This window comes from Salvia miltiorrhiza, chromosome 2 (assembly GCF_028751815.1).
Source record: "Salvia miltiorrhiza cultivar Shanhuang (shh) chromosome 2, IMPLAD_Smil_shh, whole genome shotgun sequence".
Classification (NCBI taxonomy): Eukaryota; Viridiplantae; Streptophyta; class Magnoliopsida; order Lamiales; family Lamiaceae; genus Salvia; species Salvia miltiorrhiza.
Genome location: NC_080388.1, coordinates 4,711,235 through 4,848,270, shown reverse-complemented (window position 1 = coordinate 4,848,270; position 137,036 = coordinate 4,711,235). Strand labels below are relative to the sequence as shown.

The window sequence follows — 137,036 nt, the reverse complement described above, 5'->3', positions numbered from 1 at the left end:
ATCTCCACGGTTTTGCGCCCAATCACAACAATAATGTTGGCGATAAGAGGAGCAAACCAGCAAAGGAAATCGAGAGTGAAACGAAATATTAGACTATAAATAATAAATAGATTTCTTTTTGTTAGTTCATATTGCAAGCAAAACCAAATATGCATATGGCGTGATATTAGCAAACATGTGGCTAAGTTTATGGTGAAAATGCTGAATGAGAAAATGGTGAAATTCTATTTTGTAGAAAATAAGATATTTAAAAGAAAATATTTTTTAGCCTTAATTCATTTATTGGAGTAATCTCAAAAATATACATACGATTATCAAGATATTTTCATTGATTTATTATTATTATTGTTGTTGTTGTTGCTGCTGCTGCGAGAAAAATGAGCTTTTACTTTTAGTGGGAGTTGGAGAATGGAGACGACTTGAAAATTTGCATAAAGTCAGACAATTCTTTGATATTAAAAAGGTCAGTTTGGTTCAATTTTTAATTTTTCAAACCACCTAAAATTTTAATTTGACATTTTTTCTTAACTATTTTTGATTGCTTAAATTTAATCTCTTTCAAAGCTTGATAATGATTAGTATTGCATTAATATGTTAGTATATGTTTCTGTAATAAAATAACTCCAGTCAATTTTTGGATTGAAGCACAGCAAACAGTTTCGATTAACCAAAATAAAATGACAAAAGATAAAATTATTGATGAGTTTTTGAGAAATGTGTTTTCAGATAACTTTTTTAAAATGTACATTTTCACGTGTGATACTTTTAGGGGTGAGCATCGGTTCGATTCGGTGCAAAATCGAATCAAAAATCCAAAACCAGTAAGAACTAGTAATATTTTGATTTGACTGTAATACTATCATTCATATGATGATAATTTGATTTTAGGTAGCATCTTTATTCAAGGTAATAAATAAAAATAATAAAAATAATCAGCAGGAAGCCACACTCTGCTTATCATATTTTCTAGTAAAACAGTAAGAACTAATAAAACAGTAAGAAGCCAGGATTATCTGCTTAGCATGAAATTAAAATATAAAGAAAATATAGTAGAAAACTAGACATACATGCCATAGAAAGTGATTTAAATTTGATATGAATGATATTACATTCTATGATGATAAATTAATTTTAGGTAGCACATTTATTCAAACTAATAAATACTATATTCTATTTCATATTGCAGTTTAAATATGAGACGACACTACACACTATGCTCACAGTGGGCACGCAGGGCCGGCCCTGAGGGCGGGCGGGCATGGGCGACGGCCCAGGGTCCCAAAAAATTTAGGGCCCAATTTTTTAATATATCTCATTAATTATAGGCTTTATGTATACTAAAAAATATTAGATAACATAATTTATTGTCAAAAATTCAAAGTTCAATTTAAAATCAATTTCAAATTAATTTGATGATAATTTTGTAACATAATTTTGAGGGCCCAAAATTTTAAATATATTTCATTAATTATAGACTTTATATATACTAAAACAAATATTAGGCAATATAACTTATTGTTAAATTTATATTATATTAAAACTTCAAAGTTCAAATCGAAATATAAAATTATGCTGACAATGCTAGTTACTGACTTACTGTTCTAAAATGAGCTTCTTAAATTTAAAATTGTTGAAAACGTATTTGAGATCGTCAATGTCCCTAGAGAGATTGAATGATTTGATAATATCTATATACATATATAAAAGCTCAATCACTTTCAAAAATAGTAAGTTAATTTTCCTGCCAAAAATCACCTTACTATTTTTAAAAATAATTTTTTCTTTCTATTTTTTTTATCAATCTACTCTAGATAATAATAATAATAATAATAATAATAATAATAATAATAATAATAATAATAATAATAATAATAATAATAATAATAATAATATGTGTTAATATATAAGAGTAGCCACTTTTATATAGTAAAAATAAATTTTACCCACTCAAATAAAAACATAAAAAATACCCACTTTTTGTGTTGAAGGACTAAATTACCCTTCTATATAAATGGGCAAACCCTAACCTCCTCTCATTCTCTCATTTTTTTCTCTCTCTCTGCACGCTCTCTCCTCTCTCTCTCTCTCTCTCTCTCTCTCTCTCTCTCTCTCTCTCTCTTCTCTCTCTTCTCCGCCGTCGCATCCCTTCGTCCTCTCCGCCGTGTACTCCCGGTCTCCCCCGCCTCCCTGGCTCTGGCGCCTGTCTCCTCCGCCGTCTCCCGCGTCCTGTCAGCAGCTTCGTAGGACTTCCCCTCTGGATTTCTCTTTTCCAAGCGGCGCCGCCGCACGCTCCCACGGCCACCGCCAACTCCATCGCCCACGACGAGGCCAGAAGCAGAGCTACCAACCCCGGCAGTGGCGCATCCGCCGTCGGATCTCAGCCGGCGCCGATTTCTCTCTCTCTCTCGATTTCTGCTTCCGATGGCGTCCAGTAGAGCCTGGCCTCGGCCGGGCCACCCCGTCCTGCACCACGCTGCCGCCTCAGCGCCGCGCCGCCCCGGATCTGCAGAGGCCGAAGTCTCTGGTGATTTAGTTTCCTGATTTGGGGAAATCGTGCCCTAATTTGAGATGAACTTGGGGCTTTTTTAAATTTTTCTTATTTTGGGGATTTTTAATGTTTACAAGCAATGTATTTCGTTTCAAGAAAGGAAATGTAATAAATTTTCTGCATAAGCTTTGCTTTGATTGAATACTAAGTATATTGGATCACAGATTGAAGAAATTGATGAAAATCGCACAATTTTGTATAAATGTTCTTGAATTCACAACTGAATTATCGGCGTTGGTTGTGAATTCACAATTGGAATAGTGTTGATTGTCAATTCAAGTTTTATTGGTTGTGAATTCACAACTTGAAATAGTGTGGGTTGTGACTTCACGCGAATTCACAACTAACACTATTTATAGTTGTGAATTCAAACTTTAAAACTAGAATTAATGTGTGTATTTTAGCTACCTAGTTTAGTGTGCTTTTCGCCGTGGTTTCATGTGATTTTGCATAGTTTGCAATGTTTTGGCGCAAGAATGAGCAGGATTGGAGATGGAGCTGTTGATGGAAAGAATTGGTGAAAGACGAGCTTTCGATGAAGAATTGACGTGAAGTTTGAAGATAGTTAGAGATTGGGCTTTTAAATACTTGTTAGGAGTATATTTTTATGAAGCTCAAAACTCTTGTTTATTTTATTTTGGATTTAATTTGATAGAGGGCCGAAGCCCATGTTTTTTGGTTTAGGCGGCATATTCTAGGGATTAATTCCCTAAGCATGCGCGCATAGATAGACATATATATTAGTTTAGGTTATTTGCTTTGGATACACAACTTGACAGCCGCAATTTTTGATTCAATTTTAGTAGTTGACCACTATTCCCATGCAATTTCATTCTTCACGTTCCTTAGCATTAGAATTCCTTTGTTTTGTTTTTTACTTTTAATTCTTGATATTGGCGGCTGGAATCAACTTTTGGAGCAGACGAAGTTTTGTTGTGATTTCAATCGTGGTTCCCTTATTGCTTTCAATTTAATTTGTTTCGATATTTTTATGTTTAATTTTATTTATTTGATTGTTTTTATTTTACGCATGAGTAGTTAAACCTTTAATTCGGCAAGAATAATGAAACTCTAATTTAATTATCTGTGAGACCTAATTGGTTTAAAATTGATTCCTATTAATTCCGATTAATTCCTAGGTTCAATGATAATTCTGATTTTATTTAAGTCTGGCCAACTTAAGTTTAATTGGATTACAGTCAATTAGTTCCTGTCAATCCGTAATTGTTGGAATATGGCTGATTAGTGATAAAACTACCGTGTTCGTAGTAGGAATTAATTGGTATATTAATTATTGCTAGCTTATCTAGGATAATTGATATAAATTGGGTTCCTTCATCTTAATGCTATTAGAATATTAAATCTAGGTCTGGCGTCTCCAGCTAGGTTATATTTTAATAAGGGAAATAAGCAGGTCTGGCGTCTCCAGCTGTTTATCGACACAGTAAGAAGGAATTGGGGTACGTCCGTTGCGTTTCACGGTATCCTATAACTGGTTGGTTGATAGGGATAAATTAATCTTTGCGTCGATGATCAGAGCTTTGAATTAGTGTGGATTTATTCGAACCGAGTTACCTTTTATTGATTAATTTCTCTAGTTATTTTGTTTGATTTAATTTGCTTTTTAGTTGATAATTATTTTCTTCTTAAAATTAAGGCGTGGTGGCATCACCGATTTTCTAGACTTAGGGATTTGAATGATTTTTAACTGCTCTCTGTGGGATCGACCCTGCTTACCATTATACTAATTTATTTTGGTAATTCCGCAGGAATTATTTGGTGGTTGGCGACGTCCACCAAGAATTCACAACCAATACTTGTTATTCAGTTGTGAATTCACTGGTTGTGAATTCGTGGGTATTTGTAAAAAATTTATATGCAAGGGTAAAATGGTAAATGTGGGTATTTTTTAAAGTTTTTATATTAGTGGGTAAAATTTATTTTTACTAAATAAAAGTGGCTATTTTCAAAATCCACTCATATAATATTCATACAAAAACGTACTAAAAATTTAATAAATGTAAATCATATTAAAAATTCTATTTTTAAGTTATATAAAATAGAAATTTGTATATATAAATCACCTTACTATTTTTAAGTTATATGTAAATCATATTAGAAATTTGTATATAAAATTATTTATCTACAAATTTATATTTTAAGCTAAAGAGTTCTAAAATGAAAAATTATAAGTTTTGTTGCCCGGATTATGAAGAACACACGCAAGAATCAATTAAAACACACTCACAAGATCACAAGAATAGGGTTTACGTGGTTCGATTCTTTCGAATCTACATCCACGGGACAAAGGAAGAATATCTTTATTGATGAACAAACTTCGAAAATAAGAACTACAAACTGAACACTCAATCGAACTTTGAATTGAGAGCTCACAAAACCAAAATTACAGAGAAGCGAGGAAGAAGATGAAGAATTCTTCTATCATCTGCAAAAGATCCGTTATAACAGACTTCCAGCTGAGAATAAATCCTGGCTTTCGGATTAGATCTACGGCTGAGAAGATTAACGTATAATTGCAAACTAACTCCCTCCGTGAAACAATATTTGCACAAGAGGTCCCCCAACTTATATCCGCTCTCTGAATACACCTCTCCGCATGAATGCATCAAGTAATTTCAAACAAATCTCCACCTTACCAGATGCAATCAATGCAAAGAATCCGCAAAAGTAAACTTCCCCACTCCGACAAGTTCCTTCAGTTGGAACAGCTGAGCACAGCTCAAAACCTTGGCACCAATCCTATCAGCTCAAGACAATGATTAAACTTAACACAAGGCAAAGCCTTGGTTAACATGTCAGCTGCATTGTCTTCGGTAGATACCTTTTCCATGCAAACAACACCCTTTTCAGCAATATCCCGCACAAAATGAAGTCTAATATCGATGTGTTTAGACCTCTCGTGGAATGTCTGATGCTTAACTAGATATAAAGCACTTTGACTGTCACTTTTGATCTCCACAGACTTTTGTTCAATCCCAAAATCAGAAATGATGCCCTTTAACCAGATAGCTTCCTTCACAGCTTCGGTGATAGCCATGTACTCAGCTTCGGTTGTTGAGAGAGCAACAACATGTTGTAAAGAAGATTTCCAGCTGACTGCAGAACCAAATAGAGTGAATACATACCCTGACTGAGACCTGCGATTATCAAGATTAGCTGCGTAGTCTGAGTCAGTATAACCCAACAAAGGACAGCCTCCAGTATCATCACTCTTTTTGAACAGAATCCCTCTATTTTCACTTCCTTTCAAATGCCTAAGTATTTTCTTCAAGATTTCCCAATGATCTTTGCCAGGGTCAGACATATATCGACTTGTTACACTTATGGCATGAGAAATATCAGGCCTTGTACACACCATAGTGTACATTAGGCTGCCAACGAGATTCGAATAAGGAATTGCTTCCATCTCCCTCTTATCCTCTGCTGACTTGGGCTTCATTTTATCAGAAAGTTTGACATGCGTTGCCAATGGTACAGATGTAACCTTGGCTTCATGCATATTAAATTTTCTCAAAACCTTTCTGATATAGTCTTCTTGCCCTAACCACAATTTTCCAGCCTTTCTATCTCTCACAATGTCCATCCCCAGAATTCTCTTGGCTTCTCCCAAGTCCTTCATCTCAAAACAGCTGCTCAAATCCTTCTTTATGTTCTTGATTTCTGACTTGTCTTTGCTTGCTATAAGCATGTCATCGACATACAATAACAGATAAGCAACTGTACTACTCCCTTTCTTCTTCAAGTATACGCAATTGTCATACTCAGATTTGACAAAACCTATGGTCAGCATGTGTTCATCGAATTTTCTGTACCACTGTCTGGAGCTTTGCTTAAGACCGTACAGTGATTTCTTTAGCAGGCAGACCTTCTCCTTAACTCCAGGGTGTGTGAAACCTTCAGGTTGAGACATGTGAATGCTCTCCTCAAGGTCACCATGAAGAAAGGCTGTCTTGACGTCCATCTGCTCAAGTTCAAGATCAAATTGAGTGACAATGGCTAACATAATCCTTATTGATGTATGCTTTACCACCGGGGAGAAGACTTCATTGTAGTCTATCCCCTCCTTTTGAGTAAACCCCCTCGCAACAAGCCTAGCTTTATACCTCACTTGATCCTTGTCAATGGACTCCACCTTTCTTTTGAATATCCATTTGCAAGAGACAAGTTTTCTGCCCATTGGCTTAGTAACAAGAACCCAAGTGCCATTCTTTTCCAATGACTCCATTTCTTCCTTCATGGCCAATAGCCACTGCTCTTTTTCCGGTCCACTGATAGCTTCTTTATATGTTTTAGGCTCTTGGTACTCCAACTCCTCAGCCACACTTAGAGCATAGTAGATCATGTCTGCGTGTGCATACCTTTGAGGGGGTGTAATAACTCTTCTTACTCTGTCTCGAGCAAGCCTGTAATTCTCCAAATTTTCATCTGGTCCATGAGCTCCTTGTTCACTATCATCAAATTCATCATGAGTTTGCTCACCAGCCTCATCAGCATCTGAAAACATTTCATTCAATTGCTCCACCTGAATGAAATCCTCTTTTTCCTGCATATTTTGTTCTTTATCAGAGGACCCATTCATGGTGGTCTTAAATGGCATTTGAGACTCATCGAAGATTACATCTCTTGATATAATCACCTTTCCCAAACCACTCTCAGTACACCACAGCTTATAACCCTTCACTCCTTTAGGGTAGCCAAGCATCACACATTTTAATGCTCTAGGTTCAAGCTTGTCTTGTCTGATGTGGGTGTATGCTCTACAACCAAACACCCTAAGATTCTCATAGCTCTGAACCTTCCCATACCATTTCTCATCAGGAGTTTTCAAATCTAGTGCTGAAGATGGAGAGCAATTAATCAAATGAGCTGCTGTAACAACAGCTTCTGCCCAAAACCTTTTGGGCATGCTAGCTTCAAACAACATACATCTTACCTTTTCCAAGATAGTTCGGTTCATTATTTCAATTACCCCGTTATGTTGAGGGTTGCCTGGTACTGTCTTATGCCTTCGAATCCCTTTGTTTTCACAAAATCTCTCAAATTCACCGGAGACAAATTCAAGACCATTGTCTGTCCTAAGGCATTTTAGCTTTAAACCCTTTTCTGTTTCCACTTCATTGCACCAAACTTTAAACTTATCAAGAGCTTCAGTTTTATCCTTAAGAATGTAAATCCATAATTTTCTTGAATAATCATCCATTATAGACATATAATACTTTCCCCTTCCCAAGCTCTCAGTTTTGGTTGGCCCCCATAAATCACAGTAAACATAATCCAAAGGAGATTTGGATGTGTGTTTACCTGATTTGAATGGTAATTTCTTGCTCTTAGCCAAGATGCACTACTCGCATGTTGCAAGTTTGAAGTGAGCTGACCCTTGAATTATCTTCCTCTTTACCAATTCATTCAGCCCTCCTTCGCCTATGTGACCAAGTCTCTTGTGCCACAGTATGGAGATATCTTGTGTGGTTACACTGGATTCTCCCAGCACAGTCTCAGCCTCCAAGTAGTACAATCCATTGCTTCTTGACCCAATCATGACAACCTTTGAGTCTTTCAAAATCTGCATCCCTGCCTTCGATGATTTCCATTGATATCCCTTTTTCTCAAGAAGTCCAAGAGAAATAAGATTCCTTCTTAGTGTGGGAATGAATCTGACTTCTTGTAAAATTCTGACAGAGCCATCGTGCAGCTTCAATCTCACACTCCCTATTCCCTTTATAGCACAAGCTTGGTCATTGCCAAGCAACACCGTTCCTCCTTCCACATGCTCCAATTCAGAGAACCATTCTCTATGTGGACACATATGAAACGAGCAGCCCGAGTCAAGTACCCACAATTCTTCTACTGGATGCTCCACCACATTAAGGGCTTCTGCTACATCGCATTGCTCCAGTAAGCCTTTGTTGTCAGGCTTTTTACCAGCTTGAGCTTGCTTCTTTTTCCAGCTCGGGCAATCCCTTTTCCAGTGGCCAGATTTCTTACAATGGTAACATTTGTTAGCATCTTCCTCCTCTGGCTCTTTTTCCTTTTTCTACCAGGGTTTCTTGGCTTCCTTCTTCTGTTTCTTGGCCTTTCCCTTTTCTTGTTTCTGCTTCACGCTGAGGCCTTCTCCAACATTTTCATGCTTATTTGTTGAGCTTTTCTGCAATTCCTTGGCCTTAAGAGCAGACTGCACTTCCTCAACTGTTATATCATTTTCCCTGCCATACAACATGGCATCCTTGAGGTGATCATAGGACTTCGGCAATGCATTAAGAAGAATGATTGCTTGGTCCTCATCTCCCACCTTAACATCGACGTTTTCAAGATCGTCGATGATCTTATTAAAAGATTCCAGTTGGTCTTCGATGGGCTTATCATCCAAGACATTGAATGAATATAATCGCTGCTTCATATAGAGGCGATTAGCCAATGATTTTGCCATGTAGAGAGATTCAAGTTTTGCCCATACAGCAGCAGCAGATGTTTCCTTCGCTACCTCCCTGAGAACTTTATCCCCAAGACATAGTATGATAAGGCTATGCGCCTTTTCTCCGATTTCTGCCGCAATGGCCACGCTCTTCTTTGTATCGTCATCCACAGTTGCCTTTGCAGATGATCCTCCTTCCTTTAGAGCAGCTGCTAAACCCTGTTGAGTGAGCAACGCCTTCATCTTAATTCTCCATAAACTGAAATCATTTTTTCCGGTAAATTTCTCCGTTTCCATCCTTGTGGATCCCATCGCACCTTGGCTCAATCAAATCTTCAATTAATCACCGAAAAAAGAAATGTTGTTTGCCCTTGTTCGATTCCCACAGACGGCGCCACTTGTTGCCCGGATTATGAAGAACACACGCAAGAATCAATTAAAACACACTCACAAGATCACAAGAATAGGGTTTACGTGGTTCGATTCTTTCGAATCTACATCCACGGGACAAAGGAAGAATATCTTTATTGATGAACAAACTTCGAAAATAAGAACTACAAACTGAACACTCAATCGAACTTTGAATTGAGAGCTCACAAAACCAAAATTACAGAGAAGCGAGGAAGAAGATGAAGAATTCTTCTATCATCTGCAAAAGATCCGTTATAACAGACTTCCAGCTGAGAATAAATCTTGGCCTTCGGATTAGATCTACGGCTGAGAAGATTAACGTATAATTGCAAACTAACTCCCTCCGTGAAACAATATTTGCACAAGAGGTCCCCCAACTTATATCCGCTCTCTGAATAGACCTCTCCGCATGAATGCATCAGGTAATTTCAAACAAGTTTAATCTTAGTAACTGCATTAAATTGTTATAATAAAAAATTTAAATATAAAAATAATACTATATAGTAAAAATATAAAAAAACAGAATAAAATAAACAAATTTTAAAATGTTATGATTCTTGATCATGACAAATTTTAAATTTCGTCTTTGCTAGGTTGTATTTGTTAATTTTATCAAAATACAAATTTTAAAATTAAACTATATATTCATTAATATATATATATATATATATATATATATATATATATATATGCTATTAGTACTGTGTATATTTTAGTAGAAATTTTGTATAAGTTATTTTAATATAATGTGTATATATCATATTATCTTTAATTTTGTCATGTATGAACGAAATTAAAATTCAGGGCAAATTTCAGAATGAGCTAAAGTTTATGTATTTATATTGTAACTTTATATAGTTGAAAAAAATAGCAAAATTAACTAATAGTTTGTGAATTTATAGTCAATTAACGCCTCAAAAAAATATATATTATGAAATGCAAATAAGTAAAAAGTAATTAAAAGTTCCAAAAATCCTTTCAAAATTAATAGAAAATTTGAAAGAAAAATATCTAGATATTTGGGTGGAAATTTTTTAAATAGATAATAATAATCGTTCGTTAAAAAGGTTTTGTCAAGATCTTGATCATTCATTTTATATCCTCCAATTATAAGATGGTTTTATCTTCATTTTAATTCTATTATCTTTATTAGAGCTATTTTATATAATAATATAAGTAACTTATAGAATTTTATTTTTTAAATATAATATTCTAAAAAATATAATTTTTTTTACCGTGCATCGCACGGGAGTAATACTAGTTATGTATAGAAAAAGAGATTAAGAGATTTTAGATAACATGCAACTAAAAATGCTAGATGAAGTCATTTCTAATCAAGAATCTACATGTCTTCTATAATGAATTGCTGGGCACGCACAAAAGGAGTCCCAATAAAACTTTTCAAAATACATTTTGGAGATCTAAGACTCAGAGATAGGAGGACTCCCGATGAAAAGTACAAGGACTTTAATCCAGTAAGTATTTTTCATCATGTTAATTAAAATTATGTTTTTTAAATATGTTATGCTAACTTTAAAAACATGTTTTCTAAACAGGTAAAGCATTTAAGTGTGCTCCTCTATATGAAATTATTCAAATATTGGTCAGATCTTTACACATACAACCTTCCCAGATACAATAATGTAGATGAAAATTTAACCAAACATATGGAGAAATGTGAACTATTCTGGAAGCATGAATGGCAACGAATGGACGACACTTTGGATATACTCCATAGGAGTATTTCCAAGGCATCGTCCATGTGTTCAAAAAGCGACTGTGCAATTACAAGGGTATACTTTTAATTCTTTACTTTTTTTATTGATATAATATATAATAAATCATTAATAAATTAAAGATTTTGATATGGATTCAGGGTTGGTTAGAATTGAGCATTGGCCAAAAGATATTTGTCAAACAGATGAGGGAGGACATAAAGCGTGTTTTTGGATACTGGGTGGAAATCAAAGGACAGATGCGTGAAGACGGCTTGGTCGTTAAGGAAATTCGATTTACTGTCAACAAGAGAAGACGAATTAATAAGAATTAATTTCTTATTAATCCTTAAGTAGTACCACTCAACCTTATTATTGCACCTGAACTTAATCAACCTGCAGGGTTTAGTGCAATAAACATTTTGAGCTCCTTAAGGGGATATATCATCATATACCGGATACGGTCACCTAATACAAATTACCAAATGTCATATATAAATTGCTATCACCCAAGATTAGGGCTGTAAATTCGGGTACCCGCGGGACAAAATTGCCCGAAAACCCCACCCTCACCCGACCCTCCTGCATGCCGCGGGTACCCGAATACCCGCAGCGGGTATCCGCTGCGGGTATGAGGGTACCCTCAATTTCCCGCAAGTTCTTAATTGTGTATAATTGTGCGGGTATTTTGTCCCATTGGAGGGTATTTTTTGTCCCGCAATGTGCGGGTACCCTCTTTACCCGCGGGTATTTTGTCCCTTATTTTATTTATTTTTTTGAAAATATCCTTTCTATTTTAACGATTATCCATAAAACCTGCGACGAAGAAATAATAATAAAACAACTCACAAACAAGTTCAACAATCAAAATTCAAGTTCAAACGCTCAATTGAAGGTCAATCAACCGTCTAACACCACTCCAAGACTTCAAGTCACTAATAAAGATAAAGTAATAGTAAACTAGTAGTTTCAAAATAAAATAAAACAATTATATTTACACTAGTAAGACAAGATTTAAGTTATATACTATAAATTATTGACTATCTTATAATTAATTACATTATTGCGCCTTTATATCAAATCTATAATAATCATAATTAGGAGTGTAATTTATTTTAAGAAATACTATGGCTTCCCGCTTCCTTCCGGTATGATTTTCCTTTTCATAAAATTAAATTAATTCATAAATCATAATTATAAAAATTTAAATTGGAAATTTAAGTAATTGTGCGGGTATGCGGGTATCCGTCGGGGTACCCGCGGGTACCCGATACCCGCATTTTTTGAGAGATCAATACCCTCACCCAACCCTATGTGCTGATTTTGCGGGTATCGGGACGGGTGAGGGTATACCCGATACCCGCAACCCGAATTTACACCCCTACCCAAGATACAGAGTACTCAAGTTAATATGTAACTCTCACTCATAGTAAGTCAAAGTGATACATAAATTCATATATACACCTGAAATTTTATTAGGGTTTAGGTCTCATTAAGTCACCGAGATCTTGATTCTTCACTTAAGTCAGACAGAAGAATACATCTCACTGTGATCCTATCAATACGTTTACACGCACCTGTATAGACAATTAGCCAAGACAAACTACTTCTATCTATACTGCAGCCTAAACCAACAACTCATCCTAGAGTCGTCTCGGCTGTGATCAATTTTATATCTCATAAGGTTATTCCAATTATATGGTCTTCTGTGATCTACAACACACCATATAATCTACTTATATAGAGATAATAGGACATACATATGCAATTATGAACAATTCAGATAGGAGATTAGATAGTGAACTCAGGAATTATTGTATACAAGCATAAAAGTTCTTGCTTTCAGTATACAAATCCAACACTTCCGAAGCTGACATGTCCAAGACGGTTAGTGATACAAAGGAGTTTGGGGGCCCGACGGAGTTCCCTTCCTCCATTGACATCCCTATGACTGAGGGCGTCTCCTCAGTCCTGATTTTCTACACACTTTTTCATCTCGGTTTGCGCCGCCCCAGTCCCTTCCTGGAATAGGTTACTACCATTTCCACCGTCCACACTGGACTCCGGGATGAGGACGAGGACGAACAAGATGATGAGGACATAGAGATCCTCGATGTAGAGTCGGTATCTACTCTCCGTCCTGGGGCTGCCAAGACTGCCCCAAAGAAGAAGAAGAGGGACCTCTCCAAGGAGAGGGTGGAGGCCCTTGCCCGCAAAAGAAGGGCGATCCGCCTGGGCAAAATCACTGCCCCAGAGCTAGAGCTGCCAGGGGGTGGTCCTGAGGACCGGACCACCATATTGATCTGCCCCGTCTCTACTATGGAAGGACGAGAATACTATGAGCAGATGCAAGCCCGGGTTCATCCGGATGACCAAGCCCTTGCTCGCAAGGCCTCGGGCAAGGCGTTAGCAAAGTCGTTAAGCCGCACATATATGATGGTATATCTTCTCTTTTATTCTGTATCTTCGTGTTTTCCCTCTCATTTCTTTACTAACCCCGTGTGAATCTCCAGGAGGAGGCCCAGAAGGTCGAGGCTTTACGCTAGGTAGAGCTTTTTGATGAGGTGGAGGGGAGCTTGCACGAGGCCAGATCTGCTCTGGCCCTTAAGGAGAAAGAGTCTTCCCAAGCAACTTATCGCCTCAGCGAGGCAGAAGCAGAGCTGGCCCGTGCCCAGGCCAGGTTGGCAGAGCTGGAAGTCCAGAAGAACTCTTTCGAGTCTGCTTATCAGGAAGCAAAGCGCGAGACTCATGAACTGGGGTATCGATTCAAGGAGCGCTACTCCAAGGAGTATGACGAATCCAAAAGGCGATGGAGGGAGGCCCGTATCCGAGTCCACCGAGAGGGATATATCTTTGGGGCCCGCGATCAGCGACTAGAGTTCTTCTTGTTGCCCCAAGGTCATCAATTTCTCAAGATCCTCTTCGAGGGGACAGTGGATGCCTTCTGCAAAACTCCCGACTTTCTGCAAAGGTTTGTCCCCGCCTTGGCTTATATGATAACGGAGATCAGTCGCCGAGGGGCGGAGATGACTGGGGCCGCTCTTAAGCAAGTGGCCAAGCTGGACTTGAGGGCCCTGATGAGGTCCCTGGACAATAATACCCTATGCGCAAAGCTGGGTATTGATCCTAAGGTCCCCGCCAGCCCTGAATGGTGGTACCCAGCTCTGGACTGGGCCCTTCAGTAGTTCACGGTGGGACTCTTCTCTGAGGATGTTCCAGAGGCGCCCCTTTTCTCTAGCCCTTCCCTCGAAATACTTCGAGAGTTCGTGCAAGATCTGTCTGGGGATAGGGCTGCGCCTCGGTCCTTTGCTGAGTTCGGGTTATATCCTCACCAACCAGTGGCGTCTGACTTGGCTGACCTCCCTGCTTCCCGGGAGAGTGTTCTTGCAAAATTGGCTAAACTCTACAAAGATGAGGCCAATTTTACCCGTTCTCTGGTTGGGGACCTTTTTAAAGATTCGGACCCCTTCCCCGACGTTGACTCAGCGAGGACGCTGCCCATCTTTGCTGAGAGTCCCTCTTATTTTGCCCCCAGCTCTGGCGCTTCCGGCCCTACCTCTGTGCCTGTTCCAGCGTCCTCTCAGCCTGAAGTTCCCCCTCCCTAGATAGGATCAAATATACTTTGGTGTTTGTAATTTTTCTTTTGACTTTGCATATGTACAAAACTTAGTTTACTTATTACGATAAACTTGTTGTTGGTGATAAATTAATTTCGCCTCCCCCTGTTTCCATCACTTTTCCATTTTGAACAAGTATTCATGTTAGACCAGGTTCGAGTGCTTAGACTTATGCGCTTTTTTGAAGTTTTGACTTTCTTTGTGCCAGTGCTAAGCCAGCTCTGGGAGCTTGCGCTTAGAAGACTTCTAGGTCCTATGTGCTCGCGCTACTACCAGCATTGGGATTCGGTGTAGGCAGTTGCCCGCGCTAAGCCAGCTCTAGGAGCTCGAACTTAGGCGACATTCTAAAATTTTCTCCCACTTAATGCCCACGCTAAGGCAGCTCTGGGAGCTCGCGCTTAGGCGACTTCTAGGTCCTATGTGCTCGCGCTACTACCAGCATTGGGATCTGGTGTAGGCAGCTGCCCGTGCTAAGCCAGCTCTGGGAGCTTGAACTTAGGCGACATTCTAAAAAAAAAGTATCCCTAAAAAATAGGATATGTGTAGCGATGTAGTGGGCATACACGGGGTATACACCCTTACTCTCCCCCCTCTCCCCCTAGTGTCGTGCGCATACTTTAGAAGTTAAGCACGATTATTTTTTAGCCCTGCAATTCTTTATAGGTTAAAGATAAATAACGCAGTATAGATGAGAAATGCTGTCAAACATGGGTAATTACCCTAAAACCAAGATCTTATTTTATTAAAGAAACTTGGTCCCATACCTCATTAAAACCCATGTGGGGAAAAAGAGTATTTGGTCTACAAAGATAGATTCAAATTATAAGCCTTTCAAGCGTAGAATTTCTTTAGAGTATTGATGTTTCAAGGCCGAGTGAGAGGCCTCCATTCGCTGTCAGATAGATGATATGCCCCACCGCCTAGCACCTCCGTTACCATAAAAGGACCTTCCCAATTAGGATCAAATTTCTTGGCTGGATGCAGCGCATCCGTTCGCTTCAATACTAGGTCTCCCTTGTTAAATTTCTTGACTGTCACTTTTTTATCGAACACTGCCTTGATGATGCTTTTATACTTTGCAGCCCTGAGAACAGCTGTATCTCTACTCAGCTCTATGAAATCCAAGTCTAAGCGCCGAAGCTCGTCATTCTGTATGGGGTCATAGTGCAATACCCTGTGTGATGCCAATCGTACCTCGGCTGGTATTACAGCATTGGAACCATATACAAGTGTAAATGGTGCTTCCCCCGTAGCTGTTTTTGGACTGGTACGATGAGCCCACAGGACCCCGTCTAGCTCTTCCGCCCATCTGCCCTTACTCTTTTCTAGCCGTTTCTTGAACCCTTCGCATTTTGTGCGGTTGGTAAGTTCCACTTGGCCATTAGCCTGTAGATGAGCTACAAATACAAAGCGCTGCACAATGTCCATTCTGTGACAAAAATTCTCAATCCACTTTCCCGTAAACTGTGTCCCATTGTCAAAGACGAGTACCCTCGGTGACCTGTATCTGCAGCAGATGTTGCGCCATAAGAACCTCTCAATGGTACACTCATCGATCTTTGTTACTGCTTCCGCCTCTACCCACTTGGAAAAATAATCTATTGCCATTATGAGAAAGCACTTTCCTCTCGGAGCTGTTGGAAGTTTCCTCACAATATCAATTCCCCACTTGTCAAAAGGATAAGTGGCGCACATTGTACCCATGGTTTTCCCTGGGATATTAATGCGTGGGGCGTATTTTTGACAAACCTCGCATTTCTTGACAAACTGTTTGGCATCTTCTGCCATTGTAGGCCAGTAAAACCCAGCCCTGCCAATTTTCCTCATCAAATCTTTATACCCGGCATGGTTTCCGCAGCAACCCTGATGAACTTCCCTGACATCGAACTGTGCTTCCTCCGAAGATAGGCATTTCAACAAAGGATGAGTGAAGGATCTTTTGTACAACTGATCATTGATAACACAATACCTGCCATAGAGGCAGCATTGAGAAACAACCAGGTCAAGTCGTTCCTCTGTTCGCAAGAAGTGGAGAATGGGCGTTCGCCAATCCTCCCTTACATCTGTGCTGAAGACACCCTGCCTGCCCTCCGCACTAGGCTAAAAAAGCAAAGTTACAGAATTTGTCCAACTATGCTCGACCGCGTTGTCCATCTGTGCCAGTAGGTCAACTTTGTTGTTTTGTTCCCGCGATATCTGTTTAATGAAGCAGTCCTGGAATTTGGACATTAATTCCCTAGCTCTGACATGGTAAACAGCCATTCGGCTTTCCCTGATGTCGTACTCATCCAATAATTGCTGCACTACTAATTGTAAGTCAGTTTTAAAGAACAGACTCAGCTCCCAGCTCCGACAAGATTGTCAAGGCTCTGACAATAGCCTCATACTCAGCTTCGTTATTACATAAGCGTTGCTCATACTTAATGGCAAACTGTAAGTCATCTTCCTCTTTGAATTTGTATTTTGTGGGACCAAAATAACTAAGGGTACCATATTAATTTAAGTAAAAAATGGTTATGTAACTTGTGTATTTAAAAGTAGGGTTATATAACTTATGTTTTTATGAAATAGGGCTGTAAAAAGACTTGCCTCTTTATCTTTTCCATATTATATAGAGTGTGACATTTGCCCTTTGAACTTTAAATATATATGTTTATTCTTATTTGTAATTATTTTTTAGATTAAAACTAATCTTTTGTCAATAATTTGTTTATGCTAAATATGTTGATAATTGAGAAATGTAGAATACGTATAGGTAAGTCAATACTTTTTATGAATAAATTAATGTAAAGCATAAATAAACATTTTCGCATGAATTCGAATTCTGGAGGAGACCAAATTTTAACCATATTAACTGAATACAACTACTCTTAATTTATACTAATTTACTCATAATTTTTTTTGAGAAATGTATCTATAAAATGTGATTCAATAAAAAACTTCTTATCATGAGAATCGCAAAAACTATTATAGGAACTTATAGAATAACTGCATTGTACCAAAGCCAAATATTAAAAACATGAGCTGAAATTTCAGCTCGATCGGGAAAACAGGTCAAGTCAATTCAGTCAAGATTTTTCAATAGTTTCAGTTTATCGGTTTTGTCAGAACAATCCGATTTTCAAATGCAACTCAGTTGGTAAGACGCTTCTTCTTCAATTAGTAAGTTGAAGATTCGAGTCTCCACGAAAGGAAAAAAGAAAAGGAGAGATCCATTATTGATCCTCCTTTTTAAAGAGTGTATAAAAGAAAAGAAAAGGCATAAACAACTACTAAGCTGCAACTAAAACAAAATTCCATCACTGTTTTGTAAGAGTAGAGTTTCTAAACATGTCAAAGATTCATGGGATAAATATATACTATATTATCACAATAAATTCTGAGAATTATCAGATCAAGCTACATACAACAAAATATTACATATACTGCAGGCCTCAACAGTCTCAAACAGATAAATACTGTGTCTTACAAACAGCAGGTGGTCATACGAAACTTAGCGCCGTTACACGCAGTCATCAGTAGTCGAACAAGCCCACGGAAGGTATCCCGTTGAAGCTACCTCGGGAGTCCTTGTGGCTCGTACGATCATCACAGCTGCTGCCAACGTTGTTGGGGAGCACGTGCGACTGGGGTGGGTTGGGGAGATCGAGCCCCTCTTTCCCCATCTGCTGAACTTCGAGCGGAGATAGAATCTTGATGCACGACACGCTATTTACAAACTCCCTGGATTAGACGAAAAAACACTAAGCTGAGTAACAAGATCTCATAGATGCATCAAATGAATTCTATGGATATCATGTATACAATTGTGCTTCTTGCAGTCATCTTGATGTTTATAGTTGGGCAGTGTTCATAAACTATAGTCCGAACTTTAAAATATTACAAATATACGATGTTCACTTAATAGCCCGAGTCACAATTTCTAGACAACGGAGATAAGCACGGGCTAATAAAAGTCACCACAAGGTCAAAGTTCGGGATATAATTTAAGAATAAACCTTCATAGTTCAAATAAAATTTGAAAGACTCGAAAAGAATACGTTGAGAGTTTGAAAAAATTCAAAAAAATAGAAGCAAAAACCAGATACATGAAATATTTTGGATCACAAGACTAGAAAACTACTATGGAAGGATGTAATGATTATATGTAGGATGACAATTTATTTCTCAATATAATAATATATGAAGTAACTAAAGGAGAGAAATGCAAGAAAGCAGGTAGATGCTCTTACTGCCAAGGGTCATCGCCGAGGAGAAGAATGTCGTTCTCTCGGTCAACAAATACAAGCTGCCAGCCTGATCTCTGACGGTCGTCCAATAATCCTTCAAGCCCGAATAACTGAGCAAGCTCACTACGGAGCTCATTGTAGCTGCTGAACTTGGAAATATCGAGCGACCGTCCAAAAGACCCTGATTTGTGAACCTGATAAGAATTTCATATGCATTGTTAAATTTGTGTTGATCAAGAGGCACCATATACAAGTAGTAGTCACACTTGTATTTGTTAACTCACCTTCACAAAGGTTCCAGGGGGTGGGTTAGTGTGGTCTGCATTTTCCGAGGCCTGCAAGTAGCCTGACTCGTCTACGCAACTTGAGGAAGTCATCTCTGAGTTACGAGGAAAGTCGGTGCCTGCAGCGCCCACAAATGCTGGGGTAGCATAAGACATTGAGAATGATCCATTCTCGTTGCCAGTGTTTCTGAAGGAGGATGAAAGCCCATTCAGCATCATAGCCGAAGATGAGTCTGTAGTAACGCCAAACGGGCTTTTGTCATGGGAGTCGGAGGCACCTTGGAGACCCAGAAACTCTCTCCCGGGAAATGGGGGTAGCAAAGCTGAAAGGTCGGGGAGTTTGGGACCGGGTGGCACTAACTCGTCCGGATGAAGCATTCCAAACTGGGAAACCTTGGGAGGGAGTTGAGGGTCCAACGCTACTCGCTTTGATGACGAGGAATGAGAGACTAAGGTGTTGTTGGGTGCGTGCCAGTTCACCAGATGCGATGCTCCTTCGTTGGAGAACGAAGTTAGGAGACTCTGAGGCATGGAGGAAGTATTAGATGAAGAGACGTGGTTCCCGAGAAGGTCAGAGAAGTTGTGTAGCTGGCTTGTCGAGGCCATTGCCTGCAGCGGCGTGAGCTGGGGCTGAGAGGCTTGCCCCATTCTCGGCCCGTTTTGGAGGGTGGCTTTGTTCTGTTGATCTTGGAAGTGCGAATGCAATTGCTGCTGCGATTGCTGCACCCGCTGCTCGTGTTGTTGCAGTTGCTGCTCTTGCTGGTCTTTGAACTGCTGGTGGAGCTCCAACTGCTGTTGCAACATTTGAGCCTGAGACATGACGTTATCTGGAAAGTTCTGAACGAAGTTCGGCTGAGGGTTCGACTGCTGCAGCATTTGATTCTGGATCGGTGAGGCAGACACGTTTGGCAGATTTTGTTGGAGCTGCAGGAGCAACTGGCTGGGAACTTTAGAGGGATCTAACGACATCGCATCGTGGAGAGAATTACTCGTCATCGCATGATACATCTCGGGTTGTAAACCGAGCATGGAGTTATCAAGCCTCGGCTGCATGAAAGAGGATACACCAAATCTCTGGAAATTAAGCGACTGCATCCCTTGATCTCCGATGCCGCCACCACGAAGCCATGTCAGCGGAGAGTTAAGGCTCATATCGCCATCTCCGACACCTGAAAAGAAGAGTGTAAACAGCAGAGAAGTGGAATCTAAACTAACACCAAGAAAGGAAATGGCGTTTTCTTAGGTAACCGTTATAGCTCATGAACGAGACCTGGAAAGGAAGGCAGTGCTGACGGCCATGGCCGCTTCAATCTGAGGGAGAATGGAGACGGGTACATGGGAAAGGTCATCAGGGGTTCGATCTCCCACAACGAAACTCGCGGTTGCCTTTCCCCTGCAGTTGATTCATCCCACCCAACCTAAATAAGAAATGTAGGATATGCTTAAAATAGTAAGAGAAACGAATTCTTGTCAGCGTTCAGCATTGAGCGAAAGGCAATTAAATTCACAAAGCCATTCTTGGACTGTTTCCGACAATATCTTAGCTGTCAGCGTGCGTGAAAAAATATCCCGAGTTTCTTAAAAAATAGAAGGAAATCTTGAATAACTTCTAGAAGAGGTGTATATATACTTCAGAAATTGTATCATAATCATGCAGTTCATAAAGAAAAATAATCGACTTTCAATCAAAATCAAGGTGAAAGTAGTTCATCCACAAGAGTATTGGTTAAAGGGGAAGAAAAACCTTCACTGAGCGCCAATGCGAGTTTGGCCAACGAACAGGATCCAAATCACTGACACCAGTAATCGTGCCCATATACCTGAGTTCAAACATATGTGAGTACCACACAAAGCAGAACTAAAGTTGAATAATTGATGCATTAATCATGCCTTCATCATTTTTCATGTGCACAAACATTTCTCAAAATTCTGTTGAAATACGAAGAAGGCAGCATCTTAAGAGTAAGAGAAAGTAAATTCAAATCCTAAGTCGTTCAACCAAGAAAGTTTACCAATTTTGACATATACGTTAGTATAACTTTTAAGGAAAATATAATGACGTTTTAAGAAAGGGTGGGTCGTATTCCTAATGCCCAACTCCACAAACGAAAAGATCAGAAATCGGTAAGAGATTATAACAAAGAATTTTCACATTAAACTGTGCATATTTGTATGACTGCAGCAAATTCGACACCTACCTACGAACACTTGATTCTTCTGTTTCAAATAGCATCCGGAAGCGCATCCCAACAGAAACTCGCGTGTGATACACTGCTTTGGCATACTTCGCCAGTGATATGACAAACTCAGTTGGACTTGCCCTAAAATCAGAAAAGATGCAAATGTGACGAAGCGAGTTACTTAATGAACCAAATAAAGCAGAAATTGTACCTTGGATTGTAAAAGATAGTGAAACGACTATTTGTAGCTGCTGCGTGAGCAGCTGCAGCAAGAAGACCGATATGCATGCTATCACTGGACAGAACTGATGACGGCATAACAGTTTGAGGACGTTGAGCACGCCGAATTCCCAAGAGCAATTGATTATTCTCATTCCTGATAGAGAGTTAATAGTAAGAGTCGGAAAAATAACCATTATTCCAAAACAAAACCATGGTACTATGGCATTGTGATATATACGGCTAACATAAACCTAATTTTTAATTTCTTCCGAGTCTCTAATAAATCAACCTCGTTGCACGGATTGGTAGGAGAGAGCTATAAATGGACAATACTCTTGCAGGTATGGGAAAAAACCAACACATTACGAATGAAAAACCAACCACGAAATAAATAATAACTCTCTCGCCACTACAAGTTGAACATATATAAGTTTATGGATTGGAACGCCAGTATTCAGATTTTGTTGCATACCATATGAAAATAACAGCGTCTCCAGCGACAAGCCTCTTTGCACTCACAAACACACTCCATCCAGTCGTAAGGAGATGTCGCTTTGGCTGACCTGTAAACAAGAACTCTTCAGTTTGACTACTAAAGAACGAAACGACAGCTTCAGAAAACCACACAATATCTTCAAGAGCTCACCACGAAATATGTGCCTAAACTTCCATTCATTTCCGTGAAGATCCTTCGCAATTAATTCTTGACAAGGAGGCGTTAGAGAGAAATCCTGAAGAAGCAAAAAGGAAAACGTCAGCCAAATAACGTTAACTAATCAAAAATTGTATTAGCGCCCGTAAAAGGTAACTATTGGACCTACAAGGGGAGGAAAAACTTTCTCAGCTGCTCGGCGAGGGACGGAGAATCCCCCATGGGTACTGGTGTCACTAGCTGTCAATGTTTTACAGAAATAATTGGTTGGCTGTTTACTTGGGGTGCCAAGTTCTGCCGGTAACAAGCATAAGTCTTTTTGCTCTTGCTGATCAAAATGGCAAAGTGAATAGCTAGTGAGCAACGAAGAATCGAAGACAACATAAAATTCATAGATGTAAAATAGAAGTTAATGTACAGTACAGTGGTGAGTGGTTGCAAAGTCATCTGAGCATATACTTCATCTGTTTCGATATCTGCCTGTAATTTCGACCAATCCAAGCATTAATATCACATCATTTAAGAAATACGAGAAAAAAGTTAGAAGAAAAAGGCAGCTTACATGCATGGTAACATTGTGAAGTTGGCATATTAGCTGTGGCTGCAAGCCGGGATAGCTAGGGATAGCCGAATCCACTTCCTTGTTCGTTGAGGCAGCAACCTATTAAAAAATCACCACACATCTAAGGGGCTACCTAACAAACCCTAGAAACTAAGCCTTATAACGCAACATTCAATTGAGATATAGACTACTTAATCAATCAAGAATATGCAAGAACTTTCAGTGTAAGGAAAATCTCGATATATTCCAGAATTTTTCAAATTAACTGGAGAGCGAAGCTTCTTTTACGTGATTTTTTCCATCAATCATGCTTCCAATACGAAATAAAATGCAAGCGCCACACATTTCCTGGAAAACTAAAACTAATACAATGTAACTTTAAGATATGTTAGGCTGCTTAAAGGCTGAAGGCCGAAAGCAGGCGAATGACTCACTGATTCATAGAAAACACACACACATTCACCTAAGATTAACAAAGTTCCAACCATTTCTTAGAAACACAACAATTTCACTATTTTGCAAGCTTAAACACACTAATTCTCCATCAAAGTTCATGTCTAAAGAAATGCTCAGCAAATCTTAGTATCAACAACGAACCTGCTCGCTATGGCCTTGAGGAAAGTACACGACTCGACTTCCAATTAGAGGAAGTGAGACAAGCGGGCCAGCACACGCATGCCATAGCTCCGAATTCAAGCATTTCGTCTCTCCTGCCATCCAGAACCAGCAAGACATATTTTTATTTGAAAAGGAATCAATTTTTGTACACAATATATTAAATTCTTCAAATAAAACCAGCATTTCCATATGCATCCCCAAAAATCAGAGCTACTAGAGTGAGAGAGAAAAATAAAATAAAAATAAAAACACAAACACACAACTCACCTTCCTCAGTCTGAGCATTAAATCCAGTAGTAGTAGGTGAAGAAGAAGAAGATAACCTCATATTCCTCACTAATTTTAATCTTTGCTAAAACAAAAACCTACCACTAAAACTAATTTCCCTGAAATCAAAAGGGATTCATGAAAAAACAACAATCTTGAAAGGTATCCCTCCACCCACACCCATACCCACCCCCACCCCCCACCCCACAAACCAACTAGAATAGCTAATTCTTCTCATCCAAACCCACACATGCACCCCTCCTCCCCCCAAAATATGCAGCCTGCTTCCCCAAGTAGAAGAAAAACTTAAAATAAACAAGGTGGGAGCATGAAATTTCACAAGGGTTTGCGGAAAACGAAAAGTTAAAGCAGATCTTGAAGTTGAAACAAACAACCCTAAAGAGGAACACCAAAAAAGAACAAGAAGAGGACTGGTCCGAGGAATAAATGAACTAAAGTAAGCAAGTAAAAGCTAAACAAGAAGGAAATGATGAGTAGCTTTTGTGAACTATTGAGATCTCTCTCTCTCTCTCTCTCTCTCACCCGCTCCCCCTCTCTCTCTGAAGCTAAAATCAGCTACAGTCTACAGATCTTTCAGTTTTTTTTCTCTTTTTCCTTTATTTTTCTTTCAAGTATTACTATATTCTCACAGAGAGTTCGTACACAAGTTAAAACGCTGCCGGCTGCATGGTAAATCCGGAAAGTCCATCAATTATTGAACCCATTTCTCGTAATTCTTTTATTTTTATCACACCAAAATACAACTCAGGGAGGAAATAATTGAATAAAAATCCAATCTTTGGTGCTGAAAGTTTCTTGAAATGGTAACGTCGTGATTTTTATTACAAGGAATTTTAGGAAAACGGACCAAAAAATACAACTCAAGGAGAAAAATAATTGAATAAAAATCCAATCTTTGGTGCTGAAAGTTTCTTGAAATGGGCAGCGTCGTGATTTTTATTACAACTGATTTTAGGAAAACGGAGACTGGCTGTGTACTTTTTCTTTGTGGGCACATGAAAAGGAAACATTTTTCATGAGAAAGGATTTGAATAAATGTTCACGAAAGCTTTTGCAACACTACAAAACCGAAAATAGATTTTTGGATAGAAAAAGAAAAGCAAAACCGTCTAGTTTTATTGAGTGTTTGTAAAAAATATTATATCATTTTTTTACCTATAGTTTTTTTAGTTTTTTTTTACTTGTATAGTTTTTTTAGTTAATTTGAATGTTTTTGAATATTCGTGTTTGAGTCTAGAACAAAAATTATTCATGATAATTATTTTGTAAAATGTGTCTTCAAATTGTTTAAGATAAAATTTATCGTTCTGATCTTATCACCATTCTATTTATCAAAATAAAAATAAAAAATCACCATTCTAATGTTATGGTTGAGTACATACTTAAAATGAGATTATACTAATAGGGTGTGTGCTTTGAGCTATAAAAAAGTGATAAGCTTTATTTAATATCTTATACCTCATTTACTTTAAATGAATAAAATATTCGAGCAGATGATATAAATTTTCGGACAACACCTTTTCACTTGAGAAGGATGATATAATTTTATACCATCTTACGAGGAATGGATAAATATATTATCATTTAAATCAAACAAGATATAAAAAAATATGGTCCCTACTTTAAGTGGTAAATTTATATCCCATTATATTATCCTTCTATTTAGAGGGATAAAAAACAAACACACTCATATAGTATATAAATCCCGTTGATTCTCACCGTTTTGCGGTTTTGCATTAATATATTACGGACTCGTTTAATATAACTGTATGAGACAAGATGTGATATAAAATAATGTAGTAACATATTAATATCATGTTTAGTACTTTAATACACTAAAAATATTTATAGTAAACAATAGGGTCATTCATTCAACATACAACATCAAATTTTGTCCACCATTTGAAAAAAGATAAATTTTAGCCATTTTTTGTATGTCATGACTATTCTATCCTTCTCTCTCTCTCCTCTCTCTTTCTCATATCCCTCTCTCTCTCCAGCGGCTGCGCGGTAACGACGCATAGCAGAAGTCACCGGAGCTCTCTCTCTTTCCAGTGGCTGCGCGACAGCGGCGCCTAGCACGTAGATCTCACGGCTTGGGTAAAAGTCGTCGGAGCGGAGTATGAGGCGGCGGCGATGGAGGAGATCCGGTCCTCTGAAATCGGCGGCGTGGAGGAGGGACTGGTCAGGTGGTGGCCATCTCCCTCTTCCTACCCTTCGTCCTCGGTCTAAACGTGGCAGCGGAGGATCCGGGCTCCAGATCGTCGTCGCGACGGACGTTACGTTGCCTCCTCCGACTTCAGATCATCGTTGCGCCGCCTCCTCCATCGGCAGATCTGATCTACGCTGCAACAGTAGCCGTCACTTTCTTCAATTTCAGCCATCGGCAGATCTGATCTGTATTTGTGCTGCACGTATGGCACTTATGGCACTATTAGTGCCATAAGTGCCAAAAAGACTTCCCCCTAGAGTTTAGATATTACATTTAGGGTTTAGATTATTCATTTGGAATTTAGATGTTCCATTTAGGGTTTAGATTATCCATTTAGGGTTTAAATGATGCTGTTTCTGTATTTGTGCTGCACGTATGGCACTTATGGCACTATTAGTGCCATAAGTGCCTAAATGACCATTTTACTTAGTTTTATTTTGAATTTTCGTTGGCACTTGTGGCACTAAATAGTGCCATAAGTGCCAAAAAATACTATTTTATTTTGAATTTTCGTTGGCACTTATGGCACTAATAGTGCCATAAGTGCCAACGAAAATTCAAAATAAAACAAAGTAAAATCTTGGCACTTATGGCACTAATAGTGCCATAAGTGCCTAACCCAATCTGACACGCGACCCGCGTATCTGATCCTACCCGGTCCGCCTCATTAAGGGCAAAAACGTCTGAATTTGTAAAATATGGCTAGAATTTAAGTTTTTTCAAAAAGTGGCCATAAATTGATTTCCATGATTCATTTTGGCTATCTCAAAATTTTTCTCTTTATATTATGTATATCATCTTCACAATCAAATAAAGCAGTATAATATTTTTGAACTTTTAATTTATAAAGGTCATATAAAAAATATATAAAGATATAATATATTAACACTCACTCACACACACACACACACACATATATATATATATATATATGTATGTATACATATGTATATATTTTAGTACTGTATATATTTCAGTAGAAATTTTGTATAATTTATTTTAATATAACGTGTATATATTATATCATATTTAATTTTTTCATGTATATTTTGATTTGGGTGAAATTAAATTTCAGGGCAAGTTCCGAAATGGGCTAAAGTTTATGTATTTATATTACAACTTTATATAGTTAAAAATACCAAAATTCACTAATACTTTGTGGATTTACAGTCAATTAGCACCTCAAAAAAATATGTTGTGAAATGCAAATAAGTAAAAAGTAATTAAAAGTTCCAAAAACTCTGTCAAGACTAATAGAAATTTTGAAATAAAAATATCTAGATATTTTGGTGGAAATTTTAAATAGATAATAATAATCATTAGATAAAAAGATTTTCTGACAATCTTGATCATTTATTTGATAGGCCTGCAACTATAAGATGACTTCATCTTCATTTTTAACGCTACTATTTTTATTATAGTTATTTTATATAATAATATAAGTACTTTATAAAATTTTATTTTTTAAATATAATATTCTAAAAAATATAATTTTTTTACTATTATAATGAAGTAGGTATCACCGTGATGCACGGGGAGTAATACTACTTAGACATAATATGTTAAAACCATAATAAAAATATTTAAAAAACAATAAAATATTAGTACTATATATTTTTCGAATCTAACGACTGAATTCAAACTAGTTAATTTCCCAAAATATCTATATTTCATCACAATAACAAAAACACGCTAAATTTCACTTTGACTTTTAACTAAAAAAACGCTACTTGAATACACTACTTTTAAAACAACCAATTCACTATCCACAACAATGTATATACGAGAACCAAAATTTGATTCCAACAACTCCAACCTTGCAAGTATTGCCATACAGTATAATAGAATAAAAGAAAAAACAGTAACCAATCTTCCTAATTCGCCACGACACGACGTGTTGGGCATCGTGCTTCTTTACACGAGCTCTATCCAATGCTATACAAGTAAGGTGTCGTGCATGGTCAACTTGTCGATGCTTCGTGATGGCATTGTCTCATAAGGGAGCTCCAAGCAAGCAATGCAGCTCCGACTGCAGGCTCAACCTAGTTTTTTGTTGAAGAAAACGAGCACGTGTTTAGTGAGTGCAAAGAGTGTGCAACAAAATGTAGTGAGTGCTCGAGAAGTGGAGAGACACGACACCCCGTTCGTTTAGAGGGTAACGAGCATGTATATGAGGAGTGGGAGCCAATGATATAGTAGTGCGTGCCTATACCTTGGGACGAATGGGAAGAACACCGGGGAAGTCCTTGGATATGCAGTTTATGACCTCGTTGCCAATGTCCCACCTTTTGTTGGCCTCGAGAACGCCACCAACCATTACGAGGGGGAAAGTATCCTTGCCGTCTGCAACAAAAGACATAATAGCTCAGTTGTGATGGTGTCAAATACTAATGAGCTATAGAAAACACACACCTTCACCACAGAGCTCCAATCTCGCGACAACAGCTTTCACACTCGAAGCCAGCTCATGAACAGCGTCAAATAAGATGTTGGTTGCTGCAAGATCGCCTCCATCTGCACAAGAAACCACAACGGGAAGCAGAGCTGCTATCCGAGCCCAGGATGGATCTGCATACGTCCACCTAAAATCAAACTTCAGTCATATCCTATATTATCATTGCTTCATCATCATTGTGATTTGTTTGCAACCTCAAAATCATAGTTATTTACTGATTTATCAAGCTCGATGAGCACCAAGAAAGTGAATGGCTTATAGTAATAATTATAGGCACTACACACATACGTACCCTATAAGTTCATCGGGGGAAGAGAGATTTAGTTTGTCTAGAATAATTTGTGTTAGTGTAGTCGGTGGACCACGGCCATCGTAAGCCCTTATTACAGCGGTCAGCGCCTGTGCAGCTATACCATAAGCACTGCAAGTAAAGGAAATGTATTAAAAGATGAACAAAACAAAACGCCACAAAGTTTTTAAAATGCAATCAAATTTCATTTACAACTACCAAATTATATTTTTTGATTGATTGCACTAAAGGATTGAAGGGTATATATCTAAAGGTGATATACTGATATGTGCCAATATTGGTGATTGCACAAGTTAGAAGGGTTTTCTCCAGCGAGGATGCACAAAGGCCATTGTAAAAAGTGCTGAGAGATGTGTTAGCTATGGCAGCAAATAAAAGTCGTGAAGATGGCAATCGTACAAACAATTATTTGAAGGGCGTACCTTCCCCAGTCGCCTAAAACAGGTCCAGCACCAGCAGCCCGAGCTTCTCTTCCATCTTCCGTGAACCCATAAGCAATGGTGCCTGTACCAGCTATGAGGACACATCCGTGAAGCTTTCCCATCGTCCCACTTGACAAAGCAGCCACAGCATCATTCTCAACAAATAACCGAACATGACTCGGGAATATTTCTCTAAGAAGATAAAGCGAGGAAAACAACAATTAGTATCAGATGAAGTATTTAAAAGTCGACACTTGTAACAAAAAACGCAATACGTAAGCACGAAGTTACGCTACTATGCATTAAACTGTGGTAGAAAGATACACGAATTGTAAAATGATTAAATCAATTTCCTATCGTCATTCACCAATCCTATCCATTGCCTCTCCGTTGCATTTTTTTTTATAACTATCGTGTTGCGTTGTAAAGTGCATTTGCAGATCCAACAAAAACTAATCACATATATGAATGCCACGGCAGAATAAATTCTTTTAAGAATCGAACCTGAGCCAAGTAAGTATGCGATGCTGGTCCTTTGGGTGGTCAACACCAGAAGCTGAAAGACAAACGGCTTGAACAGAAGAACGAGTTGATCTTGATGCTGCAAGAGCATCCGCCATAACTTTCTCCAAAGTCTCTCTAGCTGCAGATTCTGTGAACAAAAAAATCAAATCGAAGAATTATTAACACGACGAGGCCATGAATCTGCATCTCCAGTTACAAATTTATTTTTTGTCTAGCCAAAGCATGTGTCATGACCTATGTCTGTCCCTATCTAGGTATGTGATTATACGAATATTGCAAATTCAAGAGTATCACCTAAAAACTAACGTAGCTATAAAGGACTAAAAATGTAAATGAAATAAGAAAAAGAATAAGTAAATTGTCAATTAGAGTAGCTTTTGCCCCCAAAAGAGTTAGTTTTTGCTTCTTTGGCCGAAAAACAAGATCAAGGTGATCCGAATGCATTTGCAAATTCTAGTATTTCCCATAGGCCATAGCACAATAAAAAAAAGGTCAACAGATCTAGGTCACCCTATTTACCCTGCTGGGACTAACGACTAAGTCACGTTGCAAAAAAGAAGCTTAAGTCACGTTGCTAGCTCCCGTTGCAAAAAAGAAGCTTAACCTCAGGTTAAATTCTAGACGCAACTCAAAGCACTAGTTTATGACAGCGAGTGCCTCACTTTCTTCATAACTAGCTCAGTTCTTCCAATGAGCCAGAACGTCATCGACAGTCATGAAACAAACATCATCACAGCTATGTCTACACCATCACGAACTTAGCATCCTTAAACCAACATTTTTTCCCCCAGCAAAACAGAAACGTCCTTTGCATAAACAAATCATTCTCACACACACAAGTGTCGTAATCAGAATTTTGCCACATTTCACCTAGATAGATAAAAACAGTATAGGTTAATCCATTCTATACTAACATTGATTGGAACCCTTGATAATTTGTATCATTTGAGCTCATTTTGCTTCATTCATATCCCATTTGGAAAAATCATAGCAACGAGGATAAAAATACTCAATCATGAAAAGTAAACGCCCCCAGTGTTCGTGATCCAACAACAATCATTCCAAGCAACCACAGCCCCAAAATGTTCAAAATCCAAAAGCATAGCAATCATTGCATTCATTCAACCAAAATTGAGACACAACACAGAAATGAGTCAAAACAGAGAGCATAAATCACCTCCAACACTGTTGTGGTTGGAGCAACCGGCGACGGCGCGAGCAAGAACAGGCAGAGGATCAGGCAGCGGCTGATCAAAGGGTGTCAAAGACATGCATATGCAAACAGTCGACGCCGTCCCACCATCTATCCCCAATATCACCTTCCTCCCATAAACACCACCATTCAAAATCCTACCTTCATCCCTATAAGCAGCAGCTGCAGCAGCCATCATATTCACTTCATGCTCAAACTCCCAAATTTGCCGATTCCTATACCTCTTCATGGCCCAATCTGAAAAAAAAAAAAAAAAGATTGCAACTTTGAAGTGCGGTGGCACAAAACAGAAAATTGGGTTTGAGCTGTGAATGAGATGGGCAAGAATGATTGGGGATTGGGGTTTTATAATGGGGGGTTTTCGTAAATAAAGAATTGGGACGGCAACAAGGAGACAAATTCTTGGAGGTAAGTGCTTGATTTTAGGTGAAATCGACGAGTCTGCATAGTAATTGAATAATTGGGGATGTTGATTGGAGGAATGCAGATAAAGTATTCGATGAAAGAGGCAGCCATTTTTGCTTAGCTCTGCATGCAATGAGCTCTTTGTCGTTGTGCGATTTGCCTTTGCTGCGAAACCATGTTATTGGCTGCAGTCCACGTGGCGTGTGTCGAAGCTTTTGTTGCTTCTTTGTGTATCTATATTTTTGATGTTTTATTTATAAAATGTATGATTATTTTGAAAATAAAATGTATGATTATTTTGAAATTGTAACTTTAACTTGTCTTTTGAACCGTGATGAATTAAGTTAATTTTTTTTAAAATTTTTGTAATTTTTTTAATTAATTTTTTATCGTCGAATTATTAAATTGTTGCTTACATGAATTAGTTCGCTATATAATATTCATGTTACGACGCCGTTAGCAATAAAGTTGTTGAATCTTAGAAATTAGGATGCTGATATAGGATATATAGTCCATTTAAGATTTTAATTGAAATTTTACAAAACGATATTGTTTAGGCCTCATAAAAACATCGTCTTTATTAATTCACATAAGCTCCAACTCAGCACTCCGACGACTGGAAAAAAAAATTGTGGGATTGAATTGAAAAAATTGAAAAGGTGATGATTTAATTCGTCACGTTAAAATTACAATTTCGAAATAGTTCGTGATTTTATTTGTCAAAATCCTATTTATTATTTCAATATTAAATTTTTGAGTATGAGAACAAATTTCACTTAATTTTTTATTTTAAATATATGATTTTTCTTAATATTTCAATTTTTCACACGATTGTCAATTACCTTTAAATTAAAGTTGAGGTGGACGCTTAAAATGTTAATACGGCTAAAACGGTTGATGTACTAAATAATGTAATTAAATGTCTACACCGCTTCAGCTAGTCACGATAATATCAATTTATTGAAAATTTACAATTGTGTTAAAAAATCAAAACAAAATAAAATTCGTGTATTTGGGAGGGATATTTTTTTAATTCATATATGAAATCAGAATTAAGAGAGAGTTTATGTATTAAGATATAATTACCCCTATTCATATCTAGAGAATTCAAATTAAAGGTTTAACTTATAAATACAACTTATAAATACGAATAAAAAGAATGGCTAAGGATTTTATTTGTCCACGTGCATGTCTACGTTAGGCCCAATATAGAAGCACGTGACTAAGTTAGGCCCAAACAAGCAGGCCCACGATTATGGTCCAGTAAGGAGAAGGCCCAAGTATCATTTATTTATGAATTGAAAAAACAAATTATTATTACTATTTACTAGTATTATTAAGTTTGAACCCACAATTGTTGACAAAATAAGAGGTCAAAATAATTAGTGATGGAGGAGCTTCAATTTTCATTTATTTATTTTGTTTTCTAAAAAAGCTCACAAGTCACAAATAACAAATTTAGCTAATTTAATGAGAAAAGAAAAACATAACTTGTTACACAAGTATTCTCTAACTTCTTACCTAAAATTCAGAAGAATTTATTTTAGCCACTATAATAACAAATCAACAAAGTTTCCTCTAAAAAAATATAAAAAAATAAAATTAGATCAATATTAGTAAAACAAATAATCAGGTGATTATAAGATTCATTTAAATTAACACCATATATTTATTTCATTAATTACAATTGAAAATATCTAAAACCCTAAGCCCCAAAACACAACCGCCTTTCTATATTTCACTCTCAGTCAGCTAAAAGCATTTATAGTCTCTCTCACTCCTCTCTCTCTCTCCACTCCATTCCTCGATAAACCCTAACAAAAACCCTAGGGTTTAATCTCCGCAAACCGGAATTTCCCACACAAAATCAGGAGAAAATGGGCAGCCTTGTTCTGATCAGGAGATCGTCCCAATCGTCGTTGAAGACGCTCGCGCTCACCGCCGTCAGCCGTTTCATTTCCGTCAATCCACTATCAGCTCCGTCGAATGCGGCTTCTGGCGCACAGATTCACACCTGCGCAGCTGATTCGGTGCTGCCTAAAGCTGCTCCGTGCGTCGGATTGGGGAGGAGTTTCCATTCCGGCCAGGCTTTGCGGGCTGGGTTTGCTGTGGCTGATTATTCCGATGGGGAAAGGGCCTCGAGCGGGCCCGCCGATGAAGGGCTCGAGATCGCCAAGCTTGGTATTGCGCCGCAGATTGTGTCGGCTTTGAAGAGTAAGGGCATCGAGAAGCTTTTCCCGATTCAGGTATAATTCCGGAATGAAAGAAAATGCTGCTTGTGTTGAATAAGTGTGTATTGGTATTTGAAATCCGATTAGAGCTATGATGCCGGCATAGAAATATTAGGTAACATTGTATCGTCATTTTATGAGCTAACAATTATGTGAGTTGGAAAGAAAACAAGGAATCGAACCCTAAGCTGAAAAGGTTGGCTGTAAGGATTATGATACTATCAATGTGTTGAAGGGAAAATGAGGATTCGCCTTTTAGAAAATACTTGTCTTTCTTGATCATTTTTTTTGTTCCTTCTAATTGCAGAGGGCAGTGTTGGAGCCTGCCATGGCGGGTCGCGATATGATAGGGCGAGCACGAACTGGAACGGGGAAGACCCTAGCTTTTGGGATTCCCATCATGGATAAAATTATTAAGTACAACCAGAAGCATGGGTGAGTATATCACTTCTTGAGTAATCAATTGGGTAGTTTTTTTTTTAAGGCTAAGGAATTCTGCTTGCTTTTATTGTTCAGACAGGGCAGGAATCCTTTGGCCCTTGTTATGGCTCCAACAAGAGAACTTGCTCGACAGGTTGATAAAGAATTTTCAGAGTCCGCCACAGAATTGGATACACTTTGTGTCTATGGGGGTGTCCCAATATCCCGCCAAATGAGCACTCTTGACCGTGGTGTTGATGTGGTTGTTGGAACTCCTGGCCGTCTCATTGATTTGATTAAGCGTGGTTCCTTGAACTTGTCGGAGGTGCAGTTTGTTGTCCTTGATGAAGCTGATCAGATGCTTAATGTGGGATTTGCAGAAGATGTTGAGATGATCCTGAGCTTCATAAAGCAGAAACACCAGACAATGATGTTTTCAGCTACAATGCCAAATTGGATACTGAAACTTACCCAAAAGTTCTTGAAAAGCCCGGTTACTGTGGACCTTGTGAGATTCAGATTTTGTGTTTATTGGCTTTTATGCCTTCTTATTTATTTATTTACTTTTTTTTGGGCAACAAGCATTTGAAGTTGCTAGTCTGATATGAAAATCTGTCGTCAACTATGTGCTGCAGGTGGGAGACTCTGATCAGAAATTAGCTGATGGGATTACCTTATATTCGATTGTGTCAGATACGCGGCAAAAACCAGCTATACTCGGACCTCTGATAACTGTATGAATCTTACTTTTAAGTCTTCTTTACTTGTTTATTGTACTTCCAGTCTTGTTACTGGATTAATTCTTCATATGTTACATAATCCAATCACGATGTTCAATGTTCTGAGCTAAGCAGTACAACCAATTTGTTATCAGGAGCATGCAAAAGGAGGTAAATGTATTGTGTTTACTCAGACGAAGCGTGATGCTGATAGGTTGGCGTATGCTATGCAAAGGAGCTTTAAATGTGAACCGTTGCATGGTGATATAACACAGAACCAAAGGGAAAGGACTCTATCTGCTTTTCGTGAGGGAAGGATCAATATTTTAGTGGCCACTGATGTAGCTGCGCGTGGGCTTGATGTGCCAAATGTTGATCTTGTATGTTATCTGATTATCTTGGTCATGTGTTCTTACATATTGGTCATTATACGACACACCATTGGAAGAGCTACCTTACATTTTCCTTTTTATAATAAAAAAACCATAAAGAAATACTCCCTCCGTCCCATTGATCTTGGCCTGTTTTCTTTTTTGGGTTGTTCCATTGATCTTGTCCTGTTTTTATATTTGGTATTGATTTTACACTACAAACAATATAGCCCCACACCTTTACACACTTTTACCACACTAGTTATACTCTCCGTTATACTCTCCTTAATAAACGCGCCCAAAAGAAATGGGACAAGCCTAATGGGACGGGGGGGGAGTAATTGATAGACCACCGAAGGTTATAAATAATATCCTGTTTCCACTATATTTGTGTTATATAATGTTTTCATGCACTTGGAATAATTGATTAGTGTTGGCTGTTTAATATTTAGTCAAATACTGGGAAACATGATGCTATCCTTTAAAGTGAGATCTTACCACAGTTGACATTTTACTTGATTTATCAATGATATTAGAGTGTTGAGTGGATTAGTTCGTAAGTAAATGCAACTCATACTCTCAATTGATTCTAAGTCTTAAGTCAATAGGCTTTTAAAGTCATTAATCATTAAATACTGCAGGAGAGACTGCTGCATGGAACTTAAAAATAGTTGTTACTTTTGAATCACACAATGATTTGTGCATATGTCTATTATGTTTATTAACGCTATCTTCAATGCTTTGTTCTGCTTAGGTGGTGCATTATGAACTTCCAAACTCTTCTGAGATTTTTGTTCATCGGTCTGGACGAACTGGCCGTGCTGGAAAGAAAGGTAGTGCGGTCCTTATTTATTCAGACCACGAATATAGGGAAATTAAGGCTATTGAGCGTGAAGTTGGATGTCGTTTTGTTGAGGCAAGTTCTCAATCTATGTTCTTCTAAAGTGTTTCCATAATGTTCTTTTGTATGCTCTGATTTTTTGGACAACTTTGCCTTCCTAGTTTGTTCTTATAATTGCCATATAGTGAGTTTGTATTATATAACCAAGGTCTAGTTAAAAGAACTGTGATTCAGTGTAAGTACATGACTGCCCGCTGCATATTCTGTCAAGTTTTCATGCCCTTCAAAATTCAAATATTTTAGCTAAGTCCATTTAAACTTTCCTGGTTTTAGCTCCCGAAGATAGCTGTTGGAGATGATGCTATGAGCATGTATAGTGCCATGGATCAGGGTGGCCGTTCTGGTTTTGGTGGAAGCAGCAGGGGAGGTGGTCGATTTGGTGATTCTGGTTTTGGTCGTTCTGGTGGTTATGGGGGTGGCCGTTCTGGTGGATATTCTGGTTCTTCTGGTGGATATGGAGCTTCAGGAGGTGGTCGTTTTGGTTCTGGTGGTGGATTTGGGGGACAGGGTTCAGGCCGATCCAGCGGTTTTGGTTCTAGTCGGTCAGGTGGTTCCGGGGGCCGTTCAGAGGGTTTTGGTGCCCTTTTAGGTGGTCCCGTTAGAAACAATGATTCACGTGGCTCTGGTGGTTTTGGTTTTGGTTCTGATCGATCCAGTGGATCTCGGAAGAGTTCTGGTTCCCGCTTTGGTGGTAGTGATGGCAATGATGACGGATTCTTCTAAAGATAGCAAAGGTAATTCCCTTTTGCTTTTGTGGTGTTTCATGAAATACTATTGCTCCATGATGAGTTCTAGTTGATATATTCAACTGTATGTGGGTCTGCAGTATACAAATTTATTTCCCTGAACACTTCTCATCTTAAATCTTTGGTTGGAAATTCGAACCAAGATTGTTTAATTTATAAAAATGTTGGTGTAACAACTTCTCATATATATTGCAATTGTATGAAAACTGTTTCAGAACCTACACAAAATCAGGAAGTTCATATTACTTGTAACCAAGATTGTTTTGAAATTCTATCGAATCTCGAAAGTTAACTTCTACCTTGTGCATTGCTACTGATGATTCTTGCCTACGATCTAACTCTTGGTTTTGACAATATGTGGCAGCATTATCGTAGCAGCACACGCAAAGATGGCGAAAATTACCATCCGGGAGCAAAGCTCGTCAGTCATCTACTCTGAGAATCGCCTGCTTTTGAGTCGGGACGAGTAGGGATTATCTCCGTCGTGCTGCTGCTGCTGCTGCTGCTTAAGACTTGTAATATGCCATATGTTACTGTCTTGTTAGTTGCTAGTGTTCATAGTTGCTGATGTCAAAGCCTTGGATCCATAATTTTTGCTTTAGATTTTTAAGAAGGGAATGGTTTCTTGAATATCGCCTTGACATAATGCTCGGATTTATTATGTATAAATCGGCAATAGGAACTCATGCTGCCTCAAGAGACACAAAACTTTGTGCTACTGATTATATATCTCCACATTTATTGTAAGTATCTTGTTTTCTCAATAATGATGCAGAAATGAATCCTGCAGTGTTACTTTTCTTCTCTTTAGGTTGTTCGACCGTTAGAGAGCGTTTACTTTTGAGAATTAACCGTTGATTCTTATAACGCCCTACTAGAACAGAGAAGATCGATAGAAATAGTGTCTTGACAAACCGTCTCGTCAAAACATCATTGTACATATCAAGTGTTTATCGCGAAGAAAACCCTAATCGGTCTTCCTCCCCCAGTTTTTGAACGAGCCGGCCCTAGGGATTCGCTTGAGGACACCGGCATCCAGCTTGCCGTAGTTGTGCTGCACCTGCCCGAGGGCGCTCAAGATGAAGTTGTCTATTTGGTCATCGTATTTTTCGTACAAGACGGGCAGCGTGTGAGCAGCGATGAAACCTAAGAAACGAAGCAATGTTTTGTTAATCTCGTCTCTGTGTAATAGCGTGCAAACCACACAGAATCAAAGGAGTTGTTTAGTAGCTTTTGTTTCAATATAATGCACATCAAAATTTCTCACCAATGTATATCACAGTGAGAAAGTTGCACCAGCTCCCAATAATAGCAGCAGCTAACAAGCTACCAACAACCTGCAAAATTGGTATCAAGAGCTCTCAACTCGGCCATCACCAACAATAATCGAGTAACGAGAAGATTGTGCAGGGAAAAACAAGAGGGGAACGAGAAACTACCACAACAAACTGTTTAATAGTGCCTTCACAGGCGACGTCTTGCAAGTAGATTAAACTGCGGTTCACCTCAGTCCCGACCATCTTGCCTATGTTGACGAAAACCTCCTCAGGAAGAACGACACGGGGGGCTGAAGACGAAGATCTGTTCCCATCAATGAAATGCGCAATGAGAGAGTAGCATAGAGAGCATGCAAGTTTATGTAGTGAGATTTACCGGTTTAGTATGCTCGAAGCATTTGTCCAAAGAAATTGAAGCAACAATGCAATGATGAGAGCGAAGCATGAGAGTGAGAGGAAGTTGTAGTTGAGCCACTCAAAGAGCACCCAGACAACGGTGGCACCACCTAAGACGCCAGCCGAGATCTTCTTGTTCCTCCATAGTAGGACATCAGCAGCTTGCGCGTTCAAGAAAAATGAATTGTGAGACGAGGGCAGGATAGATAGGCTTGGTACAAACAAACTCCGTTAGATGTGTAAGAAGGTCTTACATTTGCCACCACCAAGAATATGGTGAACGGGCTTCTCACGCCCAAACAGTTTCTTCACCTGACAAGAGACGGAGCTCGAGTCGTCATCCTCAGAGAATGAAACTTTCTTGTGTTTTGATACATTATCAGAAATTGCATCCATGATGTTGTGTACGAGCCCCTCCGACATTTTTTCCAACTGAAAAAATATGTCAAAATACAATCAATGGGGTCCGTTTTGGGGGTGTGGTGGAGGGTTGATCTCGAGAAAATTAAAATTTTGGTGACATAATACTAGAAAAGGTCTTAGTGACTACACATTTCAACAGTAAGCTTATTTTCCGACTTACTACAATGTTAGCACAAAAAGGATACGAATTGTGGATAGAAGATTTCATTTGAGATGCGACTAAAGGAGTGTTTTGCTTAGCTTATAAGCTCTTGAAAAGTGTTTGGCAAAATAAACTCCTAAATAGTAACTTATAAGCAAACTATAAAAATAAGCTCCACATAAAATAAGTTCCTCAACCCCAACTTATTATTTCATAATCTCATAAGCAACAACCAGTTTACAAAAATACACTACTATGTCGTATTATTTCCAACATATACCCTTTCAATTTCACCTCTCTTCAATAGTCTCTCTCTAATCATCCAAACACTTTCACAACTTCTAAGCTCTTGAAGCCTTACATCTTATAAGAAAATGAATTGTATAAGCTCTCGGAAATAAGCTTAGCCAAACACTCTCTAAATAAGGTCCACACATAGTAATGTAAATATAACACCTTCCTATCACAAAAATGACTTAAACCTTCTAAACCAACAATTTTTCGAGTGAATTCGCATAAGAATGCTCTGTTTATAAGCACAAAACATTTCATACAAGTTGTAACAGACTAAATATACACATACTAAATGTTGAGAGTTGCAAGGGCAAACAGATGGAGTTTGAGTGCAAAATCATGACAAATTGACAACTAAGAAATGAACAAATCAAAACTATGCACACACAAAAAAAACCTAACTTGCTCACAGCCAACACAGGATCTAAACACTAGAATCAGACATAGAATACATGTGAAGAAAACTGATTATTTTCTCAAAATTATTAAGCATAAAAAATAGGAGTATGGTAATTCACAAAACCTGCAGATAGCTCCTATCTCCAAACCCAGAAATAAAAATTGGAACTTTAACCTAACCCATAACATCTACCACATAACATCACATATTTAGGCGAAAATGAGTTCTACCAAAATCTTTTTTTTTTTTTTTTGTTCAAACTGGGAAATGACAAGAAAATAATCTCCAACTTCAAAAATAGCAAACTAGAGAGAAGCCCAGAAGCTAAAAAGATGCGAGCAGAAAATGGAACAAAATTTACAAGCAAGAATCATAGTGAAATTAGTTGAAAATGGGTGAATTTTACCTTGAGCTATTTCAGTTCCTTTCTGTGGAAAATGGAGGTTACAAATAGAATAAATTGAATAATATATGGAAGATAAAAGGCGTCCCCTTTTTTATATGGCTTTTTAAGACAAACTACTTTCTTGGGGAAATGTGAGATTTATAATTATTATTAAATGCAAGACATTGACACGTGAAAAACGTCAACATTACATTATCTTTTTAGAATTAGATTTCATTTTTCTTTAATAGTATAAGCTTTTTGTACAAATTAGACGAAGTTATTTGTGAATGAATGATTGGATACTCTATAATGAATCTCGATACTCAAAATATTGATAAAACTTTAGATTTTGAGTTGTGTAGTTTTGATTGCATGATGGTCTTTAAAATAGGTTATCATATTATATTATTACTCATCATTTAATATATATATATATATATGGTAAGGATATAATAAGTATATTAAACTTATAAAATAAACCTCTTTTAATAATAGGTATAATATCTATAAAAAAATGAATAAAAAACTGATATTAATAGATTATACTCTCTCCTTCCACGAGATGTTATCATAAGTGAGGGAGGCACGGATTTTTAGAAATTTTGTGATGTTTAGTGAGAAAGGGGTCCACAAATGAAGAAAAATGAAAAAAGTAATTAAGTTAGTAAGTCGAGATTGAAGCCCACATGTTATTAAGTGGAGAAAAAGATCCACAAATTTACTAAAAGTATATTAGAATAATTGTATGTGGACGACCTTCTCAAAAAAAATTATATGTGGACGAACTAAAATAGCAAATTAGGACAATATTTTCGTGGGCAGAGTGATTATATAATATTACGTGATCGTAGGGATTTGAATAGTGAGTGACCAATTGTATTATTTGGCTATTATTTTAATTATTAAATTATAAATTGAGTGATCTCTAATCGTTCAAATTGTTAGGTTACGTATGACTCACCACGATGTATTATTTTATATAAACTTTATCTCAAATAATTGAAATGAGTCGACTTTATATGAGTATTATTTTATGTTTGGTAATAGTTTAAGTATATGCATAACAAATATAAATTAAAACATGGAATTGAAGATAAATACTATGATCAGTTACTCCATATCAGAATATTACTACTCGATATATGAAACTTAATAAATAATTCTAACAAGTTATTGGATAAATCATACTAATATGTAGAGATTTTTTTTTCTATGTAATGTAGAGGGAATTAAATATTAACTAGCCAACATGGCAACATAGAAGGGCAAAAATGTAAATTTACACCCGAGGAGTGCTATTTGTGAAACTATATCATACCACAAGACTGTATCTGCAATACTCAACACCCTAGGGGAGGAGTATGCAAATAAAAGCACTTAATTATGTTATTTTCCTAATTGGATAAATTTTGATTGCTTTTAAAGTCAATTCCAAATAAAATTTATGAATTTGAATCATATTAACTCTTCCATAATTTAAATTCATATTACATGACATATCCACAACAAGTCAACAATTAATATTATGGACATCTTTTTAAAGAAAGAGTTTACAATTAAACGACTGAACGTGTCATTCAATTCATTGATATTCATGTTACGATGAATATATTTCATTGATGGATAAATGGATAACTTGAGTTTAAATCACAAGACAATGTTTTTTTTTTTTAATTCAACAAAATTTTATGATGAGTTTGAGGATCAATCAGATGACATCTTTTTACGACGTTCAGTGCAACGTTACTTATCACGATAACCAATTTTTATTAAATAAATTTATTCTTGACGCTAGTACATGTCAAATACATTTGTCCTCGAGGAACGTCCAAGAGTACAGACTTCAGCTTAACCAACGAAGTCTAAAACTCCAATTCCATCGTTTAATTAAAAAAAATAGAAAAAGAAAAAACACCTTGAATTATATTTCATTCGTCTATAAAAATATACACAATTTATCATTTTCGTCTGTTCTTTTATTCACTTTAAAATGAGATCCGTATTCTTCTGATCATAACGCAATCAATCATTTTATTAAAACTCTTGGTGGATATATAAATTGTGGATGGTTGTAGTATTAGAACACATGATAATTATTTGTTGGAAAGAGATGATTGAAGATTAAAAAAAAAAAATAGAAAACATTTTGTAATAAGATTGAGAAGTGGGCCCCAACCCCAAAACCATCCGACGTGGAGATTTCAAGAAACAGTTGGCATGAAGAAAGACCACCACAGCCTTATCCATCCATCACGAAATCTAATCCAAAAAATCAAAACTCCACCATTCAGAATCACACATCACACACACTACACATTCAAGAAAAAGGGTGTGAGTGTGTGTATTTTTTGGATCCTCAATTTCTCAGAAACAAAGAAAAAAAACCAAGAAAAAGATATGGCGTCGACTGCATGCTTCTTGCACCACCACGCGGCGCTCTCCACCTCGGCGAGAACCACCTCCAGCCGCCACGCGCCGTCGCTGAAGCCCGCCCAGCAGCTCGTCTGCAGGGCCCAGAAGCAGGCCGAGAATCAAGAATCCGACGGCGGCGCCGCCGTGTCGCGGAGGCTGGCCCTCACCCTTCTCGTCGGCGCTGCCGCCGTCGCCACCAAGGTTTCACCTGCTGATGCTGCTTATGGAGAATCAGGTATATATACATGTCTCAATATGTGATTATTGTTTGAGTTTTGATTGTGGAATAGATTCATCTCATGTATATGATGACATATATCTCGTGAGAATACTGCACTGAACGTATAAGGTCATTGAAAAAGATAGAATTTTCGTCCCTTAATAAATCTTCGTAATCGAAGGGTTGAAAATGAGGTTCTTGTATTTTTTAGGGTTAATCATGTTATTAGCGACGAAATGATGAGTTACCTTGCTGAATTTTTTATTTTGATTGTAATGATGTCGTTTTATTGGATGAGGTTGAAAAAACGTTTCCGCCTAAGAATCCAGCGAAGTGATTCATCGTTTTATCGCATATATAATGGGATATTTTTTAGAAATTGCTAAGAGTTCGGGATATTTTAAGTTGTTGTTGTCGAGTGTTCAGTTATGAGATCGTCACTCTACGAATTAGGGCGTTAGTTAGTTAGTTAGTTATAAGATGTTGAGAAAATGATATGAGAAATGAAATGCAGCCAACATCTTCGCAAAGCCAAAGTCGAACACCGATTTCAAGCCATATGCCGGAGATGGATTCAAGGTGTTGGTGCCGGCAAAGTGGAACCCTAGCAGCGAGGTCGAGTTCCCCGGCACCGTCCTCCGCTACGAGGACAACTTCGACGCCACCAGCAACCTCACCGTCACCATCAACCCCACCGACAAGAAGTCCATCACGGACTACGGCTCCCCTGAAGATTTCCTATCCCAAGTAAACACACGCCTCGTTCGTCTATCGTCTCTGGTTATTACAAACAACCCGAGTTTCATTCACGTGTATCGTTTCCATGCAGGTTGACTACTTGTTGGGGAAGCAGGCCTACTTTGGCAAGACCGATTCCGAGGTAAATCGAAATTTTTCATTACCCAGAAAGGTTTTAACGAGGCTCGGCCCTTAGTCTGTCTGACCTGCAACAACACTGTTTTAGGGTGGATTCGACTCCGGGGCTGTGGCGACCGCCAACTTGCTGGAGACTGCGACTCCGGTAGTTGATGGCAACAAGTACTACTTCCTGTCGGTGCTGACGAGGACGGCTGACGGGGACGAGGGGGGCAAGCACCAGCTGATCACGGCCACCGTGAAGGGCGGGAAGCTCTACATCTGCAAGGCACAAGCTGGGGACAAGAGATGGTTCAAGGGTGCAAAGAAGTTTGTGGAGAGTGCAGCAACTTCTTTCAGTGTTGCTTGATTCAATCCCAAGTATTTTGTATCTAATGTCACAATCCAAAAACTTGTATGATAGTTTGAGTTTTTGCTATGATATTGATGGATAAAATTGAAGCAAAACATACCTCAAGCATTGGATTCTTGAAAATCTCAAGCACTCATGTTTGATAGATAGATAGATAGATATATGATATGACACAAATCATTGGATTCTTGAAAAATCTCAAGCAGAAACTGCTCTGTGTGTTTGAAATCATAATCAAGAATTCTAGGAAAGTAAAGCAAAATCCTAGCACAGTATTTTATTGAACACATTTTGATGATTGTGTTAATCCTCTCACATAATCTACTGCAAAAAAAAGACTTGAAAACCCGTCTAGACGACCTCGATGAGGGTTGTCTCATAGTCGCTGGGCGCCTCGAAACCGTGCAGGTTCATGACGGTTGCGGCCACGTTGGCCAGCCCGCCGGTGGGCACGTCGTTGCGGAATCTGACACCGGGTGCCAACCCAGGGCCACCGATTGCAACAGGAACCTAACACAAGTAGGCAATAACATGTATCAAGAATAGGTCACTCCTCACACATTGCTCGAGACATTGTGTGAAAACTGCATACAATGAGAAGAATGGAGTATATACTTACAGGCTCAAGTGTGTGAGAGGTAAGTATTTGAATCTTGCCATTTTTGTCGAGTAGAGGTTCGCCTTTCTTGTTTCTTTTCACCATGTCCTCGGCATTGCCATGGTCAGCAGTGACAACGTAGATTCCACCGACTTGTTCTATCGCGTCAAGAATCATCTAAACCAAACCAAAATGATCAGCAAATCATCCCAATTCACTCCAGCTAAATTTGCAAGAATTGTAATCCTAAACTCCAAAAAAAACTGCTAATATGCAGGGAAAAAGAGAGAGAGAGAGAGAGAGATCATGCAGCTTTGTAAAAAAATAAAAAAGAATCATTCGGGTTCTCTAAAAATAACAATTAGTAGCTATCCACAAGGTTGGTTCAAATGGCAAATCTTGTATGCTGGAAATGCAGATGGAAAGAGAGTTATGGCTTCTGAATTAGTAATTACCTTGACGGCTTGATCAGCAGCCTTGCAAGCCACGATTGTTGCATCGATATCACCAGTGTGTCCCACCATGTCACTATTAGGTAGGTTGACGCGTACCTTTTAGAGAAGGAAAAGGAAAATCATCAAAAACAAAGACGTTTCTTATAAAAAGAGATGCTCTTGCGCGGAGCAGGGAACGGCAAGTACAATATATTGTTGGATTACCTGGTCCCATTTACGGCTAAGTATGGCATCCCTTGCCTTCTCACCGATTTCCAAGGCTTTCATCTTGGGCTGGACGTTGAATGTGATACCACTATCACTTGGAATTTCAACATATTCTTCCATTTTCTCGTCGAAGTATCCTGAGCGATTTCCGTTCCAGAAAAAGGTGACATGACCGAATTTAACTGTTTCACTGCAGAACACCATGGAAAACATTATCCCAACTAAGCCCGGGGACATGAAGAAACTAATATAAGTCATAGAATGATGTTGAAACAATAATGCAAAAGCTTCATTTTCTTACTCAAATTTGATAAAGGGTTTATATAGAAAGTAACTGATAACTCAGCAAAAATCAAGAATCACTCGACTTACCTGCAAGCAAAAGTACGGACACCATTTTTCACCAAATATTCGCCAGAGGTTCTGTCAATTTCTGGAGGAGAAACAAGGTACTTGTTTGGGAGTTTAAGTTCACCGTCGTACTGAAGCATTCCAGCGTACCGGATTTTAGGGTAACGAACTCTGTCAAATTTATCAAACTTCTCATACTCGAGTGCAGTAGCAAGCATGACCATCCGATCAGCCCGGAAGTTCATGGTTACAACAGCGTCACCATCAACAATAGGTCCAACAGACTTCCCACTATCGTCAACGATAACAAAGGGGGGCAAGTATTGATCACTTGTGTTGGGGATCTCTCTCAGCTTCTTGACGGCTTCAACAGCACTCTTAAACTTATGTGGTGCTTCTCCGAGAACTTGGGCATCCCATCCTCGCTTGACGACTTCCCAATCGTTCTGAAAATATTAAGAAAGATATCAGTACCATCAGGAATGGTGCCATAGGTTTCGATTGAAACATAGTAATGATGTGAACACAGATATGTATTGAGTCATTGAGAGAGAATTTTGGTGACGCCACATAAAAAAATTTCAAGTTCGAAAGAAATGATTGATCAAATCTTTAACCAAATTCCATTCCATCTTAGCTGACAATGTTAGACGTTATCACCACTAGAGATCTTTGTGGAAAGCAGCATATAAAAGATTGGAGTGCTCACACGATTCTAAATCATGACACACACACAAAGCATGAAACCAACGGACACAAGATAACCCGTGTCAGCTAACTCAGCATGGTTAAACTGGAAGACCACCAATACTAAGTCAAGCATTCTTCTTCAGCATGAAAACAAATCTAGAAGAATTTGTATGTTAACATATAAGATAATGATGATGAACCACTTACTTCATATCGATCCATAGTCACATACATGCGACCTCCACCAGATGCAACCTGGGCATCAATACCCTTCTCCCGTAGCTTTACGAGGTCATTTTCTAGAGTTTCAACAAAGCCTACACTAGATCCATCCAAACAATCACGTCCATCTGTGAGGATATGAACACGGATTCTCTTAGCACCACGCTCACTGGCACCTTTCAGCAACAACTGCAGCCAATAGTATGGATAGCACCATTAGATACCTTCTTTTTGTAGTTAAAAAAAAAAAAAAAAAAAAACTATTTACACAAAAGGAGACTTGCAAGAAAACAGAAAATATCCACAAAGTTGAAATTGATGAAGAGTGAAGCACATAACTAGAAGAATATAAAAGAATGTGAAATTTATAGAAATGAGATACCTGCAACTGATCGATCCGAGAGTGGACACCGCCATCACTTAATAATCCAATGAGGTGTAGTGTTCCAGTTGCAAAAGATTCCTTGATGTAGTTAAAACCTTCCCCATCATAAATTTTTCCAGTTTCAAGAGCACTATCAACAAGCTTAGCACTACAGCAAGAAACACAAGAATGAAGATTAACACATGATTTAGTTTAAGAACGTAACCCACATAGATAAAAGGTTATAGACCTTTCAGTTTGTGTACATCATAATTGTGAGCACAGAACAAACAATGCAGTATTTTTGGCAGTTAAAATAGAGTGACAAAAAAAGTACCATATAAAAAAAACAAAAGGTAGCCAAGTAGATTCCCAAAACTTGTTACTATAATTTCCTACAATGCGGTCACGCGCATTCTTGGACTTGACAATATTAACAAGCAAGTATTTCAACACGTTTTCCTACTTATCCACTAGTATAGGTAGTTCAATAACTTATTGAGCACAGAAAAATCTTGCAAACAAGAAATATAATTCAAACTTCCTGCCATTGTTTATTTATTTATTGTATGACTACTTACACTCATATCTTGGGATGAGGGTATAGATGGGGGTATACTCACTTTCAATCCAATAACCTCATTTCATTACTATTAAACCCAGAGAAAACATTACCTAGAATACATACCTTCCTCTTTACTCTTTGTACAAAAAAACATATCTTATCTTGGGTTTGGCGTCCACCGTCATGCAGTCTTTAAATTTTTTTATTTACATATCTTACAATCTTCATTGACACTTAAAAGACTCATCAATAATCATCCATCCAGAAACTCCATTTTCCAAGTTCACATCTCTTGACTTAATCTGTGGCATTAACTTTCAAACAAACAAACAATTAAACAGAATAAAACTCACCCTTGTGCAAAAATCCTGCCAGCACCAAGAGCATTGTGGCCAACCTCACTGTTGCCCATGTCATCATCTGTGGGCAGCCCCACAGCTTTACCGTGGGCCTTAACCAATCTCCACTTTTCAGGAGCACCCTTCACCAAACATCATCCAACAACAAAATCTCAATCCAAAATCATTTCAAAACACAACATAAACACCCCAAAAACAAAAAAAACCACAAAGTAACAGCAAAAACTGCAGAAGATCCAATAGCCCATTGAAGATCAATCAATCTTAAAAGGAGTGAAAGATGAATAAACAAAAAAGGATGGTACCTTTTTAAGTGAATCCATGGTGGGAGTTTCGGCAATATGGATGCAGTTGTACTGATTGGGATTGGCCTCACCCCATCCATCCAAAACCACCATTGCTACGATCTTCCCCTTGGGCAGTTTGGGGTGATCGTTCAATTTCCATGAGAATCCAGAGCTACCCATCTCGAATTTCTGTCGATATTCCAAATAAAAATCAAATCTTGACGAGCTAAGACAAACAATATCAGATCTAGGGCATAAAAGCTTGCAATTTGCATGAACAAAAAATCACACGCATGCAACCATAAACTATATGGATATGAGATTCTGCAACTTACGCTGTTAATGGACAATATAATCTGAAAAAATTAGGTTTGAGAGAGCAAAGTTAGGAGCTTTTTATGATCGGAAGTTGTATTTAAATACTCAAACGTGGGGTGGGGGGTTGGGGTAGGTGGGTGGGGGTGGGGTGTCATGTGACAGTCCCCTGCTTTTTGATATATTTTTATTTTATTATTTTATTTGAGATATTTAGGGAATATGCCAAATTGTGAATTAAGATCTTGTCCAATGTCCAACAAGAAATAAGTGAAAAAGGTAGGTTCTTCGAATTAAAAAATTATTCAACATTACTGCAAATAATAACTAAAAAAATAAATCTCTATTCGTTTATAATTAATTTATTGTTATTATGATTTTATGGAAAATGCTATACTATGTATATAAGCATCATTTATGAATTATGAGTACCATTCTCGTTTTATTTTTCATATTATATACATTTATTTCGATTATAATACTTTAGATATTATTATTTATTTTATTAATTTTATAAATTACATAAACATAAAAAAATAATGATGTCAATAATATTTTTTTGAGGTGCTATAATAAAAATAAATATATAAAAATAAAAAATAATTATAGCATAGTAATATAGTCTTATCATTTGCCTTTATATTTAAAACTATCTTGTTAATTTATTATTTTGAGCTTTAATTTTAAAATGGACACTTCATTCCCAATAAAAAAAATAGTTATAGTGAAATAATATTTCAAGAGTCCACTAAGATAGTCCCTTGTTTTTCAAATTTGTTCCATAATTAGTTTATTTGCCTTGTTTAAATTTTCAGTTGCTTTTCCAAAAGTAATTAATATCAGCAAAAAGGCAAAAAATACTTAATTAATTAATAGTAGGTAAAAATGTCGTAGAGCAAATAATTTATCAAGAATATGATTCCTTCGATTATTTTTCATCTTTTTAAATTAGTGGCAAATGGCAATTAGAATCTTTGACTAATTTATTTTCAATAATGCGCGTGATTATCTTCTTATTCTCTCGTGTTAAAACACGCCAGCATGCATCATCTGCTTCAGAAATTAGCTCTTTTCCATGCCTTAATAATTCAACTAGTTTAAATCTTGCAATAATAATAATTAAAAGAAAACAACAATATAATAAGGATTGTATTTGAACATTCGGATTGTCTCCTGTACACCCGGGTGTACCGTACATTCGGATTGTATTTGACCCGGATTGTATTTAAATCCTGATCCATTTTTTTAGGGGTGTGCAACGGGTCGGACCCGGACCGACCCGGACCGACCCGCCGGGTTTGTTGGACCAAATATTTTAAAATGAAGGACCGATCCGGACCGAAAAATGTGTGCGGGCCGACCCGGATCCGAACCGAACCCGAGCAATTGGTCCGATTCGGTCCGGGTCCGACCCGCCGAGGCCAAAATTATTTTTTTTCTTGTTTTCGCACTTAATTTTCATACATAAAACATAATAAATACGATACAAACACATATCAATATCATAGTTTCACCATTCGCAATCCGCAATCACAACAAAAAAACATAATTCAAAATCATTCCTCCTTTAGGTTTTAGAAAATTTTGAAATTTAATATTATTAATATTATTATAAATATTAAAAATATAAAATAAATAATTAATTTTTAATGATATGGGTCGGTCCGGGTTCGACCGGGTCTCGACCCGGACCGACCCGAAAAAAAATCGGTCCTAAGAATTAGACCCGACCCGGACCATACATATACAATGGGTCGGTCCGGTCCGGACCGAACCCGTCGGTCCGGGCGGGTTCGGCGGGTCCGGTTCGGGTTTGCTCACCCCTACATTTTTTCTTGAAATGATACTAATACTAATACGAAATGACACTAACACAATCTTGGAATAACACTAACACTATTTTGTTTTATAAATGACATTATTTCAAAAATAACACTAACACTATTTTATTTTACAAATGACACTAACACTATATTGAAATTATACTAACTCTATATCAAAATGACACTAACACTCGACATTCTAGTAGGGATAGTCCACAACTGTTAGATTCGAGTCAGGATGCGGGTCGGGTACGACCCGAATGTACCGTACACCCAGGTGTATAGGAGATTTTTTATATAATAAGTTACTAATATGTCGATAGGTTAAGCTGCTTCAAATTTTGAGTTTGTTCAAAGATTAATTATAGCCTATAGCCTGAACTTTTAGCAAATGGAGTATTAGTTTATAGTCTTAAGTTTAATTTATTTTTTAATTTATTTTTTTGTATAGCTCGAATTTAAAAAAAAAATTATGATCACAATCACACCAAAATTATAACAATAATTTTTCTTTACCAAAATTACTTATGAAACGATGATCAATAGTCACAAAATTATAACCTAATGTACTATGCACTTAAAAGGTTTCTAACTGTAGATAGCTCATGTGCTCGGAACCGAGCATCGTTTCAGGTGTTATTTCGATTTAAAAAAAAAAAAAAAAGAAGCTATTGTTGGTGTAGTTCTAGTCAGAATTAAATAATTTCTTAAAGTTCATATAAAGTAATAAATAAATCAAAGTTAAAACTATAAATTGAAATTCATTAAAAATTTAAGTTATAAACTATAACTAATCCAACATTTAGTAAATGTTTAGTTGAACTCAATAAAAAATAAATTAAATCAACATATCCGTCCGCCAAAAGTGGACCACTTTGGCTGGGCACAGGATTTAATAAAATTGGTGATAATTTTGATGTAGTGGAGAAAGGGTCCCACCACTTTATGAGATGTGTGGTTGAGATTGAATTTGGGGTGGTTTTTTTTGTAAATAAAGAGTGTTTGTAAGGATAAAAGATTAAAGTAGATGGTGGGACCATTTCTATAAAAGGAAAGTGGTATATTCTTTGCGGACGCCCGATATAGTAAAAATGGTCCACCTTTGGCGGACGGAGGAAGTATTTGATACTCCTATTAGGAATTTACAATTGAAAAATGTAAAACCCAACAACTATGATTATGTTAGTAGGCCAGGTCTTATTTTGTTGGGCCTAAATATTTAACTGAGATTGCGTAAAGTAACGACCATATATCCCCTTCAAAAAAAAAAAAAGGACCATGTTTCCATTATTATTATTATTTTTTTTTTTTCTCTTCAAATACATTATTTCCATATTGATCATCACATTTTGTATCTTATTGGGCCAAGCAATTTTAGACTATCCATGACAACTTTACACAATTTTTTTTGTAGATTATAAACTAAAATTATTTTTATTTTTACTTGATTTCGGAAACTATAGCACTTGAGATCATCTATTCAATTTCCAATGTTCAATTTTTATTTTTTTCATCAATTAGTTTCTTGTGTTTTAATTTATTTTTGTAGTTAGGGTTGATTACACTCAATTAAAATATATAGTTACGTTTAACATTTAAATTTAAAATTTAAAATTAATTAATTATCAAGATTGATTATTTCGTACTTAGGGGGGTATATATTTTTTTAAACTTCAATGTCCAATACAATATGCTCAATCCACATTTAGGGATGGCAACGGGCCGGATCTGGACCGGGTCTGACCAATACCAGATCCAGATCCATTTTCATATACTAGATCCAGATTCAGATCCAGATCCGTGGATCTGAAAATTTTGGATCCAGATCCAGATCCGTCAGATCCGCGGGTCCACGGGTCCAGATCCATGGATCTACTATTTTCAAATTAAATTAAAAAAATTTCACAAAATCAACAACATCTAATTTCCATCATGAAAAATATAACACAAAATACTTTTATCTAATTACTTTTAGTTTTTATTCTTTTGAATATAATTTATTTATTATTTTTAATTTAGTTAATATTATTAGTAAACTAAATATAAAATAAAAAGAATCCACGGGTCGGATCTGGGCCGGATCCAGATCTAAAATTTCAAGATCCAGATCCAGATCCGTTTTCAAAAATGAGATCCAGATCCAGATCCAGATCCGTCGGGTCCAAAAAATTGAGATCCAGATCCGTAAAAATGGATCTGGATCCACGGATTTGGACCGGGTCCAAGATCCACTGCCATCCCTATCCACATTCAATAAAAACACTATTTCGACACATGATATGTTATTTCGTTCTATATCTATGACTTTAATAAAAAAAAAATAGTACCTAAACCCAGCAATTATTTTTAATTTTCACAACTTTATTAACCGATACATATTTTAATTGGTGCGTAGCACTAGTCTGTTAAATTTCGAGGAAAAATTAATTTATCTTATTTTACGTTATAAATTATAACAGTATTAAATAAAATCTAAATTTATTATTTAAGCAAGTCGTACGAGGGTGATCCTTCTCAAGCTGATATATAAATTATATATTATTGATTTGTGACAAATTAAAGATCACTTTGTTTCTTCTTCTTTTATTTGAAAACGTTGTAATTTATACGTAAATTTTTTAAAATATTGGGATTTTTTTTTTATCGTTTTTCATAAATAAAATGTGCAAGAGACATCCGATAAAATTTGAATAGGAAAGGAATCCTCTTATTAGTAGAAAGATGAAAAAAAAACCCCAATAAAAATACAATCTTCTTTACAGAGAAAAAAAAAAGCCAATAAAAAAAAAACTCATGAATTTTAAACAAATCTATTTTTCACACAAAAAAATAATAAAAAGATAAATAAATGATACTAAATCTTAATAAACCAATAAAACTCCGAAAACGACAGCAAAAGTACTCAGCGCCACGATCCCGCCACCGCTCGCAACCCTCCAACCGCCGCTACTCGAATTTTCATCCGCCGTCACGTCGTCGTCGCCGGCCGGCCCCGGCGCATCCGCCTCCTCTCTCGCCTCCGCCGGCGCCGTCTTGAACAGCTCAGTAGGCAGCAGAACCCTATCGATTTTATACACCGCCACCGGATCCCTATCAATCAGCGTGCCCTTGATCGTCGCCGTCACCACCTCCGTCTCCACCTTCACTTCGTCGCCGTCGCTCCGCACCGTGAAATCGAACTTCCTCTTCCCCTCCGTCGCCAGCGTGCTCACCAATCCGCCGCCGGATCGCAGCATCCCCAGCGAATTGTACTCCGGCGCGCCGTGGTACAGCAGGAGCGACGCCTTTCCGGCGGCGGTTAGGTTTTTATACGACGGCGCGAACGATTTCACCGCGCCGTCGGAGGGGCAGAAGACGGTGAGGCCGCTGTCGACGCTCGCCGCGAACGCGTCGGCGGCGGAGCGCTGCGCCGTGAGGAGATCGGAGAAGGATTTGCAGCCCTGCCTCGCGAGGAGAGAGATTAGGTTAAAATCGGAGGGCGCGGCGGCGGGGGCCTCGGCCTCCGGCGAGGTGAGGATGCTGCTGATTTGGATGACGGAGATGTTGTAGGGCAATTCGTAGATTGATTTGACGAAGGTGGCCATGGGTTGATCGGCGGCGTCGGCGTCCACTGGTGTGAAGCCGACCTTGCCGCCTTTGAGGTCGGTGATGTTGACGTAGCCGGAGGTGCCGGCGGCCTCGCCGGTGGCCTGGAAGAGGGATGAGGTGGTGGTGGAGCCCTTGGTGATCTGGTGGAGCTTGTTGGAGCCGAAGTAGTCGGCGAAGATGTGGAGGGAGAGGATGTTGGTGAGGGTGGGGAGGGGGAAGTGGTGGGAGAGGAGGGCGGCCATGGCGGCGTTGTCCACGGCGCAGACGGTGATGGTGTCGCGGCGGTTGATCTCGTCGGCGAGGTGTGTGGTGGTGAGGTATTGGTTGAATGTGGAGAGGGAGGGGTGCGAGGCGAGGATGCGGGTGACGTTGTGGGCGTCGCCGGTGGCGGCGAGGAGGAGGAGGATCATGAATTCGAGCTTCATGGTGGCCGTTAATGGAGATACTATCTTTTTTTGTGGGAATGCATGTGTATATATATATCACATTCATTGTGAATTACATATATGAGATATTTAAATAATTTTTTACATGTTGTAGATGATATTATACTATATGAAACGCACAATTTTTATGATATTGGCTATAATATGTCTTCTTCATGGCTCAATGATTTGTTTCTAATTTTTTTTATGCAACTTAATTGTGCCCTGGTTAATAATAGTAGTAGTAGGACAAAAATATCACAAGATTGTATAACTTTATCCTTCTTTTTACACTTTTTTTTAATCAGTGTCCATATAGATATACGTATAAGAAAAGACTCCGGGCTTACACTGAACTGAAGTCCGGTGCAATCCCTACATATATACGAGAAATAATTTTTGATGGTGGTTAAAATTCTAAATAATAATAATAATAATAATAATTGGGAGTGGGCTCTAGCCAGTGCTAGCTTTCATTTACATGTAGATTCACCCATAATCTTGAATGATTTTGAATATTATTTTAATATATAAGTCAATTATAAGCTATATCTTGAACATGATGAGTAAAATTGGGGTAAATTAATGTATACAAATATCACACTATACACTCATATTCAGCTCTAATCAAAGTTCGTTTAATCCCACACAAGTAGGATTAAATTCAAGACTTTCAAACACATCGGATTGATCTCAAGATCTTTCATAAAGAAGAGTTTTTGAATGCCTTAATTTTACCACTTAAGTTACGATTCATTGACAGATTCATTAATTTATTGTGCATATAGTATTACTATTTTATTTTATCAATTGTCGGCAAATTTATACCTACTAAGAATATATGCTAGTACTAATATATATTTTAAAGTATAAGTAAATACGATAAAAGCAGATTAATTACCCAATAAGCCCACCACAACCTATCATCATCCAACGAGAGATTAAAATAATGTAGATAATTGTTAATTATTTACATTAAAGTAGTAGTAATGGTTAGGAAACAATGACATTTTTGTAGTTTAGTTGGAAAATAGTGTCGGCGGAAACTTAAGCTTTGCACATTTAACATTTTTTTTAAAGTATATTTGTTGGATTATAGAATATGAGTATGAAGAAGAAAACAGAGATCAATCACACAAATTTGTGTACGACAGCTCAATGTGATTGTTTATTGGTGAAAATCACCCATCTTAATTAGTTGTCATCTTCATATAATATTACTTAAACTTTATTTTATTAAAAATCAATATTTCTACAACTATTGGAGGGAGAGACATTCAATCATTGTTCCCCAATTTCAGTGGCATCCCAATGTGCACTATAATTTTGTGTATAAATTGTCGGTTTTCTATGTGTCCAAATTTGAATAGGCCATGCTTGAAGTGAATTTGAGATATTTATTATCTCAAATTTGAATAAACCTTCTTTGGTTTATAATTTACTTAACACTGTTAAAGGTGATTGGTACGATAGAATGAAATGAGGGTGGAATTAAATGAAAATATGAATGGAATGAAGATGAGAAATTAATGACAAATTTCAGGTGTATGATTCATATGCTTGATATGCGCAGGGAGTATACTAAAGGAATGAAGTTATGATTCTTTGTTTGATTCCATTTTTATGATTGGTAGATAGAAATAAAGTTTAGGAATAGAATAAAATTATTTTATTTTACTAATTTGTCTTTTACATCACTTTAAAATTATAAATATAATTGAGTGGATAAATATTTTATTGATGTATTTAACGAAGAACATTTACAAAATTAAAATTAAAATGGTAATTTTGTGGATGTAATATATAGTTCTATATAATATATAATTTTTTCTTAAAAATTAAAAAAAATCGATTGTGGATAAATAGATTTAAGTATTTGTAATTATATATATTTTTTTCTTTAACTTTATAGAACTTAAACTTTTGAATTAGTTAATACTTAATTATGTTAAGAAATATTAAGGAGTCCATAACATTTAGCATAAAATTTCACATATTATTATTTTTATATACATAGTTAAATTTTAAGCATATCAATTCTCATTTAAAAATAATATTATTTCAACATAAAAATAAATATCTATTAATTTCACAAATTATATTTTTTATTGTATTCTTTATACTGTAAATAGTTACTTTAGTTAAACACATTTTTTAAAGATTTGGACCCAATGTTTTTAGTATATAATAAGTTGAAAAAAAAACAATTAATTAGTGTAATTACTGATGTACAATAAATAAGATAAAAAAATACAAGAAAGAAAGAAGGAGAACAAATTATATAAAAAAATATTGAATCTTATTATATATGATTATGTAATGTGTTGCATCAATTTCAATCCATATATATTAGATTATTGCTTATATAAAGTTGATAATATTTTATTTTTTTAAAAAAAATATTTTTGATTCAAAAAAATAGTTTTTATATTTATTGTAAATAATGTATGTTTCATACAAGTATACATATCAAAACCTAAATTTAGAAGGATTAAGAATGGAATGAAATGGATAATACCATGGTAGGTGGAAGGAATGACGATTCTCATAGAAGTAGGAATGATAATTTCAAATGGAATGATAATTCCTAAAAAAAAATATACCAAACAAACAAATGGAATCAAAGTAGAAAAATCACCATTTCATTTCCACCTCATTCCATCATACCAATCGCCTTCTTAGAGTTTATCTGCGCATTCAAGCGGTGGGATATATCTTTTTGAGTGAGAGAGAGCTTTAGAGTTCAATCCACACCCTTTTTTTTTTTCTTTTTCTAATTTGAAAAATTACACTATAATACAACCTAGAGGAAAGGTGAAAATGAAAATAAAAATGAGATTACAATAATAATATACATGATATGGCTGTATCTAAACATTAGAACTGACTTGCAATATCTATTTGAAATAAAAGAATGTAGGACACTAACATAATTATAATCAAATAGATTAGTGTGATGAGATTGAGATAGTGAGGTCTAAATTGAGAGGACAAGATTGAGATGAAGTTGAGGTAGTAAGTTCATTGGGTTGTGCTATTTCACTCATATTTATATTTGTCCATCCAAATTCAATCTCACTTTCTTCTTCTTCCTCTTCTCTCTCATCCATGATTTCCATGCTTCCATTTCCACCTTGCACCTTTAAATAATCAAACACACACAATTATATATGCACGTGGCTATGGATTAAAATAAAAACTTTTTTTAAAATATATATTTATGTACATATAAATATGTGTGTGTGATATATATTATTTATATATATAGGGGATGACTAAAATAAAAATACTTCTTAAAATATAAAATATGAACCATTTTTAGCCATTAGATCATTAAGATCTACAGTTGATTCGTCATCTTGTTTGATGAATTCATGGTCCAGTATTCGAATATCATAGGTAGCAAAAATTTAATTTTATATATTTCAATATATGTATATATATATATATATAATTCATTGATTATTATATATTTATATATATGTTTTTTGATTTTTTAATCTTTTTATTTGATTTATTACACTACTACAAAAATTAATCTCTCTCTCTCTCTCTCTCTCTCTCTCTATATATATATATATATACACACCCTATATATATTGGTGTTATGTATTATAATGAGATCTAAATTGAAGTTAATCAAAATTTAATTTAAGGGATGAATTATTTTAATAATATGAAGGAATAATAAAACTATAAAAAAAACTGCACTTTTATATATTTTTATATATAAATGAAAAAAGTACACAAATGTATATTTATTATAATATTATCATTGGTTTATAATACAAACATATATCATTTCTTGTAAATATTGTATGAATCTATATTTACATAATATAATTATATATAAAAAAATAAAAGTAATCATTTATTTATGTCATGAGACTAAAATAAAACTAAAAACACCCTGTGCGTATACATATATAAGTAAAAATAGTGTTAAAAAAAAGTTTGTCGATTGAAAAAATTAGATAGATGATTTTAAGTTATTTAAAATATTCAAATGATAAAATATCTATATAGTCGAAATATAATTTAATCTCGAGTTGATTCTCAACTTAAAAAATGACTCGAATTTTATATATATTGTAATACATATATGTGTGTGTTTAAATATTTTAGTTACACACTTTTAATTTTAAATACTATTGTCTCAATAATTGTACGAAACTAACAAACTGTACTTAATATTTGTATATGTATTTAAATTAAGTAATTATAAAATTTTATTTAAATATTTTTTATAAAATTATATTTTTATTGTATTTATAATTTTTCTATATGATAATTGTATTAAAATTTATTTTATATATAGAAAAAATATATAAATTTGTTTCTTGTGCATTGCAGGTGCACACATAAATGTATATAAGTATATCAATAGTATTATTTTCTACCTGCAAGTGTTGATGGTAAAATAAATTTTGACCGATTTGGGTACTTCTCCTTCTCCCTCGAATTCTATCATTTAGACCTTCGGAAAATTGCCTGCATAAATACAAATTGCATTCATTTATTATATATGCTACACAAAAACACACATATATATAAATATAATTCAATAAATATTTTGCCCCTCAACTTTAAACATATCTCATTATAAATAGCCAGCCAAACTTTCATGCTCATTAATATATATTTAATAGCACTCAAATAATTCTTTTTTGACTTGTAATTAATTAATCATACGCTTTTGTGGGAAAAGAAGAAAAAAGAATAATTTAAATAGCGTTATTTAAATTAAAATTAATAATTTACGGCGATATTATACAAAATAAAAATAATATTTTAAAAACTAAAATTTATGACGGATTAATGATGGAATTCAAATACCATTTTCTCGATGGACGTCTTCCTGTCGTTAATTTTCGTCATTATTTAAGATATTTTTTTAGTAATCGTTAAAACTAATATTTTTACTCGAAGATTGTGACAGCATTCGAGTTCTCACATATGATATATATTGTTACTATGAATTTTTTCTTCTACTTTCTAGGAGGGAGTGGCACGGGTTTTAAGAAAAAATATTGTTGAGTGTATTGAGAGTGGATAAAAGGTAGTTGAGTGTATTGAGAGTGGTAAAAAAATGTTGGGAGTTGTGAAAAGTGAAAAGTAAGAGGATTATAAGTGGTGGGGTATAGTCCAAAAATAGGTAGAAAATTCTTTTGTGAATGTCCCAAAAAGAAAAGATAAGAAGTTCTTTCGTGGATGGAGGGAGTATATTTCAATATTCGATGAGAATTACTTACCTTTGAGGAGAGAATAAAGTGATAAATTCGGATTCTTTTAGTTGGTAGTTTGCTATAAAATTGTTTGAACCCATGGCCATGGATTCCTTCATGCTCCTGTACATCTGATAAAAATTCAAAAAATTAATTAATACATATATTTAAATTAATTAAAATATTATTTAATTTAAGATACACCTACCTAGCTATATAGGGTTAATGTATCTCGATAATATTTTTCATCATAATGAATGTTAAGTTGGGTGAGTGCCCAATACTTGTTTGGAACTTAAACAATGAGCATTTATTATTTAAATAATTTAAAAGCAACTACATAAGACAACACACTTTTTTGTTACATGAACTAATTAAACCTAACCTAGCTACACCTATATAGTCGTAAAAGAGTGTAAATTTAGATTTCTTTCTTCAAACTTTGGCAGCTACGTTGTTTAATATTCGTTTGAATTTTGTAGCTAATTTTAATTAAATAAAGTTGGTTCACATTGCATTATATATTTTTTATGCGGTACATTTCATGTAATACATTGGTTGATATATATAAATTTATTACACAAGTACGACATGCATCTTAATTCATTGTAATGAAATATTAAATGTAATTAATTTAATAGAACAATATTCATACCTATTCCCTAATGCCGAAGTTTGGAGGTGATGTATGTATCCAAGATTTTTACAAACAAATTAATTACCTCAAAATTCGTATATTTTCACGAAAACCACTCAAAACTTTACAGAAGAAAAAAACTTGAATTATATAGCTACCGCTGAAAATGATTTGTTGATTAGGTGACTATAAAGCTGTTAAACTTTTTATCACCTCAAAAAAAAAAAAAAACTCTTAAACTTTTTAATATTTATATATAATGATATATATATATATATCTATAAATATATATATATATTCTATTTTTATTTTTTTCCCGATATATATTGTGTTTTATCAGATCATAGATATTCTGTAGTATCCGCTCATCCCATATATTGGGACTAAACAAAATAATAATTAAATTAAATTGGCAACATATATATGATTTATTTATATACACACACACACATATATATATATATATATTAAATTAAATTCTCCTAATAATTCAGTTATTTATTCATCATATAATACTACGATTCCATAATTGAAATGTCATGTTAATTTTGAATTCCACTAATATCTTTTAAGTCGATTGATATTTCGATGAATCTACCCAAACATGTAGTAGTTGGTTGTAAATTAAAAAAAAAAAAAAACAAACAAATTAATATTTGAGTTGAATTAACAAAATTAACAATTAATTACCTGCAGATGGCTCTTGACATGTGAAATCTGGAGCCCTTTAACAGCCATCATCTGCATAATTCTCTTTGGAGTTGCTTCTGCCAAACTCAAACATGCATCTAAACATATCAGCTAATAGCAAATTGATCAAAATTAAATCTTCTATAACCCTAAAAAAGTTGCATCATCTCCCACACAAATTTAGACAAAACCCTAATATATATATATTACGAGATTTTTCTATAAAAAAACAGAGAAAAAAAATAATCGAGCTGACTTACGATATTTCCCTCCGAGACTTTCAACAGCTTCGACGAAGCGGCCGTGGAGCTCCGGCGACCACCGTAGCCGCGGGGCCGACGATTTCCTGTACTTTCTAACCCTAGAGCTGTCTGAATTTTTCATTTTTAGAAATTTTGAACAAGAATGTTTATGTGCTAAAAATATAATACTATGTTTGTCTGAATGAGTGGATAATTCAATATATATAAATAATTAGTGTGGTGAGGAAGAAAAGATGGTCGGAGACTATGGACTTTTTTGCTAAGGTTTGTAGACTTTTAGGGAACTCATAAATATATTCTTTTTGCGTGACTTTTTTGTGCATGAGAATTTTGAAGATTTAGTTTTATATTGAATAACTATTTGTTTTTATTCAGGAATCTTAGCATTATTTGTTTTGTTTTATACATGTTTTGATTCTAATATCTAAAAGAATTGATGTCATTAATTTTAAAATTACGTAAAAATTAAAACTTACGCTGCATATACAAGTCATGAGCATCGCTCTGGTTTATTCTGTATTATCATTTATTTTGTTTAATTTATACATTTATTTTAATCTAATACCTCACAAATTATATAATTGACCTCATTAATTTGTAAATTCCATAAAAATTAAAGCTTAATTTGTTCATTTTCTAGATGACTTCAAATAATTTATTTGAATTTTCATTTTCATGGGATCATTAATTTATGTATATGTATTAAGTATTTTTATACGAGGAGTAGTCTATTTGAAGACAACTTGAGTGGCAAAATTTTCAAGCTGCAGTTTATGAAATTTGAAATTACGTCTAACATAAGGTAGCTAGACCAAAGAACTTTTCGCCTTCCAAAAATATATAATGTGGCATCTCTCATAAATTTTAGGAAATTATTTTTAATGTTTTGATCTCATTTATTTTATTATTAATCCAACGATAATTTCATGGTCAAATATATATTGGTGGCAAGTTATCTCATGGTCAAATAAAATTCATAATGAATATTCAATCCAAAATAAAATATCACTCGTAAAATTGAACCATATTTTTTTTTAGAAAAAAAAAGATCCTTAATTATCACCATTTTATGCAAAATTTCGTCTTTAAGCATTTAAAGTTTTCCCATGAGAGGCACATGCGAAAATGCAAGTAGGCGCAGCTGCACAAGTAATCATTGAAGTAGTTTTTAAGAATAATTAATGCAATAAAAATGGGAAATTGACAAAGGTTATTTGACTTATTTTAATTCAGAATTTCATGACACCGAAATAAGACTACTATATTGATCTCTTGTCAAAAATTCAAAATAAATTCAATAAAATAATGTAACTTTTAGAATACTCCACTTAGATGTGTGACATGTTATATAGAAGAATTATCCACTTAGATTTGCCTATTAACACTATTTTACATAATATTCACACATAATTATGTATATATGTATAATTAATTATGATACCCAGTGATAATATGCAAAAATAAAATAAAATTATGCAAGTAAAGTTGTGAATATTTTTTTTATTAATATAAAAATATAATTAATGTAAATAAAAAGGCATATTTGTATTTAAGTGCAGTCATGTCCGACGGTGCCTAATTTTGGACCCATTCTATCCAAAATATTCAACCCCAACATTTTGCTTTCTTGAAATTGAATTAAAGTTTGACAATAATATTATTAAAAAAGTGGTTTAAATTCTTTGTTTTGCATCACAAAGTGACGTGGTCGTTTTCACTCCTTTGGTATATAATTGCTCACTAATTTTGACCCTTCAACTTATATTCTTTACGTATCAATCTCATGCACGTAACAGCTGTCAATAGCCACAATTCGAATTAATTCTTTTGCTTACATTTTAATTTCATGATATTGTACAATATTAAACACTTCAAATAGTAAAATGAAATAAATTATAAGTCGGAATGCAACAAATGATCACGTTGAATTCAATAATTTCTGTAAACGAACCACGAACATACTCACATCTAATGATAACGAATTCGTGACAACGAGGCCTTGCTTTAGTGGTAAAGTTGAGATACTCAAAAACTCTTCTTTGTCAGGGGTCTTGAGTTCAATCCCGTCTGCATACGGTGATGTTTTATTCGCTTTATATGGTGTTGTATTTCCGCATGCGTGCATTGTTGTATTTTTTGATGTTGAGGTCTCACACGCATGACATTTTTTCGCTTGCGTGCGGTGATGTTTTCCAACCGTTTGAGTGGTGGTGAGGTCCCGTATGTGTGCGGTGTTGTATTATTTGGTGTTGAAGTCTCACACGCATGATATTTTCTTGTATGCGTGCAGTGATGTTTTTCCACCGTTTGAGTGGTGGTGAGGCCCCGCCTACGTGCGAGATGCATAATTGATTATATTCAGATACCTCTTGTAATTTTTAAAAAAATGATAATTATTATAAAATTCTTAATTTGAAACCATGGTAAAATTCTTATAATCATAAAGTTTGTGTAATTTTTTTATAATTATTAAAATTAATAAAAAAACTAAAATGAGCCAAAAGTATATTTAGGCGGATATTAATCCAGCCCGAAATCCATGGACTGATACAAGTAGACCGAGAACTCGATCTTCTGAAAAGCCAAATCTATAATCTATAATATATTAAAAAGACTATTTTCAATTTGAGGTCAATTTTAAAATTGAGTGGTAATCTTATATTTATAATAAAATTGAAGATTTATTTGTATATTAGTATATTTTTTTCTTTTTCTTTGCCTTCTTACTTTTTTTTGTTTTATATTTTTTTTTCTTTAGCTTCTTACTTTTTTTTTGTTTTATTTCTGTCTAAAACTGTGAAGTTCGACTAATTATAAAATATTTAACATGCATATCAAATTAAATATCACAATAAGAACTTTATTTGATACTATATTATATAAATATCTAATTTAAATTATAAAAGTTATATTTATTTAAAGATTGAAATTAAAAAAAAATCTATATTTTGTCTCTTCTTTTTTAATTAAATCTATTTTTCAGTTTTTCAATTCATTTTTAACTTATTTTTTATGCCTTTTCATAATATCAATTTTCATTATTGTGAATTCTTCTTTATTTTTTAATTTATTTTTTCAATATTCAAATATATTCAATTAAAATTAATTTTGATTATATTTATAAAGATGATAATTGAGTTGTTAATAATTTTATATAAATATAGAAATATAAAAATATTTATGTGTACGGGGTGCAAATGCTAGTAATTTTTTAAAATATAAACCATTTTTAAAAATTAATTTACTCTATATTTAGTCGTATTTAATTTAAGTTTAGAAAGAGTACCACATTTTGTAGAACTTGAAAGTTTAGGGGAGGTAAATACAAATTATCTACTTTCTTCATTTCAATTTATTTCCCTCTTTATTCGAATTTCAAATCCCAACAGTCATCTCTCTTTCTCTCTCTCAATCAATTGTATTCCTTTTAAGATTTCTCCACACAACGATTTCGAAATCAATTGAAGTTGAAGACATTCATCATTATACAAGTAAATGGTATGGCGTGGTTTTCAGGAGTGAAGAAGAAGGAAGGTGAAAGATTGGGCGTATTAGGGTTCCTGAGGAGAGTGGTAGCTGCAACTATGAGCTGTTTTCTCGGTTGTTTTGGAGTGAAAGACTCGCACTCTCGTCTCAAAACAACTCCTGTATGATTTGATTTTTTCAATTATTGTTTATATTGTGAAGCCGAATCTGTTGTTTATCTTAATTTTTTTTTTATTTTTTATGTTTTGTGTGATTTTGATTTGATTGCATTCTCGATTACAGGAGAAGGAGCGCCTGGTTTTTCGCGATAGGAATGCACTGTCATCGCTATTTGTTGCCGATGGTATTTTTTTTTTTTATTTCTGTTTTTGTGCGTTTAGCCATATAATTTGGTTAATTTTTAGAATTTCTTGATTGATTGTTGCTACTGATTATTGATCAGGTTTACTAGAATCAGAAGATGATTTAATTCGAAAGACTGAGGAAGGTTGGGGTCCAATGTCTGAAGAAATTGATATTAAGGAGCTCAAGGACGAGGTCAGTGTGAGTTTAGATTATTGAAAAATATAACTTCTTTGACAATTTTCTTTGAATTGGCTGTGAAGAGCCTGTTGTCATTTGTCCACCGTGAGAATCTTGATAAATGAATTTATCATGATTTAACTAATCACGAGGAAGCATGAATACATTGCATGTATGAATATAAAGGTCGATTGATGAATGAAATGGGGATGAAATGACTTTTCTCTTGATGTTTATTGATGATAATTCTTCGATTTCTGAATCTATAGCTTCATGGTATAGCAATACATATGTTAGCTTATCATCTGTTCAGCGTGACAGCTGAGTTAAGCTTGATCTTTGTTGCGCGTGAACTTCAAAATTGCTACCACTTAAATCTAGATGATGAAGTTCTTTTTTTTTTTTTAAATGAAATCTCGATGAAGTTCTTACTTTGAGTTGCGTGGGGATATAGAAGGCATCTGCCTTCATTGCCTGTTAACTTGTTTGGGAATGCGAATGATTTTATCTTACTTTGTGCTGCTTTTGAGTTTTATCGTACCTTTACATTATGTAAAGTCAGCCGCCTTAAAATCTTCAAGCTATGAAATATCTTGTAATTCAGTTACACTCCATATGTGTTTTTTGTCTAACATATGTGTCTAATTTGAGACATCATGATTTTATACATTCAAATAGTTTGAGATAATTGCATAACAGCTTGGATAATGAAGTATACCCAATGTTTGGTTTTGCTTTTCTCCAGATATGTATAGGCATATCGTCAGTTATGTACTCAAGAAAAAAGAATGAAAAAACGTTCTATGTGCACTAGTGCATACTTAATTCGGCTTCCAATACCTTACATATTTTAACAGTACATTTAAATATCTATTATGCAGGCCAAGTTCCTGAAAGCATGTGGAACTTTGCTTGAGACTCCTGTTGAAATTCGGAAAGTCTCTCGTAAAAGGCTGGATACAGATGCTCACAAAGAAGAACTCAATCCATTGATGACCTGTGCATCCATTGAGAAACTGAAACCAAAGGATCCACTTGATGAATCTTTAACGCCTGTTAAAACTTGTGGAAAATGGGTAACTGGTGAAGGGTTTTTGGTAGGCACTCCGAGCAGGTATGTCTCATGCATATAAATTTGAATATATTGAGCAGCTCTGGTTCCCAAAAATAATGTTGAGTTATACATGAGTTGTCATGTTTTTAGCATCAGTAGATATCAGATATGGTTTCATAAGTTTCATGATTCAAATATTTGATTGATTGGGTAACCTGTTTCTTTTTGCTTGTTTTCTCTTTCAGGGGTTATATCTAGTATTGTTGTTTTCTAAAATTGGTAGAAATTCTTAGCTGACTCCCTGCCTTGAATTCATTCTGTTTAGTGGCTTGCCTGCCGGAGATGATACCAGAAGAGACTCTACCAGCTCCACTCAGAGCGATGATAATGATGGAGCCATCACTCCCAATGACGTGACTGATGAAGCTCATCGCTCTGCAGTTTCACCTGAAGCCTTAGGCGCCACAGTACAGCGCACAAATAAGTCTGTACGCTTTGAGTGCCACTCTGATAGATCATCTGAAAATTCTGTTCAGCGCATGAAACAATCCGGTTCATCTGGTGATTCTAGTGTATCTGTAACGTCACCATATCCAACCCCACTGCACTTGACTGATGAAATGCAGACACCCGGCACTGTATTCCCTTCATACACGAACATTATTGCTGGTGGGACTACTAAGATCCGATCTCAGTACGTGTATTCAATCTTGAATCCGATTGAGTATCAATCCCAGTGGAAGGAGTTGGACGAAGAAAACACAGATCCCAACCACCAAAAAGAATCACCAAAGCCTAATGATGAAGCAACCCCGATGTCAGTCTCCTTGAAGGATGCTGTTTTGCTTAAAAGTGTCAAGAAGGAGGAGCTGAGCTTGTCTGAGTGGATTAAATCACATCCAGCCAATCAAGAGGGAAGCGACGGAAATGCTGGTGAAAATGCTCATTACGTGAGAAGCCCGGGAGATCGACCTATTCTTGGGATGGTGGCAGCTCACTGGAATGATGAAGAAGCCACTCATGTCTCTCCTAAATGGTGGGGTGTAAATGGTATCCCCAATACAACCACCAAGTACAAAGAGGTACGATTTCCTCTCTCTTCGATCTTGTCTGAATATCCAGATTAAGATTGTGAACGCCAGTTCCTTTGCAGGATCAGAAAGTTAGTTGGCACGCGACACCATTCGAGGAGAGACTCGAAAAGGCATTATCCGAAGACACGAGGTATATTATGCTGCTGCTGATGAATCTCTACTTATTCAAAGCTTAGTGTGCATATCAAGATTCTCTGTTTTGCAGGAAGCAAATCAGTGGTGGTTCGCCAGTCGACTTCGATGAATGTGAAGAATCCGATACAGCTTCATCACAATATCAATCTTCTTCATCCCATCTCTAGTCTGTTGTTACATTCTGATTCAAGTTTTCTAAACTTGTTTTCAATTTCAAAGTATGTAAGTCCCACACATTTCTTGCATCATTATTCATGAAACACACTATTAAGTTGGTGTTTCCATCAATGTACATAATAAGGAGTCTTCTTCTACAATCTATTCTGCAATAGTTTCTTTTCTTTCTTTCCTGATTCTGCATCTATTCTGCAATAGTTTCTATAATATATTTAAGTATCTGAACAATTTAAATGTAAAAATTGGTCACAAGTGCTTTTCGTAAATTATTATATAATTATTAAAAATATATTAAATGTTAGATAGCACATTAAATCTATTATATATATATATATATATATATATGTGTGTGTGTGTGTGTGTAGTTATTTCATTATTTGATAAGGCTTATAAATAAATATCTCTATTCAATAAAGTATATTTAAAAGAATATATATTGATTTGTTGTATATACGATAAAATTCTATATGATCTAATATATCAATTATTAGAATTACATAAAAATTTAATCTGTTTTCATATTTCATCACTACATAAAAAAATACACTTGTAGTTTCGCTTCATTTTTCTACTGGAAGAAGAAAAAATAAGATCCCAAAAATACTAGTACTAACAATATATTACTCATTTCGTTCCATTTATCTCGTCACACTTTTTTTTTTAGTTTGTCTCATTTAGTTATTTATAATGACATTTTAAAAAATAGTATGTAGTTCATATGGACCATATTTTCTCTACACATAAAATAAGTAGGCTCTGCCTACTTAAAGCTCCTAATATTTTATTCTTAATTTCAATGCTCAATGCAAATGGACCAAGATTAGTAGGAGGGAGGGTGTAATTAATTAAATATACAATAAAAATTTATATAATTTTATCTCATGTCACTGCATTAACTAAAAACATATTATTATTGATTTTATATAATCATGAAAATAATATTTTCCAATATTACGATTATTCGATTCTAACAGTTTATTAACTTGAGGTTCATTAATTCTGTGGAATGCACACTCTTTATTTGTTTAATACCTAAGGTAAAGATCTTGGTTTCGAGTCTCAGGTTGTCCGATGCTTAAACTTTTTTCTTTAATACTATGAGTTTATATATATATATATAAATTATTTAATACTGTTAATTTATAATTAAGAAAATGACAATCAAGAAGCCACTATTCCACTTATTTTAAATTTATTGTTTAAACCGTTTCGGATAAGAAATAAAATAAATCTATATTAGCACAAAAAACATTCTGTGTCAAGCAGTCGCAGCAAAGCTAAGGATGCGCAGCCAGCTCATTTTAGCATCGGACAATCTAGCTTTACCGTTGTTCCTTCCTCCTTCAGATTTTGGCTCATTCTCCGGCTGCCGCGCCGACGATCAATTGCCGCTAGGGGTGTAATCGAATCGAGCCGAACCGAATAGTGGTGTGCTCAAGTTTGGTTTGTTTAGTATCGAATCGAATCCCGAATTTTACTTACCGAATACTTTGAGGTTCACGAGCCGCTCACGAGCCTATACGAACTTTCTAAATTTATATTTATATTCAAAATATTGAGTATTTTATTTTAAAAATAAATTATTTTATTCAAAATAATAAATATATTAATTATTTTCTTATAACAAACAAAATTAATCACAGATTTAATACAATTATTATTAATTTTAGTGGATAAATATAAGTTGTATCTACTAATAATTTATATTTTTCAAGCTGAATCACTTGACGAACATGTTCACGAGCTAACGAGCCGAATACTACTAAGCTCAAGTTTGGTTTGTTTATTTATCGAACTTCTCTAAACGAACTTGAATGAGCTTTTTTTGAGCCGAGCTCCGAATAGTTCGCGAGCAGCTTGGTTTGTTTACAGCCCTAATTGCCGCGATCTCGAGGTTTTCCATTGACGGTTGCACAAGCTTATCCATTTTGATATCAAAGTCAAGGTCATCTGATAAGACAGTTGCACAAAAAGTTGAAATTGGAAAGCAGATGGTAAGAAAAAGTAGGTTAGATTGATATGCCAAGAGTGTTATAGATAAAACCAACATCTGCTCCTTTGTCATTGGTGTGTTATCACCGAACTGGGTAATCAATCTCCCCCTTTGTCATTGGTGTAGACAAAACCAACATCTGCTCAACTCAGGAATAAATCGCAACAAGAGTAATCTCAAAATCATAAACTGAGATAAGATGAACTCCCCCTCAAATCAAGAGCAAATAGATAAACAAACCAGCAATAGCAGCAGGAGAATCAATATCTGTTGCAACACTTCGAAAAACACTTGGGGAAACAGCACCAGGCGACACGTGCAGAAACTCCTGGAGGTACAATATTGGCGACTGACCAAGGAACAGTCTCTTCCTTTACAATCTTCTCCCCCTGAATTTGATGTAGCAGTAGCAGCAACAACCTTCCTTTCATCTCGACTTCTCCCCGTTGACATAGAAGAACTTCAAACTTGGGGCGAAAAACTTCAAAATCAAAAACATCTCTAAAAATACCACATGGATTAGTGTCACCAAGATCTAACACCGGTAACTTAGGTGACCTGCTCTGATACCAATTGAAAAAAATAACTAATCCATAAAATATGTGGTGAGATCACTGAGATGTGTTGTAACAATGAGTGTGAGTACGAAAGATAGAACACAACGAATGATAACCCAGTTCGGTTAAACAACCTACGTCTGGGGGGCCTCGCCCAGGGAAAATCATCCACTATATGAAGTTAAGATGTACAAATGACTTACACAATAAGACACCCTCTTACTTAGCCTCTACATCTTCCCAAAACCTCATCAACGGTGAATAACTGAAAGCTAGACAACGACTAACTTTCTAGGCGCACCTAATCCCTTGAGAAACAAGAACCAACAATAAAGAAGAGTAAATAACTCTTTTACAATGTACGCTCAAGTGTATAACTCACAAACACTCTTCTGTTAGGAGAAAAGAAAAGTACAATATCAAGAAAAGTACTACGGACGGTACCAAGTCCGGGGGGACACCTAACAGGAATAATAATTCACATCTACATCGTGAGAACTGATCTGAACGAAAATCCCCAGCCAAAACGAATTCCCTTCATCAAGTATATATAGCCAAACCCTAGAAGAAGTTTGGGCTCTTGTTGGGCTCCAGGCGACGGCCCATGAAGCGATCTAGTTGCGGCCGCACAAATTAGGGTTCAATGAAACCCTATGAATGAGGACTCCCAAGCCAACACAAGATCTAGTAGATATATATATATATATATATATATATATATATATATATATATATATATATATATATCCATAAATAGATCCAAGAGAAACTCCTTCAAAATCCCGCAGGGAAAGAGGCTGCCAGAAACATGAGACCGAAGAAGCAACCCAACAAGGAACAGACTGTAGAACTCTTGAAGCAACTCTCAAAGAAACAGTTCAATCCAGATCATGAAATCTTTATACACTTATTGTCTACTCAATGATAATTAAATAGAGTATGAAAATACTCTAACAGTTTGTGAAACAGGGAAAATACAAATCATGAAGCAAACTGCTCTTACCTGAGATGGAAACTGGTGAGGTATTCAATGATGGAGATGAAACCATCTTGAATATGTGTATACCAATCATATATTTTCAAACCAATTCCATAAATCATTGCATTTTAGACATGGAAGATGTGACATGAGCTATTCACGCGACATGCACTTTCACACCCCAGAATGAAACAGACCATCTACAGGCATGTATGAAAATAATCCCAACTTGTTTGATTGTACAAATCATGTTACTTCAGAAACAATGGGTTATTTGCATAACAAGCAGTACAAAAGTGAAATAATTAAATAAACCATGTTTCATAAAAAGCAGTACAACAAGACCCGTCCCTGAAGTGGTGGTAACGGTTGATGTCTCTAACGATGATCACTCTCGACACTATCTTAGAGATGTACTTGAACGACGTATGGCAGTCCAAACAGATTCGGAGGTTCTTCTTCACCCTAATAGGAGCTCCACATGGGGTAGCTATATATGAGTCCAAAAGCTACAACAAGCATTAAGAAGAGAACTGCAAACAAACGAATCCGGCTTGATATTCATTTCTAGTAGCTTCAAGTAGAGCTTCAAGGCTTCTTCGCCTTGTCTGCGTTGAGCATATGTCGTCATTAATGATGTATAAGACGGTAGATCCACATTTGGGCATTCTTCAAAAACTCTAGCAGCATCGTGAACCTGGCTACACTTTCCATACGAGTCAATAAGGCTGTTTGTAATGAAAGTATCAGTATGGTTAAATTCCATACATTGCTTATGCATCTCCTGAAACAGGGTGAGAGCTTCCCTCAACTCCCCATTCTGTGAGAGTCCCGACATCAACGCATTTGTTGCGACCAATTCCTTTTCTGGCATCAAATGATACACAGTTACATCACTCTTCATCAAACGACACTTGCTGTACATGTCAATGAGGCCAACATTCACAAAGGGATCTTTCATCGTCTCCATCTTTAACAATTTGGCATGAAGCTTCTTTGACACCTAATGCTGCACAAGCTTTAAGAGCACTCGACATGATGAAATGTAAGGAATTCAACCATACTGATGTGACGTTCGTGAGATACACAACCAGCAATAAGAGCATTCCAAGAAACAATATCAGGTTCCGGCACATTCATGAAAACATTTATTGCACCTCCAAGATCTCCTCCTTTTGCATACATGTCTACTAGTGCATTCAATGAGAATGGATCACCCTCATACCCAAGCTTTATCAAATAGCCATGAATCTTCTTGCCTTGACCAATATCTCCTAGACCTGCGGCAGCATTCAATATAGTTGACAAACTATACTCCACCCACAATCATTTCCTGAAACAATCCCATCGCTTTCCCAAAAAGATCGCTTTGAGTATAACATGTCAACAAAGCATTCCAAGAAACCACGTTTCGCTCAGGGATGTCCTCAAACAACCTCCTGGAGTCTAAAAAGCAACCACATTTTGCATACGTAAGCACTAGAGTATTTGCCACAAAAACATCTGACTCAAACCGAGCTACCACTACAATTCCATGGACTTGCTTCCCGAGCACAAAATTACTGGTGTTTGCACATGCCTTGAGCGTGCTGGGGAAGGTGAACCCGTTCCCCTTAACGCCCAAGGCCTGCATCTCGCGAAAGGCCAAAAGGGCCTTCTCCCCAAGGCCATTCTGGGTATACCCGGATATCAGCGAGGACCAAGAAACCAAATCTGGTTCAGGACTTTCTTCAAGCAGCTTGCAGGCATGATGAAAAACTTCAGACTTAGAATAGAAATTTATCAAATGGATACAGACTTAGTTTACCTCAGCAATGGCAACAACTTTGAGTAAGATTGTTGAAGAACCATAAACTCCAGCTGTTTGAACATAATGAAGTTAATTAAACACAATAGCATTCTTCACTAAATTCACAGGCATTTTTCTTGTAAGGTGAAAATTGCTTTTTGGTTGTTAATTATCAAAACATGCAGCGATTCAAAAATACATCAAAGTTATTGGAAGTGGGAGCACACAAGGAGCAGGAAATTAGTCAAGAGTGATTACAAATGCGACAAGTGAAAATCAAATTAAGCAAAGAAACTGCGGCCGCTGTTGGTGGTGATTTGAGAGTTGAGACTTGTGAGTCGAATCACATTATATATGTCATTTTGCTTAACCTATAAATTTCACAAATATTTATGATTACTTAACCTATTCTCCATATCAACTACCTAGATATATGCTTATCTACAGTGTTTACATAACCACGGCTGCCAACAAACTCACCGTTGAAGCTTATCTCTTTCTTGTCGATTCTCTTCCAAGTGGATGAATAAGCACTTTCTGAAATTCCTCCTACAATTTAACAAAACACCAACACCTATTCAAGAAAGTATAGATTAATTCCCAGTCAATTTCAATACAAATCAATATATGTTAATTAATTTATCTCTGATATGTCATTTTTGTAATTAAACAGATCCTGTTTTGGAGACAGAGAAACAATATAGTAAACCAACATATTTAAAGCCTCATAAGTTTCTATATCACAAGCAGAAAATTAAAGCTTCTGTTGCAGATCATAATTACAATTTTCTTATATTCGTTTCATATCACTCAAATATCCAAACACTCAAACATCTTCTTTTTTTAAAAAAAAAAAACGATGCCTTACCTTTCTCTAAACCAACATATTTATCCTTACTTAAAAACTAAGTTTGGAAGTAATTAATGATTCATTTTTAAAATAGCTGTAATCAAGAGAGTTTAATGAGCTTAATTATATAATCCTAAACAACTATAAGCTTGATTAAAACACTTATATATAACCTATAAACTCAACCAAATACGGATCATACCAAAATAAAAACGTATAAATTTTATTTATGAAGATAATCCCCACTGCAAATCCAAATCCAGCTATATATATACTATCTATGCGCGCACACACATACGCATTGCATATACACGGTTTGGGGCTTAAACTTTGATTTTCTGAATATTTAGTATAAACCTTTAATCACTCAACAAAACGTAACTAAACATAATAAAAATCAGACGGTAAAAAGTTTCCGTTAAAAACTGGTGTTTCATATATAGATAGATTAATTTAAATAAGTTTTATTAATTACTTAGTTTCTTTAATTAGTTAATTATTGGAATCTTATTTTATTTAACTATTTTCTAAATTAAATTTATTAAATCGCTAATTAGAACAGGAAAAGATATACTCCCTCCGTCCATTAATTCAAGGCCTTCTTTCCTTTTTGGGACGTCCACCAACTCAAGGCCTATCCATTTTTAGTAAGTTTTTATTTATATTTAATTGGTGGGTCCCAAAACAATACATTTTTTCCCCACTCAACTAATAAACAATGGTCTCTTTCTCCACTCAACTAATAAAAATACACTTTTTTGCTACTTAGATCATGAATTAGTGGACGGAGGGAGTAGATTGAAAAGAAGGCAAAGTATAAAGTCAATTCCATGTCGGTTTCGGTATATCCCTATTGTTGAGATTTATAAAACCGTAGCTTCTTCCCAAATCGATTAACCGTTTTTCAAATCAAAAGCCAATCCTATCGCGTCTTCTTTCCTCAAAGCTAAGAAATCGACAAAGCTTCTCCACCCAAAGATAGTTCGTCAGAGACGAGAGGTTATCATTAACCCTTTTGCAGAATGGATGGTTTTGTTTTGAAACGCTATCATGCCGATGGTGGCGATAGGCATTATTTATCTTTATTTTTTGGGCAAGATTGGTCTAACTGTGAAAATATAGTGCTTCCATTCTCTAAAAATTCTCGTATCCATGGTAGTAGTTGTGGTGGATTATTTTATTTTGACAATTTGAAAGGTAGGATTATAATTTGTAATCCAACCACCAAAACTTTCAAATCTCTTGATCCACCCAAGATGCTTAACCCTCCAAATATGACAACTTTCCATAGTAGCGGATTCGGATACGACCGTATATCGGATGACTATAAAGTTGTAAGCCTATTTTCTCATAATTACTGCCGTGACATGGATTATTATTCGGATTATGATGTTGTGGCTAAAGCTGAGGTATTTTCACTTAAAAGGGGTTCATGGAAGGAGATTAATAGTCATGTTGATTTATGCAGCGAGCTTAGATATGGATGGGATACACACATGAATGGTATTTATATTAATGGAGTTTGTTATTGGTCAACAGATGAATATACTATTAGATCATTTGATTTTACAGATGAATGTTTCTCCTCTTTCGAGTTACCAGTGAATAATATTGACGATGACGATGAATTGAGTTTCAAGTATGATCTTATCAAAGTTAATGATATGTTGGGTGTTTTTTTCCATGAGAATTTTCCACCACTTGGACCTGATTGTTTTGGATTTTCTACCACTTTTGAACTTTTAGTAAGGAAAGAAGGCTCATGGGTTCCTTTGTATAATGTTAACCTTTGTGATATTGTGAGGCCGCTGCTGTTCAATGAAGATCGATTTTTGTTTCTTGAAAAACAACTAAGTGAACGTTTCAGTCAATTAGTCGTTTATGATTTGAAAGAAGAGAAGTTGGAGGAGCTAGATATATATGATTATCGAAAAGTGATGACGATCATGCCATATGTTGAAGACAGATTTCTACTGCGACATTCTAAACCAATGGAGGATGGGTATGATTCTCCTTTCTAGGTTATTTCTCTTAATGATTGGTAACAAAAGCTTTGTATTGATTACTTATGTCAAATTCATGATTACAGATGCTATAGTAAAGATGAGGAGAAGGAGGAGGACAGGAACAAGTTGTTGGAGTGGATGAGGAGAATGGAGAGGAGAAGGAGGAGGACAGGAACAAGTTATTGGAGTAGATGAGGAGAATGGAGTGGGGAAGGAGAAGGAGGAGAACAAGGACTTGGATTGGAGGAAGATCAGGGAGGACTGATTTACAGTCTAGTTTATAGTTTATATTTAAGCACTCAATTTAGTCTCCTTTTGGCATTTTGTGTTGTCGACTTCCTTTAGAATTGAGCTTCTGCTATTGCTGTGGAATAAAGTTTTTCTGTTATCGACTCTGTTTAGTTTGAAGCAAATAAAGTTTTTTCTGTTATCGACTATTGATAGTAATTTATAGGCAATCTTCAGATTTTGACTCGCGCCACTTTCTCTCTCTCTCTCACACACACACACAGCTGATCCATAAATACAGATTCTGTCTCTAGAGCCCTGCTTCATCTTCAATGGTGGAGCTCCAAAATCTCTCTCTAAGTTTGAATGAAATTGAGCTCAAGGGAAACATGTTGCGCCGCTCTCCGTTTAAGCGCCCCGAAAATGTCGGCCAGAATTCGCTAGTCATGATCGCAAGCCTCTGTTTCAGTGTCTTCGTAACCGCGGTCGTGATTTTCACCATAATCGCCGCGACCTACAATTCCGACGACGCCTTCCTCCATCCCGTCTCGGAGATCGCGGATTTCCTCTCGCCGGAGGCGGATTCGACCGATCCGGCGGGGTTCATCGACACCAGCGACGTCGAATCCGCGGTGGCGGAGGCAGGGTTCACGGAATTCTCCGAAAGCCGCGGCTGCCGCGCCGACGAGCCGATCAATTGCCGCGATCTCGAGGTTTTCCATTTGATGATGCGCGCCGCCATTGACAGGTTCAAGGATGTGCATTTCTACCGGTTCGGGAAGCCGGTGGAAGGGGATAACGGGAGCTCCTGCCACATGGCGTGGCGATTTAGACCGAAAGAGGGGAAGGCGACTGGATTTAACAAGGATTATCGGAGTTTTAGGGTTTTGAGGTTTGGGAACTGCACATTGGGTGTGGTTGGGATTGGGGAGTATCATTCCGGTGGAAATGCGAGGAAGAGGAAAGGGAAGGGGAAAATTCCATCAATCGCCATGGATAATCTTGAGAAAACTGTGGAGTCGGAGGAATCTTTCAGCCATGGGAAGTACTTGGTTTATGCAGGTGGTGGTGAGAGGTGCAAGAGCATGAGCCACTACATGTGGAGCTTCATGTGTATGTTAGGCGAGGCGGAGTTTCTCAACCGGACTCTGGTTCTCGACACGAGCATATGCTTGTCGAAGATCCACTCCTCGTCTGGCGTGGACGAGGAGGGGAAGGATTTCAGATTCTACTTTGATCTCGAGCACTTGAAGGATGCCTCCTCCGTGGTTGATCAAGCTCGTTTCTGGCCGGAGTGGAGCAAATGGAGCGAAAAGGCCGGATTGAAGCTCCATCTCGTGGAGGATTTCAGGGTCACACCGATGAAGCTAGCTGAGGCGAGTGACAGCTTGATCATGAGGAAGTTTGGGGGCGTTGAGCCGGATAACTTCTGGTTTCGGGTGTGTGAAGGTGAGGCGGATGGCGTGATCAAACGGCCGTGGCATAAGGTTCACAAGTCGAGGGAGTTGATGGATGTGGCATCTGGGATTGCATCAAGAATGGGGTGGGATTATGATGGCGTTCGCGTTGAGAGAGGGGAGAAGGCCAAGAACAAGCAACTGTGGCCTAATCTTGATCATGATACCTCACCGGAATCTGTGATGGCAGCTTTGAGAGGCAGGGGAGTGGGAGATGGGAGGAAGGTTTACATTGCTACAGACGAGGCAGACAAGTCGTTTTTTGATCCTTTGAAGGAGAGGTATTCGATTCAGTTTCTTGACGAACACAGAGATCTGTGGGGTGAGAACAGCGATTGGTTCTACGAAACGACGAGGATGAACAATGGCAGCGCCCTCGAGTTTGATGGCTACATGAGGCAGATTGTTGATAATGAAGTGTTTATGCAGGGGAAGAAGAAGATTGAGACGTTTAATGATCTCACTAAAGACTGCAGAGATGGTAAGAACACATGCTAGTTTGTTTCAACTTTGAAGATATAAAAAATGGGGCTATTGGTGCGCGTGCGTTGGTTAATGCCGAAGATTAAAGGTCTTAGTTTCGAGTTCACTTTTTCAAAATATTTGTTTTTGGGTAGTAGAAAAAGAAATGAAAAAAAAAGGGAATCTTGATTGCTAATCTTTTGTGTTAGCTTGTGTTAGCCTTAGCTCTCACAAGTTCCTCAGTGTTGTTAACTTTAACTTGATGGAAATCAGTGTTCATTTTGGTGCATTTATCTAGTGACTAATTTGTCCAAAAAAAAAAATATATCTATGGACTAATGACAAAAAATTGGGTGTGAATATATACAACACTTAATTAATAATAATTAAGTATTAATTAAAGTTTTATTATACATAATTAGTTTTGATACTCTATAATTAAAATCCATTACTCCATAGTTAGCGTTTATTGAATTAAGGGGTTATTGGTGTCTAAATACACCAATTTTGAAGATAGTTTGATTTTACACATAAACTTTGAACAAATTCATATGTTGGAACAAGTTAATGGGATCCTCTTTATCACGTCACTAATGTCTCCCAATCGGGGATATGGAGGCGAGATGAGGAAAGAGAGGGATGAAGTTTATCTTACTTTTGACAAAGTGGATCCGATTGTGGGATACTCGCACAACGAACTACTAGCTCAGTGATAAAGTGTGCCCTTGATAATTGCATCATTGTATCTAGGTTGTGAGGGCTCTCAACACATGTATAGTTCAATGTGCGCATCGATGCATGACCCTGAGATGTGAACCGTTCAAGGAACATTAGCATGATGTATTTTCTTCTGTTCGAATCGAAATTTAAAACTAAACTTGTTTTCAGAAGGATAGATGAAGTGATTCGGGTGAGATCCAACTTTCGATACACTTGTGGGATCTAGGTCATCACGTGAGTGTAGTTATTAACATTAATGCAAGTTTAATTCAAGCATGTGAACACAAATTAAATTTGAAAGGTATGAGAGGTTTGTCAAAGTTTAAATTCCTTTATAGGGGAACTATTTTTAGGATTGTATTATCAAAGTTTGATCAAAAGTAAATTAAATGATAATAGTGTATATAGTGGAAACAATTGAATGAAAGTTGTGTACAAGTCAAATTGTAGGTAAGCTATTTCTTTTAATTTAAACAAATTAATAATTATAGACAATTAAATACAAGTAATTTAAAATTTAAAGCATCTAACCGTTGATTTTAACTCGCGCCATTTTCATACCTATAAATACAGACTCTCTGTATGTTGAGCTCTGCTTCATCTTCAACAATTCCCAAATCTCTCTCTAATTTTCAGTGAAAAAGAAAGAAAAATGTTGCGATCGCGCCGTCATTGGTTTAGGAGCGGGAGTTTGCGCCCTGAAAATCTCGGCCACTGTTTGGGTTTCTTCGTAACCGCGGTGTTAATTTACACCATAATCGCCGCCACCTACGATGCCGGCGACGCCTTTCTCCAACCTGTCTCAGAGATCACGGCTCTACTCTCGCCGGAGTCTAATTCGACCGATCGGAAGGTTGCCAAGGCAGGTTGCGGCGTGGATGAGCCGATCAATTGCGGCGATCTGGAGGTTTTCCAGTTGTTGATGAGTGCGGCCTTTGACGAGTTGAAGGATGTGGATTTCTACCGGTTTGGGAAGCCGGTGGATGGGGATAACGGCAGTGATTGCCACATGATGGGGTGGTTCAAGCGGAAGGAGGGTGGAATCGATAAGGATTATCGGAGTTTTAGGGTTTCGAGGTCTGAGAACTGCGCGTTGAGCGTGGTCGGAATTGGGGATTATCACTCCGGCGGCAATGCGGAGGGGAAGGCGGAGGTGGTCGAGAAGGCCGTTGATGTTGGAGAGATTGTGAATGGCGATGAGCTGTTTGAGGAGCCGTTTAGCCGTGGCAAGTATTTGATATATGCAGGTGGTGGTGAGAGGTGCAAGGACATGGGCCTCTATCTGTGGGGCTTCACGTGTATGTTAGGCGAGGCGGAGTTTTTAAACCGGACTCTGGTTTTGGACACGAGCATATGCTTGTCGAAGGTCCACACCTCGTCTGGCGTGGACGAGGAGGGGAGGGATTTCCGATCCTACTTTGATTTTGAGCAATTGAAGGTCACATCCTCGGTGGTTGATCAAGCTGAATTCTGGCCGGAGTGGAGAAAGTGGAGCGAGAGGGACGGGTTGAAGCTCCATCTCGTGGAGGATTTTAGGGTTACACCGATGAAGCTAGCTGAGGTGAATGACAGTTTGATCATGAGGAAGTTTGGGGGCGTTGAGCCGGACAATTTCTGGTTCCGAGTGTGTGAAGGTGAGGCGGATGCTGTGATCCAGCGACCATGGAATAAGCTTGAGATCTCGAGGCATCTGTGGAACGTGGCTGCTGCCATTATATCGAGGATGAGTTGGGATTACGATGGTGTTCGTGTTGAGAGAGGGGAGAAGGCCAAGAACAAGGAGTTGTGGCCTAATCTGGATAATGATACCTCACCACAATCTGTGATGGCAACTTTGAGAGGAAGGGGTGTGGAAGATGGGAGGAGGGTTTACATTGCTACGAACGAGGCAGACACGTCGTTCTTTGATCCGTTGAAGGAGAGGTATTCAATTCAGCTTCTTGAGGATCATAGAGATCTGTGGGATGGTGACAGTAGTTGGGACTATGAAATGAGGAAGCTCAACAACGGCAGCGCCCTCGAGTTTGATGGCTACATGAGGGAACGTGTCGATGATTACGTGGTCTGGAGGGGGAAGAAGAGGATTGAGACGTTCAATGATCTCACAAGAGACTGCAGGAATGGTGTGAATAAATGCTAGATTCATGCTTGCAGGTGTGGTGTTGAATATGGTGTTTATATATTATCTTGTTTCCATGGTTTTGGTTGATGAAAAATAGTAATCATTATCCCCTAATAATAGCAAGGGAGGGAGGCTTTTGTGGTGTGAAGATGAGGATTTGCTATCACCTCAAAAAAGAGAAAAAAATGGGGGGAAATAACAGAAAGGAGCAATCAAGAACAAAGGACTTCAAATTTGTATTATTATTTATTCTTTGAAAATGTTGGTATTGAATTTCAATGAGATCCAATGTTTTGATACAATCTACATCTGCAATAATTTGTATGGCATATAACTTCTTCCCACACTTGTTTATGGTTTTCATGTTGCATTCTGATAAATGTTTGCAAGGAAAGGGAAAGCTAACATGAATCACACACTTGTATATGAAACAATCTTAGTTCAGCTAAGAACACACACACACACACACACACACTTAGAGTTTTTACTTATCTATGATCTGAGAGTGATGATGGATGATTGTGGTTGCAGGGCAAGAATGACGGGAGAATCGAAGAGTAGCGTTGCAGAGTACGTGAAACGCAAGATAAGTGTGACGAGCACCATGAAAGCTTACTCCAGCTCATCATCATCATCATCATCGTTGTCATCCTCAGCTCCGAGCTCTCCACTTGGGCTGAGGAAGCCAGCAAGTGGCAAGAGACACAACTGCCTCTGCTCCCCAACGACACACGCTGGCTCCTTCAGGTGCAGGTACCACAGAAACACGAAGCTCTCCGGCCTAGCAGGAAAGGCGTCGCCATCAACTTATCTACCTGCATGACATCAAGACACTCTTGATACACAAACACCCATATTGCTTCTTGCTCTTCTTTTTGCATTCCAATCTGTTTCATACAATCACATCACACTCTTTCAAGTATCTATAGATTCACCTCTCTCTCTCTCTCAGAGTCAATGTACAGATCATATTCATATCAGTTCAAGAACCAAAAGGCATAGTTAAACACCATTGAAAGGAAAGGCTCAAACTTGAAACAACGCCGTGTACAATATATATATATGTGTATATATTATATACAACACGAACACTACCCGTCACTTCAAGAGGACGCAAAGCGTGGCAGCTAAAAGATAGGCTAGGCTGTACAACCATTGGCATAGATTTTTAGATTTCATTTCCTTCTTTGAGACATACTCACATCATGGGGCAGGTGTCGTCGTCTTCCACATCTTGCGGCATCATGGAGTTACGACAGAGGGGGCACGTGGTGTTCCAGTAGTTCAACCACTTCTCCAAACACAAGTTGTGGAAGACATGGCCGCAGGTGAGGTGGTTAACCGCTGCATTTGGTTCGAACTCAGAGAGGCAGATGGAGCACTCCTGGCCCGGGTAGTCGTGCTCGTGCATAGACAGTGAGTCGAACCTCATCGCAGGAATCTGGCTCCGGAACTCCTCCATGTACGATTCAGGGAGACCTTTACGGTACTCACCTGAGGCCGATGGGTCTGCAGAGAGCTCCTCCCACGAGGCAATCCGAATGCCCATCACGTGCAGTATCGAACGAACAATCTCCTTCACGATGGATATGGATATCGCCGTGTTGGCCAGAATTATGCACAGAACTCCGGCATCAGCTCCGATTGGATACGATGAAATCGCCATTTTTTTAACCTAATGGAAAGAAACCACAACAAATACTTCACTAAAACCCTCTTCTACTTTGCCTAAAAAAAAAACCTCTTCTACTTTAATGATGCTATCAACTAACACATACATTCCCTAATCAAAAAAAAAAAAAACTAACACATACAATCATTAAAGCAATTTGTAGCTCTAGGGTTCAAGAATACCACAACAAATACTTCACTAAAACCCTCTTCTACTTTGCCTAAAAAAAAAAACCTCTTCAACTTTAATGATGCTATCAACTAACACATACATTCCCTAATAAAAAAAAAAACTAACACATACAATCATTAAAGCAATTTGTAGCTCTAGGGTTCAAGAATACCACAACAAATACTTCACTAAAACCCTTTTCTACTTTAATCATGCTATCAACAAACACTAACACTAACTCATACATTCATTAAATTAAATCTTTGTAGCTCTCTATTTCAAGAATAAACTTACAGTGAAGTAGTTGAATCAACCAATTCTACCAAGGCAAATTGCTTCTTACTGCAAATAAACAAAGGGAAATTACTTCTCCAAAATTGCACATCAAGAGGGGATCTTTATCTATCAAAATCACATAAATATAAGATGGAATCCGATGCGATAAACCAAGTTATTTGAGAAAGGGACCAAAGAAAAGGTGAAACAGAACTTATGCAAAGAAGATGTGCTCAAATCCATACAAAGATAACAAAACAAAACCTTCATTTTCCAAAACCCTAAACGAGGAGATGATGATTCTCTCCTGATTTAAAACACAAAAGGGATTCGAAATCAAAACAAGAACATCACATAAAAGCATATAATGATCTGATAAAAGGGAGAAAAGAGGTTGAAATGGAATATAAGCACATGAAATTAGATCCCTAAAATACAAGTGGAATGGAAAACCCACCTCCAAAAAAAGCTGCTATTTGGAGGAAAAAAGAAGATGGTTTACAGGTAGAGCAAAAAGATTAGGCTTCTCTTACCGCAAGTCAAGATTGTCGGGAAGAGGAGATTATATAGCCTCGTTTTTTTGTATTTTTTTTAAATATTTTTTTGGCACTTTTAAAATATAAATTATCTGCTGACCTCACTTGACTTTCACGTCTCTTAAAAGCTTCGCCAATAATGGAAGTTTTTTGGGTATTTTTTTAGTGGATGAGGTCTCTGCAATAATTATAAACTGTTTTACCTTATCAATTTGCATGATCAAAGTTGAAAGAGTTTTAACTCTTTAGTTCGCATAAAGCCAACTACAATTATTGCCTCTCTCTCTCTCTCCCATGTGACGTTTTACTATTTGTTAGCCTTCTGCTACAGAATTAGTTATTCTTGTTGTTTCAAACATCTCCACCGACATAAAACACGCATGTAAAAATCCAATCTTTAAACGTGTTCATGTTAAAAATCTAATCTTTAAACATGCTCATGTAAAAAAAAATCCTCTCTTTAAACACGTTCTTGTAAAAAAAGAAAAAAATCAATCTTTAAACATGTTCATATAAAAAAAAATTCAACCTTTAAACACGTTCTTGTAAAAGAAAAAACAAAAAAACAAAACTTCGAACATATTCATGTGTAAAACCAATCTTCAAACATGTTCATGTAAAAAACCAATCTTTAAACATATTTATGTAAAAAAAATCCAATCTTTAAACACGTTCTTGTCAAAAAAAAAAAAAAACCTAACCTTCAAACATGTTCATGTAAAAAATCAATCTTAAACACGTTCATGTAAAAAAGTCCAATCTTTAAACATGTTCATATAAAAAAATTCAATCTTCAAACATGTTCATGTAAAAAACCAATCTTTAAACACGTTGTGATATCTCAAATATTTGTATTTAACACATCTGAAATCATTTTTGAAACCAACAATTTTTTTCTTGCAGCAGCAAAGACAGGATCGATTTGGACAACAGTAGCCCTCACCTATGAGTTGGTACTTACTGCACATTTTTGTACCCTTTTTCTTTTTCTTTTTTCGATTTTTTTTTATGACGAGGGAAATCCGTAGCCGCTATTCTAAAGCACGCTTTCAGTATAACCGTTAAATTTGTCGCTTTCGACGCAGCACGTGAAGTTCATGTGGGTGATGCTGCATGTTGTCAACTGGGCCGGGCCGGCCCAGCCCGAACCGGCCCAAGCCCGGTATGGGCCGGCCCAGGACCAGCCCACTTGATCGAATGGGTTAGTTGGGCCGGGCCAGCCCTTTGAAATGGGCTCCATTTGGGCTATTTATCAAACCCAAGCCCGGCCCAGGACCAGGATCGTTAGAAGCCCAGCCCAAGCCCGGCCCAGGACCAGGACCAGGCCCAGCCCAGGACCGGTCCAAGCCCAATAATTTAGGTTAAATATTATTTATATATTTATTCCTCTTATTCAATATTCAATTCCCTACACAATTTAGCAATACTAAAATATTAAACCCAATAAAATATTAAACCTATTTAAAGCCCAAGGACCATTTGTCAAATATATAAATAAGCTCAAAATAATTTAAAGATAATAATTACAAATTTAAAACAATCTAAAATTGAAAACTCATTCGTACCCAACTGAAGCTCATTCCGTCATTCGAAGTACAACCCAGTATAAGCCCATCATACTCGACCCAGCATAAGCCCATGTGAGGCCCGGCCCATTTGAGGCCCAAGCCCACTAGACATGTGGTCCTGAATCGGGCTGGGTTCGATATTTTATAAAAAGCCCGGCCCAGGACCGGCCCATTTCAAATGTGGGCTTGGGCTGGGCTGGGCCTAACTCCTTACGGGCTCAACCGGGCCTGGGCCGGGCCGGGCTGGCCCAGCCCAGTTGACAACTCTAGTGATGCATGGCTCTGACCAAGAAATCCAAGCATGGGACAAGATAAGATCTAATCTGCCAAGATATGAACAAACACACACAATCCATAATTAAATTAAGCCTCTACTTACATTAAATACAGTTTGATGCAAGATAGAAAAATCATATTCTTGCTAAGGTGTGACTTTTTATGCTATACATGTTGTCTACACCAATCAAACAAGGCCAAAAAAGAGAGTGTATAATATAGCTAACAAAATAGTAGCATATACCAAATTAAGCAAAGCTGCTGCTTCCTCCATGGGAGTATATTCTTACCTAGTACCATTTTCTTGTAGAAAGATGTCCTCGTTTCTTCGCGATGGGGAGGTCTCTCTCCGCCCGGGTTTATTCGTAGGAACGAGTTCAGCCCCTGCAACACGATTTTAAGAGCATTTGTCACTGCAAGGGTGGTGGGATCGTGCTTGTAAATGTAGTAGTGCTCATTTCCTTAGAATTGAAGATGTATACTCAGCAGCTTCTGCTTTTGCCCAACGGATCGTAGTCATAAGCATCACCGGCCTTGATAAAGCGTCCCTTCACGCGCCTCCTTACATCTGCTCTGGCCTTGCGAGTTGCATACCTCACTTTTTTCTCGAATCTGTGAAATCATACCAAAGTTAAGAGTAATGAGAGAATAATAAGACCAAGAAAATGTTTGAAGATTGATCCTTACTTTCGTGTCTTCTTCTTCTCCTTGTAACGCATGACAGCATCGCTCCTGCTGGAAGAGGGGGGCATCGCACTTTCAGGGCCCCATGGTGGCTCTCCCATGTTTAACATTTGCGATGCGCCACAATCTTGGTAGTCAACACCACTACTCTCTCCGGTGATGCCGGAGAATGAGACAACCGACTGTGCTTGCCTCATAAAACATATGTTAGGTTCAGTCTTGCAGCTAACAACTGAATCTGCAGATGCTGCATTGCTGCATGCTGGTCGCATCGTCATTCCTCCAACTGGCGATCCCTAATAAGTATCAAAATTTAAGTATTTCCATAACAAGTATGCCCTTTAAACTCTCCTAACATTGTCCAAAGATTTATTTAAGCACCAAAACTTCTAAATTACAGAGTCCATTGCATACGACAAGAACACCAATATAGAAGCCAACGAAATTTAGCAAATATTACCTTCAATGAACCTTATTATATTCCCTTATATATATGTTAATATCTGTACATTAAAACTGCAGAGTATGATTTGTGGAAAAATCGCTATTTCTAGCTTGAATGTTTTATTAGCCTGCACCAAGAAAGAGGCTAGGGAGGAAGTCTTAAAATGGAAATGCAACAGAAAAGGAAAATGGGGCTGAAGATAGTGCTGCTGACTGGAGATGGTTTGATGTGAGGAAGGAAGAAAGATTGGTACATATCTATCTGATAGCATCAGTGCAACTGGTTTTACACAGAGCATGGATCCAACAGAACTTCTCATCCGGCTATGACAATAACATTGATCGTCTTGAACTTCCATAAGGGTCCAGGATACAGTTCAAATTTTTATTGCAACAAAATGTCAACTTTAGTTTAGCTTCCTTAGTATCCTTACTAAAGTTGGTTCGTTTGTTCTACAAGTTTTGCCTCAACACGCATTATGAAGATAGGATCTAAGTTGAAGAATAAGAAAACGAGAAACTGATTTTTCCAGATAACTTGCACCACAGTAATATTAATATATAAGAGAAGCAACAAGAAACTACCTCAGCGAGGTAAGCACCCTGACAATCAGAACCGGACATGTCGTGTGGCCCAAATAATCCATCAATGTCTTCATTATCAAAAAGCCGGTCAGGATTACCCAGGGCAGCACCAAAAAGTTCGTCATAGTTCTCAATACCTAGGTCAATTTCATCCACATTAAAATTATCATAGAAATCATTATCCTCGCATTCGGCAATCCCTTTTTCGCAAGGTACATATACCTGCACAAGAAAGGCTAAGACTAGTCAGCGTCAATGTAATGGAGTAAAACAGAAAGAAAAAGTATAGAACCAGTAAATAGTTGAAATGCAACAGTACCATTACTTTCTGTCTACACATTTTTATTTCATGTCACTAAATATCTCCACTTCTAGTTTCAACCTGAAGCTAGTTCAAATGTTATCTAGGCTGAAAGCCTGAAATAAGTTCTATGGTTAAGGGACCTCAATATTATTTACTTCTATTTTGAGTCCTCCAAATTGCATGTGAGTAGCAATTCTTGGTTGGTATTGCATTCACTCTCTTTTTTTGCTTCTTCAGGTAAGATAAGTGTTACCATCTATATGTATGTTCATCTTCTTGAAAGGTAATTAAGTTATGAACTGAATAAAGAGCTATCACTACAAGACAAAAAAGAATGAGTTCAGTGGACACAGGACTGTTCTTCCTTTCAACTCTCCAAAAGAGAAGAAAACGAATTCTGTCCAGATGTAAAAGCTCCATGATGAACTGACTCGTTATTTTCAAAGGTCAAACATTTTCAAACAAGGACTATACATTTCATTATTCATATGTTACTATACTTCTGCCCTAGAAAAGATAATTTTAAATAAGTTCACTAATATATAAGATGAAGAAGCATGCTGCCATAATATTTAAAAACACACACACAGAAAGATAATATAGAAAATTGATGGAATGCAGGCAGGTGATAATAAAGTAAATTCCGAAACTCCCAAACGAATTCGTTGGGGCAAAATAGCTACCTTGCGCATGGCAGAGCGGGTAGATCCAGCCAACATACCCGCATTCTGCATCTTGGAATAAAGCAGTGTTGACGACTCCATCCAAACTGCTTCTTTATCCATATCCACATTACTCAGGTTGCTGGCTTCTGTGGCAAAGGATACACCTTTGCAACTGTTCTTTTCTTGAGTACCCTGGAAATCTCTTAGCTTGTTATCTGAAATGCTCATTGAATCCATCCCCTGTTCGCAGGCGGAACCCCCAACTGAAGGACTATCTAAGAGAAACGACCAAATATGAGAAAGCTCTGCAGCTGAGGGGCATCCGGAGTAACAGTTAACGTGTTGCTTTTTATGCGCAGTACTCGTGTTTGAGCTGGAATGCCCCATCCAATCACAATTGTGGCAAAGAGATACTCTCTCCTCCATACATCTAACAGAAGCTGGCTGAGAATTGCATCTTTCACAAAGAAGTGTTCTTGAGTGTCGTTTCGAAAGGGCGTTAGCGGAATGGACATTGCGGTCACAGGACAAACATAAACTAGCCGAATCTGACCGACAGTACACAATAGATCTTTGCTCCCCACAGAAATCACAAAGATAACCCATACTGAGACAAATCAACTTCTTAATCCTCACACTTTGCCCCAAATGTATAATCAATCGAGCAGAACGAGGACGCTATTTTGAAGAGGCTTTTCTACAAATTCGTCTCTACAAAAACACTTTATTCTCTGCAACAAGAGACAGCCAAAAACAAACAAGATAAACTATCATCAAATAATATCAGCTAATCAGTGGATGTTGATTTGGGTGCACAATCTGCACCCAAAATGCTATATGAAAACAAAACAAAACAAAAAAAATCGAAGCAAACAATAGCAATTCCAAAACAAGATGGAAAAACTTCTTTCACGACACGGAATAATACAACACTGTTGGCGGAAATTTGCAAGAACAAATTTATTACTGACACGTATCACTTGCAATACGTCACCATAAAACTTGGAGATGCTAATAACCACTCAAGACTTCAAAGAGAGGAAAAACTCCCCAACTCTCCAACATGCTGGGAAACAAGTTTCAGAACTAAATCCCTAATTTTTTTTTTAAAAAATTGACAACTGAGAAATTATCCACTTCAATTCAACAGATAAGCAAAAGCTGGGAATCGCATCTCCAGATTCCGCATTCATGAAGAATCACGACTAAATCAACATCGAACGCTAGTAATTGATAATTTAAAAAAAAAAAAAATTGCAGTGGAGAACTCAACGAAATAGGAATTCATATACTGAATTTCCACAGATTTACCTAATTTCTCAAAACCCCACCGCCAAAGATGACAAAGAAAAAGAAAAAAAGAAATCTTACCTAACTCAGCGATAAAGGCAGATTGGTATAGGAAGAAAAGTAAGAAGAAAATGGTAGATACGGCGAGTTGAGCAGGCGTGATCAGCTGATTAAAACCCTAAGTAACAGAAAAAGATGGAGCTTTTTTGGAGAAGAGAGATTCTGTATCCGAAGTAGAGCAGGAGATGAGAGTGGTGAGCAACTGAATTTTGTGAATTCTGACAAAAAGTTCATATAAAATAATACTTAAAAATAGTGATAAAAAGTGCAGGAGAGAGGAGGTGGGACCCAACCTGCACACTATAAATTCTTTTTTCCCAAAAATTTAAAAAGAAAGGTCGGTTATTATTAACTCAAATTAAATCGAAATTCGGTGGCAAATTGATGTTTTTTGCTTGCTTGCATTAGATTTTGAGATTGGATTTATTAGAATTTCTATTTTATTGTTATTCCCCGTCCCATTATGAGTGAGACCTTTTTTTGGACACTAAAATTAAAAAAGTATATATTTTATGTCTAGGTGAAAAAATAAAAAAGTATTTAAAGAATAAAACTTTTACCCAAAAATAAAATAATATCACTTATAGTGGAACACCCAAAATAAAAAGAATCGTATTTATAGTGGAAATACTGGAACGGAGGGAGTATTGATTAATGAAAGCCCAAGCTCTTGGCATATGAATAAACAAGAACTTTATGAGATATTTGTTAATTTGCTAATTATTTTTTATCTATATTAGCGCGTAAATATACTAATTTTGAAGATTTTTTTAAATTGTAGTAACATACTATGTTTTTTTTTTCCAACAAAAATATTCAATTTTTTAAACATTTTGATTTTTGCATGCGATTCTAAATTTCTCCTAAATTAAAGCTGAGTTGGCACTAAAAAAATTCTTCTTAGCTAAATCGATAATTAAGAAAAGCGACACAATATTAAAACACATTAAAGCGTCATCCTTTATAATTACATAGGTTTCAAATTCAAGAAGCGATTTCGTGTGTCATTAATGAGTTGAACGATGGTCTTAAGATCGTAAAATTCTACTAGAAATTTGTCATTGAAACATAAATCATTTCGCGATGATGCAATTCAAATTTACCTTTTAATATGGTCATGAATCCTTTATTAAACTCATCATAATTTTCCCTTGAAATATAAATTTGAAACTATATTTAGTTATAAATAATGACATTTTAAAATGTTCTAATATATTATCGATTTTACTTATCGTCGATATAATCAAATTGAAATTCTCGACTACCATCTCAATTTAATTTGTAGTAAAAATTTAAATAATAAATAATTTAATTACTCAGCTGAAGAAAATAATTTAACAACACTGCAACTGTACGCAGAGTCGTAAACGTATCAGATCCATTTCTCTCGCAATCATCAGACACCGCCGCGCCGCCGCCCGCCGCCGAATTGCTCGCCGTAAAAAATCACCGCGTATTCCGACTATCGTATCCCTTGTCTTTCCGCGATTAGCCGTATGCAATAGACCGAGATGCAGAAAACAGCGCAGTCGTGGTTCACGGGCGGCCCAAGCAGCGATCTCGAAAAAACGTCGTCGTCCCTGCTCGCCGATTGGAACGCGTATGCCGCCGCTTCGGAGCCCGCGGCCGACGATTCATCCTTCGATCTCGAGGCCGCTGTGCGGTCCGCCAACGACAGAGTCTCTTCCACATTCAGCGTGTAAGTAGGAATTTCGAAACCTAGAAAAGATTCATGTGCATCCATTTTTCGCTTTTGAGCTTGTGCAAATCTTTATGTTGGTTTCCACTGTGGCATAATTTTGGAAAAATCGATGATTCCCCGATCAATGGCTCAAAATTTTGCTGTTTGCCTCAAAATCAGTGAAGTCTCGTTCGATCCAAATCCCTAATTTGATTTTCTGCTGAGATCAATTTGACGCCTTTCGCCCAATTGTTACGAATTGGAAGTTTGTTTGTTATGCATAGGTTAGAGATTGGATACATTCCATGTCCAAATCCATTAAATCATATCATGTCAATCTGATAAGTAGATGGATCTTGCTTTTTGTTCCTTGTTAAGAGTAATAGATATCAATATTGATAAGAGTTATGGTGTTGGTAGTAGTGGATCACACATATATTCCCTTCACTTCAATTTTAAGGTGTTGGACATGTGGCTTATCGCTTTACCATGATGATGGTTGATTTGCTCCTCTGAAATTTTCGATTTTGCAGTTTTGAACCCCTAAATTACGTCCCCTGCAAACAGAGATTTCATTTAATACTGCCCCAACTCCAACTCCTCAATACATATCATTCTCTGCCTGAATCTTTGCAGAAAACCTACTTGACTTGAAGGTATATGTTTCATGTCATCTATAGTCTAAACTCTTGTTTTGTTCCCTTATCTTGAACAGGGTTTCAAAAGGGGTGAGGGAGTTGCCGGGGAGCTTCAGCTCTGCTACTAGCAGTGTGCCATCGGGAAAATCTCTAGTGTATTTCGGGTTCTTCCTTGCAGCTGGATTCTTTTTTATCTTCATTGCTTTCACCATATTTCTTCCTGTCATGGTGCTGAAGCCTCAAAAATTTGCAATCTGCTTCACCATCGGGTGTACCTCGATCGTTGGTTCGTTTTTTCGCCCTGAGGGGTCCAAAGAATCAGCTCACTCACATGGTGTCGAAAGAGGTACCTCGAAAATTACCTTAATGTTGTTTGTGGTACTGCTGTTTCTGTGTTTTGGTGAGTAATATGCGTTTGTGGTTTTTGTTGTTTGTTCCCACAGAGACTGCCTTTCACACTGGGATTTCTTGGCAGCATGGTTGGTACCATTTATGTATCCATGGTGCTCCACAGCTACCTTCTTTCCGTTTTCTTTTCTGTGTTACAGGTACACTACACACATAGTTATTACTATTTACTATGTTTGAATCATGATGTAGTGATTCTAGATGATATTTTGTGTGTTAGGTGCTGGCTCTTCTCTACTATGCTGTCTCCTATTTCCCCGGAGGGTCGGCCGGACTAAGATTTCTTTCCTCGACACTCACCTCCTCCGTCCTCGGATGCTTCGGAAGGTGACTCCACCTAACCTCCATATCTGGTTTTGATTTTGCACACGAAGCAGGCTTTGTCGAAGGAAAGTTCCTTGCTGTTATGCTAGCATGTAAATTTGAAGCTTAGAAAGATCAAGATATATGTTGTGGATAAATTAAAGATATGGATGCCAATTTTTTTATATGATATGAGCAGGTAGATAGATTTAGGGTGTTTAATTGAAACATACAAAGCTAAACTAGCAGTATACTATGTAGAACTGGTCACACCATGTCTTCTTGTCTGTCTCTTCTCCCCCCTCGTACAAAGAGATGTATTCTTGAGGTGGTGTTGGCATGCTTGGCCGGAATGCCCGTCTGAATAGCCTCGACGTATAACACCTTCACTAAATTCCTGAAGCGTCGCCTGAACGTGGGCAGACGCGACATGGAACCCACGATCCCTTGCAGCCTGTTACAGTGCACCATGCTCTTAAATCATGTTGTAGTCATACACAGGCAAGTGTTACATATGTCGTACTCACCTCCTAATCACAGCCTGCAGTTGTGCTCTTCTCACTTTGTCCGTAGACGGGAACCCGGTGTCGTCCCAGTCTTCCGGCATGTCATTGTTGCAGGCTAAAACCAGCTTTCTCAGGCAACTCTCCTCGTCTTCTTGCAATCGCAATCCCTTTATCTGCTCCTTCATGGTGAAGAGCGGGCCGATAAACCACTCCAACACCTTGTCTCTCGGCAAGTTGGATCTCGTAAGTTCCATTTCCTCCGCTGCATAAACGTTACCACAGTTTAACTATCATGAAACCAAATGAAACCATCAAAAGCAGGACTGAAAACTCACATATAATCAAGCCAGAGGAATCTGACTTTGCCGAGGTGAGGAGACACTGTAGGATGCACCAAGCAGGCAGCTCGACGCCCAGCTTCTTACAGTCGCCTTTCACCATGCAGTCCTGAATATCTTTCGCGCCTATCAGCCCCTCTCGTAGGAGAATTTTCCCGTTCACCTCGCACGACTTAAAGAGCCAATCCCATACCTACCATGACACCACAGTCAACTTATTGCTTTTCATGCTTCAAATCAAAACAAATACTTGCATACCTACCTGCACAGGTGTGTATCGTTGAATAGCTTGTTTTAGTGTTCTTGATCCTTCCGAAACTAGCTTAGACGAGCGTGAGCGTGAGCCTTCTTGGCTATCGAGCGACCTCTTTTTCTCCAGTCCGCTTGAAGGCTTCGTCTTTTGACGGTACTGAGGCCTGGCTGTCAAGAAGGTCGAACACAGTCAAAATCATTGTTCGACTCTCCTCATCGAGGAAATTCCAAAATGTAAAGAGTCTACACGGTATATATACCTGGGAAAGCACGAACCCTCCGTTAAATCAAGCAAGTCATTCGCGTATTCATCAAACAAAGAAATCACCGCCACAGTGTAAGCAAGACCCATCCGAAGCGAATCTTCCTAGACGGGACAATCATATCATTGATACCCGACACTAGTCAGCGATACAGAGGGAAGGAACAACGTTATATATACCTGGTGAACAACGACTCCAGCATAAAGACCGAGGAAGAAACTCGAGAAGAAAGCAGCCAAGACGGCGCCTAACACGGCCAAAGGCCATAGAAGGATTGCTAGACCAGCAAACGGGACACAGACTGTTTCGAGAAACGGCCCTTCCCTGCCAATCAGATCCTCTAATAGCCTCTTCCATCCCCTAAACAACATATATGGGCTCTTCCAAAGAGCCACCGCCGTGATTAGAGGAACATCTACGAGAATCGCAACACTAGAAACCAAGAAACAGCCAGGTAGCCTCCATAACCTGAAAGCCAAGCTCTAAATAAGCATCTCTACCGTGACAAAGCAACTAACACTATTCTACATGAATGAGTTTCTCACTCTATGTCTATTGGTTTCTCGTCTTCGTTCACATCCTTGCTTAGTTCATCCATGTAGGAGAAGTAAGAGTGGAAACAGAAATCTGTAAAATCTCTAACTACTGTACAGCTACCCTCAACAGTTGAAAAACAGCCATCCTGAAAAATATTTGCCTTGCTCTTAGTTAATTACAACAAAACAAGTTAGAGATATGTCTCCACACTAAGGGGAAAAGTTTCAAAGCCTTTTAATCCAATATTACTTTTCATGATTGATAAGACAAATGATTGAGTACTTTCCAATGAGAAATGAATCAAACAAAATTAGATCAAATGCTAGAAACTTATCAAGGACATCGAATATCCCAAAGTTTTGATCCATCTTAGTAAATAACAGATTAACCAATGCTATTTTTTTTTTTTATCTATTTAGGCTAATCTTCAAAAGTAAATGTTCCCTAAAAACTCCATCTCTCACGTCTAGCCAACGAATTTGCATTCTAGTTGACAATGCTCCTCACTATCAATTGCACATATAACATATTCCAAAGTTTTGATCCGTTTTAGTAAACAATGGATTAACATGTCATATTCTTATCTATCTAGGCTAATCTTGAAAAGCAAATTTTCCCTAAAAACTCCATCTCTTACAGCTAGCCAACAAATTTGAACATATTGCAAAAATGCAGGTTTATATGAGAAATCTGAACAAAAACAAAGACTCACAATGAAGCAGTGGTAGCATTTATAGGTGACATCGGCTCCAACGGCCTCAAACGTTGCAATCAAGGGGGCGAAGAAGCCGTACCCCACCCCACCAAGAATGCTCCCAACCATTGCCATGACAGGCCAGAGGATCAAGGGGAGAGGCAATGAAACCAACACTAGAATCTTCAAAATCCATCCAACTCTTTTGCTTCTGCTTACAAAAACCATTATGCAGAAATCAAAATTGTATCTAATCACAACAAACTCCATAGATTAGAGCTTAGAAGGCTTACTTTGAGACACAGTAGTATGTCCAGAGAAAATGTGCAGGCCAGAGGCCTATTACAACTGCAGAGTTTCCAACTGCTATGATGGTGACAGCAATTGGACATACAATCAACCCTGCTCAACTCAACAACCACCAATTTCTATGATTATTATGTAAATCATGGAAACCCTAATGTGCAATATGTGTAAGAAGGTGAGATTGGGGAAGAAGTAGAAAGCATATTATACCTTTGAGAAAGCCAAGAATGAAGAGAGAGAAGAAGAAGGGCAAGAAGGAGATGAAGCTCCAACACTTGGCGGCGAACCCAATTGGCACCTCCATTGATACTTACCTCAAGATTCAAGAAAATGAACTAAAGCATCAAAATTTTCAATAGGAAAAAGGTGGGATTTTTTTTGTTTATGGTGGTTGAGTTATCATCTAAGCAAAAAGCAGCTGTGGGATCAATCAACAACCACTTTTGTTTATTGAATCAGATGAAAAGCAGTGGATTTTGAAAGTATATATTATCTTTGTGGGAAAGAAACCGCTTGGTGGCAGCGGGGGAGATGGGCTCGCGCCACGTGTCGCGGCGGAAGTGGGATTCCCGCGAAAAGCAGGTGAGCACGCGTCATTTTGGCGGGAACCTGCTGACTAGACAAGACAACCTTGGACCTTAATATTATTTTCTATTTTTTTTTTATCTTTTAAACTATGTTTAGCTTTTTTTGGTCGCCCAATTCTTGTTGGGCTACTTGGGCCGCAATCTTAATTAATAATTCTATATTTTTATGGACTTATTCACCCAAGAGAGTGTCTGTCACTATCAAAATATTGTTTTTTTTTTTGGTAATCTCTAACTATTGGCATAAAAAATTCAACAAGTTAATAATTTGCATAAATAATAAGGATAATAAAAAATATGACATCATTTTATTGCGATATTTTGAAATGAAACATTTACTTGATAATAAGATTTATTTATAATGGATACTTGAAGGGTGGTTGTTTGTGCTATAAGTTTTTCTAAAACAACTCATAAGTTGTTTAAAAAATTAAAAGCTTATTCGTATTATTTAACTAAATAAATTTTTAAAATATTTTATAAATCGTTGAAACTTATAAACTCTTTGAAATAAAATTTTAAAACATCTTATACGTTGGTGAACCGTATAAACTCTTTAAAATAATTTATAATCGACGATTAACAATGGCACACACAAGTGGGGGGGGGGGAGACAATCTGTTAAATTTTATGTAAAATCTCCTTTCATCTAATCGAATCATAAAAAAATTGTCTTATAAAATCTCGAACTTTAAAATTTGAAAAATCTAACCTCTACCAAAACTTTTTTCTGCGTCGGCCATGCTTATTAACAAATGGATAAATCTCAATTTACACGTTTAATATCTAACACTTTGAATATTGTCTGAATTCAGACATTTGTATTATAATGTGAGGAAGTGGTTTCAAAAAAAAAGGAAGTGGGTGGTGTAATTAATTAGTAGTTTGTGTCATTAATCATCGATTTTGTCACTTAATTAGTTAGTAGTTTTCCGTCATTAATTAGCGGACCTTCCAAAATGTGATAGATAGCCATAGCCTACCACCTCTCATTAATGCTCTGTCTAAACTCTTCCTTTTAGCTTCACTTTTTTTAATATAAACCGAGAAAATTTTAATAATTGTTTAAACCTATTTTTAAATAGTTTAACTCAGACAATGAATTCAAAGTATCAAGAAATTCGAAGTTCGATTCACTTGTGTTTTTAATTTAATACACAATTTAATTAATCATATGTCTACCGACGTGCTTTTTCAACAATTGCGTAAGAAATGTGTGACTCCCTTCGTCTACCAAAAATATGACATTTTTGGTGGGCAAATATTTTAATAAAATGAATGGTAATTTTTATGTAGCAAAGAAAGGATCCCATTGTTGCATTAAATGAGTGATTGAGATTGAATTAAGGGTGATTATTTTGTAAATAAATGGGTATTTGTAAGAATAAAATATGAAGAAAATATGTAGAGTCATGTTCTAGTTATAAATAAAAGTGTCATACTTTTGATGGACACCAAAAATGAAAAAACAAATGTCATACTTTTCGTGAACGGAGCGACTATTAACTTTTCTCATACAAGTACCCTTTGTATAAGAACTTTCATACAAAAAAAAAAAAAAAAAAATCCATGCATGCAAAGCAACCAACATTTAAGGGTGTATTTGTCATTTCACTTAAATTTGAGTACATTCTACATTGTTTTTATAAAAGTAAGTATTTTCCATGTACAAAATTATTAAGGTGGATATTTTAACATATGAATACTGGAGTTTTCTGGAGGAGAAGATAAAGAAAAGAATCGAAAGCTGGAAGAATTTGAATTTCGCGTTGGCAGGGCGCATAATCTTGGTTAAATCGGTACTGCAGACAATTCCTGTATATCAGCTCTCCTTTGATTTGATTCCTAAAACTACCGTGAGAAATATCAACTACTTGTGTGCCAAATTCTTGTGGGGGAGGGAGATCAAATTCTGGGGTGATTAATTGGGTGAAATGGTCAGAGCTTTGTGTTAACATGCAGGAAGGGGGTCTTGGTTTTAGAAATCTTGAGTGGTTTAACGAATCGTTGGTTAAGAAATAGCTTTGGAGGTATCTAGTGGGGGGTGACCAACTTTGGGCAAAGATAGTGAGGTCTTTATATGGGGATATCCTGTGGGGGGAGGAGGGTATGGAACTTGGGGGAAATCGGGGGTATAAAAGAGGATGGTGGGCGAAAATAGTAGTAGGGGGGAGGGGACAGACGGGTCTTGGTTTGTGAATCATCTACAAATAAAGGTCGGGAATGGCAGGGAGACGAAATTCTGGGAACATAGGTGGGTGGGGAACAAACCATTGAGAATTTCTTTTCCTAGACTTTATAATCTTAGTTCTAAAAAAGAAGCCTTAATTAGTGAAATGAGAATTTGGGTGGGGGATATTTGGGAGTGGAAATGGAGGTGGAGGAGAGAAATTTTCAATAGAGAAGTTGAGTTGGTGAATGATCTAACCGTTGCTGTATCCAGTATTAAACTATATGCGCAGGTTTGGACGACGGATGGAACTGAAATGCAGAAGAAGAAGGAGCTTTCACCACGAGTTCAACATATAAAATCATCATGGAAATGCGACTGGAGGAGAGAACGACGACAAGCCTCACGGAGAAATATGTGAAAGCATGGAAGATCCGCTCTCCACAAAAGGCTAAAGTCACGGCATGAAGAATTTTGAGAAATCGGTTGCCTACCTGTGACTTAAACAGAGGATTCCGATTGGAGAGGAGGAAGTTATGTGCAATGCATGTTGCCAAAAGGAGGAATCAACTCATCATCTTTTCCTCCGGTGCCCGAAGACAGAAATGGTATGGAATGAAATCCAAAAATGGGTGGGAGTTGATTCAGTTCGACCAAACAACGTTGAAGCACACTTTGAAGCCTTCACAAATCTTGGGATGAGGAAGAACAACACGAAGTTCTTATCGGCACTTTGGGCGTGCACTACTTGGCTTATTTGGAAAGGGAGAAATGAAAGTAGATTCGAAAGTAAGAATTGGGAGGTAAACAAGATGATAGGAGATATTAAAGCTAGTTTTTGGAGTTGGAGTAAAATCTTTGAATTGGTGGAGTTAGAAATTAGTTTTCAGGAATGGTTTTTAAAGAGTATTTCTCGTCACATTATGTAACCTCTTGGTACCACTGGTACCATTTTTTAATATAGGTATTATTTTTCTGATCAATTTTTTTTTTAACATATGAATACTCTACATAATGTAATACGTAAATAGAGATGTGCTAAAATAAAAACTTGTTTTAAAATTAAAATAGAAATTATTTCTAACCTTTAGATAGTCAAAATTTATGGTTGGTTCATCACTTTGCAGGATGAATTCAAGTTATTGGGTTCGAATTCCATATAGAGCGAAAATTTTAAAGTTCGAAATTCGGACATTTTACATAGAATTCAAATATTTACTCACGATTTTTCAAAGATTAAATCTCAACAATTAATTATATTATGAATAGATCAAAATGGTATAAATTTATTCATATTTCATATTCTAAAAGTGGTTTACAACCTAACCACTCCATGTGTAAATATATATAACACGAATTCCATTTCTCTATTATAATATTTGTATGTCATATTGTTTCTTATTCACCTCGTCTATACCTCTTATTGGCATATTTCCTAGTTTGATACATCATCTCTGACATCAATACATGTTACATTTGTTCAATTACCACAAAAAATCAAAATATATAATAGAAAATGAATAGTACTATAACATACTAACATATTTAATTTAATCTGAGAGATATTGCAGAATTAATTGGGCAAGATTAGCTGGCATCTATAATTGGAAGGATCCTATTAATTTCCGACCACCTAGGATTTCTCTTGTAACTGAAAAAACAAAGAAGAAGACAAAGTCACACAACACAGAGCCAATGATGGGTGTTGTTGAAGGTTTGTGTAGAGTTAAAGGCTTCACTAAATCTCAATGCATCCAAATTCTTGCTTTCACAGCTTTAGCCATAGCTTTCTTGGCTCTCTTCACTAACACATCCACAAATCTCTCTCTCTCCTCTCTCCCATCTCTCCCATGGGCATGGAACCCTTCTTCCTTCTCCGCCTCCTCCTCCGCCCCTCCACCACCGCCGCCGCCTCCGCCGACGACCAAGAATCCCAACATGGCTTTCTACCCTACCTTCACTGTATAAGTACTTCCATTTATCACCACCTCTATATATATATGTTTCTTTTTTTGGTTTAATTGATCAAATAAGCCTATTCTTTTACTCATATATACATATTCTTGATATGTGACAAACTGGGTGTGGTTATCATGAGAATTACATTTTTCGTGATATTCGAATTTAAGTGCTGCATTCATCCATCAAGGGATATGAGAACGATTCTTCGTTTGCAAATATAGTGGTTCAAATAGGTCCATAATTACATGAATCGTTTTCAGCTCTTAAATTATGATTCATCGCTTTGTTGAACGAATTCAAAGTTCATTGTTCGAATCTCATTGACACGTTTTTGAATTAATTATAAATCTAGTTTGTATAATAACCACTTTTGTGTATGCAACAGAATCCCAAAAGGCAGAAGGTTGTTGAGAAATTAGTGAAAGAGTTGAATGAAGAAACGATGAGAAGAAGAGGAATGGAAAGAGACAAAAATATGGGCAAAATAGAAGCGGATCTCGCTACGGCGAGAGCGCTGATCAAAGATGCGATTTTTAAGAGTCGCGATTCTCCTCCACTTGCACAAGACGCAGATTATGTGCCTCGAGGAAAAATCTATAGGAATTCTTATGTTTTCCAAAGGTAATTATTAATTCATTAATATCCCATCTCAAAAAAAATTCCATTATTAATATCTCTAATATTAATTTCGATTTTTCTATTATAATTTAGTGACTTTTATTGAGAATTTTAGTGATTTTTCTATTATAAATTCTATGTAACTAATGGAGTATTTTAGTCTTTCGTTTGGTATTATATGTATGTGCATATACTATCCGAACCGATTGCAATACTTTCTTGTTATTGTAAAATGTGAATTCCAAGTCTAGTTTTTTATTAAATTATTATGTTTATTTATATATTAATTCGATGAGATATACATGCAAGATCAACACCATGTTAGTGTCTGCCAACATAATTAATATATTCTTGTTTATCGAGAAAATACATTAATTAATATATGAAGTTTCATAAGGTTTAATTTACAATATACTCCATGAACTTATGAAGTCACAATTGGGTAATATATATTATTATTCTCATATTCCCATTATTTTTTATGTGAAGATTTAGTATATAAAATTGGATTGGATGTAGGTCCACAATTTGGAGAAAGAAGTAAAATTAAAGAAATTTGATATATTTTGCAGGAGTTACATGTTAATGGAGAAGATTATGAAAATATACGTATATTCAGAAGGCGAGGCCCCTTTGTTCCACTATGGGCCCACCAAGAACATATACTCCACAGAAGGCATATTTATTGGATTAATTGAATCCAAGAGTAGTCATAATTTGAGGACTGAGGATCCTAATCAAGCTCATCTTTATTTCCTCCCTTTTAGTGTGGTCATGATCCTCCAACACTTGTTTGACCCAGTCGAGCGCGACAAGGCCGTGCTCGAACGGGTCATCGGGGACTACGTCGCCATTATATCCGATAAGTATCCCTATTGGAATCGAAGCCTTGGCGCCGACCATTTCATGCTCTCGTGTCATGATTGGGTACGTATGTCATAGTTTGTGTCCCCGACTTCAAGAACCCTCAACTTTGAAAAAAGTATGCTTTATGTCCCACTTTATGATAGAATGATGAATCATCTCGCTGGATTCTTAGAGCTTAGAGTTTATTTTATTATTTTATATTGAATTATACAGATTCTGGCAAGGTGACACATTATTATGCTTAATCAGACTTCTTTTTTTTTGAGGTTTTTGAAGTGACAACATAAGTTGGTGACGTCATTTTTTGAAAAATACTGGGCTCACTTGCGCGTATTTTGATAATGTAGGGTCCACGGGCGACATGGTGCGTGCACCACTTGTACTTCACATCGATACGAGCGCTATGCAATGCGAATACCTCGGAGTTTTTCAACCCGAGGAAAGACGTGTCGTTCCCGGAGATCAATCTCCCGACGGGAGACATCTCTGGGCTAACGACGACCGGATCTCCGAACAGGACCGTACTGGCGTTCTTCGCCGGCCGATTACACGGCAAGATTAGGCCATCCATCTTCAAGCATTGGAAGGACAAAGACAATGATATCATAGTGTGGGAAGAGATGCCTAAAGACTCCAAATTTTCTTACAAAGAGATGATGGAGAGGAGCAAGTATTGCATTTGCCCTAGTGGGTTCGAGGTGGCTAGCCCTAGGATTGTGGAGGCCATATACGCCGAGTGCGTGCCGGTTTTGGTGTCTGAGAATTATGTCTTGCCGTTTAGTGATGTGCTTGATTGGGGCAAGTTCTCGGTCCGAGTCTCGGTGGCGGAGCTGCCGGAGTTGAAGAGGATCTTGACGGAGATCGGAGACGACGGGTACGCGGAGTTGCGGCGGAGGGTGAGGGAGGTGCAGCGCCATTTTGTGGTGAATGATCCTCCTAAGAGATATGATGTGTTCAATATGATGCTTCACTCACTTTGGTTGAGAAGGTTGAATCTTAGAATCAATGTGTGATGCATATCATGAATTTACAACTTATAATAGTATTCAATTTAGATCATCTATTACTTTCTACATTACCTTCTAGTGTGATATCTACTTTTACTTTATTTCGTAGATGATTAATGTGTGACAATATTAAATATGGAGTAGTATTTAGAGTTTATATAGAAAATATATATGTGTACAATTTTAAACTCTTAGGATTGTCACATGGCCTTTGTCCGAATTTGGTTTTTGTTGGGCCCTTTACATTTTAAGTATATATGCAAGTATATATATATTAAACTCAAAGAAATAGCTAATTGAAAACGAAATGAGTGTCGGTTTCAAAAAAAAAAAAAAAAAAAACGAAATGAGTGTCACAAGTAGGAGATTGAAGAGATGTTTAATTATAAGAATTTTGAAATTTTTGGTTACTTTTAATTTTAGCAAAATATGAAAAATATTAGAGAAGTCGTTGGCTTGACGGACTCCCAATCTCCAAAAGCTTTCTTTGCGCCACATTTTGTGTTGCCTTGTCGTTTGCTTTGGGAATAACAACAATAAATTTCAACATTAATAGATATCAATTAATTGTTAATATGAATATATAGTAATTCCTAGTCTTGTATATATATATTTTTATTTCGACGAGCTTAAATAACTCGATCTAGAATATCCACTACAAAAAAATATTTTTTTACCAAAGAACCCATCTCTCGATAATTACTGAGAGATATTACCAAAATTTAAGACTTTTTAGTTGAAATTCATGTTTAGATATTCAAGCATGCATGAATTTCAACTTATACAACTTTAACAACTCAATTGACAAATTCTTGTTATTTAAAAATAAATAAATAAATTATGCAATCATATTGTAACTATCCGCAAACTAGTTAATTAAGAAAAAAAAAATCTTTCTAATTTATTTTTCTAAATAACAAATTGTACTTAGTTATTTTACAATATTGTCAACATTGGAGTAGCTATTTTTTTTTTATAATTTTTTAAAATAAAAAAATTCCATTAAATATAAAAAAATAGATACAATATGAATAATATAGTAAAATAATTATTTTTAAAAAATATATATTAAATTAATTAAAATTTTCTCTATTTAAATAGTTCGTTGGTAGCCATAACATGGTTGTTTAGCATCACTCAAAAAAAAAAAAAAAAACTGGCTTAGGTAGTTTTGACTGGCGTTTATTGGATCATGAGCCTGTAAATAAATGTAGTAAAAATGAAGAAAACTTGAACTCTAAGGAATTAAGCTTAAGCTGCATTAATCACAACTGTTTGATTCTCACTTATAAATATATAGTATGTGAAAATTAAGAATGAAATTATAATGTGGCCTCAAACTCAAAAGAAGTTGCAATATTTCTCCATTTCTATTTCTCTAATACTCATCCCTTTGCTTCTGATCATCTCACTTGTTGTTCCACCTTTCATTAATCCTCAAAACTCTTTTGCCTTCTTCAGCTCGAATTCGTCGTCTCTAGAAGCTTCCACTGCTCATCATCAACACACAAATGTAGGATTAATTACTTTATATATTTTAATTTCCAAATGTGGCATATATATGATGATTATTTGTAGCTTTTTGGGGGAAGAAGCAGCAAAGAGAGCAAGAGAGGTTGGAGAAAAGCGAGGCGATTCTTGCGAAAGCGCGCTCTTCCATTAGAGAAGCTGCTGCAAATAAGCCTCAGTTGATAGCAGATGATCATATTCCTCAAGGGCCCTCTTTATAGGAATGCTAATGCATTTCTTAGGTGATCAATTGTCTTAATTAATATCTGGGTTATTTGCGTTTAAATACATTAACTTTTGATCTATATTATTTAGTTTTTCCCATGAACTTTTCTTTTTGAATCTAAATATACGAACTTTTGTAACTAACTTGGCTTCTATGTGGCATATTATTGTCTATGCAACGTACACATGTTAATTTTTAATTTAAATTATTTGGTTATAGCTACATGAACTTTCAGCATTTTCTAATTTTTCCTACCAACTTAATACTCTTTTGATTTTTCCCACGAAATTTATTTTTTCTCTCAAAATTCATTATTAATTATGGTTAAAATATTAGTAATTTAATTTTTTTATCCAATCGAGAAATTGAAAATCTTTAATGTGATATTTAGATCCAAATATTCTATCCTACCATATTTCTCAACGAGTTTATAGTTATGGTTAAAAATTAAAATTCAAAATTTTCATTGTGACAAGAAATTGGAAAGTTTTAATTTGATCATCTAAAAACTCTATCATTAAGTGAGAAATATGGGAAAAATGCATTTCGTGGGAAGAATCAGAAAAGAAATGAAGTTCGTGGGAAAAACTAAAAAATACTGAAAGCTTGTGTATTTACACGTAAAAAATAGCTATCCCTTATTTTTTTGAGGGATTAAAGTAGGTTTTGGGTTGCAGGAGCTATGAAGAAATGGAAAAGGTGTTCAAAATTTATGTATACGAGGAAGGAGAAATGCCAATATTCCACAATGGGCCATGCAAAAGTAGGGTTTATCGAACACGTGATCCGAGGCGAGCGCACGTGTTTTTCTTGCCCTTTAGTGTTGCAGTGATGGTTCAGCATCTGTATGAGGCAGGAAGCAAGGATAGAGATGCCATAGTTGAAGTTGTTGCAGATTTTGTGCACATGGTTTCTTTGAAGCATCCCTTTTGGAATTCTAGCCTTGGAGCTGATCATTTCATGCTTTCTTGCCATGATTGGGTATCTCTCTCTCTCTCTCTCTCTCTCTCTCTCTCTCTCTCTCTCTCTCTCTCTCTCTCTCTCTCTAGTATAGTATGAGAGATGTTTGCAGGGCCGGTTGGCCGGTGAGGCGGTCGTCTTAGGGCTCCGATGAAAATAAGGCTCTGTTATATATATATTATCTGTTTAATTGATATTAACTTATAAGGGTGCGTTCTCTTTGGTTGTAAATTTATCATGAGAAAAATGAGGAATAACCAAAATTTCACCTTTTATAAATCCTTCATTTTTTTACCCTCATTTCCTACTTAACCCTTACTCATTCCTCATTTTTACTATAAATGATGGATAATATTATTACACCATTTTTGGAGGGATAATATTATCTCTCCTTTGTAGTGTAAAAGTAAGGTCAAATAAAAAATGATGAAAAAGAAATGAAGGATTTAAAGGATGAAATTTTGTTTATCCTTAATTTTCTCATGATAAATTTACAACCAAAGAGAACGCACCGTAAGGGTACAATGGTAAAGGTTTATTTTACCCTTTAAAAGTTTAGGGATCAATTCACGCTCAACACAAAAATTAATTTATTATCTTTTCAAAATATCTCATTAAATCACATTCATAAATAGATGTGCTTCGAAAATTGTTATTCTTCCAAAAATCACTATAATAAATTAAAATTAAAAATTATAACAGATCTCATCAAATCACGAGTGTTCTATCTCTTAACTTATAGTTCATTATTGATTTTAAATTTTTAGTTTAGTTTATATTTTTTATTGGAAGAACTTTTAAAAAGTTAGACTTGTTCCTAATGCATATCTTACTCATTGAATATTTCTAATCATCGCTATAATAGTAGCTTCCGCTGAATTATGCTGAAATAAGATTTTTAAAATTAAAATTGATTAAATCTTGTTTAAGATCAATTATGTCACAAAATAAATTGAATAGATTAAGTATATTATATATTGAGAGTGATCTATTATTGATATAAAAATTTAACAAATACTTTTACTTACAGTTGGAAAAGCATAAAAGATGAAATGAACTTTTATAAAATTTATTTTATATACTCCCCAGTCCCACTTCAAATGTCTTATTTTCCTTTTTGAGTTGTCCCACTTCAAATGTCTTGTTTCATTTTATGGAAAAATTACTCTCAAAAAGTGAGAATCTTTGGGGCTCACATCACCTTTTCAACTCTATACCAGACCACTTAATAATCTAATTAACTATTTCTTAAATAACCGTGCCAAAAAGAAACTGAACATTTGAAGTGGGACGGTGGGAGTACTGTTTTTTCATCGCCTCATGCCCCCAATTTTCTTGATTCAGCCCTGAATATGTATGCTACATTTTCAGGGTCCATTCTCAACTAGGCATGTTCCAAACTTATTCCACAATTCAATAAGAGTTTTGTGCAATGCCAATACCTCAGAAGGTTTCAATCCTGTGAAAGATGCATCATTGCCTGAGATCAACCTCAAGACAGGGGAAGAGAGTGACTGGCTTCTCGGTGGCACTCCGCCTCTGCAGCGGCCGTTCCTAGCCTTCTTCGCGGGCGGCTTGCACGGCCACATACGGCACCTCCTCTTGGGGCATTGGAAAGGCAAGGAGGACCCTCAAATGAAGGTCTATGATAAGCTCCCAACAAATGTTTCTTATAAAACCATGTTGAGGAACAGCAGGTTCTGCCTGTGTCCTAGTGGCTATGAAGTTGCTAGCCCGCGGGTGGTGGAGGCGATCTACTCACAGTGCATCCCGGTTTTGATATCCGATGGGTACGTCCCACCACTCAACGACGTGCTCAACTGGGGCGAGTTCTCGCTAGTGATAGAGGTGGAGAATATAGCGAATATTAAAACGATACTGATGAGTGTGTCGGAAGAGAAGTATCTGAGGATGTTTGAGAGGCTGGGGCAAGTACAGAAACATTTTGTGATGAATACACCTCCTAAAAGATTTGATCTTTTTCACATGATTGTCCACTCTGTTTGGCTTAGGAGGTTGAATATCAAAATAAGAAATATGTAACTTTGTTCAATTTTATTTTCCCTCTATTCTAAACTGGTATAATAAACAAGCTATCTAGTTTCCTCCATTGAATGATACCAAAGTGAAATGGATACAGATTCAAAAGTAGACCTTTGTTGTTAGAAAAAAAAAATAGGGTAAATATCATATTAAACCTTGAACTATACCCGCTTTATCAAAAATATCCTGAAACTTTTGAAATGCTCTCTAAACCCTCAAACTATCAGGATTTTATCAAATATATCCCGCATCTTTTTTCCGGCCACCAGAAATGTGACGTGGCTCGCCGGATGCCACAATGTAATTTAAATTCTATTTTTTTTAATCCATGTCATTTTTTTATTCTCTTTTTTTAATCCATGTCATTCTTTTATTCTGAAAATTAAAATACATGATTGTCTCACGATTTTCTTTTACCAAACTCACGCAGCTCATCTCCTTCCCTTCTCTCGGTTCTGCCGCCGCCGCCTGAGGCCAGCGAATGCTCGATCGGCGCGAACCGGCGCCGTCCGCCTCCACGCTGGCGTCTCTCTGCTTGAGCCAACGCCCCTTCTTCTTCTTCATCGCTGAAACACACCCACACACATCTCTCGTCTCTCTCGCTCTCGATCATTGTCGCGCCGTGCTACCACGCCTGGAACCACCGTCACCCCGACGTCGCCGCTGCTGAAGCAACGCCGCCGCTCGGATCTGCTGCTGCTTCGCCCGAAGTCTAGGTCGCCGCCCCCTGAAACGCCGCGTGGGGCTGCTACCGCCGCCTCAAATCGGCGGGTTGACCGCCCTGCTGGAGGAGCGCCGCCGTCGGCCTCCACCCCGCCCCCGCCGAGGTGGATCCCGTGCCGGACTTTGAGGCGCTTCTCCACGGCATCCTGAGTCGCCTTCTGTCTATCTCTGCATCCCAGATCCCTCTTTAATTCCTCGCTGAAAGCACATAATTGAAGGGAAAATGTCGAGCCCTAGATCCTTCGTCTGAAATTGCCGGTCACCGCCCCGGGGTTGACGTCGCCGCGCCTCCCTTGGCCGAAAATCGCAACACCACTAAAGTCCTTCATCTGCTCATGGATCGAGCCCTAGCCTTTCGATTCAGGTCAACATCGACTCTGCTCTCTCTTTTCTTATGTTCTAGATTTTCGCCGCCGCTGCTGGAGTTTGCTCACAGCGTCGCCGCGCTTCCTCTGTTGGGGACCCTCTCCTCCCTTGCGGTTGTCGGAGGCCCCTCTAAAGCCGAGGTTGTCGCCGCTCTGGTCCGATGCTACGGAGTCCTCTCCTGCCGACTCGCCGCATCCTCTATGCCATCACCGGCGACCTCTTTCTCCGTCGATCTCGACGTCAAGGCAGCGGCAGCGGCAGTAGATGCTACGCCTTTCTCGCCCCTTTTAGACTACACTCGATTAGCCCTAAATTAATTTCCAGGATGGATTAAAAAAAGAGAATAAAAAAATGACATGGATTAAAAAAAATAGATTTTAAATTACACTGTGGCATCCGGCGAACCACGTCATATTTCTGGTGGTCGGAAAAGAGATGCGGGATATATTTGATAAAACTCTGATACTTTGAGGGTTTAGAGAGCATTTTGAAAGTTTCAGGGTATTTCTAGTTGTAATATCACAAAAATCTCAAACTTAGTCTCTATTATACTAGAAATAAGGCTAAATGTTACAAAGATTGTTAGAGTTAATTTATTTAAATCTATAATTACAGAAGATTGAACAAAAAAGACTTAGTCAAAAGTTCCATTTTAAAGAAGTGGATAAGGTGCTTGACTACCAAGTTTACTTAGCTCCAAGCATACACTTTGATAGGTTATTTGAGGGATTAAAGTAGGTTTTGGGTTGCAGGAGCTATGAAGAAATGGAGAAGGTGTTCAAGATATATGTATATGAGGAAGGAAAAATGCCAATATTCCACAATGGGCCATGCAAAAGCATATGCTCCACAGAGGAAAATTTCATATATGAAATAGAGAGAAGTAGGGTTTATCGAGGCGAGCGCACATGTTTTTCTTACCCTTGAGTGTTGTTGTGATGGTTCAGCATCTGTGTAAGGCAGAAAGTAAGGATAGAGATGCCATAGTTGAAGTTCTTGCTAATTTTGTGCACATGCTTTCTTTGAGGCGTCCCTTTTGGAATTCTAGCCTTGGAGCTGATCATTTCATGCTTTCTTGCCATGATTGGGTATCTCTCTCCTTCTCTCTCTCTCTCTCTCTCTCTCTCTCTTGATCAATCTAGTATAATATGAGATATGTTTGCAGGGGTGTGTGTATTGGCCAAGCGGTAAGGGCTTAATATCTAAGGCCAAAGGTCTTGAGTTCGAGTTCCCTGTGGCGCAGTCTTTAAATTTTTTTATTTAATATTGTTAATGTATTAAAAAAAAAGATGTTTGCAGGGCCGATTGCCCAGTGAGGCGGCCATCTTAGGCCTCCGACGGAAATAAAGCTACGTTATATACTCCATTCGTTTCACAAAAACATGAACATTTGTAAGTGGCACATGTTTTAAGAAATGTTAGAGAAAAGTGTATTGTGAGTGGAAAAGGGATCCCACTTTATAAAAAGCAGAGATGAAAAGTAAATGGATTGTGATGGAGTAGTGTACTAAAATAGAAATGTTCATGTTTTTGTGAGACGTCCCAAAATGACAAAATGTTCATATTTTTGTGACGGATGGAGTATAATATAATATATCTTATTTGTGATCAACAAATCAACTTCGGCTGATAAGCCAAGAACGAAAACGAGCATTTGCAATCGAAAAGAAAAGAACACCAGAGATTTAACGGGGTTCGATTCTTGCGAATCTACGTCAGCGGAGGGTTAATCTATTGCTTTATTGATTATGGAAGAGCACTCAAAATACAAGAATCACTCAAGAAAAACAGATCGAAAACTCGAAGAATAAAACCTCTCATTTTCTTTCCCCTCAAGCTTTTCTCTAGATCTCAAGCTCTCTCTATTTCTCACACTGATGTCGTGTTACAGAAAAATGAAAAACTCCTATTAAAACTAACTTAGTTGAAACAGAATGCAGCAGCATACCACAGCTCCCAACGGCTCTATTTTTAACTAACTTAAGCAGTTAGTTAAAACCGCTTCTTGGTTATTATGTTGTCACCTTTAACAAAATTGATACCATTAACTTATAATGGTACAGTGGTAAAGGTTTATTTTACTCTTTAAAAGTTTAGGGATCAATTCATTCTCAGCACAAAATTGGATTTCTTATATTTCCAAAATATCTCATTAAATCACATTCATAAATAGCTGCATAAGTGCTTCAAAATTTTTGTTATTCTTCCAAAAATCACTATAATAAATATTAAAAATTATACTTCCTCCGTCCCTTAAAAGTTTGCTCTAAGGGGAGCGGCACAAATTTTAATAAAAGCTGGTAAAAAGTTATTTGATTGTGGGACCAATACAAAAATAGTGTTTAAAGGATTGTAATTGTAAAGTAGATGGTGGAGTCATGTACAAAAATAAAAAAATAAGGAGATTGAGACAAACTTTTGGGGGACACCCCAAAAAGAAAATTGAAGCAAACTTTTTGGGGACGGAGGGAGTAATAAACTTCATCAAATCACGAGTGTTCTATCTCTTAACTCATAGTTTATTATTGTTTTTAAATTTTTAGTTTAGTTGGTATTTTTTAATGAAGGAATTTTTAAAAAGTTAGACTTGTTCCTAATGCATATTTTACTTATTGAATATTACTAAGCATAGGCTCATAGCTAAATTACTTAAATAGATTTTTAGCCTTGTTTAAGATCAATTATGTCACAAAATAAATTAAATAGATTAAATAAATTATCTATTGAGAATCATCTGTTATTAATATAAAAATTTAATAAGTACTTTTACTTGCAGTTTGAAAAAAGCATAAAGATGAAATGAACTTTATAAAATTTATTTCATATATACTATTTTTTCTTCACCTCATGCCCCCAATTTTCTTAATTTGATCCTGAATGTATGAATGTATGCTACATTTTCAAGGTCCATTCTCAACTAGGCATGTGCCAAACTTATTCCACAATTCAATAAGAGTTTTGTGCAATGCTAATACCTCATAAGGCTTCAATCCTGTGAAAGATGCATCATTGCCTGAGATCAACCTCAAGACAAAGGGGGGGGGGGGGGAGACTGGAGAGCGGTTAGCTTCTTGGTGGCGCTCCGCCTCTGCAGCGGTCGTTCCTAGCTTTCTTCACAGGCAGCTTGCACGGCCACATAAGGCACCTCCTATTGGGGCATTGGAAAGGTAAGGACCCTTAAATGAAGGTCTATGATAAGCTCCCAACAAATGTTTCTTATGAAACCATGTTGAAGAGCAGTAGGTTTTGCCTAGGGATGGCAATTCACCTGTGGGTAACGGATATCTGTAACTACCCGACCCTAATAGGTGCGAGTTTGAGAGACATTTGATATCCATGGATAGTTTCGTGGTTACAATTCACTATCCATTTAGTTCGTGGGTATGGGTTTGGATACTTACTATCCATACCGGCGAAACCCATTTACCCGCGAAATACCCACGACATACCAGTGAAATACCCACGAAACACCCTTAAAATACAAGTTTTGAATTTGTGAATTTGAACATCAATGCAAGATGTGGATTTGAACTATATTATTTGTGATGATTTTTTTTGTGTTGTTTCGCATGTATCCGGTGGATAGCGGGTGGCGAGTATCCGACGGATAGTAGGTTGACGGATACCCGACAGGTAGCGGATATCCGCGGGTGGTGGGTGGGTTTGGATAGCATTTGATATCCACGAGTAATTTTGTGTTTAAAATTCACTAGCCATTTAGTTCGCGGGTATAGATATAGATAGCCACTATCCATGCCCGTCGTACCCGATTGTCATCCCTAGTTTTGCATGTGTTCTAGTGGCTATCAAGTTGCTAGCCCGCGGGTAGTGGAGGCGATCTACTCACAGTGCATCCCGATTTTGATATCCGATGGGTACATCCCGTCACTCAGTGACGTGATCAATTGGGGCGAGTTCTCACTAGCGAAAGAGGTGGAGAGTATAGCGAATATTAAAACGATATTAATGAGTATGTCGGAAGAGAAGTATGTGAGGATGTTTGAGGCTGGGAGAAGTCCAGAAGCATTTTGTGATGAATACACCTCCTAAAAGATTTTATCTTTTTCACATAATTGTCCACTCTATTTGGCTTAGGAGGTTGAATATCTTGAAACACATTTTTATTAGAGAAAAATTTTGAGGTAGCCAAAATGAAGCATAAAACACAATTTATGGCCACTAATTGAAAATACTTAAATTTTGGCCCTTTTCTGATTTCGGACGATTTTAACCTTAAGAGGCGGACCGGGTAGGAACCGATCCGCGGGTCGCGTGCGGGTAGGGTTTAGGGTCGCGGGTTATAGGGTTTCAACAAAACTAATTTTTTACCATTAGTCCACCAATTTTTCACCGCCATTTACCATTCTCTCTCGGGCCTTTTACCCTAAACCGCCGTCAGCCGCGCCGCCGGAAATCTCGTGGAAAACCCCCGTCAACTGTTGTCAACTGCCGTCAACCATCACCTTCATCTTCTCCACCTGCATATTATCTGTTTATCCACTCAACTCCACTCCAAAAATGACCAACCGCAAGCGCAAGGGTGCTTCACAAACCGACTCCAACTCCACCTCCAAGCGCCAACGCTCTGCAGAATCCGATGAGGAAAAAACCGGATCTGGAGTTCTTGGAAACGTCCTAGATATTTGCAAAGAAATCAATAGAGAGGAGAGTTCTGGATCTGAGGAACAACAAACATCGATCCGGGTGGTGACTCTTCCATCCACGGCCGAAGAAGCTGGAGAGGAAGAAGAAGCCGGCGAGGAAGAAGATTTTGGAGAGAAAGAAAACGCCGGAGATGACGAATCCGCCGACGAAGAAGACTCCGAAGAGTCCCCCGGTGAAGATGAGGATGATTTGTCAAGTATAGTAATTCCTTGAAAACCCTAATTTACTTGATGATTTCCTTTGGCACTTATGGTACTATTAGTGCCATAAGTGCCAAGAGGAACATTGATTATTTGGTTTATTTTGGATTATTTGGTTTATTTTGGATTAGTTTGGCACTTAGTTGAGGCTATTAACATTTTTATAGATTGACATGTTTCGTTGTTCGTTTGAATTATGTAATATTAACCTTTTATAGGTGTTTATCATTGTTGGAATCTGTTAAGTGTTGTGATTTCCTTTGGCACTTATGACACTAATAGTGCCATAAGTGCCAAGAGGAATATTGATTACTTGGTTTTATTTTTGATTTCCGAAGACACTTATGGCACTATTAGTGCCATAAGTGCCAAGAAGAACATTGATTACTTGGTTTTATTTTAGATTTCATTTGACACTTATGGCATTAATAGTGCCATAAGTGCCAATTGTGTATTGAAGATCTCATTATAATACGTTTCATTCATTTTGACATGCTTTTATTTTCTGAATGAAGGTACAATGGAAATTCCAACGGAAAGGCATGCAAAACATAAAACACAAGGTCAATATTAAGGGCAAGGAGAACATCATTCAAATCATAGAAAATGTTATAGAGGGTGATGATGGATACCGTGAGCTGAGAGAGTCTGTTTTATGTGATTTTCTTAAACTGTCGTTCCGCATATCACGATCAAGCCAATGCCTGCATTACTTGATATCAAGACAGATATCAGGAGTATCAAAAACAGATGAGACCGCGTTGTTTTTTTACGTGGATGGCTATGTGATGAGGTTTTCTAGGATTGAGTTATTTTTTATGACATGATTGAAATTTGGATAAAGCGACTTTAACCCCTATGCAGATCACATCATACCTGAAAATTCTTTTTATCAGAGAGTTCTTGGCGGTAAGGAAATTTCCCCCAACAATTTGAGGCAGATGTTTATGACCCAGGGTTTGGGTGAGCATAAAACGGACTACATTAAGGCAGCAAAGATGTTAATAGTGACAGATCTGATATTTGGCTATGATGGGACGAATTTTATCATTCCGAATTGGCTCTGGGTGCTATTGGAGGACAAAACAGCATGGGAGGAATTCCCAGGGGCAGCATGTCATTTTAGATGACAATTCATGCAATCAAGAAGGTGAGATGCACTCCAGCAACAAATGCATCATATCATCTAACCGGGAACACTCTTGCCTTCTTGGTAAGTAACATTAAATATTGTTCAATTCACACTGTTTTCCAAATAAAAACTAAATTACCTTATTTGATTATGTGTTATCAGGCTTGGGTGTATTGTGCTCTCCCAAAGCTGGGAAAGAATATCGGAGAAAGAAAACGCTCAAAAGTATTCCCCCGGATGCTGAGGTTGACCTACACAAACAATCGCACGAGACCGGTAGTTAATAGACAGGTAAAAATACTTAATAATTTCTTATTTGAATATGTATGTTTCATAATGATATGCTCCTCTTGGCACTTATGGCACTAATAGTTCCATTAGTGCCAATGGAATTCCAAAAAAACATCAAGTAAAATGGTCCTTGTGTAGGTTTATTTTTCATTGAAACCAACAGAAGAGGAAAAGCAACATAAACACTGGGCATCTATTGAAAAAGAAGGAACGCCATTCATTTTGCAGTACAGTCCCACTACGGATGGCAGCAAGAAGGGAGCAAAGAAAATGGCCGCGAGGTATGAGGGAGTCAGAATGATTCAACAACCAAGGATAGAGAGCGAAGGAGAAGGAAGAAACCAGCAACAACAAGAGCAACAACAACAACAACATCAATAGCAACAGCAGGGAGGGGTTGTGATCACATTCACAGCCTCGCAAATGAAGCAATTTATTGAAGAAGTGGGAAAAAGCGCAGCAAAGAGAGCGCGCATTGAATTCGTTGAACATTTCAAGCGGGAAGAGCTGATAAATGAGATAGCTGACTGTGTCGTCAGCAAATTGCATCAAAGACAGCAATATAGGCCACCACAAGAGGTTAAAAATTCCTAGTGTTTAGTATTGTATTCCTCGCACTTATCATTGTTTTCAAACCAGGTTGCAAGCACAGCAGAATGGATGGCGCACTGTGAAACTGAGGAGAGATTGTACCGCCAAATATGGGGAACACCAGCTTCTATGCTGATGTGTGTGAATTAGTTGTCTAGATTTATGTTTATTGTCGTGTGTTTTTATTTGATTTTTCCCAAGTCGTTGGTGTTTTGGCGCAGGAATTGCGTAGATGGAGAATGAAGATGGCAGATGTCGGGAGATGATGAAAGTCGAGAATTTTGATAAAGTTGGCATGATTTTGAAGAGATAATTAGAGCTGGGCTTGGAGTTATTTATTTTATATTTAATGAAGCCTTAAATTCTTGTTTTATTAATTTTTTAGGCCTTATTTTGATTAGGGGCCGAAGCCCAATTGTGGGGTGATTAGGCGGCCTTATTAAGGGATTCTTAATTCCCTATATTTGATCACACCACCCAGCCGCCACTTTTTAGTATAATTAGGGGATTAGGTTGACTTTTGAAAACAACTTTTCCACCTTTTGATTCTCTTTCAATTTTAAGCACTACACGTTGATTAGCTTAGGATTTACTTTTGTTTATTTTTGCTTATTATTCTTGGGAGTTGGCGGCTGGAACTATTACTTTGCTACAGACAATTTCTTTGGTTAATTCGAGTGTGGTGATTTCGTTTATTTCAATTCTAATTTATTTTTCTTGTTTAATGTTTGCTTTAATTTATTTGATTGTCTTCGTTTAATTATGAGTAGCTAATTTCTTAATTCGGCGAGAATAATGAAGTATTGATTTAATAACCTGTGAGACCTAATTGAGCCTATAATTGATTCCTGTTGATTTTGATTTGTTCCTTGTGTTTAAAGATAGTTCTGATTTAATTTAAATCTGATCAACTTAGGTTAAATTGAATTACAGTCAATTGGTTCCCCCAATCCGTAATTGTTGGAATAGGGCTGATTAGTGATAAAGCTACCATGTTCGTAGTAGGAATAAATTGGTGGATGAATTATTACTAGCGTATCTAGGATAATTTATCTAAATTGGGTTCTTTCATCTTAATGCTATTAGAATATTAAATCTAGGTCTGGCGTCTCCAGCTAGGTTATATTTTAATAAGGGAAATAAGCAGGTCTGACGTCTCCAGCTGTTTATCGACATAGTAAGTAGGAATTGGGGTACGTCCGTTGCGTTTCACGGTATCCTATAACTGGTTGGTTGATAGGGATTAATTAATCTTTGCGTCGATGATCAGAGTCATTAAATTGATATGGATTTATTCGAGCCGAGTTACTTTTCTTTGATTATTTTCTAGTGTTATTTTATTTGATTTAATTTGCTTCCTTGGTTAATTAATATTTCTCTCGATTTAAGGCGTGGTGGCTACACCAATTTTAGATCTTTAGGAAATTGATTGCAATTACCCGTTCTCTGTGGTTCGACCCTGCTTGCTACTAACTATATTAATTCTTAGCTATTGCAGGAATTATTTGGTGGGATACGACGTCCACCAAATTGGCGCCGTTGCCGGGGAACGGTGTTAATTAATTTCTTTTTCCTATTGATTCTATTTTATTTTTTTATTTTTTTTTTCTGTTGTTATTGAGCAGGATTAAAAAAAAAAAAAAAAAAAAAAACTCTCCAGGTTGAGGAAAAAAGCACAGGATGATGCAAGGTCTGGCAGATTCGAAATTTGTTCTGTCTGCCCAGACGGAACCATTTTTCAAGGCTGTGAGTGCCCCCACTGCTGAAGATGATCTGTTTGCCCAAATGGCTCCTAACTCAGAGGCAGAATCAGAAACTAAAGAGGAAGTTGAATCTATTTTCATAACTGTGATTGATCCCTTGGTTGATGATTTTGTTGAGAATTTCAGGGAAGATGAGCTCGAGCAAGTTATTTTCAGTGTGCTAAATGATGAGGATGCCAAAACAGAGGAGAATGACGCTATTCGAGAGATTATCATGCAGCTGTACTCCGCGGATGAAATTTCAATTCGGCACCTATCGAGCAAGATGCCCACATCGACCAGCACGAAACCGATTTTGCCATTTGTTGTGGAGCCATCGAACCTAGACTTGAAAGAGGTAAGGTGTGGGTGTCATTTTGAAGATTCTGGAGAATTTGGGGTCAAATTGGACACTATGCTAAGTGTGGTGGAGTCAACTGCAATTCTGGGATTTGATGGAGGATTTGACCTAGTCAAAATTTTCCCCATCGTTTCCCTCTCAATTCCACCTCCTTCAAAACCCACTCCAGCCATCTCCACTCGCATATCTCCGCCTGAAACACCACCACTGCCGCGACCTACTCCAGAACCGCCGCCGCAGCCACATACCTCCAGCCTCCATCTCCAACCTGCACCCGCCGCTGCTCTCCAATTCCACAATCCAACACCTCCCTGTTCCCGCTGTCATATCTTTTCATTTGCATCTGGAAATCACCACCGCCAGTCTCCATTATCGCCCTCCATCTCCACTCGCATCTCTCCGCCTGAAACACCGCCGCCGCTGCGACCCCCTCCAGAACCGCCGCCCTCCGCCCTCTGCCGGCATCTCCACAAGGCAGCTTGCACGGTGATGTCCTTCTCTTCTGTTTGTTTTTTCTTTATGTTTCTCTTTGTCTTATTTTTTTTACCTTGCGTTTTTGTTAGTATTTTGTGTGCTTATCTTTTTTATGCTTTTTCTTGTTTGCTTGAGGGCAAGCAAAGTCTAAGTGTGAGGAGGAGGATATGTCTTTGTTTTTGTGAGTCTATGTTGAGTCGCTGTGTTGTCTTGCATGTTAGTCAAGTGAGTGTTAGTTTGTTAGTTTTGTGTACGCATGCTGCCAAGTTGCACTTTGTGATTAAGTAGATGACTTGATATCTTTGGAATTGAGAATTGTGATTTTATAGATGAATCTTTATTAAATGAAAATTGGGATGACGAAGAAAGGCAATAAGTGAGTAAAAACCACACATAAGTGAGATTTGAGCTTAATAGAGTAGAGCACTCTCTACTACATTTCTTTTTTGAGTGATTTGATGTTCTTGAGGTTGTGATATTAAGTGTGTCATATGTGACAAATGATAGAAGGCACTAGGGAAGCCCTTTTGGCCTGCGTTTCATTGCCTACCCATACATTAACCCCTAGTGAGCCCTTTGAAGCCTTGAACATTTTTGTTCTTATTAGTCACTAAATAATTAGCCAATGCCTGTTTTGGACTCTCTCTTTGGCCCAGTGATGCATGTCTAATTTTGAAATTCATTCCATTAATTACTAGAGAAAGTTAAGCTGTATTTCTATGTGTCGTTTGCCCAAACTGATGTCTTCTGCTAGATGATAAGGATCTGTGATCCGTTTGGCCAAACAGTGGCAGTGAATTCAGATTGGGTTTGGGAAACGATTTGTGGGGATATTTTGTAGATGATGATTGCATGTTGATTGGAGATATAAAAAAAAGAAGGGTGCTGCTGAAAAAGAAAAAAAGAAAAAAAAGAAAAAAAAGAAAAAAAAAGAAATCGAAAGAAAAAAAAGAAAAAAAATCGAAAAAAAAGAAAAGAAAAGAAAAGATAAAAGATGTTGCACCAGTTTGAGTTGAGCATGTAATATCATTGTTATTGTTGGAGTTTTCCCCAAGATTAGTTGGTTGCTTTCTTTCTCTATGAACTTGAAATTGTGGATGATGATTTGGATTAGATGTGCACACTTTGATCTTCATTGCTTGAGCCTAGGAACCCCTTTAGATCCTTCCAATCTTATGAATGGTCCCTAGCCCCATTACACCAAATGAACAAAGTCCTTTTTGAGTCACTATTTGACCGCGACATATCATGACTGAGTGGACGTCGTATCCCACCAAATAATTCCTGCAATAGCTAAGTGGACGTCGTATCCCACCAAATAATCCCACCAAATTAATATCATGACTGAGTGGACGTCGTATCCCACCAAAGTCCTAGTGTTTAGTATTGTATTCCTCGCACTTATCATTGTTTTCAAACCAGGTTGCAAGCACAGCAGAATGGATGGCGCACTGTGAAACTGAGGAGAGATTGTACCGCCAAATATGGGGAACACCGGCTTCTATGCCAACACCAATACCCACACCACCAGCAAATACAGACATTGAAGTCGGAATAGCAGCGGCAGCACCATCAATCGCACAACATGAAGCGGGAACATCTGCAGCAGTGGCAGCAGCAGCAGCATCCCCGCCTCAACAATTGGGGCAAATCGGACCAAAAAGGATGAGGATGTCATCTGCAGCATGTAAAAGTCCATTCCGGCGTGATGATGTCAGAGGAACAGATTTTCATAGGTACCTGAGGAGCAAAGAAGCTGAACAGTAAGTAATTAAATAGCATTATATAATTTTTGTCTAATGTATGGCACAAATGACACTAATATGACCATTTGTGCCAACTGTACCATCATTCCAATTAACATTCTCATATGCATTGATATGTCCAGGAGGAATGTGGGATTGCAATATCTGGTGGACAAAAATTGGTTTAATCAGATAAAGAAGACTACCGAAAAGCTAGACAGTCAGAGCATAGACTCCTACCTTGTCGTGCTAGCAGCAAAACCAGAGTTGGCTAGTTTTGAAGGATCTGAATTCCCTGCAAACATTGTCATCACAGGCACAATGTTCGCGGTAATTACTTAATAATTTCTTCTTTTAATATATATTTCATAATAATCTGTTCCTATTGGCACTTATGGAACTAATAGTGCCATAAGTTCCAAGAGGACCATTGATTACTTGGTTTTATTTTGGATTTCGGTTAGCACTTATGGCACTAATAGTGCCATAAGTGCCAATAACACCATTTAACTTGGTTTTATTTCAGATTTCGGTTGGCACTTATGGCACTAATAGTGCCATAAGTGCCAATTGAAACTATAATATAAAGTATATAACAACTCCAATATAATAATGTACAGGCCGCCATAGACCAAGTATGGAATGATTTGCATGGAAAAGATTCGAAATGCACAAAACATGACCTAAAAAACGAAGAGATCATACCAGAGGGACAAATGAACATGTTGTGCTTGTTTGCAGTGGGGAAAGAGCCAAAATGGGGGGAGTATGTGAAGAAATGGAACGATGTTGAGAAGGTTAGTGTGTCAATACCCAAGTGAGTTAAGTCTAAGTCGTATTGTTTATTTTTTTGATTGATGAATGTTATTTAATGTCAGCTCATCATGATTGTTCACTTCACCGATCACTGGGCCACCTGTTTGGTGGATTTCAAAAACTATGAGTTGACGATATATGACTCCAATCAGCACAAGTTCGATGATATCCATCTCGACGTACGTCAATGTGCTTTCTTGCCAATCTGCAGGATTATACACAGATCCTTAAGAAGATTGGCTATTATGACAAGAGCAATGTTGACGGGAAATACACAGAATGGATATATTCCTACCCATACGATGGATCAAACAATCTGAAACAACTGGATAATGTAAGTTGTGGGGTTCTGTCTCTTAAGTATGTCGAGATGATGTTGACTGGAACGTACGTTCAAAAGAACATGACCAAGGCTGTGCTTAAAACATTTCGTGAAAAGATAGCAGAAAGCATCTACAAATTCAGCACGGATGCAAGTACTTTTGAGCCATTGGATGATGAAGATGAACAAGAGGATGCCGGTGAAGGCGAGGATGACGGTGATGGCGTTGTGGCAGCCAATCTTAATGAATGAACAATCAATTTATGTTTGTAAAATAATTTCTAGCATGTTTGATAAACAACTTGGTGATCAGTTAGTTTATTTTGATTATGTGATATGTATGGTATGTTTTAGTCAGCTTCGTAACAAGTTTGGATTGTAAAGCACATAGCAGGTTTGGCACTTATGGCACTATTAGTGCCAGAAGTGCTTAAGGATATCCAAAATAAGTGCTTGCGGAAACGCAAAATAAAACGAACATGGCCCTCTTGGCAGTTATGGCACTAATAGTGCCATAACTGCCAAAGGATATCCCAAAACTCAAATGGCTCTCTTGGCACTTATGGCACTAATAGTGCCATAAGTGTCTTCGAAAATGAAAAATACAAGTACAATGGCCCGCTTGGCACTTATGGCTAATAGTGCCATAAGTGCCAAAGGATATCCCAAAACAACTCAAATGGCTCTCTTGGCACTTATGGCACTAATAGTGCCATAAGTGTCTTCGGAAATCAAAAATACATAGTAAAATGGCCCACTTGGCACTTGCAAGCATCTGATAGAAACTACATTTCATAACAGATTCCAACAATGACAAACACCTATAAAAGGTCAAGATTACATAATTTAAATGAACAATGAAACATGTCAATATATAAAAAATTTAAAAGCTTCAACTAAGCCTAAGATGACAGGTTAAACGGTTATGAGCGTCAGATCTACAATGGCCGCATCGTCTTTTTTTTGTACCACTAACACATGACTCATTGTTGCTGACTTCTTCCTGCACTGTAAGTTGCATGACTATAGTGCACGTAGATTGATAATGTCCTTCCTCATGGCATCGAGAACAAACACGACGACTCGATGAGCTGGAACCACCACTCTTAATCCTCTTCTCACGCGGCCTCCCAGATTGTTGAACATCCCCTGGTGTTAGCACAACCCTCGAAGCAATATCCTCGGGAATACACCAATCTTCAGGATTCGGTAGTGGCATCACCTCGCCAGAATATATTTCACGGAGAGTAGCAGTTGAAAAGTAATCATTCACATAAGACGACGGGTTCTGGTTCACCTTTCTGCATCAAAAGAAGAATCAAATAAAGATCATTATTGTAAATATAATGAATAAACCAGCATAATTGGAATGGTATATTAATAACATATGGCACTAATATGGCCATAAGTACTGTTCGTGTAGCACAAATGCACGAATCTAAACCTTAAATGGAACATCTAAACCTTAACTGGATCATCTAAACCCTAAATGAAACATCTAAACTCTAATGGGAAGTATTCAAAATGGCCAATTGACTGCACCCAACTACATAATATCTGCATATGCAAATGGCACAAATGGCACTATTAGTTCCATCAATGCTATTCGTGCATAACTATATGGCACTTATGGCACTATTAGTGCCATAAGTGCCATTCGTGCAGCAAAAATGCACTCAATCACATGGCCACAAAACCAGCAAACACACACACAAAAACAAATCAAATAACAAACAAAGAATCAATATTGACCCTATTGCAGCTGCAGCATGAGGACATGGTATCATTTGGAACTGGAACACAAGACACGTGCATGTGTGACTACTAAGATCAACAACATAACTCTTGTTATCAGATGTAACCTCAAACTTTGTTGGATTGATTGGCTGGACAGACATCCTCAATCCCAAATCAACTGATTTAGCCAATCTCATAGATGCCCAATCTGTCAACTCGAGAGGTCTTTCCATAGCAAGAACCCGTCGTTTATAGAACCAAGTTCCAACCCTTGATCGGATAGTCTCCAAAAGGGTGCAAACAGGCAACCTTCTAGACCATCAGAGACAATTGTTCAAACACTCAGCAAGATTAGAGGTTATGAGCATATAGCGACGGACCGGGCAGTATGAACGAGCCCATCTACTTGGACTAATGTTCATCAACTTCTCATATGCACAAGGTTTAACAGATTTCAAATTCTCCATATATTGCTCAAAATCCTCAATCTTGTACGCCCTTGCAGCTAATTTGAAAAGAGTAACAACATGACTTCCCCAATACTTTAGATTGCTCTGTATGTGAAAGGAACAAAGTACCTGCGGCGTTCCTAGAAAGACATGCTCTATTGCTTTTCTGATACTCACATGCTGATCAGAAATAAACAGTAACTCATCACGGACACCAAAAGTATGCCGTAGCCGCTTAAGAAACCAAATCCATGATGCATCACGCTTTTTATCCGCAATCCCAAAAGCTAAAGGCAATATCTGTTCATTTGAATCTTTTGCAACAACAACAAACAAGATACCTTTGTATTTGCCCTTCAAATGAGTGCCATCAATAACTATCATAGGACGACACGACTTAAAGGCTCTAATACAAGCAGAAAGAGCAATAAAAGCATACTCGAACACATTATTTTCATTAGTCTGTACATCTACCACGGAACCAGGATTTACCTGCTGTAGCATGTGTAGGTACTTCGGCATGATGTGAAAGGAAGTATCCGAGTCACCATAGGTCATCTTCAAAGCCAAGTTCCTCCCAGCAAGTGCAGTGCTATACATGACAGAAATACCATATTTATGTTGTAACAATGCCTGAATAGTTCTTGGTGTAAGGGTAACACCTTTAGCCATCACATCCGGAAGGAAATACGATGCCAACACCTTAGAAGACACTTTTGGGGCAGCATGGTACCTCAGGTCAATTGCACAGTCATGAGGAACAAATTCAGTAATAGTCCACATTTTTCCCAATGCCTTCCCACGAAGAACAAACAGGCAACCACCTCCAAATTTGCAAACAACATAGTATCTGGACAGTGAGGAACGAACTATAGTAAACGATGCATGGTTAATAAGATGATAAACACCACAAGCTACAACCATCTTATCCTTGTTTTTAAAAATACCACCAACAGAGAATGTATCGCTGCTCGAATCATCCTCCTCTATGCCTAGTTCTTGAAAAGGGACCGAAGCTTGATAAGCAGCACCTGGGATAACCCACTGACTAGTAGGGTGATGATAATTTCCTATCTCTTCATCAGAATCATCACACGGTGGCAGATTCTGACATCTCTACCACAACAGTCATCAAAATCCTCATCATCATCAGACCCATAATCACTTTGCCCAACTAAACCATCATCACCTTCATCCTCCTCATCAACGTCATCAGCAACTTCACAACCATTCTCAAGACCATCCATCTGATTGTCACTAGAATTAAAATTACTAGAAGCTGAAACTTCAACAACAGGATTATGTAAAACATGCTTCACCAAATCATTACTTCTAAGAGAAACAGTCACATGTAAAATCGGCATTTGAACAGAATTCAACAAATGTGACAGTTCAAAATCATCAGTAATCTTCATCCTCATCACCTCACATCCAGGAGACTGAAACAATGCATCAATCTCATACATATAGACAGTCCTATTTTTCATTAAACGAAGTTCAATCTTACCAAGTAGATCAATGAATCTTATACCATTAGACGGTGTAGGCATATATTCCCTCCGTCCACCCTCATAAACATTGTTAACCCAAGTTCCTCCATGAGCAATAATAACAGATGTTGCACCCATCTAGATAAGACAAAGCAGTGTATGGTCATTAGTACAATTTCGTGCAGCACAAATATTGTAAATGTGATAAATAAACAAGCATACAAACAAGCAAAATAAAACCAAGTGAACTGGTCCTCTTGGCACTTATGGAACTATTAGTGCCATAAGTGCCTACCCAAATCCAAAATACAGAAATAACAGCAATAGAATATAAACCCTAAATGGAACATCTAAACCCTAAATGGAACATCTAAACCTTAATTGGATAATATGAACCCTAAATGGAACATCTAAACCCTAATTGGATAATCTAAACCCTAAATGGTCCTCTTGGCACTTATGGCACTATTAGTAATAGTGTCATATACGCAAATCCAAAATACAGACAACAGCAATCGAATCTAAACCCTAAATGGAACATCTAACCCTAAATGGAACATCTAAACCCTAATTGGATAATCTAAACCCTACGGGGAAGTGTTTAAAATGGTCAAATGACTGCACCGCCCAGCTACATGATATCAGAACACAAAGCATACAAATAAGCAAAATAAAACCAAGTGAACTGGTCATCTTGGCACTTATGGCACTAATAGTGCCATAAGTGCCTACGCAAATCCAGAATACAGACATAACAACAATTGATTCTAAACCTTAAATGGAACATCTAACCCTAAATGGAACATCTAAACCCTAATTGGACAATATAAACCCTAAATGGAACATCTAAACCCTAATTGGATAATCTAAAGCCTAAATGGTCCTCTTGGCACTTATGGCACTAATAGTGCCATAAGTGCATACGTAAATCCAAAATACAGACATAACAACAATCGAATCTAAACCCTAAATGGAACATCTAAACCCTACGGGAAAGTGTTTAAAATGGCCAAATGACTGCACCACCCAGCTACATGATATCAGAACACAAGTGTATGGCACTAACAGCACTAATAGTGCCATAAGTGCCTACCATTCACAACAACGCATACAAAAACAACAGCAATATAATATACATGCCACATCTCGTACACAAATACAGAAATCACAGAAATAGAAGAAATCATAATGTGAATAAGATGAAACAGATCAAACAAACAAATAAACAAATAAACAAATAAAATCTCATACCAAATCTCGCCGGATCACTGCAGATTTGTTGAAAACGGTGAGAGAGAGGAGGAGGAGGATGAGGAGGAGAGGATAATCGTCTCTCTAGTCTCTTCGTCGGTGCCGGCGAGAGAGAGATAGACGCGGAGAGGACAATCAGAGAGAGAATGCAGTTACGTCGAGGGCGGTGAGAGAGAGGAGGAGGAAGAGAGGATAATCGTCTCTCTAATCTCTTCGTCGGCGCTGGCGAGAGAGAGATGCAGGCGCAGAGGAAAATCACAGCAAGAGAGGTGGAGAATTGGCTTCATTCATCATCATCGCAACTTATGAAACAATATGGCCTGCGAGATAGGTGGAGAATTGGCTGAATCACGTCGCAGGCGAGATATATATATATATATATATATATATATATATATATATATATATATATATATATATATATAGAGAGAGAGAGAGAGAGAGAGAGAGAGAGGATGAGAGCTCAATCACGTGTATGTGCTGCATCTGCATGGGTTAATCCCTAAATCCGGATCTGGGTCAAAGAAAGTTATTTGATCCATTGGGTTAAAGGGTAGATTAGGTATGACACATAAAAGATGGCCAAATATTGTTATTTCTCATTTTGTGGACAAAATTTAAGTTTGAATCACCAATAGAGCCATCCGGCCCTATTGTTTCTTTTATTATTAACCAAATTATAAGATGTTTGAAAAAAACTATATATATAGAAAGAAAGAGAAAAGAAATGAAAAAAATAAATTAGAAATCTGCAAATGAACGTAAATCTCCTAAATTATAGCTGAAATCTCTCTTTAATAACTAATCTCCTAAATTATAGTTGAAATCTCTTTTTAATAACTAAACTTTAAATTGTGGCGGCAAATTATTACCGTTGAACTCCCTTTATATATATATATATAGATATAGATTATCATATCAAAAGTATTTTATTACGCGTGGTAATTATCAAATCAAAAGTAAACTTTTAGTTATAATGAACTTATGTTAAAAATCTTTAACTTCCATTGGTTAATTCATATATTATCTATATAAAAGGATTGCATAGTAATAATTATTTTTTTCAACCACAATCATTTTGTAACTGATTGACCAAATAATAATTAATAATGGTCAAATAAATAATTTATCGACTAATGTATGGATCCATTTGAAATTTATATACTTATATCTGCTCCAAATCCAACTTAAAATTGGTTGAAAGTTGTGTCATTCTCGTTTAACAATATCCACTAATTGCATGAATTCGTAAATTTTCAAAACATATACATAATGAAATAAAAGTTATTTCCCAAGTAAAAAAAAGAAGTATTTCTATAATTCGCAATCCTCAATAAAAATCTTATAAAAAAATAGTACTTGAATTCAACCACCGGATCTCATCTTCTATTTCGATTATTTGCATTCAACCAATACTGTCCACGCACCGGTCGATTAACGCGGATCCTCCCTGTATCCGTCGATTCTCATCTATATCAACGGCATATATTTTATTCCATATTAATTCACGCGGATTGTCTCTTTGTACCGTCGATTCTCATCTATAGCAACGGCAGATATGCTAATTCACGCGGATCGAAGTATTACTGCGCCAAGTTCCATATTAATTCACGCGGCGAGAAAGAAAAGAGTATATAAGCAAGGAGTTTCTATAAGTAAGCATCCTTAAAATTGGACAGGAGCTTCACTTAACAATTTATTTCCACCTATATCTAGTTCAAGAATCTATGACTTGATTGATAGATAATTCAAGAATCAAGATTCTATGACTTGATTGAGATTTTAAGAAAACTATCTCAAATTAAAGAATAGATGAAAACTATCTCAAATTAATGGTTTTGTTTTTTAATTGCAACAACTTTTAGAAATTATCTCAAACCAATCCATATATTTATTTTTCAATCATTTTCATCATCTTTTTCACTTCTGATTATTTATAAAGCATGGTATTTTCTTTATAGGCACTAGTTTTACTAGGTGGTTTTTATTTAATTAAAATATGTATAAAAAAAATCTAAAATATCTTTCTGTAGTATAAACTTCATGAATTTCTCTAATCAATATTGTATGACTCAAATTAACATGAAATCAACATTAACTTATAGTTGGAGACCTATCAAATCAATGATCAAGACCTTAACAACACTATTTTCTATCCAATGAACATGGTGATATATATATATAGTTAAAATTTTTATCAAAATATCTATATATTTTTGTGAAAATTTTATATTAATCTCGGAATAGTTTTTGGAACTATTAATCACTTTTTATTGATCTGTATTTCATAACATATTTTTTGAGAGGTACTATTAATCAATTCCAATTTTTCTCTCTCTTACTTAAGTTAGGACTTAGTCACGGAGGTTGAATATGGGAATAAGAAACATGTAATTTTGCTTTTCCTAGAAATGTCAAATGAGAGTCGAAGTTCAGTTCAAAACGACGTCGTCCTTAATTTAAAAAAAAACGACTTCGTCCCTTTAATTTCCCAGATTAATTTAGCAAAGTTTTCCCCTTTTCAGCTGTAATCCCGAACTTTTCCCTTTTCTTCTCACCACCCTCTTATTACTTGAATCAATCAGTAAGGCTGTTGAGTACAATATTACTACTGCCGGGCGAGGAAGTGGCACCCAAGCTCGTTCGACTTCTCTACTTTGTCAGCGTTGGAACTGTTTGCACTGTCGCGATTAACAAGTGGAAAGAATATGAAAATAGATCCATGATTCAGAAAGAGCAACAAATGAATGAATCGTCTCTGAAAAACCAATTCCCTCCCTAAAATGGTAGCTCCCTTTTCCTAATTTATGCAGAACAAATACTCGTTGTTTCAACGATGAAGAAAACGGAAAAATCAAACAAATAAATGAAAAAGAGGGCAAAATTTGACGATAAAGGAAAAAATCAGAAAAGTAATGTGAAATTTAGGAAAAACGGCGTCGTTGTCCTTTAATTAAGGACGACGTCGTTTTGAACCGAACTACGGCGAGTCCACTTGTAATTCCGACGTCCACGTCATTTTCAAATTTGGGGATAGTGTCATAGGAAAAATTAGAAAATATACAAAAGTTATGTATTGTGAGGTTGATTTTAAAGGTGGTGTGCAATTCCAAATTTTGGCAAAAGTTTTATATTTAGGAGCAATTACCCCTTTGAAAAATACCAACGTCAAAAGGATAAAAATCCAAAAGTAGAGCTTTCTTGCTAGAAAAAATGTTCACTTTACAGACAAGGGCTGAAAACAGCATGACTAAGAACCAAAACCGAAACCTCAAATCAGTGTCACGCTGTATACCTCAAAAATCTCAAACTAACTCTGTATCAAACTAGCAATAAGGCTAAAACCTGTAGAAAGCTGTTTTCAAGAAGCAAGACAAGGATGATTCCAAGGTTACTGCAAGTTATATGAATACCACAAAACTATACGAGCCAGCTCGATTGGCCCCTTCGACTACTTTACACTCGGTTCAGTGTTCGTTGAAAGTCCCAAAAGAAAAATTGTTTGGGATTTGATTGTCACTGGACTTCCTAAGAGAAACGTCCCTTCTCTCAGTAGTTAAGTTGCGTGTGCTGCTGCTGCTGCTGCTGCGGCGGCGGGGGGTAAACACCAGTTGGTCCCACCATATTTATAGGAATGCTAATGGGTTGAGATTGTTGCATCAAAACTGGGTGAAATGCTGATGCTGTCAGTGCGTGCGCAGGGTGGAAAATACCGGCGGCATAGGATCCTTGGGCAGGCTGTGTTGGGGCGAAAGGCGGTTGACCCAAGCATACACCTTGACCTTCGGTCTGAAATGAAGCAATGGACAACATTAACACGCTTTCTATGTTTAAGACAGTCTCGCAAGATAGAGAACAGAATCATAGCTTCTGGCACAGTTACCTTGACCGTGTTGAACAGACAATGAGACAAAGATTCACAATATATCAGGCAACAAGTGAAAAAAAAAAATACCTGCTGTTCGCTGGCATACATGTTATTTTCCTTCACTTCTTCATTTGAAGTTGAATTTAAAGCTTCAGTTACTGAACTAGAAGTGTGGTTAGCCAGGGGAATGCTGTATGGCACATAATTGACAGGGACTCCAACATGATTTGGGTATGGTGCATTAGATCCTTGCTCATTCTGAGAAATCGAATATTTAGCAGTTGTCCCATGTGGGTTCGGATATAAGTTGCCACCGTGAGGTTGCTGAGGAAATGTGCCGCTGCTGAAAAATTGATGGATAGCATGTGGTGGGACATAAACTGGGGAGAAATAAGGAGCATAAGGAATGAATGGAGGATAATGGGGTAGATGAATTCCAGCTGGCTGGTGGAAAACAGGAAGAGGCTGCTGGTTTGCAGAAATGGAACTCTGTATAACGCCAGCAGCTTGGGTTACAAGAGGTACTGGAGAAGCCGCGGATATAAAAAGAGGTGCAGTACCCTGCAAGTGAAGTCAAATGAGTACCACCGAATCCAATACATCAACAATTTCTTTGGGTGAGCCCGAGAGCTACCTCAAAATAGATATACTGGAAGATGGTAAAGTCGTACAAAAATATCCAAGCATGCATACATGTCAAGTATATCCACAGTGTGAAATTTGAAACCATAAGGTGAGAAATCGAAAATGCAATTCATGAATTGCAAATTAAATAGTTTCAAGCAATCAATGTTTTTTTTTTTTCTGGCACAAACTTTACTAAGAGAATAGGCAAGAGGGAGCTGATGAGATTCATAAAGCCCCAAACCTCTTGAGGAGACTGAGAAGTCTTTGCAGAGATAAGTCCAACATTTCCATTGTAATTGTTTGCAGCTCCAGCAGAGTTAAGAGGTGAACAGCGTCCATCACCGTCCACGCCAGATCGATAGAATTGTGCATGATAGCTCACTGGATCAAATGATTGCTGCATCTGTATGACATATTCTAGTCAATAATAGATCCAGTTAAACAGTCTTTCACCATAAATAGTTACATTACATGAATGAGCTGCATGAAGGATATTCCCGTGAAATAGCCATCAGAATTATACTGGATAAGGAATTATATTGAAAGACATAATAAACATACGGGAAAGCCTGGAAGAGCGCCATGAACTTGAGATTCTGAATTTTCAGAAAGTCTAAGCTGGCCATTCAACAGCGGTGGTAGATAACCATAATTGTAGCTTGAAGCAGTATGGATGATAGCGTGTTGATGGCCTTGAAGAGAAACTTCCTGCTTGGGCTCACCATAATGGTAGGTATCGGAGGATATGACTTCAACCTCTGTAGGTGACAAATCTTCTGGTTCTCGTGAATGTGAATGTGAATGAGTACGGTCAGGATATATTAATTCAGCATTCCCTCTGCAATCATGCAAAAGAAGTATGTTTTTAATGATGAAGCTATAAGAGACCAGGAATTAAAACGCAAATGAGATGCTAACAGGACATCAAGAGCAAAATGCATAAGCATATTAAGCAAGAACATCAGCAGAGGTGAGAGAGGTGAGCAACTAAGGATAAATTGATTGAAGATGAAATTCTGTTCCACAAAATGATTGATCAATAAAATGTGGAATTTTAAGTTGCACTGCAAAACTGACAATCTTCCACTTAGAAGATGGGGGAAATGACTTGGCTTAGCACCCCAAATTAATTGAAGACAAAGCAGAAGTGAAGCAGAAGAAGGAGGGTGGAAAGAGACCTTAGCTGTAGCACCTCAGTGGGTTCAGCAGTAGAATCAGAGGATTCCGAGTGCGGGGTACTCTTGTCACTTCCAACACTACCATCTTGGGTCATCTCCAGTCCGAAGCTTGCATCAAAACTTCCAAAACAAAACCCGAGTTTTCCAGCTTCAGGCACATGTACATGGTTAGGAAGAACAACTTGCTGGATATCAGAAATGTGCAACTCTTCCAACATCCTCTGAAGCTCTGGACTAGCTTTTTCTGAAGGAGCTTGCTGTAATTCAGGTTGATTTCCAACAGATATTGCAGAGCCTTCATATGAAGCAGCTGCGCTGACAACCTGATCAATAGAGGAGTTTGTAGACTTTGGTTTCCACTCTTTTCCAGGACCCACTGAAGCAAGATGTAATAAACCACCAATTAGTTACTGGACTTGAACCCCATACCTTACATATTCAAACAAACATAATTGTTGATAACAGATATTTTTGAGAGAGAAATCGGCCAAAAGATTAAATAATGCAATCATCATCGGGGACCAAGAGTAATAAATATATTAGTTACAGTGTTAGGAAAATTATAACAAAGTGTACACTAGTCTACATATTAACAATTACTTATAAAACCATTTCAGTTAATTCAGTTTACAGCATATGATACTAGAATTGATTCTATTTTGCCAATCTTTTCGAACAAGTTTAATAACATAACAGCTCTGCGTATCCTCATAAAACTTACCTTTTTGTGGGACAATTACTTGAGGCAGGATGTTATCGTTAGAAGCAGGCCTAGATGAGGCAGTCTGCACTAGATGCTGTTTCTGTCCAACTCCAGGAAAGTCATTTGGCATCTTCTGCGGCACAGTTGAAACTATGTATCTCTCAGAATGATTATTGGCATTCTGTTCAACAAGAATATGATTACTTCCCACATCGCTGCTAATAGTATCCATGGTACTATGGTGTGGAATATCTTGAGATGGTGACAGTAAAGGATCCAAAGGAGAGGACTGAGATCCTGAAGCAGATACCCTAGGAAGGGACACCGCACGATTACTGGAATCTAGCATCTCATTCTGCCGTATATCCCTAGGCCCTGGAGAACCCACATTTTTATTGGAATAAACAGGTGATGACAACGGCAGTGATTCTTCCAACTTACTCATGCTGCTATTTGTAGATCCATTAAATTTGTTAACATTTCCACTTGCCCACACACTGCCATTTTTGTTAGAATTGGTACTTTGGGAAGTTATACCAGATGGACAATCAGATATACCAGTAACTGGGCTGCAAAGAAAGAACAATAACTTTTATAAAACACTGAGCAGAAGAAAGCTGGCAAACCTACAGAGCTTAATTGTAGGTGCATCTTAGAACTACAGCTTTAATAGTACAACAACAGTATGTCATATTATAAGCACATCAAAAGGTTAGAACCACCATCATACCTGGAAACTGAAGAAGCTTCATTGCTTTTTATCTTTTGTGTATTACCCAAGGTAGCATTGCCAACAACTTTCTCTGGAAATTGACTGGTCAAATTTTCTTTAACAGCAAATGAATTTCTTCCCCCACCAGCATCTGTAAAACATGATAATCTTTTCATTTCTACAATAACACCTCCACAAAATGATTCTCTTTATTTCATTTAGCATGTCAGTAAAGCAGGTGATTTAATAAGACACAAAGTAGGCAGTCATCAAATTGGAGACATTATTTATTCTAGAACGTATATATAATATATTTAATCATACGGTTAAAAGAGAGATTACAACAACTAAAAAAAAAGGTAGATTACAAGAAGTGAGAAGCATAATATATGCATACAGCTAAATCATATTCCAAGTCTAAAGGGCATATATAAGGGTACAGATAGTACAAGGCTTACAGCCACAAATTAGGCTCACCATGAGACAGGGGTCTGTATGAATAGTTTTCATGACTTGCTCTGTTCACCTGGGCCTGACTACCTTGCCTCCGCCTCAACTGTGCAGGCTCCTTATTCGGATTCTAGAAATGAATGGATTGCAATTAGTCAGAAGCTTTCTTACAGAAATCAAGTAGAGAAAACTCAAAAGTAGAAAAGGTAACACAGACATAAAGGAGTTATAGAACTACCATCTAGAAAGACCGACACCTATATTGAAATAATCAGGAACTTAAACTAATGGAAAACTCTAACGAAGTGTTTCATAAAATAGCCACTACATGAAGCATTATTTGTTGGATGGATTGTGAGTATGGAATTGAATAGTTGATCCAGGAAAAGCAAAACATAGATTGCTTGGTATGACAAGACTTTAGGTAGCTGAGGACTGGTACTAGTGCTTGCACAAATAGAAAAGCATTAGAAAACCATTTCTTCTTGCAGTTCTCTAGGACCATAAATACTAAGTTATAAAGGAAATGCAGAGGTATATAACAGTCAAGTTACAACTATGGCCTTGATATAGTATTGCTATGAACAGGCAAGTACATCTAACAAATTGTGCCGGAGAAGACTATAGGTAGCTAATGATTAACCATGATAAATCACCAGCCAAGAGGGAACTAATATTAGATTATTAATGCTAATTCAGCTTAATTGATACATCTTTTTCACACATTCAATTGTTTCCTCTTGTTTGCCTCTTGGACCCTTAACTATGTCAGAAAAGAGACTGGTGAGATTGCTATCGCATTACAACAATGGGCCCATACGATCTTAATAATAAGAAATCAAATTAAAATAATTTGTCCCATCACAAAAAAAGTAACTACACCCATAAAAGTCCCATATGAGACATCCCAGCAGTGGACCTCCACTATGTAAAAGAGAGAGGCCACACATGAATCCCCACTGCTCTCCTCTAACCCAACTCAATCAACAAAAAAAATAACAACACTTTGCCAGGATAAAAGGAGCAAATCAAAGGATAAAAATATGGAAAGTTACTCAAATAATGAACTAACTCTTATATGGACAAAACTACTAATAAGAGGCATCATAAGAGAATCAAATCATTTAGTACCTCTCTTCTCCTGTCACGTCTCTTTTTCACTTCATGGAAAGCATCTGTAGGAGAATACAACAGTCAACAGTACTTGTCAGATTGCTTTGTGCAAAAGCCAATACCCATTATAAGAACCGCATAACAACCCTCGAGCCTCATCTAGGAAACAAAAACACGAGTTTGCAGGCACACCACGAACTGACTAATGATAAAGCATTCAATAACTTGAACTATGTGAACCCAAAATCAGAAATTACACTAGTGACATAAAACAATATCCAGTAGCAATGAAACAGATAGTATCCAGAAGGCAGCTGCACATGAAAGCTAAACCAAGCGAAGACCCTTCAATCGACAACAGTTCAACAACCATAGAACTCAATAACCTAGGAGAAACACCAAACTTACACTAGCCTCATACACAAGTGCATCGATACTCAAGCCTCAGTTCACTCTTCTTCTTTTTCTTTTTCTTTTTTTAACATAGCTAAACAGTAAACATCAGTTCAGCAACACGACAAACAAAGCAGAAAACAAAAACAGCAGCATATCAAACACAAAACCGCTCGCCCTAACTGGTACCATAAATCAGTCACACTACAAAAAAAACGCAAAAAAAAGGAACGGCAGGCAAGGAGAAGTTCACCGAGAAGAAGAAGCTTCTGAGCGGTCTCATTCGGATCCATGGAACATTCCTTGAGCATTGCATAAATCTCATCGTCTCCATGATTCTGCCCCGTGATCTCCTTAATATCATCGATCGTCTTCTTCACGCTGCTCGGAATCGCAACTCTAGTACGCGGCGCTGCTGCCCCTCCCTTGCCCCAACTGCTCATCGTCTACCGCAATCCCCCGCCCCCAACACCTACCTCCGCTGCAGCTCTGCGCGTGTTACATAACAGTTAGCACAAATACACGAATCAAAGCGATGCAATTATTCAGCAAAATCATCGTTTATTGAGATTTGAGAGAGAGATTACTTGGTGAGAAAGGAGACGTCGCGAGCGGAAAAAGGGTTTTTGGTGATCTTACGAAGCGTGCGCATAAATGGGGCTGATTTGGGGCATAATGAGATGTTGATTTGCTAAAAGTTCAAATGTTTTTTCATGCTTTGTGTAGCAGCCTTTTTTGTACCTCTACTGCACACTCTCTCAGTTGGGGTGGGTAGACTAGACCTACACTCCATATAAATTTCAAACTATTTTATTTTTACTCATTATATTTAAAATTATTGAAAATATTTTTAAAAATCTTGAACGAGTTGATTTTGTATTAATTATACTCTTCGATCAATTTTCACCTAATGCATATAAGGATGCCGTTTTGTACAATATAAATTAAAAAGAAAAAAAATACTATACTGTGGCAACCGGTGTTTTGTACCATTTTGCCACATCAATTTCGAGCTAAAAAATTTGACGAATTGTAAATATGTTTTTAATAATGCAAAAATATAAATGATATTGTAAAAATAATTTGAGGTTCAAAAGCAATATTAATTCTAATTTCAAATAGGTTTACACTAAACATCCAAAAGGAAAAATTGCTTTAAAAACAGAGGGTAGACAAATATTTGTGTGTATTAGGATATATGGTGAATATATTTTAACTGAATTTAATTGAATTTTTTTAATTTTTATTTGAATTTTTAATCAATGACTATAGCGTTTATTAAATTATAATTCATATTTAATTAGAATTGATGCACTGTATATCTAGATATTCATATGATAAGAGTGTGATAGGTACGTATAACCAGTGGCAGATCCAGGGGGGCTAGGGGGGGCTTCAGCCCCCTCCCAATTTTTGAGTTTTTTTTTAAATATATATATATATATATATATATTATTTTGTTTTATATCTATATATATATATATATATATGTGTATATAAATAAAAAAATACAAGAAAAAATATAGTAATACATTATTTATAGTATCCAACTATCCATATTAATTGCTCAACACATTGAGTTGTTACATTTATATTAATTTTATCATTTTTTCTTTCTTAGTTAATTTTTAATATTAAATTTGAGTCAATTCTAAAGGTAAAAGTAAAATTACTAATTACTAACAATGAAAATTAGTTTATTTGTTTAGAAGATGAAATAATTTTTTTTAAGAAAAATGAATAAAAGTACGTCTTTATATGCTTTCAATCTATTTGATGTTGAATTAATTGAATTGCGAACAATTATCTTATTATATTAAGTGATTGTTGAAAAAATGCATGAAAATGAAGTGTACGGAATGCTCAAAAAAATTTGCTTCGGGGGCTCCCGCCCCCGAAACCCCGTGTAAATATTTTCAAACACCATAGTCCAATAGATTCAGCCCCCCCTAACATGGAATCCTGGATCCGCCCCTGCGTATAACACCCTAAAATATATTGTTTGCTTCAAAAATCAAAGTCCTTTATAAATTAATGGCATGTTTTTTACTATTTATATCCTTTTTATTTTGTATCACATTTGAGAGGCGTGATACCGTAATACTTTTTTTATATATATCTTACCAAACATGATATTGGTATCCACTCTTTTGTTTCACCAAAAATTAATAAAAAATGTTATACATTATCTCATGCCATGCAAGTTGCAACAAACGAGCCCTACAAATATATAAATGTTAAGGTGACAGTTGATATTTATCTTAGATTTTAATATAATATAATGACTAGTCCTGTTTATTATAGTTTGCCTCTTCGTATTACTACTCTATATATTAGTAATTATTTTTATAAAAAGCTCAAAAAAAATATACATACAAAGACAATACTAATTAAAATAAATAATATTGCTCTATATATTAGTAATTACTCCCTATGTCCCATTCCAATAGACTCATTTTTCTTTTTGGTGTGTCCCACTCTAATATGCTCATTTTTCTTTTTGGGTATAAAAATTGTTACTTAATTAGTGTGGACCACACCACTTTATTACCACTTTCTTACTAAAAAGTAAGTTTTTTTAATCTCTGCACCTAAAAGAAGTAAGCATATTGGAGTGGGACGAAGAGAGTATTTTTTTGTATATAGAAATTAAAAAATAAAATAATA

The 137,036-nt window shown here is 36.9% G+C and overlaps 19 protein-coding genes and 2 pseudogenes across 37 annotated transcripts; 9 read left to right on the top strand and 12 right to left on the bottom strand.

Moving 5' to 3' along the window:
- Nucleotides 1-18,002: 18,002 nt before the first annotated feature.
- Nucleotides 18,003-24,654, bottom strand: LOC131012711 (auxin response factor 6-like). Its single transcript, XM_057940701.1, has 14 exons — nucleotides 23,739-24,654; nucleotides 23,451-23,563; nucleotides 22,854-22,952; nucleotides 22,715-22,771; nucleotides 22,461-22,619; nucleotides 22,286-22,370; nucleotides 22,112-22,202; nucleotides 21,629-21,793; nucleotides 21,436-21,558; nucleotides 20,982-21,057; nucleotides 20,508-20,655; nucleotides 19,238-20,406; nucleotides 18,957-19,147; nucleotides 18,003-18,447 (listed from the first exon to the last, which is right to left on the bottom strand). Exons 1-14 carry the CDS (start codon nucleotides 23,797-23,799, stop codon nucleotides 18,240-18,242), a joined length of 2,745 nt encoding a protein of 914 aa, XP_057796684.1. The 5' UTR covers nucleotides 23,800-24,654; the 3' UTR covers nucleotides 18,003-18,239.
- A 3,060-nt stretch (nucleotides 24,655-27,714) lies between these two features.
- Nucleotides 27,715-31,507, bottom strand: LOC131012748 (uncharacterized). Its single transcript, XM_057940751.1, has 7 exons — nucleotides 30,861-31,507; nucleotides 29,663-29,810; nucleotides 29,159-29,350; nucleotides 28,719-28,847; nucleotides 28,384-28,553; nucleotides 28,184-28,314; nucleotides 27,715-28,013 (listed from the first exon to the last, which is right to left on the bottom strand). Exons 1-7 carry the CDS (start codon nucleotides 31,123-31,125, stop codon nucleotides 27,933-27,935), a joined length of 1,116 nt encoding a protein of 371 aa, XP_057796734.1. The 5' UTR covers nucleotides 31,126-31,507; the 3' UTR covers nucleotides 27,715-27,932.
- A 1,356-nt stretch (nucleotides 31,508-32,863) lies between these two features.
- On the top strand, nucleotides 32,864-37,436 carry LOC131012724 (DEAD-box ATP-dependent RNA helicase 53, mitochondrial-like). Its single transcript, XM_057940717.1, has 8 exons — nucleotides 32,864-33,547; nucleotides 33,840-33,967; nucleotides 34,049-34,460; nucleotides 34,588-34,686; nucleotides 34,827-35,051; nucleotides 35,797-35,958; nucleotides 36,217-36,677; nucleotides 37,054-37,436. Exons 1-7 carry the CDS (start codon nucleotides 33,179-33,181, stop codon nucleotides 36,664-36,666), a joined length of 1,845 nt encoding a protein of 614 aa, XP_057796700.1. The 5' UTR covers nucleotides 32,864-33,178; the 3' UTR covers nucleotides 36,667-36,677; nucleotides 37,054-37,436.
- A 91-nt stretch (nucleotides 37,437-37,527) lies between these two features.
- On the bottom strand, nucleotides 37,528-40,171 carry LOC131012753 (reticulon-like protein B8). Of its 3 annotated transcripts, none has more exons than XM_057940758.1 (6): nucleotides 40,028-40,171; nucleotides 38,617-38,794; nucleotides 38,343-38,523; nucleotides 38,129-38,270; nucleotides 37,957-38,026; nucleotides 37,528-37,835 (listed from the first exon to the last, which is right to left on the bottom strand). In XM_057940758.1, exons 2-6 carry the CDS (start codon nucleotides 38,783-38,785, stop codon nucleotides 37,657-37,659), a joined length of 741 nt encoding a protein of 246 aa, XP_057796741.1. In that variant the 5' UTR covers nucleotides 38,786-38,794; nucleotides 40,028-40,171; the 3' UTR covers nucleotides 37,528-37,656. The 3 variants fall into 3 exon arrangements, with proteins under 3 accessions (XP_057796741.1, XP_057796740.1, XP_057796742.1); XM_057940757.1 differs by lacking the exon at nucleotides 40,028-40,171 and adding an exon at nucleotides 39,208-39,993; XM_057940759.1 differs by lacking the exon at nucleotides 40,028-40,171 and adding an exon at nucleotides 39,745-39,881.
- A 1,924-nt stretch (nucleotides 40,172-42,095) lies between these two features.
- On the top strand, nucleotides 42,096-43,964 carry LOC131012752 (oxygen-evolving enhancer protein 2-1, chloroplastic-like). The gene is made up of 4 exons (XM_057940756.1): nucleotides 42,096-42,656; nucleotides 43,156-43,388; nucleotides 43,471-43,521; nucleotides 43,606-43,964. Exons 1-4 carry the CDS (start codon nucleotides 42,227-42,229, stop codon nucleotides 43,864-43,866), a joined length of 975 nt encoding a protein of 324 aa, XP_057796739.1. The 5' UTR covers nucleotides 42,096-42,226; the 3' UTR covers nucleotides 43,867-43,964.
- Nucleotides 43,965-44,037: 73 nt separating this feature from the next.
- LOC131012728 (2,3-bisphosphoglycerate-independent phosphoglycerate mutase) lies at nucleotides 44,038-48,464 on the bottom strand. The gene is made up of 10 exons (XM_057940724.1): nucleotides 48,303-48,464; nucleotides 47,986-48,156; nucleotides 47,675-47,802; nucleotides 46,775-46,925; nucleotides 46,378-46,581; nucleotides 45,502-45,926; nucleotides 45,127-45,319; nucleotides 44,923-45,018; nucleotides 44,489-44,644; nucleotides 44,038-44,379 (listed from the first exon to the last, which is right to left on the bottom strand). Exons 2-10 carry the CDS (start codon nucleotides 48,145-48,147, stop codon nucleotides 44,221-44,223), a joined length of 1,674 nt encoding a protein of 557 aa, XP_057796707.1. The 5' UTR covers nucleotides 48,148-48,156; nucleotides 48,303-48,464; the 3' UTR covers nucleotides 44,038-44,220.
- A 4,326-nt stretch (nucleotides 48,465-52,790) lies between these two features.
- LOC131012747 (fasciclin-like arabinogalactan protein 2) lies at nucleotides 52,791-54,310 on the bottom strand. Its single transcript, XM_057940749.1, has one exon. The coding sequence runs from the start codon at nucleotides 54,116-54,118 to the stop codon at nucleotides 52,967-52,969; it is 1,152 nt and encodes a 383-aa protein (XP_057796732.1). The 5' UTR covers nucleotides 54,119-54,310; the 3' UTR covers nucleotides 52,791-52,966.
- A 2,623-nt stretch (nucleotides 54,311-56,933) lies between these two features.
- Nucleotides 56,934-61,249, bottom strand: LOC131012760 (myb family transcription factor MPH1-like). The gene is made up of 5 exons (XM_057940771.1): nucleotides 60,931-61,249; nucleotides 60,671-60,747; nucleotides 59,371-59,474; nucleotides 58,519-58,609; nucleotides 56,934-57,258 (listed from the first exon to the last, which is right to left on the bottom strand). The coding sequence occupies exons 1-5, from the start codon at nucleotides 61,052-61,054 to the stop codon at nucleotides 57,067-57,069; spliced, it is 588 nt and encodes a 195-aa protein (XP_057796754.1). The 5' UTR covers nucleotides 61,055-61,249; the 3' UTR covers nucleotides 56,934-57,066.
- Nucleotides 61,250-64,314: 3,065 nt separating this feature from the next.
- Nucleotides 64,315-67,569, top strand: LOC131012737 (protein JASON-like). The gene is made up of 7 exons (XM_057940735.1): nucleotides 64,315-64,580; nucleotides 64,702-64,762; nucleotides 64,862-64,956; nucleotides 65,823-66,055; nucleotides 66,321-67,077; nucleotides 67,149-67,219; nucleotides 67,295-67,569. The coding sequence occupies exons 1-7, from the start codon at nucleotides 64,434-64,436 to the stop codon at nucleotides 67,389-67,391; spliced, it is 1,461 nt and encodes a 486-aa protein (XP_057796718.1). The 5' UTR covers nucleotides 64,315-64,433; the 3' UTR covers nucleotides 67,392-67,569.
- Nucleotides 67,570-71,117: 3,548 nt separating this feature from the next.
- LOC131007875 (pentatricopeptide repeat-containing protein At2g13600-like) lies at nucleotides 71,118-73,871 on the bottom strand (annotated as a pseudogene).
- Nucleotides 73,872-74,416: 545 nt separating this feature from the next.
- On the top strand, nucleotides 74,417-75,967 carry LOC131012749 (F-box/kelch-repeat protein At3g23880-like). Its single transcript, XM_057940752.1, has 2 exons — nucleotides 74,417-75,571; nucleotides 75,659-75,967. The coding sequence occupies exons 1-2, from the start codon at nucleotides 74,592-74,594 to the stop codon at nucleotides 75,768-75,770; spliced, it is 1,092 nt and encodes a 363-aa protein (XP_057796735.1). The 5' UTR covers nucleotides 74,417-74,591; the 3' UTR covers nucleotides 75,771-75,967.
- Nucleotides 75,968-75,995: 28 nt separating this feature from the next.
- Nucleotides 75,996-78,011, top strand: LOC131012729 (uncharacterized). The gene has a single exon (XM_057940725.1). The coding sequence runs from the start codon at nucleotides 76,136-76,138 to the stop codon at nucleotides 77,756-77,758; it is 1,623 nt and encodes a 540-aa protein (XP_057796708.1). The 5' UTR covers nucleotides 75,996-76,135; the 3' UTR covers nucleotides 77,759-78,011.
- Nucleotides 78,012-78,555: 544 nt separating this feature from the next.
- On the top strand, nucleotides 78,556-82,241 carry LOC131012735 (uncharacterized). The gene is made up of 2 exons (XM_057940733.1): nucleotides 78,556-80,596; nucleotides 81,096-82,241. Exon 1 carries the CDS (start codon nucleotides 79,095-79,097, stop codon nucleotides 80,580-80,582), a length of 1,488 nt encoding a protein of 495 aa, XP_057796716.1. The 5' UTR covers nucleotides 78,556-79,094; the 3' UTR covers nucleotides 80,583-80,596; nucleotides 81,096-82,241.
- LOC131012762 (probable E3 ubiquitin-protein ligase XERICO) lies at nucleotides 80,789-84,313 on the bottom strand. Of its 10 annotated transcripts, none has more exons than XM_057940778.1 (4): nucleotides 84,163-84,313; nucleotides 82,702-82,749; nucleotides 81,767-82,239; nucleotides 80,789-81,451 (listed from the first exon to the last, which is right to left on the bottom strand). In XM_057940778.1, the coding sequence occupies exons 3-4, from the start codon at nucleotides 82,228-82,230 to the stop codon at nucleotides 81,376-81,378; spliced, it is 540 nt and encodes a 179-aa protein (XP_057796761.1). In that variant the 5' UTR covers nucleotides 82,231-82,239; nucleotides 82,702-82,749; nucleotides 84,163-84,313; the 3' UTR covers nucleotides 80,789-81,375. The 10 variants fall into 10 exon arrangements, with proteins under 10 accessions (XP_057796761.1, XP_057796763.1, XP_057796766.1 ...); XM_057940780.1 differs by lacking the exon at nucleotides 84,163-84,313 and adding an exon at nucleotides 83,217-83,304; XM_057940783.1 differs by lacking the exon at nucleotides 84,163-84,313 and adding an exon at nucleotides 83,217-83,304 and having other exon boundaries at nucleotides 80,789-81,379.
- A 744-nt stretch (nucleotides 84,314-85,057) lies between these two features.
- LOC131012741 (zinc finger protein CONSTANS-LIKE 9-like) lies at nucleotides 85,058-89,335 on the bottom strand. 5 transcript variants are annotated; one of them, XR_009097427.1, is made up of 7 exons: nucleotides 89,117-89,335; nucleotides 87,764-88,476; nucleotides 86,777-86,998; nucleotides 85,751-86,043; nucleotides 85,546-85,675; nucleotides 85,354-85,447; nucleotides 85,069-85,110 (listed from the first exon to the last, which is right to left on the bottom strand). XR_009097427.1 is itself a non-coding variant. In XM_057940742.1 (6 exons), exons 2-5 carry the CDS (start codon nucleotides 88,349-88,351, stop codon nucleotides 85,546-85,548), a joined length of 1,233 nt encoding a protein of 410 aa, XP_057796725.1. In that variant the 5' UTR covers nucleotides 88,352-88,476; nucleotides 89,117-89,335; the 3' UTR covers nucleotides 85,122-85,447. The 5 variants fall into 5 exon arrangements, 2 of the variants coding, with proteins under 2 accessions (XP_057796725.1, XP_057796724.1); XR_009097426.1 differs by having other exon boundaries at nucleotides 85,058-85,110; nucleotides 85,354-85,675; XR_009097428.1 differs by having other exon boundaries at nucleotides 85,076-85,105; nucleotides 85,354-85,675.
- Nucleotides 89,336-90,417: 1,082 nt separating this feature from the next.
- Nucleotides 90,418-92,310, top strand: LOC131012756 (protein transport protein SFT2-like; annotated as a pseudogene).
- Nucleotides 92,273-95,773, bottom strand: LOC131012727 (uncharacterized membrane protein At3g27390). 2 transcript variants are annotated; one of them, XM_057940722.1, is made up of 10 exons: nucleotides 95,232-95,773; nucleotides 95,009-95,117; nucleotides 94,734-94,926; nucleotides 94,030-94,166; nucleotides 93,664-93,952; nucleotides 93,482-93,588; nucleotides 93,232-93,385; nucleotides 92,967-93,162; nucleotides 92,653-92,893; nucleotides 92,273-92,579 (listed from the first exon to the last, which is right to left on the bottom strand). In XM_057940722.1, the coding sequence occupies exons 1-10, from the start codon at nucleotides 95,323-95,325 to the stop codon at nucleotides 92,393-92,395; spliced, it is 1,707 nt and encodes a 568-aa protein (XP_057796705.1). In that variant the 5' UTR covers nucleotides 95,326-95,773; the 3' UTR covers nucleotides 92,273-92,392. The 2 variants fall into 2 exon arrangements, with proteins under 2 accessions (XP_057796705.1, XP_057796706.1); XM_057940723.1 differs by lacking the exon at nucleotides 92,273-92,579 and having other exon boundaries at nucleotides 92,993-93,162.
- Nucleotides 95,774-99,409: 3,636 nt separating this feature from the next.
- Nucleotides 99,410-102,284, top strand: LOC131012731 (probable glycosyltransferase At3g07620). 2 transcript variants are annotated; one of them, XM_057940727.1, is made up of 4 exons: nucleotides 99,410-99,740; nucleotides 100,126-100,361; nucleotides 100,931-101,285; nucleotides 101,573-102,284. In XM_057940727.1, the coding sequence occupies exons 1-4, from the start codon at nucleotides 99,474-99,476 to the stop codon at nucleotides 102,236-102,238; spliced, it is 1,524 nt and encodes a 507-aa protein (XP_057796710.1). In that variant the 5' UTR covers nucleotides 99,410-99,473; the 3' UTR covers nucleotides 102,239-102,284. The 2 variants fall into 2 exon arrangements, with proteins under 2 accessions (XP_057796710.1, XP_057796711.1); XM_057940728.1 differs by having other exon boundaries at nucleotides 99,612-99,746.
- Nucleotides 102,285-103,616: 1,332 nt separating this feature from the next.
- Nucleotides 103,617-107,032, top strand: LOC131012751 (probable glycosyltransferase At5g03795). Of its 2 annotated transcripts, XM_057940755.1 has the most exons (4): nucleotides 103,617-103,745; nucleotides 103,831-103,983; nucleotides 104,645-104,948; nucleotides 106,299-107,032. In XM_057940755.1, the coding sequence occupies exons 2-4, from the start codon at nucleotides 103,931-103,933 to the stop codon at nucleotides 106,968-106,970; spliced, it is 1,029 nt and encodes a 342-aa protein (XP_057796738.1). In that variant the 5' UTR covers nucleotides 103,617-103,745; nucleotides 103,831-103,930; the 3' UTR covers nucleotides 106,971-107,032. The 2 variants fall into 2 exon arrangements, with proteins under 2 accessions (XP_057796738.1, XP_057796737.1); XM_057940754.1 differs by lacking the exon at nucleotides 103,617-103,745 and having other exon boundaries at nucleotides 103,774-103,983.
- Nucleotides 107,033-121,073: 14,041 nt separating this feature from the next.
- Nucleotides 121,074-124,212, bottom strand: LOC131007874 (uncharacterized). Its single transcript, XM_057934788.1, has 5 exons — nucleotides 123,705-124,212; nucleotides 122,562-123,615; nucleotides 122,151-122,447; nucleotides 121,368-121,699; nucleotides 121,074-121,183 (listed from the first exon to the last, which is right to left on the bottom strand). Exons 1-5 carry the CDS (start codon nucleotides 124,210-124,212, stop codon nucleotides 121,074-121,076), a joined length of 2,301 nt encoding a protein of 766 aa, XP_057790771.1.
- A 4,290-nt stretch (nucleotides 124,213-128,502) lies between these two features.
- LOC131012713 (GBF-interacting protein 1-like) lies at nucleotides 128,503-135,153 on the bottom strand. Its single transcript, XM_057940703.1, has 11 exons — nucleotides 134,957-135,153; nucleotides 134,623-134,858; nucleotides 133,995-134,038; nucleotides 132,891-132,993; nucleotides 132,432-132,564; nucleotides 131,720-132,270; nucleotides 130,999-131,374; nucleotides 130,382-130,658; nucleotides 130,062-130,223; nucleotides 129,281-129,754; nucleotides 128,503-129,114 (listed from the first exon to the last, which is right to left on the bottom strand). The coding sequence occupies exons 2-11, from the start codon at nucleotides 134,810-134,812 to the stop codon at nucleotides 128,875-128,877; spliced, it is 2,550 nt and encodes an 849-aa protein (XP_057796686.1). The 5' UTR covers nucleotides 134,813-134,858; nucleotides 134,957-135,153; the 3' UTR covers nucleotides 128,503-128,874.
- Between the last annotated feature and the right edge of the window lie 1,883 nt (nucleotides 135,154-137,036).

What these genes read in the sequence shown, in the direction of transcription:
- LOC131012724 (XM_057940717.1), top strand. Translation starts at nt 33,179, where the DNA reads ATGGGCAGCCTTGTTCTGATCAGGAGATCGTCCCAATCGTCGTTGAAG. An exon ending in GCCCGGTTACTGTGGACCTT is followed by an intron (nt 34,461 to 34,587) that starts GTGAGATTCAGA and finishes TATGTGCTGCAG; the next exon opens with GTGGGAGACTCTGATCAGAA. An exon ending in ATGTGCCAAATGTTGATCTT is followed by an intron (nt 35,052 to 35,796) that starts GTATGTTATCTG and finishes TGTTCTGCTTAG; the next exon opens with GTGGTGCATTATGAACTTCC.
- LOC131012729 (XM_057940725.1), top strand. Translation starts at nt 76,136, where the DNA reads ATGGTGGAGCTCCAAAATCTCTCTCTAAGTTTGAATGAAATTGAGCTC.
- LOC131012731 (XM_057940727.1), top strand. Translation starts at nt 99,474, where the DNA reads ATGATGGGTGTTGTTGAAGGTTTGTGTAGAGTTAAAGGCTTCACTAAA. An exon ending in CTTTCTACCCTACCTTCACT is followed by an intron (nt 99,741 to 100,125) that starts GTATAAGTACTT and finishes TGTATGCAACAG; the next exon opens with AATCCCAAAAGGCAGAAGGT. An exon ending in TGCTCTCGTGTCATGATTGG is followed by an intron (nt 101,286 to 101,572) that starts GTACGTATGTCA and finishes TTGATAATGTAG; the next exon opens with GGTCCACGGGCGACATGGTG.
- LOC131012747 (XM_057940749.1), bottom strand. Translation starts at nt 54,118, where the DNA reads ATGAAGCTCGAATTCATGATCCTCCTCCTCCTCGCCGCCACCGGCGAC.
- LOC131012752 (XM_057940756.1), top strand. Translation starts at nt 42,227, where the DNA reads ATGAAGAAAGACCACCACAGCCTTATCCATCCATCACGAAATCTAATC. An exon ending in TGCTGCTTATGGAGAATCAG is followed by an intron (nt 42,657 to 43,155) that starts GTATATATACAT and finishes AATGAAATGCAG; the next exon opens with CCAACATCTTCGCAAAGCCA. An exon ending in CTGAAGATTTCCTATCCCAA is followed by an intron (nt 43,389 to 43,470) that starts GTAAACACACGC and finishes GTTTCCATGCAG; the next exon opens with GTTGACTACTTGTTGGGGAA.
- LOC131012753 (XM_057940757.1), bottom strand. Translation starts at nt 39,249, where the DNA reads ATGATTAGAGAGAGACTATTGAAGAGAGGTGAAATTGAAAGG. An exon ending in AGAGAGGTGAAATTGAAAGG is followed by an intron (nt 38,795 to 39,207) that starts GTATATGTTGGA and finishes ATATTTTTTCAG; the next exon opens with TTGGAAAAAATGTCGGAGGG. An exon ending in GCTTCGAGCATACTAAACCG is followed by an intron (nt 38,271 to 38,342) that starts GTAAATCTCACT and finishes TGATGGGAACAG; the next exon opens with ATCTTCGTCTTCAGCCCCCC.
- LOC131012751 (XM_057940755.1), top strand. Translation starts at nt 103,931, where the DNA reads ATGATCATATTCCTCAAGGGCCCTCTTTATAGGAATGCTAATGCATTT. An exon ending in AATGCTAATGCATTTCTTAG is followed by an intron (nt 103,984 to 104,644) that starts GTGATCAATTGT and finishes TTTGGGTTGCAG; the next exon opens with GAGCTATGAAGAAATGGAAA. An exon ending in TGCTTTCTTGCCATGATTGG is followed by an intron (nt 104,949 to 106,298) that starts GTATCTCTCTCT and finishes CTACATTTTCAG; the next exon opens with GGTCCATTCTCAACTAGGCA.
- LOC131007874 (XM_057934788.1), bottom strand. Translation starts at nt 124,212, where the DNA reads ATGGGTGCAACATCTGTTATTATTGCTCATGGAGGAACTTGGGTTAAC. An exon ending in AAACCTTGTGCATATGAGAA is followed by an intron (nt 122,448 to 122,561) that starts GTTGATGAACAT and finishes CTGATGGTCTAG; the next exon opens with AAGGTTGCCTGTTTGCACCC. An exon ending in CAATGAGTCATGTGTTAGTG is followed by an intron (nt 121,184 to 121,367) that starts GTACAAAAAAAA and finishes TATGAAATGTAG; the next exon opens with TTTCTATCAGATGCTTGCAA.
- LOC131012760 (XM_057940771.1), bottom strand. Translation starts at nt 61,054, where the DNA reads ATGAAAAATTCAGACAGCTCTAGGGTTAGAAAGTACAGGAAATCGTCG. An exon ending in ATGTCAAGAGCCATCTGCAG is followed by an intron (nt 59,475 to 60,670) that starts GTAATTAATTGT and finishes AATTTTTATCAG; the next exon opens with ATGTACAGGAGCATGAAGGA. An exon ending in TTTACCATCAACACTTGCAG is followed by an intron (nt 57,259 to 58,518) that starts GTAGAAAATAAT and finishes GATTATTTAAAG; the next exon opens with GTGCAAGGTGGAAATGGAAG.
- LOC131012762 (XM_057940778.1), bottom strand. Translation starts at nt 82,230, where the DNA reads ATGGCGATTTCATCGTATCCAATCGGAGCTGATGCCGGAGTTCTGTGC. An exon ending in GACGACACCTGCCCCATGAT is followed by an intron (nt 81,452 to 81,766) that starts GTGAGTATGTCT and finishes TGTATGAAACAG; the next exon opens with ATTGGAATGCAAAAAGAAGA.
- LOC131012711 (XM_057940701.1), bottom strand. Translation starts at nt 23,799, where the DNA reads ATGAGGTTATCTTCTTCTTCTTCACCTACTACTACTGGATTTAATGCT. An exon ending in CCCCTGGAACCTTTGTGAAG is followed by an intron (nt 19,148 to 19,237) that starts GTGAGTTAACAA and finishes AATTCTTATCAG; the next exon opens with GTTCACAAATCAGGGTCTTT. An exon ending in CTCGGCGATGACCCTTGGCA is followed by an intron (nt 18,448 to 18,956) that starts GTAAGAGCATCT and finishes CGTCTAATCCAG; the next exon opens with GGAGTTTGTAAATAGCGTGT.
- LOC131012741 (XM_057940741.1), bottom strand. Translation starts at nt 88,351, where the DNA reads ATGGGTTATCTTTGTGATTTCTGTGGGGAGCAAAGATCTATTGTGTAC. An exon ending in AGGGTGCTTACCTCGCTGAG is followed by an intron (nt 86,044 to 86,776) that starts GTAGTTTCTTGT and finishes GATACTTATTAG; the next exon opens with GGATCGCCAGTTGGAGGAAT. An exon ending in GAGAAGAAGAAGACACGAAA is followed by an intron (nt 85,676 to 85,750) that starts GTAAGGATCAAT and finishes ATGATTTCACAG; the next exon opens with ATTCGAGAAAAAAGTGAGGT.
- LOC131012748 (XM_057940751.1), bottom strand. Translation starts at nt 31,125, where the DNA reads ATGAAGAGGTATAGGAATCGGCAAATTTGGGAGTTTGAGCATGAAGTG. An exon ending in CAACCACAACAGTGTTGGAG is followed by an intron (nt 29,811 to 30,860) that starts GTGATTTATGCT and finishes TTTTGTTCACAG; the next exon opens with AATCTGCAGCTAGAGAGACT. An exon ending in CGCATACTTACTTGGCTCAG is followed by an intron (nt 29,351 to 29,662) that starts GTTCGATTCTTA and finishes TTATCTTCTTAG; the next exon opens with AGAAATATTCCCGAGTCATG.
- LOC131012735 (XM_057940733.1), top strand. Translation starts at nt 79,095, where the DNA reads ATGTTGCGATCGCGCCGTCATTGGTTTAGGAGCGGGAGTTTGCGCCCT.
- LOC131012737 (XM_057940735.1), top strand. Translation starts at nt 64,434, where the DNA reads ATGGCGTGGTTTTCAGGAGTGAAGAAGAAGGAAGGTGAAAGATTGGGC. An exon ending in ATCGCTATTTGTTGCCGATG is followed by an intron (nt 64,763 to 64,861) that starts GTATTTTTTTTT and finishes ATTATTGATCAG; the next exon opens with GTTTACTAGAATCAGAAGAT. An exon ending in GCATTATCCGAAGACACGAG is followed by an intron (nt 67,220 to 67,294) that starts GTATATTATGCT and finishes TCTGTTTTGCAG; the next exon opens with GAAGCAAATCAGTGGTGGTT.
- LOC131012713 (XM_057940703.1), bottom strand. Translation starts at nt 134,812, where the DNA reads ATGAGCAGTTGGGGCAAGGGAGGGGCAGCAGCGCCGCGTACTAGAGTT. An exon ending in ATACAGACCCCTGTCTCATG is followed by an intron (nt 132,565 to 132,890) that starts GTGAGCCTAATT and finishes CATGTTTTACAG; the next exon opens with ATGCTGGTGGGGGAAGAAAT. An exon ending in TGTATGCCAGCGAACAGCAG is followed by an intron (nt 129,115 to 129,280) that starts GTATTTTTTTTT and finishes GCTTCATTTCAG; the next exon opens with ACCGAAGGTCAAGGTGTATG.
- LOC131012727 (XM_057940722.1), bottom strand. Translation starts at nt 95,325, where the DNA reads ATGGAGGTGCCAATTGGGTTCGCCGCCAAGTGTTGGAGCTTCATCTCC. An exon ending in CTGGAGTCGTTGTTCACCAG is followed by an intron (nt 93,589 to 93,663) that starts GTATATATAACG and finishes TGTCCCGTCTAG; the next exon opens with GAAGATTCGCTTCGGATGGG. An exon ending in GAGGGTTCGTGCTTTCCCAG is followed by an intron (nt 93,386 to 93,481) that starts GTATATATACCG and finishes CTTGACAGCCAG; the next exon opens with GCCTCAGTACCGTCAAAAGA.
- LOC131012728 (XM_057940724.1), bottom strand. Translation starts at nt 48,147, where the DNA reads ATGGGTAGCTCTGGATTCTCATGGAAATTGAACGATCACCCCAAACTG. An exon ending in CCATGGATTCACTTAAAAAG is followed by an intron (nt 47,803 to 47,985) that starts GTACCATCCTTT and finishes TGTTTGGTGAAG; the next exon opens with GGTGCTCCTGAAAAGTGGAG. An exon ending in CTGCTGATCAAGCCGTCAAG is followed by an intron (nt 44,645 to 44,922) that starts GTAATTACTAAT and finishes GGTTTGGTTTAG; the next exon opens with ATGATTCTTGACGCGATAGA.
- LOC131012749 (XM_057940752.1), top strand. Translation starts at nt 74,592, where the DNA reads ATGGATGGTTTTGTTTTGAAACGCTATCATGCCGATGGTGGCGATAGG. An exon ending in TCTAAACCAATGGAGGATGG is followed by an intron (nt 75,572 to 75,658) that starts GTATGATTCTCC and finishes TCATGATTACAG; the next exon opens with ATGCTATAGTAAAGATGAGG.